Source organism: Orcinus orca, chromosome 7 (genome assembly GCF_937001465.1).
Source record: "Orcinus orca chromosome 7, mOrcOrc1.1, whole genome shotgun sequence".
Taxonomy (NCBI): Eukaryota; Metazoa; Chordata; class Mammalia; order Artiodactyla; family Delphinidae; genus Orcinus; species Orcinus orca.
In genome coordinates, this window is record NC_064565.1 from 49,411,712 (window position 1) to 49,539,190 (window position 127,479).

General features: G+C 41.5%; 1 protein-coding gene across 3 annotated transcripts; it reads right to left on the reverse strand.

The window, feature by feature from the left end:
- Nucleotides 1-5,509: 5,509 nt before the first annotated feature.
- On the reverse strand, nucleotides 5,510-75,613 carry ITGB6 (integrin subunit beta 6). 3 transcript variants are annotated; one of them, XM_004266278.3, is made up of 16 exons: nucleotides 75,490-75,613; nucleotides 75,306-75,381; nucleotides 74,479-74,558; nucleotides 71,695-71,899; nucleotides 70,835-71,081; nucleotides 61,856-62,021; nucleotides 60,442-60,603; nucleotides 57,272-57,367; nucleotides 41,671-41,760; nucleotides 33,981-34,115; nucleotides 33,342-33,759; nucleotides 26,531-26,753; nucleotides 23,677-23,774; nucleotides 18,832-18,951; nucleotides 13,293-13,459; nucleotides 5,510-7,666 (listed from the first exon to the last, which is right to left on the reverse strand). In XM_004266278.3, exons 1-16 carry the CDS (start codon nucleotides 75,532-75,534, stop codon nucleotides 7,568-7,570), a joined length of 2,427 nt encoding a protein of 808 aa, XP_004266326.1. In that variant the 5' UTR covers nucleotides 75,535-75,613; the 3' UTR covers nucleotides 5,510-7,567. The 3 variants fall into 3 exon arrangements, with proteins under 3 accessions (XP_004266326.1, XP_033277681.1, XP_049567982.1); XM_033421790.1 differs by lacking the exon at nucleotides 75,490-75,613 and having other exon boundaries at nucleotides 71,868-71,899; nucleotides 75,306-75,320; XM_049712025.1 differs by lacking the exons at nucleotides 71,695-71,899; nucleotides 75,306-75,381; nucleotides 75,490-75,613.
- Nucleotides 75,614-127,479: the final 51,866 nt, after the last annotated feature.

Below are 127,479 nucleotides of genomic sequence, written 5' to 3' on the forward strand. Positions count from 1 at the left end.
ATCTGAATAAACCAAATAATGACTGAACATGACCAAGAAAGCCTAAGAAAAACATTGTATATATTTTCTTGCCTTTATGACAAATTCATCTCTTTTATTATTCCCAGTGTTTTTAATCTTCTTTTATTTATATTTTTCTTCTCCAATTCCATCTTCTTAGCAAGAGAGTTTCCAAAATCTGACACACTTCTTGAAATCAATGAAATAGCATTTAATATACCAAAACTATGCAAGATACATTTAATAGCTAGTCTGCTTAATTTAAATGTTCATTTTCCCACTGCAGTGTTTATAAAACTAATAGTATTTTGTAGAGAATATAGTAGAATATAGTCATTTATTACAGGAGATGAATAAACAAATAAAAGAAGCATAGTTTTTATTTTTAAAAAGTATGAAACAAAATAGTTGTTAATCAAAGGGGAGAATTATGAAATAACTGTTAAGTTTATTAGTAGTATTAGGAAGTGTTTTTTTTGTAAGACATTTCATAAAGGCGATTACAACTTTAATTTGAGCACTTTAAACACTGTAGCCTAAGAAGAACTCTTAAAAGAAGTTTTAAGCAAATGGTAATCATCACCTTTCGTATTTCAAAGACTAATCACAACTTGTATCTCCACTAGCTTGTTTGGGGAAACAAACAAACACAACAAGGGCTTCCTAATTACCCATACTGGAGAGCCATTCCTGCCACAGTCATTACTATTTTCTGATTTCTTTTGCCATCACCATCAACCCAGCCCCACTCCTGCCTCTCCTTTCTAATTAATTAGCTAGCAAAGTGGGGGCACTCGTCCACTTTTTCCCTCCAAGTTCTCTGTCTTGCCGCCCAGGCTGGGCCTCTCTGAGGTGCCAGATGAGGGCTTGCAGGTATTGGCTTCTGCTGGAGCAGCCCCGAGGGTGGCTGGGGGGCAGTGAGGAGAGCAATGTGTGTGCTCAGCAAGGACTTGTAGGAAGACAGGGGCTCTCCAGTCAGATAACCAAGTCCACCCACTTAGCATAAAACACCAGCGTCCCACAAAACGCCCCTGTGGATATAGAAGTCTTTGCTGCTGAGAGAAGTTTCCTTGACATGTCAAGATCCCTACCTCCAAAACATCCTAAACTTTCCTGCCAGAACTCACAATGTGAAGATCCCATGTGTGCATGGTGGCATTCCTCTGAGGTATCTGCCTTAAAGGGTGACAGGCAGGGCTCTAGAAAGAGAACTGAGCTGGACACGCCCCACACTGATGCTCAGGCTAGCTAGCTTGGTTGGTTAGAGTCTGATGCCCTGAAAGGGTCTTTACTTTATAGCTAGATTGATCATAACCCTGCAGGGAAGCCTACGTGGTCAGGGCAAATCCATGATTACATCTGGGAAAGCAACTCTAAGACATATCCTACCAGATGCAGATTAGTAGTAGCGCCTTTCTTGGCATACAGAGGAAGGGGCAGAGCCAAAGGTGAGCACTGCCATTGACCTTCAGGATAGTATGGTGATTAAGACGGAGGCTTCAGAGTGAGATGCGCTCAGGTCAAAATCCTGCCCTTGTATATATGTCCATGCCGCTCTCTCACTTTGCCCCAGCTTACCCTTCCCCCTCCCCGTGTCCTCAAGTCCATTCTCTACATCTGCGTCTTTATTCCTGTCCTACCCTTAGGTTCTTCATAACCATTTTTTTTTTTTTTAGATTCCATATATATGTGTTAGCATGTGGTATTTGTTTTTCTCTTTCTGACTTACTTCACTCTGTATGACAGACTCTAGGTCCATCCACCTCACTACAAATAACTCAATTTCGTTTCTTTTCCCTCAGCTTTCTGAATGCCAGTTTCCCTCTTAGTAAAGTGGGGAAAACAATACAAGCCTAAATACAATAAGATACATAACATACTTTACATAATGCTGGTTATGGTAGATAATCAATGAATAATGGCTTTTATCATTATTATGTCCTTAACTGTGATTTATAAGACAGTAGAGCATGGTGGTTAAGAACATGGATTCCAAATCCAGAGTTCAAATCCTGGCTTCAAAGCTTGCTAAGTTCGTGACCTGGGCAAGTTACTTAATATCTGTAAAACAGGAGATACTAATAATACCATTCCAAAGGATGGTTGTGAGCTCTGTATAAATGAGCATATAAAAAGCTCTTGGAACAGTAGATGTTACCTATTTTTATTAACAATGCAAGTTATTTAATACTAGTAAGTTACACCTATTAAAATAAGAAACAATAAATACCTCCATTAAAATAATAGATGTATCTAATAAGATACATCTATTAAAGTAAGGAAGAAATATATATGTATGTATATATGCACACAAACACACACTGATATTAGGTCTAGCAAAGCCAGCTGGATGAAAAAAAAAACACAGCGACTTTTTCCCCAGTCAGTTATTGACAAACAGTGGCGTTTCATAATGCACTGTCTTTCAATGTTAACCTGGAACTGGGTTGGCTACTATACAAGGACCATGAATGTAAACACATTTCAGGCTAGAAAAGCATATACTGTTTGAGCAGTAAGTCTCCTCATTAAACGTGTACCTAGAAATCTCAAAGATCAGATTGAAATTTCAAACTGACCTAGAACTTCTGTGGGATTTGTAAAGCCTTGAAGTTGTTCACAACACCAAAGAGCATGTGTGAGTCTAATCTGTGCCTTCCAGGGCCTGGTCTCTCCCAGGGTCTAGCTCCGGGACAAGCTTAAGAGAGGAAGAATTCCTAAGTTGCCCGTGCTGCTCCCTCTTTGCTGGTTGTGCAGCCAAGTGGGAGAGAACAGAAGATCACATATTTGACCCTTTGCTCAGCCTAGGGTGATTCACATTTGGATGCTTCTAAAGCACAAGGGAGGCGGCATTTAGCAGCCTACAGCCCACATTTAAAAGCCTACAGCCCACACTTAACAGCCTACAGCCCACATTTAACAGCCTACAGCCCACAGCCCACATTTAACAGCCTACAGCCAACATTTAACAGCCTACAGCCCACAGCCCACATTTAACAGCCTACAGCCAACATTTAACAGCCTACAGCCCACAGCCCACATTTAACAGCCTACAGCCCACACTTAACAGCCTACAGCCCACACTTAACAGCCTACAGCCCACATTTAACAGCCTACAGTCCACATTTAACAGCCTACAGTCCACAGCTCAGAAGAATTCATACGTTGGCCCAAGTAGTGACTATTTGACCACTGCCCACCATCCTGGCCTCATGCAAAACTCTACTCATTTAGTACTAGAGCGTCCTAGTCCAGCTATTAACAGAGGCCCCGATCACCTAAGTTCCCTTGCTTTTTAGCTGTGTTGGCTTGAGTCTGCTGCTGTATAATGAAATTTAATAAAAGGGAGAATTTCTATTTATCACATTTCATTTAATCCCTGTTTATCATTCCCTCTGAATAAGGGGAATGAATAATGAGATTTTTTCCCATTTAGATTTCCATAAAATGAGGCTGATATAAAATCATTATGAACAACATTTAAATAAATTTACCCTCTTGAGAGATCAACTTTCTCCTGCAGTTAAAGAATATTATTGGTGGAATCGCTTCTGTCGTATCATGTCCCTTCAAGAAGTGCTGGAAGAAATGGGTGTGGAGAGGCGAAGAGAGTGATTCAGAGGACTCTTGCTTGCTTTGGGAGGATTCGGGGTCTTCCATTTGGGGGGTTTCACAAGAGTATTTCAGGGCACGACTGTTTCTGATGTTGAGGAGGGTTAAACCTGAACCAGATTAAATGCACCACGTGGGCTCAGCTGAAATCCCCATGGTGCTGGGCCGTCTCACTCTTGCCTTGGAGCCCTGCAGGATGCCTTTGTCAGGGGAACAGCAGGCCCCAAAGGATGAATACATTTAAAATGAACAGCCAACCACTCCCACCCCCATGTATCTCATTCTCAATATCGCCCAGCGTAGCTGTCCCAAAAACTTTCTCTTCCCTTTCCCCCAAAACTTCCTGCCTCTTCCCCAAATCTAGCTGGGTAAACATTTTGTTTCTTTCCCTTCCTCTTAATGGCTCAACTCAGATCGACTTATTCTTGCATTCTTCTTTTAACATTTCTGTTTTCTTAATTACCCAGGTTTAGCTGCCACTCTGGACTTGGGCACAGGACTTGTTGTGGCCCCCGACCCCTGGGGAGTTAGGTGGAAGTTGAGGCTCTACCCCGAAGGGAACTGTGTGAGTAGATGTTGGAGCAACTCCCAGCTTAGACCCAGGGAACAGGTGGAGACAAGGGGATCTGGGATGTGTGTAAACTGGATCCAGTACCCTGATAGTGTATAGTTATTTGTTTATTTTCTTCTCCCCGACTTGGGAGCATAGAGATTGGTTATTTTGTTCATTGCTGAATCCATATTCATAAGAGATGTGTCTGGCATATATTAGGTACTCAACAATACAGATTGAATGAATTTATTGAGCCCCTACTATGTGTTGGGGATTGTTATAGGTGCTAGAAAAGACAGGAACTGCCACCACCTAACAGATGGAAAAACTAAGGAGAAAAGTGACTTTCTCAGAGCTATTCAAAGTGGAAGCAGTTTCTGGATTTCCAGACATCTGGCCTTTCGTCTACAAGAAACAGCTTGTTTCTGAATATTAGCACTCTTCACTTGACTTCCCCTCCCTTTTTGTAAAGACAGGGTCTTTCTGAGGGAAAGGATTTTTTCTAAGCTGACTCCTTTTGTGAGCAGTGGGTCTTTCTCTGCTTAATTTTTCTGATTTGGAAAATGAGCATGGCATCCTGGAATCTATTGGGTTGGCCAAAAATTTCTTTCGAGTTTTTCGCATAGCATCTTACAGAAAAACCCAAAGGAACTTTTTGGCCAACCCAACACAAATGGTTGCCCAGGAAGACAGCACTACCTGACTGTATTAGTTTGCTGGGGCTGCCATAACAAAATACCACAGACTGGGGAGCCTAAAAATAGGAAATTAATTTTCTCACAATTCTGGAGGCCAGAAGTCCAAGATCAAGTTGTTGGCAGGTTCTTCTGAGGTCTCTCTCCTTGGGCTGTAGATAGCTGTCTTCTCCCTGTGTCTTTATGTGATCTTCCCTTCCTGCATGTCTGTGACCTAATCTCTTCCTATCAGGACACCAATCATATTGGATTAGGGTTACCTCATTGTAACTTAATTACCTCTTTAAATTTCTTATCTCCAAATGCAGTCATATTCTGAGGTACTAAAGGTTAATACTTCAGAATGTGAATTTTGGGGTGAGACTCACAGTTCAGCCCAAAACACTTACCCTAAAGAACTTGATTTTACAAAATGTGAGGTAATGTCCAGGCCTGTTTAAAAACCTAGTGATTTCAGTATTGTAAACATGCAGCAAATTACAGCCCATGCCCTGCTGTCTCCTGCCTTTGGTGGCTGCCTCTTTCTGCTCTTCTCCTTGGCCCCAGACTGAGACCAGCAAGGCGGTCAGAACAGGTCACCCAGGGATCCAGAAATCCAAGAAGAGGGTTTTGTGTCACGTAAATAAAAGGAATTACCATTCATCTAAGGTTCATTGTTTAAATTACCATGTTTATTTATGTCAACACAAAATACAATAAAACAACTTACAAAAAACCCATTTTATCATCACGTAACATAACTCTTCAGTGAACAGAAGTACTACTGTTAATGTTTTGGCCTTTTCAAGGTCCAGCCTTGGGTCAAAACAGTATTCAGAGAAATAGCAGATTCTTTTCTACCTTCCCCAATATATACACAAAGGAAATTTATATATTCTAAAATCCCATTCCAGTAATAATACAAAAATATCACATGTAGAGATGAATACCACTATTGTGTCATTGGTATTGCAACTTCCTTCTTGCTCTAGATTTCCCACTGACCCTGAGCTTCAGTCAGGAACGTATGGGTACATCAGCCCTTCAGGTTTCCCAAGTGATTAGTAATTCTTTTAGTATAACTGTATACTACCCAAGTGTCTAATTTACCTGAGTTATTTAGAAGCCTGAAAAAAAAAAAGTCTCCAATGTTCAAATGTGTACCAAGCTAACTGATAGAATTGAAGAGACTTACTGTAGATTAATCTGTGCCAGTTCAGTGGATAAACATGAAGCCTCCATTACCTAATGAAGTACTCACCTAGTAAAAGGCTTCACATTACAATTTACTCAAAGGTAATAAACATTGCACAAAAGCACAAGACCTCACCTACATTCCAGTAGTTTAAGTGCTATTTGCTTAGTCACTACATTATCAAACAAATGGTAGTTATCACTTACTTAACAAAATCTTTCTATCATTTCACTGACAAGAGTCAGTCTCACCCTGTGGGAAGAAGCAATGGCTTGGACCTAGAAGACCTCAGTTCTGGACCAGTTCTACCCACTCTCTGAGGCTTAGTTTCCTTGTGAGGATCAAATGAGATGAAAGTGTTTTGTAAAACAGTATTAACTATAAAAAATAATATTCTACAGAGTTCATCTCTTCAATTAACCTATGGATCCCTAATTACCCACATGTATTTTGCAAGTAAAATCTTACTTTTTAAAGTAACATATTCACCATATGCAACTGAAATGTGCAAGCTGTGTTATGCAAATGAGAAAAGAATATAGATTTAAATAAGCCTATTACTCATGAGAGACTTGTGTACTCTTGATGTGTTTGATTTAAAACCACTAACAATTTTATTCTGTTTAACCCATGGTCCTTTTGTATATTATTGGAGCTCTTTTTGAATAAGCTATCTAACCATTTAAAGTAAATTTTTTAACAAGAAATTAAAACTTTCACATGACATTTACAGGGTTTACATGATTGTGAAACTGAGTAAAATGGGTTGAGAAATACAGAAGGAGTAATAGTTTGAAAACTCAGGGTCAATAGGGAAACTGAGTATAGAAGTTTATTTTCAGGTAATTAAACATAATCTAATGATAGGCTTGTTATTTTTGTTTTTTACTGGTGACTTCCTAATTTATAAATTACTTCTTCTTCATCTGTAAAACAAAATACTTGACTTTTGGGTACATTCAAATCCACAGAAATTATTAACACTTCATTTTCATTCTTACACGTGGGATATTTTTGGAAGAATTGCATCCTACGGCTGAAATAAAAGTCAGCATCTCATTTTTTCATAAATTAAAAAAAAAATCCTCCTTTAGGAAAGGGCAGATTTACTAAAAGTTTAGAATTCATTGGCAAGTGTGAGTATATAATGTGAGCATATGGACTTTGTGACTTTGCTGAGACAAAGACGTCAGGTATTCCTGCAAGAAATGAGATTCTAATTTCAAACATTTTTTAAATGCAAATCAGGCCCCCATGAATTATTTTGATGATTTTTTTGAGGCATTAATGCAACAGAGTTAGTATTCCTGAAATGATCCCCAAAGTCACCCCTTTTTTAAGGATATTTCTCTTCTTGATTATTTTGAACCTGCCAACATAGTCTCTAACCTTCACACAGAGAATGACTGATCTCCAAATGACCTATTATTGTCTTAAACCAACCTCATTTTGAAACAACAAAGAAAGAAAAATTAAATAGTGCATTAACATTTCATATCAGTGAAACAGACTTTTTCCGTGCGTAAAGTAGTTCTATCCATCCGTGGAAAGGTCTACCTTTTGTTTTTCCCTGTGTTTATAGGTTACATTTTTAAAGGTACTGGTGGAGCCTCTGTACAGTGGATTGGTTCCCTAAAAAAAAAAAAGTTCCAAATGAAAGTATGTATATTATGTTATTACATGGTTTTAATATAGCTAAATAATTTCATTGTGTATTACAGATTGGAAGTTGAGAGTCAGGCTCAATCTTGAAAGGCATTTGAATAGTTTTGATTAATTTGATATGTCATAATTTTAGCATTTAAAAATGTATACATCTTTATTTTTTTATTATGAAGAACCAGTCCTATGCGTGCAACCTAGAAATCTTACCCTTTTTGGAAATGCACTAAATCGTGGATAGAAAACAAGACTTTGGCTGTTTTGGTCACTGCCGTTTTATCAGAGCTGAAAGCTAGCTCACAGTAGGCACTCGGAATTTATTGAATGAATAGAATGAACCAATAGGGGACCCAAAAGTGAAATGTAAAAAATAAAAATGGGAAAAGTGAACTGGTAGAAGCACACAAAGATGAACGACATAGTATCCGCCTTTAAGAAATGTGTTGCTGGTGAGAGGCATCAAACAAGGGCACAAATAATCTTGCTAAAATGAGATCAAAATTCAGAAAGAGTGACAGCTAGCTGCTTGAGAGAAGCAGAGAAAGATCCCCGGGACAGCAAACACCTGATGTGGATAGTAAAAGAATTCAGTGGCTTTTCCTTACTAGAGAATAACAGTGTGGGAAGGAGGGAGTCACAAGAGACTGACATGTGGGACGCTGGGCTCATGAAGGAGTACAGATCCCAAGGCAGGTTGGGCAAGACAGCTTTGCCCTTGCGGCAATAGAAAGGTTGTGTGCCAAAGCCTGGATAATTCAGTTGTGCTGTTTGGCTGTAGATGTGTTTCCAGGTGCCGTCACCAGGACCAGAAGGACCAAAGCTCTCTAGGTGTTTGGAGAAATGCCCAGCCTGATCCTCCCACTTCTCTCCTTTGGTTTCATTGTTCCAGGCAGGAACAATGTCTGGGTGAGGAGCAGTTTCTTCCCTCCCATTTCCCAAGGTTGACGAGGTAACGTACTTCAGCAGGTGCCTGGCACATAGTAAGTGTTTAATAAATGCTGCCTCTCCTTATTAGTACTTACTTATAACTCTTCTTCACATTTGGAATTTCCTTTTCTTTTAGGTCCTAGAGAGGGTACTAAAGATATCTCCCCCCAGGGCTTTGGGACTCAACATTTCCAAGCCCATTTCTGAGTATTATGGAGTCTGGGTACCACCTCTAACCTTCCAAATTACTAAATGTTATACATTGGTCTCCTTATCTCATGAACTGCAGAGATGGTAGCAATTTCTAGGCATAGGTTTGAAAAAAACACAATTGTACTTGTCTCCTCAGTACATTTCTCTTGCCTCTCAGAGGAACTGAATAAAACTGAAAACCATTCCCTGGCCTCTCCCACTTGTTGCCCTTGGATTCGCTAGTGTCTTCATTGTGAGGAGGAACCACACCTGCACCTGTTTCTACATTGCCCAGAGTCAGTGGCCTGATCTCTAACTGAGTAACACGTTACCTTTGTCCATGTGCCTTTGGAGAGAGATGCTATCTCAGTAATGAAGGCAAAAATAGAAGAGGTTACCTGGTGGTGGATGATGAGTGAAGGCCAAGTCACCATATTGCTTCTACTCCTGAGGTCAGCCTGGATAATCATAAGGACCCTACAGTCCTTACTTAGTCCTACTACAATAAGAACTTGAGATTTGGAGGGTGTAGGGCAGACTTATGTGGTCTTAGATGCAAGTGGAGTCTTGTTTACAAACAAAAATCATGAGTAGAATTCTATTAACTTTAAGAGATTGCAAGCTATTAAGTTTAAGTTGGCTACAGAAGAATAAAGGACTCAACTGAAGAGGAAAGATGGAAAAAGTAAAATGTGTAGGCTGGGAATGATGGGTGGGGTACTGTCCTGGAGGAATAGAGGGACTTAGGAAACAGAAAGGACACTCGGTTAAGAGTAAATAGTCTGTGAGCAGGGTCAGGGAAGATCTTTGTAGGACTAGGAGTTCTGTTGTGGGCCCCATCCCAGATCACGTCAAACATCCCACACTAAAAATAATTTATATGCACGACAAAGGAGGTGCCTTGAGTTGCAATTGACTGAATACACAATGCTATTTTGCGGACATTTAGTTGAATGTTTAATTTTGATTATGCAGTTTTCATTCTGTGTTTTGAAGCAACTTTGTTTATCAAGGTCTACAATATTAGTGGTGGGGGGAGCATCTCTTAAGAAGCTAGTTATAGGGCCTGGGCATGCTAATAGGGTTGAGGGATGAAGCAGATCCCACCACAGTAGGAGGGTAAGGTGGAAGCTTAAAAGTGGGGAACAGCAAGTATACATTGTCAGGGGGCAGTAGTGTTTTTTCCTGTCCTCAGCTGATGATCAGAACTTAGGAGAATGAGCTCAAACAGGATTTTGTTGGCAGGTGAAAGTGTGGCAATGTCCCACCAGCCTCCTCTAGTGCCACGTAGGTGGCAACCTCCCTACCTAGGATTTCCAGCTGAGACACAGGTTCAGGTCTGGCTCCATTTCGGGTGGGTCTGCACTCCTGCACTATTTAGACAAGGTCGGGTTTCCCCCAGCCATCTGGGGTGACCAGGCTGATTCCCCCAGGAGTCTGGGGGTTGCTAATTTAGGCTGTGGATTTTACAAAGGCAATGGCACATTTTTAGAGCTTGAAAAAGTGGTATTAAGAAAGCTCTCTGTCACGACCCACAGCTCCCTTAATGATTGCCTAACTGCCAAACGCAGACCTGATTTGCTTAGCACAGTACAAAATCAATCCATGACTGCAACGAATGTCAGACTGAACATTTTTGCCTCTAGTTAATGACTTGTCATCCTAGAAAAAATGTTGAATCAAAAATGGATTTAAATATCTTCCCTTTGTGTTTTCATAAAGAATATCTAAAAGCATAATAAAAGGTAACCTTTCTTCATAGCTACGATGAAGGAAATGTTTCAGGAGGCAAGGACAAAGCTCTTTCGCATCCTGAGCTCTGTCACCTTTAGAGTCTAATGGGGGCCTAGGGGTCAGAGGTCCCACTACTGTCCCCGGAGATCCCCAGGGGTTTGAAGACCAAATTCAGTTCTTCAAGAAGAAACAGGTTTTAGATAAAAACAAAATCAAATCGAGGACCCCAAAATGGATGCACTGAGCAATATTCTTTTTTTTCCAATAGGACATATTAGTGAAATTTGAATTGAGTTATTTGAATTAAACCTCTTTTGCATCCAAGTGAATAATTATGACCCAGTCATTATCTAGTCCAGAACATCAAACGCTTGTTATTCAAAGAAACTCAATTTAACAGGGAATAATATTTTTCTTTTATGCTTTTATCTGTTTAATGCATATTTTTGTTCTATTTTAGGTGAAGAGACAGCAAAAATTCAGCATTTGAATTTCAGTCATGTTCTACATCCTGAGGGAAAACAATTCATGTTTTAGGGGAAATTAACTGTTAATTAAAATGTTATTTTAAAGATATTAATCATTTGTCAGTATTCATGCCTTTGTAGGAGAACATGAAAATATGCTGGTTAGTAGATACACATCACATAATTGCCCAAACACTTGTTTGCGAACACCTGCCTCTTCCTTCTAGGAGGGTCAAGGCTGTGCTTGGAAGAAGAGGCTGCAATTAGGATTTTAGCTCCACTATGGACCAACAGTTTGGGAAGTCTCTTAACCTCTCTGAGCCTCAGTTTTCTTACATTCGAAAGTGTCAAGACTACTTCACTGGGCTGGGGGTTGTTGGACTAACTGCTGCTATCGTGTTTTGCGCCAACTTAATCACATTGTTTTTTGTCTGTCTGCTTGCTTCTTTTTCAAATTCTTTTCCCATTTAGGTTATTACAGAATATTGAGCCGAGTTCCCTGCGCTATACAGTAGGTCCTTGTTGGTGATCTGTTTTATCTATAGTAGTGTGTACCTTATGGTTACCAGGGGAAAGGGTGGGGTAGGGGAGGAATAGATTGGGAGTTTGGGATTGACGAGTACACACTAATCAGATTGTTTTGCCTGGTTGCCTTCTGACCTCTGCCAGGCAGTGGATGAGAGTTAATAACAGCATCTGTGGCCAGGGGGTCAGGTGAAGTTAATTGCTCCAACACTTTGGCCTCATAGTACTAGGTTCTAAGTCACCAAACTAACCTGTCAGGTTACATTTTTACCTCGTTAGAGATGGATACCTTATATCCTCACCACAAATCCTCACTTGACATTCCTAAGGGTTTTGTTTAATCAGGAAAACTCCACACACACACAGAAGAAGAGGAAGGCTGTATCAGGAACCTCTGTAGACCCAGATTCAATAGTTATGAAGATTTTGCCACACTTGCTTAACTATCCCTCTCTCTCTCTCTTTTGGCTGAATTATTTAAAAGCAAGCCCAGCCTTCACTCCTTTTTCATTATAAACCTTAATTATTTTCTAGCAAAGCTTCATGCCATTATCATACCTAATTGAATTAACCATAATTCCTAGCTATCAGTCTAATAACCAGTCTGTATTAACTTTTTTCCAGTTGTCCAAAAATATATATTAGAGTGTTCAAATCAGGATCAAAACAAGATCCATACATTGCATTTGGTTGTTCTGTCTAAAGGCATTTTTAATGGGAAGATAAAGTAGATAAAAACTTTCATTGTCCATTGTGCTGCACCATATATTATAGTTGTTTCAAAATAACTGCACAAGATATAAACATTCCTTATCAAGATAAATTTATCCAAAACAGAACATTCCATTTGCTTTAGGTATTGAAGATATTATAGACCTAGAGCAAAAAGTGTTAACATCAATTTACTTGGGGAGATGAACCCAAAGGAGCTTTGTATTTGCCTGTATTGCCTCCAGTGATATCGCTGTTTTTAGAATCAGCAATGTAAGATAATTGCTATCAGATAGCTGGACACACCATTAGAGAGAGAGAGATGAAATTAAAACCATGAAATTGTTTCTGTGGGCCTCTAGAAATGGAATTATCTCTCCTGTGGAAAAGAAACACAGAAAATTGGAGTCCTGTTTTGTGTTTGCCTACTGTGAAGAGGAGACACATAAATTACATTTATTGAGTACATATATTTAAAAGTTGATACTTTGGGGGTTTTTTTTCAGGTAGCTGTTTAAAATTTATGTTTTTCAGAAAAACTAACTGGACAGTATTTAAAAAGCCTTCTTGACTTTGTAACTTATTATGAGTAATAAGTATTTCCACGGAAATTGGCATGAACGGTCATACTACTCATGAACATTATTCCATTAGCTCTAACAACCGAGTTATGGAAATATTTAGATACAGCACCTATACTTTATCAAATGGGACCTGCGGGATCCTCCTGGTGGTAAAGAATAAAAGGCATTTCCTTGATGTTTCTAAGTAGCTATACAGTATAAGGAGTTTCACGAGACGCTTCAGAGTAGGGGAAATCCTCATTGCACTGAGAGACAAATGTATGCTGTGAGGGCTATCTGGGTCTCAGATAATGGACAGAGGTCTCTTTGTCCCCAAAGCAGAACAGAAATAAGCTGTTGGGGACGTGATGAGAGGAGTAGAGAAAGAGCATGACGTTCTAACTCTCCCAGCTCAGAAGAAAGCCGACATCCCATCTTTTACACAGGAAAAGGAGTAGCCCCTAAGTGTGCACATACCGTTTGCCACTTGGCCTTTGACCTTTCTGTTTCAAATTTGGCAACTTCTTTCCGATCGTGAAATGACACCAGCAGCTTCCAAATGCACAGTAGGACGACTCCAATGAGAAGAATAGCCAGCGAAACCCCCAACATGATCATGGGAATATTCGGAGGTTTTGGACAGTCTGTGGAAGCAAAGAAAATTATATTAAGAAAGTGGTACAATTAATGTTCTGATGTAGTGAAAACACTTCTAATGAAATTTTCCAACCATACTTTTTCTCCTTTTGTAACACCTTTTGTTTTGCTGAATTAAAAAAAAAAAAAAAAAAGAGTTACTTGTTGAAGGGTAGCCCTATTCATTCAAAGTAGAACAAAAGATAAAGAGTTTGGTTATTCAAAGCAAATGGATAGATACTTGAACGGCTGACTCAAAAAGAATTCAAATTCAAAACAGTGACAATTAACACACACGGAATATTTAAAGGATCAATAAAAAGACTATAGTTTACTAAAGATGGTCTCTTCTGGGTATATGATAAAGCAGAAATGGAACGTGTTCACACAAACACACACACACACTTACTTTTTCATGAATTTTCTTGAACCGTATAGGAGATTATACTCAATTTTGAGTATTGATTATACTCAATACTAATATTGAGATTATACTCAATATTAAATACAACCTACCCCTGGGAAATACACTACTTGGGCTTTTTAATATATAGACAGAAGACAATCATGGCTTTCAGTTTTATTTCAACTCTAATGCAGTGCCCTGGTGTCCTGGAAAATTCCTGGACTGGGTTCAGGAGAGATGGGTTCCATTCCCATCTGATGGACAGTAGCTGCCTGAAACCATCAAGTCCCTCCATCTCCCTGAGCCCCAGTGCCCTCGTCTGTAAAACAAAGATGTGGGAGTTTAGTGTTTCCTTAACTTCCTGATAAATTTAAGCCCAGGTGCTCGTGCTTATTAAACCCACCCCTGAAATTGCTGGACCGAACCCCTGAGATTCTGATTCGGTGGGTCTAGATGGAGCCGTAAATTTTTTATTATTAAAAGTATCCCAAGTGATTCTTATCTTCAGGGAAGTTTGAGGAATTAGGTGTTCTGTATAATCCTTTCTACTTGAACATTCTATGAAATGTTATTTTGACTCTATTGATGATAGTAATATAATTTTGCAATTACTCAGTACCTTCTCTCATTGACAGCAGAATGACTAATAATACTTGCAATATGCCTGGGAGATGATACATTTCTTAATGAAACATTATAATTAAGCTCCCCCTTTGCTTTCATGGGAGAAAAAAATCCCACACAGAAATTATCATTAAATATCTGTTTCCCTCTGCAAGAAGTGAGGCAAATCCATGGTAACTTGGGAGGAAATGAATCATGCTCAGTTTATCCTAACTCTTATTGCTTTTAGATATTTAAAAAGGAGGGTTATACACACAGGACTAGTCATGCCGCTTTCAAGGTAAGATCTACAGCTGATCTGAATTTGAGCGGAATTAATGGCCCCCTAACAGCATGATGCCTGGCCTCACACACTTTTGTGCTTTGGCCAAAAAACCATTTAAGGAGATTATGCAGGAATAAGTAAAGGAGCTAATAAAATAGGTACTACAGTATGAAGATCTAAAGACTGTTTCTAGCATAGCAAATGAACCATGGCTGCTTCTAATAAGTTAGCAACACTCCTGCAAAGAAAGTGGCAGGCCTGTGTCAATGAGAATGTATACTGGCTACATCTTTGACTGAAATGTCTGGGGTGGGGCATAGGATGTTCCTGCTCGAAGCAAGATGAAGCTTGCTGAGACCCTGCAGTCAGAACATGAATTAGGAGAGCTCTCCAGTAGGAAATAAATGATGGAGAAACAGCCATGGCCTGGTGGAGATAATTATTTTAAGAACTTAGAGTCATTGGGAATTAAACATTTCTCAAGAAAGGATTTTGGCCCAAGCTCCAGAGCAGGTATTACACAACAGAAATTTCCACTTTCCATACTCTCTTTAGTATTTCTTGAGATGCTCAGACTAAAGACATTTGTAGGTGGGGCAAGATGCTTTCTCCATCACTGTGCTCCGTCCAGGGTTGCCTATTGAGTCTGGGTCAGCGCTGCGCCTAATTCTAAGGTGCTGAGTTTCTAATGCTGCCAATCTGGTTGCGCTACCACATGTGGCTATTGCTCAATAGTCACTAGAAATGTGACTTTTCAGAATTAGGTTTTGTGTTAAGTGTGAAATACACACAGATGTTGAAGACTTGATATGAAAAAAGTAAAATATCTCGTTAATAATTTTATATTGATTGTACACTGAAATAGCAATATTTTGGATGCAATGGATTAAAGAAAACATTATTAAAATTATATTATGTTTTTTTAATGTGGTTACTAGAAAATTTAAAATTACAACGTGGTTTGCATAACATTTCTATGGGAGAGTGCTGATCTGACATGGGAGAGTGCTGATCTGACCTATTTGGGGGATTCAGATATTTATGATGCTTGTACAGCCAGTGAGAGGCAGTATAGCACAGTAGTTAAGAGCACGGGCTCTGGGCCAAACTGCTGGAGATCCCCAATCAGGGCTGGTACTTAATTGCTGCAGGACCTAGCAAATTATTAACTTCTCAATTTCCTTACCTGCAAAATGGAAATAATAGCAATACCTGCTTTATATGGTTGTTGAGGGTGTTAAATGAACCAATACATGTAAAACATATAGCATAACACCTGATATATGGTATTAGTAAGGGCTCAATAAATGAGAGCTGCTGTTATTATTATTATTATTACAACAAATGCACCCTTCTCGCTTTTCTATCCTCAAGACCTCAAGGGCTTGGAATCTCCAAGTTGGAAACTGTGGGTGTAACATCCACACCCATATCCCTGCTAGGTAGGCTCCCCAACTATCATTCACTGACTGTGGCTCTCAGGAATGTGGCTGAAATTTCCTCCAAAAGGAAAAAAGATGAGTGAAGCTCTCCCTATGTTCACATACACACTGATGGTGACCCTTCACTGGGTGTTGTTTTTTTTTTCTATTTGTTTGAAGAATACTGGGCATCCTTAACCTTCAGATCCTCCTTTCTCATTTTGCCTCTTTTCTCTCCTTGCCTCCAACCGGCTACCCTGGGATCCTCTGGTCTTAAAGCTGTGAGAGGGGACTACAGATTCCTGGGGACGGGCTCTGTCCTCAGGGCCCCTGGAAGCTCCGGGCCTATCAAGGAGCTCGAACATTTATCAGGAAAGAAGCATCCTTGAAGCCGTCAGGTGACTCCTGTTAAACTTCTGGGAGGTCATTTTCCCCTCACTATTCCCTGCTACAAAAGCATAGGGAGAATAAAAAGCTTTAATAAAAAGATATCAGGGCATCTGAGGGCTCTCGGAAAGATGGCATGTTGATGTACCACTCATATTGTGTGGGTGAATAAAGAAGAAAAACCCAACAGTTCAGTAACGAGCAAGCATTTATCAACCAAAATGTTTCACAAGAAAAAAAAAATCAAAATGAAACCATCTAGATACAAAACCCCCTGTATTAAAAACAGAACCTACTCTGGAAGTTCATTTTTGTTTGGAACTTGCTTCTCCAATGGAATCAATATTATAAGGAATGGCTTTGATTTCAGGAGAATCAATATTTTCAGGAGAATCAATATTATAAGGAATGGCTTTGATTTCAGTGGCTAAAGCCACTGCCATGGTCACAGACAGAAGATGGGGGTGTAGTTGAAGAATTTGACTTAATAAAATACATAATGAGGAGGCCGGTTTTCGTACTGTAAAGTATTTCTTCCTCGTACAGCAGGATTCACCTTAGATTTTCTTAACTAATGACCTCTACAACGCCCTTTACATATGCATTTCAAAGAAGTCAATTTACAGAAGCTTTTCAAGAGCAAGTCTCCTGGTGCACTCTGCCCACCTGAGTGGCAAGGTCACCATCATACACTTGTCTCTTGCATTGTGCCGACCCCTCCCTCCCTGACCCTCAGCACTGCAATGTGATACTTTTCTAATCGTGTTTGCTTGGTTAGTTCATAACGTCTTGAACTTACTTTTTGGTAATTTTGTCATTGCTTTTCACACTCTTAAGTGATGGCAGCTTGGTACTCTTGGTTTCAAATTCAGGACTTAATACTTTGTCAGCCCACCGATAAACCAGCACACACAACAGAACACATCTGTCTTCTAGCCTGCCCTTGCTGCTAGAAGGAACTTAGGCCTCAAGCTTTTGAGGGAAGGAGGAGGAGGCTGCTGACAAGATCTGGAGAGGTCTGATTTAATGCAGCTGTCATTTCTGCCAGGAAGGTTTAGGGACACATCATTAACTGAAGACAGAAAAGGTGAGGCACCTGTGCACATCTAAGAAGGCAGCCAGGGCTTTTAGGGCAGAGTCACTCAGAGGAGTTCTGGAAGCCACCTGTATCAGAGGCGCCTGGAGAAGTGTTAAAATTCAGAGTCCTGGGCCACACATCCAGCCTGCTGACTCATGAGGCTGGCGGTTTAACAAGCTCCCCCCGTGAAACTTACTAAAAGTTAAGAACTTCTCAACAAAAGTATCAATACCTTCCCCACTAATTTCTTTTCTACCTGCTACAAGTTTCTCTCTCCCCTTCACTGAAGATGAGATTTTTTATGTGAGGGTTTCCTGAGTCCCAAGCTGACTCCATGAATTGGTAAGGAGAAAAACTCACAGAAGCAACTCACAGACTCTGACTTCCTTTACAGATCACTTCCTTCCTTCCTTGTCTGTTCACATCTTTCCGACTCAGCATTATCATTTAAAGACCCATTAGGTAGGTTATGAACTGGTACATATTTTACATGCATTATTTCATTTAATCATTGAATCAACCCTTAGAAGAAAGTACTGTTATTTTTCCCATTTTACAGATGAGGAAATAGAGACTCAGAGAGACAATTATCTTCCAGAATGTCAAGGAAGTAGTGGAGCAGGATTTGAGCCAAGGTTTGCCTGAGTCAAAGCTCATTCTCAGGCTTCCCTGGTGTCTGAGAGTCCGCCTGCCGATGCGGGGGACACGGGTTTGTGTCCTGGTCCAGGAAGATCCCCCATGCCGCGGAGCGGCTGGGCCCGTGAGCCATGGCCGCTGAGCCTGCGCGTCCGGAGTCTATGCTCCGCAACGGAAGAGGCCACAACAGTGAGAGGCCCGCGAACCGCAAAAAAAAAAAAAGCTCGTTCTCTTAGACTGCTATGCTTCTCTTCCCTGTCAGTCTTTCCTAAAAACATACCTTTTGCTTTCATTGCATTTAATTGGTCCACCTTTCTACAATTCATCAGCCAGCTTTCAGGGATTGGTACAAAAACACTTCTCTTGTTCTTTGGTCTTAATAAGAGGCGTTGGAACATATCAAACCTTTCAACAGGTATCTTTCAGTCACTGGGAAAGTAGAGGCACTCCATCAAAATTTGGAAATGTCTTTCCTGGCAAGCTACCCAGAGCAACTTTCTGGTTGTTTTCTCCTCTCCCATGTAACATCTCTTACCATTGGCAAGGGAAGGCATGTCACCCACCTTTCTCATTAATGCTGTGAATGATGGTTTTCCCTTCGTTATCTGTAGTTATTAGGAATGTAATAAGACATTCATTTTCTCCTCGCAGAGAACAGGAAACAGAACTATCCTTTGAGAAATCTGTAGATAAAAGAGTCATTCATTAGGTTAAATGAGATTCCAAAAGAGATTTTTTTTAAAGCAAAGTAGCACTGAGTTTTATTATACAAATAGGAATTTTCAACATTACAGAATAGGAATAGAAAAGACATAGAATTTTCCCTATCCACTGAGGTTTTAGTTTCTACTCCTGTTCCAGAAGAACAGTTCCAGGTGTGGTCAGTCAGGACTGACCATCGAATGCACCCATCAAAATGATGGTGGGAGGATTTCAGTAGAATGAAGTACTTCAAGGCAGGTACCCTTAGCTGTCTTGGGAATAGGATGGCTCTGATTATGGTAATGAGGAAGCTATACGTTCTCCTTGGCTGACAGCATCTGGGAGGAAGCTGAGATTATATTTCAGAAAGGGACTACACAGTCCAAACTGATAGTGGTATTTCTAAAGGGGTCTTTCCCGCAATGGCATAGTCAAGATTGTTGGCCACGTATTGTCAAAACAGTAAATATAAATTAATATGAGGAAATGGAAAGTGAAGTGTTATGTAGCTCAGGGACCACCAGGATAAAGGTAAATCCCAGAATAAAAGGAGACCAGGATGACAGTGGGCCTACCACTCAGTATAGCCATTTTCTCAATTAAAAAAAATTCAGTTTTCCTCAAATCTTTTCCAAGTAGAAGAAAAATATTGAGCTTAGGCAAGAGGCAGAAAATGAATGTCATGACCGAAATTGATAATATAGTAAAATGGTCAGTCTAAGATGCTAATACTATTTATGAGCCATTTTAGTGATCTGGTACCTATGCCAAAATTACGTAGGAGTTTTCTAATTAAAAAAACAAAAAACTTGCTTAAAGTTCTTTTATCTTCTAAGTTAGAGACTTTTATAATGATACTGTTACAAACACTTTTTCTCAGAAACCTGTAAATAGAATGACCTTTTGCTCTTATCCTAAAATTTTAAGACATATGATCCAAAATTAGTATATTATGACACAGTGGGTCAGAATACAAAACTGGGACTGTCCCAGATAATCTTGGACATGGTCTTGTTAGACCTATAACTTTTCTCATTAGCTTCAACATAAAAAGATTTTAATAAAACAGAATCTACATGTGTTCCTCTGATTCTAACAAAGAAAAATTAAGTAATAGTCTATTTTTCGGTTCAACAATGCTATCGCCATAGCAAGATAGAAAATTAAGTTGTTTTTGCATTTAATTTATAAGTTAAACATCTCATGCCAGAGTCTGTAAGAAGCATGCCTGTATTATCTATCACAACAGGGACTAGTAAAACATTTGGCATTATTGATAAGATTTCAGAGGATAAATTTAAGTGAACAAACTGTCTTTGAATCCATTAGAAGCATCTATTTACATAGGAATATTAAGAAATCTAATTACAAATTATTCTCATCTGGTCCTAAATGTTTACCATCATCTAAATCACCTCAGAGTTCTGCAGTGATGGATTCCAGGGACCCACCCTGGCTCTTCTGAGTTGAGAAGTCCGTGGTTTGGACAGGAGTTTGCATTTTAGTGAATTGTTAACAGTATTTTTAATGAGGTGATTCTGATGAAGAGGTTTGGGCACCTCTGGGCAGCATTTGATTAGTGAAATTTGTGATATTTCATGTGTTTGACAGCAACAGAACTGTATATATAATTCATACTTTGGTCATTTTTAGATGACCTCGACCACACATTCTCCTACCAAACCACCCAGTTAGCAAGGATTCATGAAGTCTCCGGGAATATGCTTTTTTTTTTGTTTTGGAGTGTTCTTTTCCTTCCCTCCCCGTCTCTGCCGTGACAGTGGACACCCGCCCTGTTCCTCTCAAACTTACTTAATGGAACATTTTATTCTCAGGTAGAAAATATGTGGACAGCTCATAATACTCCTTTCAGTAATATTAATCCTGCTTTTTTATTTTCCCTTAAAGAGCTACACTGAAGCACAGGGAGGCTTAATTTACTTGGCCAGGATTTTTAAAGTTTTAATGGAACCGCTAATATGACCTTTGAGTCACGACTCCCTTCTTGCTTTAATTACTTCACCACTCCTTTGCATGACTGTTATGACTCTAGATTTAGCCTGTTTTGTAGTGTTTGGGTATTAAAATGCATTATTGAATGTGCAGTGAAAAGGTCCAGCTTGGGCTGGAGATTTGCATAATTAGCTGCTAAGGTTTTCTTTTGTTGGTTCATTAGAAATGGACCTTTCTTTTTTACCCACTTTTATGAGTGCTAGCAGTGCTGTTCTAGAATAATACGATGAAAATAAGATCTCAGGCAGTCCGTGAAATCATACTTAGAAAAGGAAGAAATGTGAGAATAGAGGTGAAAAGGCTGGGGTCTGGGAAGGTCCAGAAAAGATGTGGAAAATATAAACTGTCTGCACCATTGAATCAAGATAACCATGTGTTTAAGACCTCGCCTTTGGGGCTGAGGCAGTAGTTCTCAGAGAAAACAGTTTCCCAAGGGGGGGAAAAAAGAGTTCTGTGGTCAAATAAGTTTGAGAATCCCTCCTTACTCTAATTCCTCCCTTTGCTTCTCCTGCAAATTCACAATGCACATGTAACTTAATATACAAGACAACTCTCAGTCTTGCAAAGAAAACAAATAGCTTAGCTTCCCATTTACAAAATTTATATGACCATGGGTGCTTTTGTCCATTGAACACTTTCAGAACTAGTGTTCCATGGAACACACTTTGAGTAACAATGCTCTGAGTACATGAATATTGGGGTAAATTAAAAACTTCTACTTCAGTAAAATGGAGTGAATAAAGTTAAACCATATGTCCTTAGAAATACTCACACAAGTCACCATAGCACAGGTGAGGAATAATTTATTCAGATTATGAAGTTTATGGTTATCTTACTTTACTCTCCATGTCCTTATTAGGGGGAGAATGGGCTGATAAAAGACCCCATGGAAGAGCAAAGATGTTGTGATAATTTCAAGATAATATGATCAATAACATAACTGGACGAGTAACTTGAAATAGGACTTATAAAAAGGCCCATTAGAAGAGTGACTTTTTTAATTCACAGGCTGACAAAGATAGTTTTTCTCTCGAATTCATCAAGATTAGTGCTTTAAACGGTACTGGTAATCCAATTATTATTTTTGATTTCTGAGCTAGAAATAGTTGTAGTCCCCTATTTTGAAGGTAATTTAGTCAATTATACAAGAAAAATAATGCAAAAATTTTAAATGCCACTTGAGAATCTTGTCTTCCTCTCAAATCCAAGCATTTATGATAACCTATACTCAGAAAACTGTGTATTTAAATATAGTAATTCCCTGTTCATGATTTACATGTTTCCAAGGTTTACTTCTTTTTTCCCCTCAGCACATTAGATTTCTCACGCTGCTAGTCAATTCAGTTCTAGTCATTTGCAGGGCATTTTCTGCAATTTTTAGTCATTTCTTTAAAACACTTGGTAAATATCCCAACTGTGTGCTGTGAAATGAAGCCAGAAGGATATGCTGAGATTTTGTACGAGTTACTAATGTGGACAGGCTACAAATCCCACTTTGCTCGGTGCTTCTACTGCATCTTACCTTCGGTATTAGTGTAAGGTACATACCGTCTTGTCCAGTTTATGGTTATTCGGCATATTTATCTGAGGCACCAGAAAAGCACAGGCAAGGGGTTTCATGAGCGCTAATCACGCCCCTCCACACAGCGTTATTTAACTGTGCACAGTCAGAAACCTCAAGTTTAAAACAATGTTGGTAAGTTTCAAAACAATATAAATATCACTAACTTATTTCACTTTGGAAATGGATTAATTTCCGTATTCTAGCTTCGTCTATTCAAGATATATATCCTAGAGTGTCATAAATGATCGTCTTGGTTATCCCGCTCCTCCTGAGATGCACCGTGGCGGTGCCTCTGAGGCGTGCAGAACAACGTCCCTACCTGAGCAGCAGGGGTAAGGCAAGGAGTTTGTGATGATGGAAAAACAAATCCCCCCAGATGGTCCCTTTGGGAGAAGTCAGTCATCGGCTTTGTTTTAAGGTTCACAAGTTATTTTTTAAATGCATTACCAGCTAAAATACAACCAATTTACAGATTTGAGATAACATCTTGCCATTAGAAAGAATCTGATTTTAAGTAAGTAACTTCAAAAATGGCAGGTGGAAGCAAGAGCAGAGTTTGCTTAGCAGTTAAAGGTAACAGGCCCTTCTCGTAGTTTGGGACCAAGGCAACAAGGAATTAAGGATGACCATGTAATGCCTATGTTTGGAAAGCTGGGAGTAAAAGCATATGCAGGGGAGGGCAGGAAAAATGGCCACTAACCAGAAACTGCCTGGTGTCTGAGAGTTGCTGTCAGAAAACCCATATTATACCTTACTTTGTCCTATCATGAAATAAGATAATCGGACGATAGAGGATGATTTCAGGTTAGGAGGTTAACATTTAGCTATTTCTTCAATTTTCCACTCTTCTAATTCAAAAAAATATAGCATTCTGGAATTCTCTCCAATTGCATGTGTTAAGCAGAGATGAATTTGCAACAGAGCAAATAGCATAGCCGGGACTTTAAATTGCTTGTCTCCCAAACCATCAAGTCTTTAGCCTTCTGGAATGCATTTACTCTTAGAAATGGATGCGAGTGAATTAACACCCTAGTACAAATGAGGTCGAGCTACTGAAGAGCCCTCCACCGAATTTCTGCCTCTCCAAAACTGTGCAAAGGAAAGGAAAGCAATTTCAAACAAGTAGAACCTTCTTCTTCGTTGATGGTCGCACCAGCTAATTTGCATTTGTCAACACAGTCTTCTCCCGCCTGGCCATCTGCAGACAGGTAGCATTCAATGCAGCTCCTGTGAACATTATTCAACAGAGTTGATCAGTTTGTGTTGGTGGAAAATAGATACACAGCTGGGATGTTGCTTTAATGCTGTTACTATGGTTCTGGCTATAGGAGTGTCTCAGAGAGGATATTGTGTTTCGTTACTTTCAGAAGGATGGTTGGGTGATGTCCAAGAGGAAACTCCTTTATTCTGAATTCCATTCAGTAATCAGTGTTCCATGAGCCAGCCTTGATAATAGCTACTATCCTCATTCATCTGTACTGATTGCTTCTGATTGGTTAGATTAAAATTTTTTTCCCCCAACAACAACAAAAAACCCAATTATTTTGGTATTTGATTTAGCTATATTTTCATTAAACATTTTCCTGGGAAGGGTTTATGGTACTAGACAAAGTGTGACTTTCTTAATAGAAATGGTCTGTGTTTTAACAAGAATTCTCATATGTCCTGAATGACTATTTTAAAGATTCACTTTTCTGTAACCCTTTTGAATGCGTCCAAGCCTTGATAGGGGTATTTTCAAAAGCTGAGGACTACAGCCTGGATCCTCATTAATGCAGGTTTTTAAATAAAGGATTGCTACTTATAGAAAAGTGTATTTCCAAGAACATAGCCCAGGAATTAAGCTACTCTAATGATGTCTACACAGGAAAGTAAACTTAGACCCTGAATTAATCTCGTGCTGACAATCACTTTACAGATGGATAGTGTTTGGAGTAACCCGAAGCTGCAAGTTTTCTTACTGTGGGCACACATTATGCTGGCCCAGGAAAGGTGTGCTCCTCTAAGCGCTGGAAACATTCCCCACGCCCACCATGCCTCACCAAATCTCAGCTGAAACAGCACTTTCTTAGGCAAGCCTTCCCTGATCCTTATCAGTTAGTTCCCTCGTAGTGGAAGCTTCTGAATTCCTCTGCTGGAAGGGTTTAGGAGCAGCAATCTACGTGGAGTAGGGGTAGCAGTCTTACCTGGAAGTGGTCTTTGCACTGCAAGCACACTGCACGTATCTGGGTTATATATTTACTTGGAGTGGTTTTGCAGTGGGGCTGCTTGAGATTGCGAAAGCCCTTGAAGGCTCTACACCTTTGTGCATCCCACTGATGGCCGCCCGAGCTAGTCTGGTAGCTTTATCTCCTGCCATATAGTTCCACTGCACCCTCTCTATCCCTTATTGTGACTGTTAGCCCAGATATCGTTATAATTACTTTTTAAAATGTTCTGTCTTTCCCAGTAGATGCTCAGCAGCTGTGACAGCAGGAACTGTAACTGTTTCAGTATCACTGTCTGTCTATGGCCTAACATGATTCCTGGCCTGTAGTAAGTACTTAATACCTATTTGATAAATAAGTGCATGAAAGAATAAATAGAACGGTTTCACCTCAAAACTAACAAACACCAAGGGGATCACTCTACCCGATTTCTCAAATTCAAACTACTTGGACTATTAATTTCATGTCTTATAAACCAGATTTAAGATTGAATTATGTTTGACAAAGAAAACAAACTTCTGGTTACCAAAGGGGAAAGGGGAAGGGGAGAGATACATTAGGAAGTTGGAATTAACATACACACACGACTATATATAAAATAGAAAACAACAAGGATTTACCGTATAGCACATGGAACTATATTCAATATCTAGTAATAACCTATAATGGAAAAGAATCTGAACACCTAAAACTAACACAACACTGTAAATCAACTATAGTTAAATAAAAAAATTTTTCAAAGAAGATTGAATCATGTTTACAGAGAAGATAAAATAGAAAAATAATAGAAGAAATACCTTGAAATGACATTTTATATTAAATCCTATTCAAGTAAGTCTAACCTTGCACCCGTGCTTCTCTTGGCATATGTCCAGGCACAGTGACAGAGAAGTTCTGACACCTTGGATAGTGAGCAACCACTGAGTGAATATTGATATTGATTTTCTTACTTTGTTTACATTGGAAATGCACATGTCCCCATTTTAGGTACCAGAGTTAATGAAAGTATGAACTACTTAAGCACGTTTGCTGTATATTATACCTGCAATGTCCTAACACAGCCAATTTGGAGATTTGCTTCACTTAACCTGCAAATGTTGCCCCGCTTTCATTAAGAAGTTAACTGCCAAGCAAAGAAACTTTTTTTTGTTTTTTTACTGGAAAATAAAAACAATGCGGTTGTTTTGTTGCTGTTGTTGTTCACATTGTATAAAAGAAAGTGTCAGTCACAATAGCTGTGTAGAATGACAACCAAAGAAAGGTGCCAAAGAGCATGAGTGGTAAAGAAGAGGGAAGGAATGGAAAGCCAAGATCATCTTTCTGCCTCTTTGCCTTTATGAGTTTATAGATAGGAATGAATCAGTAAGGTCAGGCTATAAACGTCTAGATAAGAAAGAAGCTTGTCTGTTTCCCTTAAAAAAGTACTGAATGTGAGTGTCCTCAGTCTACTCCCAGGGCATTCCTGATGTGTGGTTGGTACTGTAAGGGAGAGACCGTCGATGTTATCAGCGTGGGACATCAGCTCAGCTTCCCGGCTAGGCTCTCTTGCAGAAATGTGACTTTGTGGTCCTGGATCATCAGCGCTGAGAGGCAAGGGAGAGGCTGACGTTCCAGGCTGACGATCGCAGGGGCCCTGCAGGTTTGTGTGTTTTAATGGAGGCTTGGAGACCAAAGCCAGCAAGAACAATCTGAGGTCTGAGTGTATAAAACGTCATTATAACTTTGATCACCATGAACCCTATGGACAGGAAGGACTGGTGAGCGTAGAGACATTACCATTTAGAGTTACAGGGATCGCCACAGGTGGGACAACGTTCGCAGGTGGGTCCCGAGGCTCCGGGGTTCGTGCAAACGCACTTGCCGCACACACAGCCCCCTCGCCCGCTGCAAAGCGCCCCGTCTTCGGAGATGCAGGGCTCCGTGCTGGTGGTGCAGTTACAGTACTCGCCCGTCCAGCCGCTCCTGCACACGCACTCGCCGCAGTCACAGTCGCCGTTATCTGCAAAACAAAGCCCTGGGTTTCTTAGGGCTAAAGCCACTTCTGGATCTTGGGGGCCATCTTTTCTCTTTGCCTTTGAACACCATCAAAAAGACAAGAAAAAAACGAGAAAAAAAGTGAGTGCGTGTGTGTGGGTGCTGGCGGGGGGGGAGTAAGCGTAGATAGATTTTATGGCACGTATTTTGCGAACTGTGTATATTCATTGATCTGGTCTCTTAACTGAACCAACTTGATTGCCTGATGTTATATCCAACAGAATTTATAACCAGATGAAATAAGATAGTCCAGAAGCCTATAATAGCTACTTGGTGTGTGTGTGCAAGTATGTGTGTGTATATACAGTTGGCGCTTGAACAACGCATGGGTTGGGGCACTGACACACCCCGCCCCCGCCCCACTCTCACTCCTCCCCCCAGGCCAAAATCTGAGGATAACTTTGGACTCCCTCAACTCTTAACTACTAACAGCCTCCTGTTGACTGGAAGCCTCACTGATAAAGTAAACAGTTGATTAACACGTATTTTGTATGTTATGCGTATCATATACTGTATACTTACAATAAAGTGAGCTAGAGAAAAGAAAATGTTATTAAGAAAATCATAAGGAAGAGAAAATACATTTACAGTACCATACTGTATTTATCAATGCCATAAATTTACAAGATGAATCATCTGGCAGTACCTACATCAATATTGTCTTATAACACTGTAGATATTATACAACTTACCAACATTAGACATCAAAAATGAAAAGATAATGTGAAAAAGAAATTCGTATTTATTTATAGGTATAGCTATTCATGCCTTGATAATGAAGAAGCAGCAATATGATTGCTTTATGGTAGCCTAGTATAATTGACATAATTGCTTCCCAGTAGCCTAGCCTATACACCAACGAATGAATTGTTAAAAGTGTTTATGGCATACAGTATTATAGACATATTCATATAGAAGCATGATTACATTTTCTAAAAAACCACTTACCTGTAATGGTAGGCTGATATGCAGTTTGTCCAATTATGAGAAAGGCATACTGTACAGTAATATAATGCTTTGAAAGCAAAGTTATAAAACAGTAAGAAAACTAACACATTATTAATTTTATATTAAATATCACTCACCTTATGCCTATGTAAGAATAGACTAGTATCTATATATACTGTATGCATTCATGACATGCCTAAATATTTTTTTGATAATTCTGGCTATGCAGTTCATCTGTATGTTCAAATTGTTGCAAATCTCCAAAAATTTTTCCAATATATTTATTTAAAAAAAATTTGCACATAAGTGGACCCATGCACTTCAAACCCGTGTTGTTCAAGGGCCAACTGTGTGTGTATATATATATATATGTATATGTAGTTTTTAAATTTTTTTGCTTTCAATTAAGATGTCATAGGATAGACATACAAGATAGACTTTAGTAACCCCACCTCTACATCACTCAAGCTGAGTAATCATGAAAGCCTCATCTATAAAGTAGAGGGAATAAAAGCTGCTTCCAATGGTTGTGGTCAGATGAGATAATGTGTAAATCTCCTAGCTTTGTATTCACCAACTAGATGTCCTACAGGCATACAGTGAGCGCCCAACAAACTCATTTATTTAACAAATTTTAATTGAGCATATATCATGTGCCAAATATTGTTTTAGGCTTGAGGATACAAAATTAAATAAGACAAGGTGGCTGAGCTTATAGCTTAGTCTAGGAGACAGGCAAATGGATACTACTGCTAATAAGTACAACGTGATAAGTGCTATACACACAGAGGAAGTTTCCAAATTAGACAAGAGATTTGGGGAAGTTTCCAGAGGAAGTGATGCTTGAGCTGAATTTGGAAGATAAGGATGGAAGAAGAGGGTTACGTGCATTATAAGCAGAGAAAAAAGCATAGGTAAATGACAGAAGTGTGTAATCACGTGACCTGCTTAATACCCATAGTAAAGTCACATGAATAAAGCCAAAGGTGTGTATGGGGTGTCCGTGAGGATAGGAGGAAAAGGTCAACAAAAGTCAGAAATCACATCATGAAAAGCTTTATGGACTAAAGTAAGAGGTTTTATCCTGAAAGTTATGAAATTTTAAGTAAGGGAGAGACCTGAAGAGATAGATATGTGTCTAGAAATGTCCTGGCATCAGTAGAGAGAGTCAAACTAGACACCGAAAAGCAAGGAGGTTCTCCCAGCAATAGAGGCAAGAAGATATGAGGCCCTGAACAGTGTCCATGGGAATGGAGAAGAAAGGGTTCAGGTGAAATTCACTGCATGGGATGCCCAGGGCGGTGGGGGAGGGGAAGAGAGAGGATGGAATCCTCCCCAGGTCACCCCCCTGGGCTGCTAGCTGGATGGGCTGCTGTTTACTGCCCTGGAATGGAAGTAACTCATGCGGTGCCTTATCCCCAGTGCCTGGCACAGAGAGTGCTTAATTGTTAAATGAATAGATTGTTCTGAGGCAGAGAAGAAAGAGCAGCTTAGGACGGGGAATACGAAGAGTTCATTTTTGGTTCTGTTGAGTTTGAGGGACCCATGGGTGGTTGAATATGTATATATAGCCCTGAAGTTTGGGGTTTGGAGTCCACCAGGGATAGATGGCAGTTGAAGCTGATGTGGATGAGATCATCTAGGGCAAGCAGATAGAGTGAGGAAATCCCTGGAGAGCATCAGCATTTAAGATGTAATCAGAGAAAGGGATCGTCACAGAAGAGGCTGAGAGACAAGAGTGGCTCCTGAAGAGCTCCTGAAGAACTGGCCACAGATTACCGTCCGAACTACTGTAAAATGTTAAATAAATTGTTTCAGGTAAATGGGCTCATGTGCGCTTTCATAATATTTTTTGGGTGCCTGCCATGCACAAGATCCTAAATTAGCTTTTGCTGTTCCAAACAAACAGCATTTACTTACAAATTTCATAACTGACACTTTTCTTCAGAAAAGGAAAAGCACACCAGCCATCGCCTCCCAAGTTTTGCTCTTTGGCAACATTCCAAAGGCATGTGGGCATGGTGGCGGTGGTTGAGTACATAGTGGGTGAGTGCACAGGTGTAGAGCCAGACAGCACATGTTTGGGTCCTGGCTCTGGTACGGGCAGGGACAAGTTGGGAAAATTACTCAACCTTTCTATGCCTCAGTTTCCTCATTGGTAAGGAGGGGTTATTAATAGCACTACTTCATCAGATTGTTATGATGATTACCTGAGATAATATATAACAATGTTTAGAACAGTGCTTGGCCCATAAATAAGCAATATATAAGTTATTATCATTACTCCTAAACACTATCCAGTAAGAAGAATCTGATAGCAAAATTATCCATCAGTATTAAAACTCCTGTGATTATACTGAAAACCAAACAGATGTAAAAGAAATCACAAGTGAGGCAGGTTTCCATTTGTAGGAGACGCTGCCATGTTCATTGTAGAAAGAAGCATTCTGGGTTTTCTCTTGTAAACTTTGGTCTAGAAGGTCGTGACTTTTCTATCTTCATGACCTGGCCTTAAGAGACATGGAGTAGGAAATCACAGAACAAAGGATAAACCACAAAGTTTTTGAAGCTGGATTCTGACTTCTCCTGGTGTATATGTACCTGTATCTATATCTATATTTATATATCTACATCTGTATCTGTATCATCTATATCTATATAGAGAGGGTAATATAGTAATTTGTACATATATATACTAAAAAGACTTACACTTCTCTAATGAAAGATGACTTGAAATTTATCTGGATCCATGACATTAAGACTGCATTTCATAACCTATTTAATTCATAATTGAACTAATTAATTCCAAGCTAAGAATAGTTAGTTTATTTAGGCCAAAGCCATTCATTTAATTTTTATATGTAAGCTGTCCTCTAAAGTACAATTGCTTTTTGTTTCTTCCGCAGCAAGAGGGGAAACTTACTTTCATGATAGGGGGGTGATTTCCACATTGAAGTTTATTCTGAAAAATGTATACGGTATATAAATATTGTCAAATGAAATGTGCACTTCCAAAGGCTTTGAGAATGCCCAAGTGTATCACTGCATATAAGAATTCCTTGGCAGAAATTTTAGAAAACCCTTCCAAGAGCTCCTTTCAGAACTTAGAAACCCTCCCTTTCTGTGGGCCTTCCAGAACCATTAACCCAGTCACACATGTTGTTAATCGATACCCACAAACAGCCGATTATCTAAGGTACCTGTTCATACAACAATAACAACCACAACACAACTTCATAATGGTTTCATGTAGAGGCAAGATGATAACCAAAGATCAAGAAAAAATTATCAGGCTCTTTTGAGAGGGAGATATCTTTCTGGAATGCCATTGACTGATAACTCAGTGCACAATGGCAGGAAGTTTTTTCTGTAGTGCTGTTTGCCTGTTAGAGTTTCCAGTCTCTTAGAATCAAAATTTAAATGACTAATGGAATTTGGGCAAGGGAAAAATCAATGGAGCCCTCTATCTTTGAGTGCTTGCAGATGGATGGAAGAAGGTGCATGAAAAGAACATTGTGATAATGGCCCTTCAGAGAAGAAGCACATTGCAGAGTATGTTGGTTGTAAAATAAGTGAGATTTACATGAGAAATGAGCCTGTAGCATAGTCAGGCCTCTGTGACAAACAACAGCAACAATAGCTTGTGTGTTCACAAGGCCAGGATCAGTTTTATCCCTACACTAAGCACAATGCCAGGCACATAGTAGGTGCTCCATTGTTCTTCGTTGAATTTGAATGACTGTACTTTTGTTATACCTTTTAAAAGAGAAAGTTACTAATAATAGAGGAACATCCTTTGAGATGTTACTGAACATAAAAAAGCATTCGAGAAACAGTCATGGTTGAGGATGGGAAAGTACCCCAGTGTATGAAGGAAATGGGCATTGGTGAAGTTTTCTGAGTCCAAATGAAAAAAAATTGTATTTTCTAAATAGAATTTCTTTAGCGATCACTGTATCTGATTCAAAGAGAGGCACTATTGTCAGACCATCTGAACTACAAATACACAGATCAGGTTGACTCTGAATCTATGTCTGTCTGCATGCGTGACACAAAATAAACTGAAACACCACCAAAAAATGGGAAGAACTGTGTTGTTGAACATAACCCATCAATTTACACAGCCTTAGACCTCTGACTTCAGATATAAAGGGTGAAATACAGGTGGGGTCATAATTGCTGTTATACTGTATTTGATTACACTTTGGAGTTTTTTTTTTTTTTTTTTTTTGGAAAGGCAATTTCAAATGTCTTAAGCACATATTTTATTAAAGATTTCTATTAGAAATGCAATCTGGGGTTCTGCTGAATAGATTCTTTTCGAGACTTGGTGACGGCCTCTGGCTTCAGGCTGTGTTCTGTCTGCATTGTGTGAAAAGAAGACCAATGTGGGTTTGGAAACACACCCATTAGATAAGGAAAAACACCTTTGAATGAAAGGGGAGAGAAATGTGTCTCAATCTGGACAGACCCTAAACTTTGCACTCTTTGGTGGGGAAGAAAGGAGGCAGCCTCAGAGGAGTCTATTGGCAGCAACAGCAAAAGCCAAGAAATGAAACGGAGGCGCACTTCTAAGGGTATCAGATGTTTTTCAAAGGCCTTTTTCCCTGAAAATCAGTCTCTTTTATATGTTCCTGACACTGTGGTTTGAAAACGTAACTTGCTTAGTTTTCTGTAAAGATAATGGCTTTCTGTTTTGAAAAGCTATCTGCTCACACACTGTGAAAAGAAAAAAAAAAGTCATGAGCTTAAATTCAGCAGTCGGTTACAATTTCAATTGTAACACAAATCTGTATCATTTAAAAGTATAATTAACACATTTGTAATTCTTGTCTGACTAGATTGTACTTAAATACGTATGTGCATCTCTCAGAATGATTTTATAATAGTCATGTTATATGTAATATAGCTTTAAACTAAAGTGATTTTTACTTCTACAAAGGATATTAGAACATAAATATTTCTGCTACTTAAAATTTTTCTCAGTCTCAAAAAATTCCAAGGATTTTTCATTTTTACCCTTTCCATAACCTTCTTCACATATGTCCTTATTCATCTTTATTATACCCTGTGCCTAACCTAGTATCTGTTACCTAACAGGTGTTTAATAAATATGCATGGGGTGAATGAAGGCCCTGAAAGTGCATTTAGAATTTTTGTGTCCCTCGTCCTTTGCAGTATGCTCCTTAAGTAGCCTGGCTTTTTATCTTTCCAAAGTAATAAGCATTTAAGAGTTGAGTCAGATACCAAGAGCCTGATCCAGAATAGTCTGGAAGATAATGGAGTTCGATTACATGCAGTTTTGTGGCGTCTGGGTAATAACCAAAGAGAAGGCATCCGTCTTTTACCTACTTACTCCCAGGGAAATAATAATAGAGATGTAAGTTCAGCTGGCAGAGATCTCACCCCTAGGGAATGTCAGAGCCAGAAAAAAACATAAGGGAAGGTCAGTTACCTTAGTCTAAAGGTCAACCCACTCAACTGATCAGCAAACATTTATTGAGCACCTGCTGTGCCCAGGTGGCTGTGGAAGGTGCAAAGGATGCAAAGCCCTTCCTTGATACGTGCACGGTCGCCCTGTAAGGTGGATTTGGACATGGCCTACCTCCACAGAGCAGCCCTCTGTGTCTCACGCAGGAGAAATTGTCACACTGGCAGTAAGGGCCGTAAATGGCTCCATAGGGGGACAAGTGGCAGATGCACTGCCCGCAGTAGCAATCGCCTCTTCCGCTGCACGCGGGGAGTTCCGGGGCCTCCTTGCAGGAGTCGGTGCTCAGCGTGTCCTCCCCACACTCGCAGTGAGGACCCATGTGGCCAGGGTGGCAGGCGCACACTCCACACTGGAAGGAGCCGTTTCCGTTGCTGCATCTGGAGCTGTTCACCTCCACTTCCTTCTGACAGTCACAGCTGCATTCTGGACTGACAAGGATCTCCAGGGCGTCCCCCAGCCCCACAGGCTTTATGACAATGTGCCTGCTTCTTCTCTCACAGTTTGGTATACTCACAGTCACGTTGAACGAAGCCTGGAAAAAAAGAAAATACTAATTATCTTCTGCTAGCCACCAATATGCATGGGAAGAAACAAAGCTGCTTGGGGATCAGCTTTGCGAAAGCATTTATTAGGAAATCTTCGAAAATCGCTTTTGAAATTCTTGAACGGAAAAGTCTAGCTTCAGTGCACTAAGGTAACTTCTGACAGATCATCTAGATGTTTTTTCAGATGACCTATGAGCCGTCTACTTACTGTGTCTCCCACCTTCATGTGAGAGCATTTCTTTTGGTGTGGAAAGGGGGTCCCAGTATTACAGACAGCTGTGAATGACAGGTTGAGTCCTTCTGTGTCTCCTAACACCTCCAGCTCCACCTCAGACCGGAGTTCCTTTAGATAAGACATAAAGAGTTGAATGAAATCACAACCAAAAAATAGAGCCAGAAGAGAAGAATCTGTGAATCACGTTCATTAAACAACAAATAAATAAAATTAAATTGGGTCTAAAAGAAATTCACCATATCACCACTCAAGCAAAAAAGCAAGCAATACACACACACACACACACACACACACACACACACACACACACATCATATTTTATCGAATCTAAGATGCCATCAATTCTAAGATACACCATTATTTTATGACAAGTAAACTATGACAAAATACCTCGAGATCGTTTGGCACTCCATATGAATCAAACCTGTCCGTCTATCATTGCTTTAAAAATTATTTTATCCATTTTGAGGGTTGGAAAAATTTCTCCAGTCCTGAATTGCATTGCTTGGCATATAAAAGGCAAATCTTTTGCTGTATCTCAGTAACAAAATATAACAATAGCTTGCTTTACTTGTATCCTACATATCATCATTTTTAGGTCCCATAAAGCAGCTGGTTGTTACTTTATAAGGAATACAGATCATTCCTCCAACAATGAATATTTGCTTCACTGATATCAGTATTTGTTTCCCTCTTATTCAGTTTTGGTACATTTCTGCACAAACAATAACTTTTCAGTGTCGAGTCATAGTGCAAACCTGGAAGATATTTTAAAATAGCAATTGAACTCGACACTACCAACAGTGTACTTAACGAATTGAAGTGGCAATAACACATACAGTTACTGCCAAGATTATACATGTGCAGACCATGAAAACTACATTGTGACTTCCATTCTGTTGAAAGCATTGGTAAGACATGACTAATTATAAAATGTATCCCAATTTTAGAGATGTTAAAATGTGAGAGAAACTGTGCCTTGAAATCAGTGCTGGAATTTATAGAGTCCCTATTGTACATTTAGTATAGAGCCAGGTCTGGGGGAATGGGTATAAGACAGGATTTCTGCCCTCGAGATGATCATCTTGCTGAAAAAAATAAGGTGGAACCAAGTGAAGCAGTTAACGTACAACGTCAGTCAATGTACCATTAAATTAGAAAAAAAAAATTGTGTGATACATAAGGGTTTGGGAGAGTTCAGGAAAGAGGGCTGTCAGTGAAGACTGAAGTATTAGAAGACTAGTCCTTAATGGCTGTGTTGGATTTAGATGTGTGGAGGGGATGACAATGGTATTTCAGGCGAGGGGACCAAAAGAGAGAAAGCTCAGTGCCAGGAGTGGGACAGAATGGAGAAAAGAGGGGCTCAGCCCAAGCCTGCACCCCTACTGTCCGGGGAGACACCAGACCACAAAGAACCCTGAGGTTTGGAGAGATGAGTTAACACCTGCGGGAAATATTCCATGAAGCTTTTCAGCAGGGGCCTGATTTACTGAAAAGGCAGCTGCAGGGAGGTTGTCTGGAAGGCATGTGCAGGACAGGCCAGAGGAGGGGACAGGAAGATTTAAGTCAAGGAGGCTGGCATGTTGCTGCACTCACCACGCCTGAGGCGTGAGGAGCAGGGATGCAGTGGCTGGGATATGCGATGACGGGGCTGGAAGAGGGGAAGACTAGATACAGGGCGTGTGGGTGATGGCAGAGGGGTACGTAGAGGCAACGTTTCCCAGGAGGAAGAATGTCAAGGAAGGGGAAGGGAGAGCTGCTGTTTGGGGAAAGCTAGTGTTATTATTCAGACCTTCTTTATTCCTCTTTCTTTTATAGAAGTTTGTATTTGGGGGACTTCAAAACCAAATTAATTTCAAAGAATTTCAAATTAATTTCAAAACCAAATTATTTTTAAAAAACAGAATAAAAACAAATTGTAAAATACTATGAAGTAAGTTATACTTCATCTAAAAGGATTTGATAGAGTCCCTATACCCATTCCATTGATAGAATTTTAAAAGCATATTCTGCTTCAAACTTTCCTGAAATATAATTTTGCCAACTGCATGGTACGATAACCCTGCTTTCCTCCTAATTCTAAGGTGCTGACTGTAAATTCTAAGTCACTCCTCTTCCCTGCTTTGTTATTTGCCCCACGTGGTCACTCCTTCCATAGATGGGCACAGGCTGACTTTTCAGAATGTAGTCTTTGTCAGAGATTAAAGTGTCGTTTCCCAGTCCTAAAGATTATTCCCACCATGTCTTAAGATTTCAATTTCTGCCAATTTAGCATTAACATATACCCTTTAAATCTGTTTTATCTCAACTAGTTAAATTACCAGTTTATTCATTCAGAAAATATTTATTGAGTGTCCACTATGTACCAGACACTGTTCTAGGTGCTTGGGAAACAAAAACGTCTAAAATAGCTTACCCCTTGATTGAGTTTATACTCCAGTGTGGGAAGACAGAAAGGAAACCACACAATAAATAAGAAAATTATGTAGTACCAGGAAGGTGATAAATGCTATGGAAAAAAGTTAGGGTGGGATAATGAAGATTAAGAGAGTGTGGGCAGGGGGTATAGGCTACAATTTTTAAAAAGTGATCAGGGTGGGATTCATTAAGAGAGTCACTTGTTTCTCTATGACATAAATCACAGCAAGATCCTTTTTGACCCACCTCCTAGAGAAATGGAAATAAAAACAAAAATAAACAAATGGGACCTAATGAAACGTCAAAGCTTTTGCACAGCAAAGGAAACCATAAACAAGACCAAAAGACAACCCTCAGAATGGGAGAAAATATTTGCAAATGAAGCAACTGACAAAGGATTCATCTCCAAAATTTACAAGCAGCTCATGCAGCTCATGCAGCTCAATAATAAAAAAACAAACAACCTAATCCAAAAATGGGCAGAAGACCTAAATAGACATTTCTCCAAAGAAGATATACAAATTGCCAACAAACACATGAAAGAATGCTCAACACCACTAATCATTAGAGAAATGCAAATCAAAACTACAATGAGGTATCATCTCACACCTGTCAGAATGGCCATCATCAAAAAATCTAGAAACAATAATTGCTGGAGAGGGTGTGGAGAAAAGGGAACACTCTTGCACTGCTGGTGGGAATGTAAATTGATACAGCCACCGTGGAGAACAGTATGGAGGTTCCTTTAAAAACTACCAATAGAACTACCATATGACCCAGCAATCCCACTACTGCGCATATACCCTGAGAAAACCATAATCCACAAAGAGACATGTACTACCATGTTCATTGCAGCACTATTTACAATAGCCAGGACATGGAAGCAACCTAAGTGTCCATCATCGGATGAATGGATAAAGAAGATGTGGCACATATACACAATGGAATATTACTCAGCCATAAAAAGAAACGAAATTGAGCTATTTGTAATGAGGTGGATAGAACTAGAGTCTGTCATACAGAGTGAAGTAAGTCAGAAAGAGAAAGACAAATACCGTATGCTAACACATATATATGGAATTTAAGAAAAAAAAAATGTCATGAAGAACCTAGGGGTAAGACAGGAATAAAGACACAGACCTACTAGAGAATGGACTTGAGGATATGGGGAGGGGGAAGGGTAAGCTGTGACAAAGCTAGAGAGAGGCATGGACATATATACACTACCAAACGTAAGGTAGATAGCTAGTGGGAAGAGCCGCATAGCACAGGGAGATCAGCTTGGTGCTTTGTGACCGCCTGGAGGGGTGGGATAGGGAGGGTGGGAGGGAGGGAGACGTAAGAGGGAAGAGATATGGGAACATATGTATATGTATAACTGATTCACTTTGTTATAAAGCAGAAACTAACACACCATTGTAAAGCAATTATACTCCAATAAAGATGTTAAAAAAAAAAAAAAGAGGGTCACATTTCAAGAAAGTGAGAGGAAATTAGCCACGCAGATATATGTGAACAGAGTGTTTCAGGAAAAGGGTGCAGCCAATGCAAAGGCCCTAAGGCAGGACCATGTCTGCCTTGCTCTGGGAGCAGAAGAGCAAAGAGGGCAGGTTTGCCGCACTGGAGCAGAATTAGAGGAGAGTAACGCGAGGTGAAGTCAGAGGTGATGGGGTGGAGGGGAACAGACCTGATAGGGTCCTCGTAGGCTGTTATAAAGAACTCGGCTTTTACTCTACGTAAAATGAGAAAGCAATTAGGGTTACCAACAAAAGAGTAATAGGAGTTGACTTAACATGTTTAATGAAACTTCTGGCTGTTTTGCTGAAAACAGATTGTAGGAAGCCAAAGGTGGAAACGGGAAATATCATTTAGGAGGCTTTTGCAATAATTCAGGTGAATGAGGATGGTGGCTCCAACTAGGGTGAGGACAGTAGACGCAGCAATTGGATCAAACTCTAAATAAATTTGAAGGTAGAGTCAACAAGATTTCCTGATGGATTAAATGTACAGTGTGAAAGAAAGAGGGGGGAGTCAAGGATCGTTTCAAGCTTTTTGGTCCTAGCCACATGAAGGATGGAATTACCGTGAGTTGAGAAGCAGAAAACTACGGCGAAGTATGTTTGGGAGAGTCCAGGTTACTCTGCTGATGTGCCCACTAACATATCAACTGACTCCTAGATCTCTCCATTTGGATGTTTACTAGAGAAATATAGCACGGTTGCTGGGCAGCATTGAGGGCCAGCTTGAAGTCTGTGATCATGAATTTAAAGTGAGATCCGGTAGCATAATTGTATGTTTTTCCCATTACCATTCAGCTGTGCAGAGTGGACAGTTGGATTTTACCAGGACCACTATTGGCCAACCACCTCAAAGGAGTGATAAGGTGCAGGGGAATTGAGAGAGTGTCTAAGGAGTGACCACAATGTTTGAATTTAAGCTGAGGGGCCAGGTGAGAGAGGACATCAAGGGGATGAGGAACTGTACACAGAGGACAGGGTCAATTAATTGGAGATCCTGATGGGTTGGAAGAAATATTAGGGGAACTAGCAAGAGTGAGGTGAAAAGATTGGAAATGGTGAGCAGAGAATGGATTGCATGTAACTGAGACTATCGGCAATGATAACGTTTAAGGTATGACAAGAGTGTGAAGGTATGAGGAGGTAATTAAAAGGGAAGGGAACAAAATCGTTTCAGAAGCAGAGTTCAAGAAACTGAGAGTCCAGGGTACGGGAAGGATCATATATATGTATACATATGGGCTGAAATCATCAAGAAATAAGACAGGAGTTGTGTTGGAGACAGTGACACTGTGAACTAAACGAGAAATGAGGGATATGACCTGAACGTTTGTAGATGACAGCAATTAGGAGTAGTGAGTGACATAATCTAACCAAAATGAAGGAAATCTCAGCAATGATCTAATTGGAATATCATATTGCAAATTTCACCAGGAATATTTTAATGTGAATTTCCCAAAGAAAAGACGTAAATGTTTGTTTGTATGTATCATCTTTTCACTCATTCATTTATTGAGCATATACTATGAACCAGGCAAAACAAAACAAGTCACTTCCCTTCTGGAACTTAAATGCCAACAGAGGACCTTACCCTTGGGAGTATGGATATTTCAGCAGCTTTTATTATGTGGTTAGGGAAGGAAGGAAAGTAGTGAATGATGGCCAGGTGAATACACATCTGGTATTTAAGGCTTTTTAAATGTCAATACAGCACTGTAAAATACTGAGCTGAAGTTTATCGTCACTAATCATATACACAAATTGTTTGCCTCTGCCCCACTACAAGTCAGAAGTGTTTTATGTTTTCTCTCAATATAGTCTCTTTCCTTCTCTCTCTTTTTTATAGGTTGGAAAGAAATCTAGTCTATGGATCCCCATATTTTAAGGTCCTTTTAGGATACATTTAAAAAATAACACAACAGAAAAATAATTTGAACCAGTGCCAAGATCTGTTGCATACCTCACAGCGACTCATAGAGTTTCAATCATACCTCCAGAGCAAGATGGTTTGATATAAGAATAACAGACACTTCATATTTTTGAGACAGTAAAAGGAAGACACAAGATTCACTTCAAATGTTTGATGTCTTGATTTCAACTACTCTGTAAATTATGTGAGTGATTGGAGATGTAAAGTGAGACGTAAACCCTGACAGAGCAAGCAGGGGCACAGACAGGGCTGGTCAGACAGGAGGGGAAATATTTTTGACAATTCACTGTTTTCTACTTTGCTTAACTCCTTTGAAAATATTAGTGGCCAGCACTTTTGAGAGTCCTGAGTTAAAGAAAATTGAGCGTGTTCTAATTCAGTGAAGAATTGCCATGTGATTTTACTTGATTCTACACATTGAAACTTTACTGCATAAGAGGGAGGAAGGTTTTTATGGTATTTTGTTGACAAGCTTTCCTGTCTGGAAGAATTTCAAGCGTGAACTAGCATGGTGATTAAATTTTTATGTGAGCTAAGAAAACTGAAGTTTCTGAGGGTATGAATTTTAAAAAAACCTCTCATCCTATAACTTTAATGGACCATCTGTATTTTCTTCTTTGAGAAAATGTATTCGAGAAAAAATAACTTGCTTTTCCCTATTAAGGTGAGTTTCAAAATTGGTGGGGTGATGTCAAAAACACTGGGTTTTGTTCTCAAAATACGTGACTCTTCCTTCCCTTAAAATTCTCCCAAGACATCTGTGAGAGGAATCTGGACACAGCTATTTTTAAAAAACTTTCCAGATGATTCTGAAATGTCAAGGAACACTGGTTCAGTCTATGCTAAGTATTGGCATAGAGTGCATATGGGTCATTTATTTGTCATTTTAAAGGATCAAAATTAGAATTTTATTCATCTGCTATTATGTAACTCTGTTTGGAGCAAATATTAGAGCTTTACTGCTTTATAAAAGTTTATTTTTTTCATTCCAGTCCTAACTTAGAACTTCATCTTTGTGTGTGTGTGTGTGTGTGTGTGTGTGTTTCTTTGTAAGTAAAGGCAAAAAGGGGGGATGATAATGATATTTAGGAACCGAAATAAAAAAGAGTTGGCAACTGGTCATCCACTGTTGATTGAGTTATAAAACGGTGACATAGAGAGAAAACATAGCAACCCTGTAGGTATGGATCTTATTTTAAGGGAAGAATTCTGTCTTCAGGCACTAATTTTCAAAGACAAGGCAAAAGAAAAAAAATGTATTTATGTACATATATGACATAAAACCAGTGGGAAATTTCCTTGGTTCTCAAAAGCAGAAAATCTACAAAGTGGTTCCTGGTGTGCTTTGGTGTTTTTTCCCTTGAGTTATGATTTAGTCTCATTAAGCCTGTGGAGTTAGTTCTCATAGCTCTGTTACTCGTTGGCAATTTAAACTTAATTTTTTTTCAGGCAGAGAAGAGGGAAGCTTAATTGTACGACTCATGAAGCCTTTTCAGTAGAATTAAAATTTTGCAGGTGACAGTGCTGTTGTTGGTTATTACTACAAAAACAACCTTTATGATCGGGTTTATGATTTTTCTACATTCTGCCCCACCTTCCGGGAAGAATATCTGCAAATAAGGTGAACAAAATTTATGTTTTGGATATAATTTTTTATATCCATTAATGCAGAGAGATTTTCTTTGGATAAGCACTGTCTCTACCAACAAAGGAGAGTGCATTTAACAGCCTAAAACATATCTTAGTTTTTAAATACCAAAGAAATGCAAAAAGAAAACCCAGCAGTGAAATATCATACTTCATAAGCCGAGATGATCAGCTGGAGAATGTTTCCAGAGTCCTTCTGTAGCACCCCTACTGTAGCTCCAGGAATGAGTTTTGCATAATTCTGTAAATGAAAAAGAATAAGTCAATCTTTGCTCACTGTAATTGAGAAGGATTAAGTGTGGGTTCAACCTGCTGGTTGAGATCACCTCTCTTTAACTGGCCAGGAGAAACAGGCTCCAGATAATAAACGGGTGTTTCTCCTGAAACTGTAGCCCTGTCTGGTGCTGCTTCCCGTGCTCAGGTGGAAAAATGAAAAGGCCAGAGCTGCTGCTGGGGAAATCCAGCCCCTGTGGTGGCCTTAGTCTAGGGCTGTGATTTACATCACAATGGGACTCAAGTCTCAAATAAAAATAACACTTATATAACATCTTCCATTAGTGGAGCATCCTTTGTCTAAAAAGTTCTGAGCATACTACCAGGAACTATCTTCTCTTTTTTGTAGCATTGTAGAAACTAAGGTTTGGGTCACGTGGTTCCCTCACTGCTCTCAGGTCGCCCTGCAGGTCATTCAGTCCAGAGGTCTTAATTGTCAATCATTGTCAATCGCTTGGTGGAGCAAAGGAGTGAACTGTTTGGATGCTTGCTGTTAACTCCCCCTTTCCTAGCAGTAATGAGTACACTTTTAGGGATGTCAGCATGGTACTGGGGTTGGTTGGGATCGCTCCCCACACATCATGACCCTGTGAATCAGCACCTACCTTTAAACTATCTGCATTCTCCACCTACGTTGCTTCCCCTGAGATGTCGTTCCTACCAGAGGAGAACTCGCAATATTAGCTCATCCCTTCAGGTACCAAACATGGCCAAGGACTGAAGCGTTTCAAAGAAGGCAACTTTCTAGACAGCTGAAAATTACCCCTTCCTTAAGTTTTATGTTTTCAAACTTTATTTTCAAACAGCAAGTTTTCGAAAATGTACAGGACACATTCTTGTCTTCATAAATAAAGACATTCAAGCATACCTTGACTTTTTTCTTGAAGAAATAGTCATACATATCAATATTAACTATAACTCTATAATCGTCAAAGGCTTCTATCCGTAGAATTTGCAGATAGATCACATCCTTACCAAGTGGACCCCAACTGCTATGCTTTCGTTTCATTTATTTGTTTTTAGTTTCTGTCTTCTCCTTGTTAAGCTGTAAGGTATCACTCGCCTAGCAATTCACTCATTTATTCCTTTGCTGTTGCATTCACCAACATCAATTCAGTAGGCTTAATATGCCGTGCTACATCAAGAAGAAACGATCATTCATTTTGTCAGCTGTTCTCTTCTAAAGTTTCCGTGTATTGTGAAATCCGATGACTGAATTTATCACAGTTGTAGGCAAAAAAAGAAAACTAAGCTTTGAGTGAAGAATTTAGGGCATCTCCTAAAGTTCAAGCATAATGATATCCTATCTTATTCCAAAGAAGATTTAAGTAGTTTAGAAAATGCACAAAACTAAATCAGAATTAATAATCATGATAGTAAGTAAATAAATCAGGATGAGGGGAACCCAAGGGAGGAACAAATGAAGCCAGGGTGATGTGGGAACACCAACATGTTTTGGGAGGTCCCGGGCACTTGCAAGAGGTGGGCACCCGGCTCAAATCCAAACCTTCTACTCCTCATTTATGGAAAAATGGGCTTTGGTTTTAATTTGTGAGTTTTGCAATGTTCTACTTATTTCACCATTCATAATTGTGTTTAAGTGTGAAGTTGATGGAAAGCTGAACTGTTAAAAAAGTGTCAGTCGTCCATCTGCCTTGACACTGTGTTTTATTATTGAAGGGGCTGTGGATAATAATCCAGGTAACATCCCTCCCGTTACTTTGGGCCCCTCCATCACTGCCTATTGAGGTGGGTCCCCAAGTCAGATAGAACTTGTCAAATACGAGGAAGGCACTGGTTCATCGACTCACTTTTCAAATAAACACATGTCAAAAGGGCCATGAAGCGTGAGAGCTGTGGTTAACAGCAAATACCTAAATGGGAACTTGAATTTCACTCAAGTGGAGCTGGAATGTGTGTAAATTTGACTGGTTCCAGAAGAGAAGGCAGAGGGAAACTTTAGAGTTTGACAAAGAAAGGTTTAGAGCCTTTTGAAAAGGAATTTCAAGGCCCTTAGCTTTGCATGAAACTGCTATCCTTGAAAAATATCCTGGTATCCCCCAGGCCAAGACATAATGCGTATTTTCCAGAAGCAATAGTTCAAGGGGCCTCCAGATTCTGGGTTCATTCTTGGTTAACAAAGCCAAATCCATCTACTTCCTAAAGCATAATTACGATCCTGCATGTGGTGTGACATTTGGCTTTTGGCTACTAGGACGAGTGGTTTAACATTAATCACATTTGTTGATCGTCACCAGAGTGAGGGTACAAAGGAGTTGGCATGTAGGAGAAGTACCCAGGACGACACTGACCATTGTGGAGAGGAAGACTATTAATTAATTTCTGGATGCTGATTCCCCCTAAAAGCACTGCAAATAACTAACTAAGGACATGGACAATTTGGCTTCTTGATCTAACACTGTAAAAACATTACACTTTAAATCTTGTAGTATTATGATTACTGTAAATATCATGTGTCAAATTCATTTCTGTCCCTAAAGCCCTAAAGTGTTATTATAAATTGTCCTGATTAAACATGTTTAATGTTAGAAAAAGGATGATTTTGCATGCCTGGGTATGATCAATTATAGCAGTGTGACTGGAAAAGAGAACTCTTGGGTATTAGAAATGATGAACTCTGAAGACACGACGTGGCATGAGCTGAGTAGAAATGCAAACTCCTATGCTTGGACTTGAATTTCTTGGGCTTACGTTCCCTGTTCTCTGTCCATGGATTATCTTAATTATGGATTTTCTCGCTTTCCTCCCCACCATGCCACCCAGGAGTTCCTGAGGTTGCTTTTCTCACTCGTGTTTGCAAGGTTGGCTTTTTCTGTTCACCTTCGTTTCCTTAACTTCTTTCATCAAGCCCTAGTTTTTCGTTCACATTGCCCCAACCTCAAAAAAGATTTTGTATTTGTCCAACAGTCTGCATTTGCTCCCTAGAAATCTCCTGTTTGTCAAGGCTAGAGGATCAGAAGTGGATAGGCCATGAGTTAGCGGGCAGGCATCGAAGGCTTCAGAAGATAGTACCTGGATTCACACCTGCACACTTCAGGTTCCTCTCAGAGAGCATCTCTAAGTTCAGGGCCTCTGGGCGTCCGGCTGCCAGAAATCAGGGGTGCACTCCTGCTGGGCTGAGGGCAGGGGAGCCGCAGCCCCACATACCTGCAGCCCCAGGTAGCCGTAGACCGGCTGTTGGTTGGTTTTCTCTTTAAAGAGACTCAGGTTGAGGACCTTGGCAGCCTCTAGGCTGCTCTTGGTGCTATACTGCTGTTCTCCCCATGGAAGAGACAGCTGCCGATGGGGCCTTCATTCCTGCTTTGACTGCACTTCCTGTTGGGTTCACGCTCACCTCCAGGTTCAGAGTCTGGCTCTGTTCTGGGATACAGTTTATTATTGACTGTATCCTTGCTGGGCATTGTGATTGGGTTTTTGCCTTGGATGGTGACTCGAACGTGCCCTCATGTCCTCCTCTGGTGACATTTCTGCTATAGCATCATGGGTTCCTCGCCACCTCAGACCGTTCAGCCACCATTTTACACAGACCACACTTCTCATGTGCCTCGTCAGAGGAGGGGAAGTCAGAAGTCAACTGGCCGTATGTCTGCTAGTAGCATTTTAATAAAGAATTTGTAAAACCAAGTATTTAGAGCAACCTGCTTCTTCTCTTTAGGCTTTGTGCTTGCTTAACTCTTTCTGTGGAGCCTCACTGATGTGGAGGGATTTTATACTCAGCGCCGTTTATTTTCAACATTATATGATTAACCAACGCCACTGTTCTTTAACTATACTTACTAAATATTTTTTTGCTAAAATTTTTTTTTTTTTTTTTTTTTTTTGCGGTACGCGGACTTCTCACTGTTGTGGCCTCTCCCGCTGCGGAGCACAGGCTCCGGACGCGCAGGCTCAGCGGCCATGGCTCACGGGCCCAGTCGCTCCGCGGCATGTGGGATCTTCCCGGACCGGGGCACGAACCCGCGTCCCCTGCATCGGCAGGCGGACTCTCAACCACTGCGCCACCAGGGAAGCCCGATATGTAGTTTTTGATTTATTTATTCTACTTATTTTTGGCTGCATTGGGTCTTCGTTGCTGCACGCGGGCTTTTCTCTAGTTGTGATGAGCGGGGGCTATTCTTCGTTGCTGTGTGCAGACTTCTCATTGTGGTGGCTTCTCTTGTTACGGAGCACAGGCTCTAGGTGCACGGGCTTCAGTAGCTGTGGAGCGCAGGCTCAGTAGTTGTGATGCACGGGCTTAGTTGCTCTGCGGCATGTGGGATCTTCCCGGACCAGGGCTCGAACCGGTGTCCCCTGCATTGGCAGGCGGATTCTTAACCGCTGTGCCACCAGGGAAGTCCCTAACCTTTAAAGATTTTAAGCCTTCGTTTTACCTGGAAAAGTGAGTACCTTGCCTGGTCACAGGGCTAATAAGTGGTAGAAACAGGTCTTGACTTTAAAGCAAGCGCTCACTGGGCTCTACGTGCTCACTGTGCAAATGCCAACAGCCATGGCGGGGTGGGGGGGGTGTCTCATTGGGAAGTTAAGGTAATAATGCCTGGTATTTATATATATAGGGGTTTAGAGATTATAGAACACTTTCCTACTCAAAGCAAAAAGAAAGGAAGAAGAAGCTTTGTGTCTGTAATCACTTTCACATTGAAAGGCTACATCTTGAAAGAAACGTAAGAAGTCGTGAAACCATAGAGGCAAAAACATTTTTTTTTTCCTAGGGGACTGTACTGTACTTTTTATCTGGTCAAAGTAAAACAGCTCTTTGCAGGTGAAAGCCCGCTTTTGTCAGGAAGTGTGCTTCTTCCAGAGCTGGGGGCCGGCTGGGTTGGCTGAAATAAGTCCTTCTGAAGGTAATCAGTAGGCTTTCTTCCCGTGAGGTCTTTCATTTTTGTGAGGTTTTATTCTCCTGTTCATTATCGGTAAACGCAGGGCTCCCGGTATTATGCAAAAGTTTACCCCCAGGCTTGACTGTGTTACTAGGACTCCCAAGATTCCAAAAAGAATATGTAATTGTTTCTGGCACTAGGTAGCGTGAATGTCTGTCTCTGGGTTGCCTGATATCGGCTTTGCCTTCAGGCTTTTAATTGTCAGCATTCCACAGTCAGACCGGCAGCGATGGGGGTGTGCTAATTAGATCAGGTGCTTGATCTTGAAGTCTGTACCAGCGATGACTAGGTAGTCGGCTTCGGAACTTTTGAGCACTCCCTGTCTTTCTCCCAGTCTGCCCTGGAATGTAATTATCTTGTCAGCCGAGAAGCTGCAGCGCACAGCTGAACAAGTGCTCGGCAGCAGTCACAGTGCGATAAGGGAAGACAAATGGCCCACCGTGCGTGACTGTTCTGAGACAAACAAATGCACAGAGAGGCATTGGAGAATGGAGGCTGAGAGAACAAAGGGTCTACACTGAGTATTTGTTCCTGAAGATACTTCAGATCTTCTCTTAATAAGATTACTCTGCCTTTTTTTTTTTTTTTTTTTTTTGTGGTACGCGGGCCTCTCACTGTTGTGGCCTCTCCCGTTGCGGAACACAGGCTCCGGACGCGCAGGCTCAGCGGCCATGGCTCATGGGCCCAGCCGCTCCGCGGCATGTGGGATCTTCCCGGACCGGGGCACGAACCCGTGTCCCCTCCATTGGCAGGCAGATTCTCAACCACTGCGCCACCAGGGAAGCCCCCTGTCCATTTTAAAATCAGATGTTTTTAAAACTATTGAATTGTATGAGTTTTTTGTATATTTCGGTTATTAACCCTTTATCGGGTTGCAAATATTTTCTCCTATTCTTTGGTTGCCTTTTCATTTTGTTGATGGTTCCCTTGCTGTGCAGAGGTGTTTTAGTTTGATGTAGTCCCACTTATTCAGTTTAACTTTTGTTGACTTTGCCTTTGCCTTTGGAGTCAGATCCAAACAATTACTGCCAAGACTGATGTCAAGAGGAGCTTACCACCTTTGTTTTCTTCTAGGAGTTTTATAGTCTTAGGTTTTACATTTAAGTCTTTAATCCATTTTGAGTTAATTTTTGTGTATTGTGGAAGATAGTGGTCTAGTTTCATCCTTTCACACGTGGATGTCCAGTTTTCCCAGCACCGTTTATTGAAGAGATGGTCCTTTTCCCATTGTATATTCTTGCCTCCTTCGTTATAGATTGATTGACCACACATGAGTAGGTTTATTTCTATCATATGATCCAGCAATTCCACTTCTGGGTATTTATCCAAAGAAAATGAAAACACTAATTTGAAAAGATACATGCACTCCATTTTCATTGCAGCATTATTACAAATAGTCAAGATATGGAAGCAACCTAAGGGCCCATCAATGGCTGAATGGATAAAGAAGGTATTGTATACATATGCAATGGAATATTACTCAGTGATGAAAATGAAAGGAATCTTGCCATTTGCTACAAGAATGGACCTTGAGGGCATTATGCTAAGTTAACCAAGTCAGACAGAGAAAGACAAATACCATATGATTTCACTTACACATGGAATCTAAAAACAAACAAAACTAATCAAATCAGAACAAAATAAACAAACAAAAAAGCCAAGTTCATAGATTCAGGGAACAGATTGGTGGTTGCCAGGGGTGGGGAGGTGAGGGTGGGGGCAGGAAGTGGGAGTGAAATGAGTGAAGGAATCCAAAGGTATAAACTTTCAGTTATAAAATAAGTCATGGGACGTAATGTACAGCATGGTAACTATAGTTAATAATACTGTATTGCACATTTGAAAGTTGCTAAGATAGTAAATCTTAAAAGTTCCCATCACAAGAAAAAAATGTTGTAACAGTGTGATGCCAGGCGGTAACTAGACTTATTGTGGTGATCTCTTTGGGCTGTGTATACAAACATTGAATTGTTATGTTGTACAGACAAAACGAACATAATGTTATATGTCAATTATACCTCAATAAAAAAAAAAGAAAAGGAAAAAATGCAAAATCTCAGGCCTCAGCCCAGACCTCCTAAATCAGAGTCTATATTTTAACAGCCTCCCTGGGTGCTTGGAGACACCAAGGGAGATTTTTAAAAATACTGATGCCTGGGTCTCAGCCCCCCGAGATACTGATTTAATTGGATCAGGGTGTGACCTGGGCCTTGGGTTTTTTAGAAAGCTTCTTAGATGATTCTAATGAGTGCCAAAGTTTAAGAATGTCTGGTCCACACCATTCTTGTTGTCAAGAGGATGCTTCCAGGAATAGCTCTGGCAATTTGGAAAATAAAGGTATTATGTTTTTAAAACGATACACCTGTAACCCATATGGGGTCCTCAGTTTGTCATACACCTGTGACATCTATTTTCTACTCAACAACAAAAGTGGTGGTTTTGAATGCCTTCTATCCATGGTATAGCACTAAGACCAGGGGGTCTTGTTTTAGCCTACCTTTCCCACTCCATCCCCTTCTACCCCAGCTCACATCAGGCTGACAAACCTCTTTTCAGTTTGTCAAACACACTGAGCACTGAGTACTTTGCACACTCAGGGCCTTTGCACACTCCTTCTCCTCTTGACTGCTCTTAACCTTCAGGTTGCTGCTTTATTCATCACTTCTTAAAAAGGGTCTTCCCTGAAGATCCTATGGAAGTAAGGTCTTACACTCTCCTCTTCCATTATTCCCCATTGCTGTACTCTCTGTTCCATTTTTCTTAGTAATTCTTTCAAAGCTTTTAGTATGTGGCCCAAATATTGCATGAACATACTAAAACATAAAAAATTATTTGCTGTTTAGAAATTCAAATTTAATTGGACATCCTGTATTTTTATGTGCTAAATCTGGCAACCCTATAGAAGAAGTATGCCAACCCCTGAATTAGTGAATAAAATGTGCCCAAATTGTTCAAGCTCAACAAAATTTTCTGTTTCAAAAATTTTCTGATTACTTTTTGAAGATTCAAGACCGTAAGGGCAACAAGATACTGAACGATGTTGTAACTAACAGTGGCCCCGCTGTAGCCTAGTTTGAGCTCTTTCAGATAATGAGCCATAAAGTTAAAACATATAATACTCTCAAATTTCTCTTATGTTTGGGAGCTGTCAGTTTAACTTGTCCCTTGTGCCTTGATGTCCTCTGTAATTGTGTGAAAGGCTGTACCGTGTGGAGAATGCATGGGTACAGTTAAACTCTGCATGCTGGTCCAGGAAGGGGTGAGCTTCCTTTAATCATAGCTGTAATTTGGTCCAGCCTCACAGATAGAGAGTGGCCACCTGCAGCCATAGGAAAGGCTTCTGGGGATAGATAGGTAACTGAGTCCCCTCACACTGTGGACCCTCCTAGGAAGGGAAGTGTAGGTACACAGCTTTGAGCACTTTGCAGCATGGAGAAGAGCCTTTGAAGGAGCTGAGTTTGTTCACAGATGTCAGAGTCCTCACCAGTAGGGCACTTTCAGGGATAAGAAAAGGGGTTACTAGAAATAATTTGTTGGTCCTATTAAACATGTTGCATGAATGTATAAAAAAGTAACCAAGTATCATTGGAATATGTAAAAACGTGACCTGGTAGGTAAAGGTGTAGTAATTCTAGATGTTCTGGGGCTGCTAGGGGTGGGCAGCAAGTTTGCTTTTATTTTAAAACACACACCGTCTAAGTCTGGCAACCACAGATTCAGAATTCTGTAGAATGACCCTGATTTCATCTAATGCTATTCTTATTAATGAAAGTGGTTGTTCGACATATAACTAAGTGCAACTTAATTTTTATGCCTTTTTAAGACTGTAAATATATAAACACATTCCAAAAATTTGAACATACTTAATATGTACAATCTGATACCAATTATGTTAAAACATGTAAATGCACGTAAAAACAAAAGAGAAGACATTCTAAAATGTCAAGAATGGTTAGCTGTGTCTGAGTAGTGAGTTTATGAGTGATCTTTATTTTCTTCATTGTGCTTTTCTGTATCTCCCTCTTTTTTTAAAATAATGTATTAATTTTATCATCAGAAAAAGAGTAATTTAATGTGTGGTTTTTCTTTTTTCTGTTTTGTTTTTTGGGGTTTTTTTCAACACTCCCATGTTTTTGGTAGGAGAGTAACTGAGTAAGTGATACAACCACTTTGGAAAGCAACTTGGATACACCCAGGGGGGTTGAGGATGCCACTCCCCTGTGACCCAGGGGCTTCACTTCCAGACATGGATCCTCAACAGAGAACATGCCTGCAAGGATATGCATGGCTGCAACAATTGTAATGCTGCAGGATTGGAAATGATCTGAAGCCCTTAGGTACAAATGAACATGCTACGGTAAATACACGTAATGAAATATGTATAGCAGTGGAACAGAGTAAACAAGAGCTCTAAGTGTTTCCACGGATAAGCCTCAAAAACGTAACTTTGAGCACCACAATGTGAATGTACTTAATGCCACAGAACTATATGCTTAACCTATAAAATGGTAAATTTTATGTTGGGTATATTTTACCATCATTTAAAAAAAAAAAAACCCAAAACATAACATTGAGTCCAAAAGCAAACTATGGAAATAATACATAAAGCATGAAATTAAACTTGTGAGCCCAAACTACGTAATTAGTTATGGGTAGACATATGTTTCAATGCTTCACATAATAAACATGGGAATGATAAACACTAAGTTCAGGATACTGGTTACTTCTATGGAAGGAAAGAGGGAGGTGGGCAGTTACACAGCAGGCAACTGGATCTGAAATGTTTTATTTCTATAAAATATCGGAAGCAAATATAGTGGCAAAGTGTTAAGATTGGAGAAAGCTGGGCAGGAGGTACGTGGGTGTTCATTGTGCTACTCTATTTTTCCATGTGCTTGAATGGTATCCTCATAAGAGGCCTACAGCCTGTGTCAGACCATGTGTCCCCTATTCCCCCTTTGGCCGAAACCTCGATAGCGGTCACCTAAGAGACTAGCTATTTTTGGTGGGTTGCCCAATGGCATAAGCTCCCTAACTGTGGGACCCGTTCTTACCGCTCAGGGCTTAAATATCACACGAGGCAGAATCCAGATGTGTCTCTTTTCAAGTCCACACATATTCAGATGGCTCTATTTGTCTAAGTTAACAGCAAGAGTAAGTAAAATCCAGTGTTTACTGGCCTTGAAGGACTCTGCCGTTTGCAGGGAATGCTCTGCTGCTCCCGTGGGCTCTGTGCTCTTACTGTTCAGTGACTTTCAAAAGCCGGTTACTTTGTGAAAAGGCTGCTTCTCTGCTGGCCTAGTGGTTAGGAATGGGCCTGCTCTTTCACTGCAGAAACTCAAGTTCAGTTGTGACTCAACTCACTGTTTGGGGCTGTTGACTCAAACTGTCTGGGCTCAAATCCTGGCTCTCACATGCAACTTGCTTTTGGATTTTTGGGGGTGCTAAAAAGGAGATTAAAAGATAAAGTGAGTTAAAATAGTTAACCCCAGCTGCCACCTAATAAGCCCTCAGCAAACCTTCCCTATTATTCTCATGGTCATAGTTGCTGATTCTCTCTGGCCCTCACTTTCCACCTCTATAAAGTGAAGGGCCAGCACTGGGATACCCTCAGCATCGAAGGTAGTTTTAAGATTGCCGATTAATTTGCTGCCCCTTCTAATAAAAATGGTGAATAGAAAAGAGTAAAAACATTGACAGATGTGAAAACTCTGGCCCCTCAGGAAAACTCTGCCTTGGGGTCTCTAGAACATAACCTCTAAAATAACCTCTAACTTTTAGGTAAATCATTGGCTTACAAGTCTGCTAATGCTCTTGAGGCAGACACTGTGTCTTCTTCTCTCTAGTCACCAACCCTGGCCTGGCTCATGGATGTTTGATGAATGAATGAATGAATGAAGACTATGGTCAATAGCACCCTGGTTCTAATGATGTTAGCCATTCTGGGTATTATGTAAATCTTGAAATATTTAGGCCTAGTATTGATGAAATCTCATTTTATATTTCTACATGGGTTGGCCTAAGAAGGCATCTCATTAAGACCCTGACTATAAATTTGTATCTTTTTTTCTGTGTGTTTATTTTCTGGATTATGAGTCCTTGTGTTCTTTAGAAGAAAAGTACTCTGTGTAACCTAAGGGGTAACTACTGATGATTTTTCGTGTTTATGGTTTATTAATTAGTCTGGAAAATACTTCCAACCACTTTGCCCTGATAATCTGAGGACACGAGTTTGTTTTTTCCAAAATCTCCCTCTCTGAGAGGTGTTTTTATTAATGAGGAAAGTGCAGGCAGCTGGCTCTCCTTGGTCTTTATTCTCAGATACCAGCAAATAAAGAGAAATCAAAATCCTTTTCCATTACACTTGAATTGAGAGCAATTTATTAACTCCATGGATGTTTCTCGCAATCCAGAAGTTCTCTTTTTAATTCCTACATGATTTTATTTTCATTAAAAGCATAAATTTGGAATTCCCATAATTACAGGGTGGAGTTCACAGATAAAGAACAACTTTTTAGACCGTGCCCTAAAATTAGCTATATTACAGCTAACTATACTTTATCCGTGTGTAAATCATTGGAATTTATGGTGATTTGCACCCCCTCCAGGTCCAGAATCATTGACTGCCAAAGCTGGAGGTCATCCACTCCAGTCCTTTTATTCAGTAAAAACCAATCCGAGAGATAAAGGGATTCTCACTGGAAAAAATTGTTTTGGTCTTTTCCAACAGTAAACATTATAAAGCAAAACAATAATAGAACAGGCTACAAATAGCAAAAGGGTCCAATTATTGTTTTATCTCCCTCCCTAATTTCTCTGCCTCCTTTCAGTTCCCTTGCTATGGTGAAAAGCTCAAAAGATGAGGAGAAAAAGGAAAGAAAGGGTGAAATAAAAACTGGGTTTTTGATTCCTGAAAAATTGAAACTTGTATATGGTAGACAATTTCAGAAGCCACACTTCTGAAACATCAGGCTCATAGCATACTGCAGCAGCCTTTGTGTTTGTTTTTGGATTAATGACCGTCAAGTGGTTAATCACTCGGGTTTTCCTTTTACAGACTAGGAAGAAGGCTCTGGAGCTTATCCAACAGGGTGATCCCAAGGCTGATGGCAGAGTGTTCCTTTCCTCTCTAGTGCCAACTGGATTCAAGTGCAGAAGAAACAGCCAAGGCTGCAGGAGACCATAATGGTAGGTCAGGCTCCCCCACCTGCTCTTGGACATGGGCTCCCTTGACCTTGACAGGCATTTGTCACACAAAACTCCAAATCTCTATTTAGAAACTTTGAGCCCATTTGAGAAAAAATGAAGTGCTTGCATTGCAGTTTTTTGTTTTTTAATTCATTCAACAAATATTTACTGAGAATCTACTTTGTATTGAGAATTGGCCTAAACAGAAAGATGAGCGAGACCCACCATGCTCTTTACAGAGTTAATAATAGAAGGTTTTTTACCTCCAGAGGGGAGGGCCTTTTTGTTGGTAGAACAACCTGCTTGGGCCCCTGTCCCCATGCTTTAGACCCATCATTCTGTCCTAATAACCACAGGGACATCAATTAGTGGCCACAGATGTTAGTGAAGTGTCTTTTACCAATACATCTTGTTTACTTTCTAAGTGGTGTTTCAACATTACATCATAAACACCAGGTCATACAATTATTATTATATATATATATACAATAACAATTAACGTCATAAAACTCATCTTTTCCAGCCAGAGGTAGACATTTTGAAAGATAATGGGATATTTTAAAGTCTTGCAAATAATCCCAGGTGATTAATAACAGGATTTGACAATGTAGTAAAAAATGCTAATTTAATTGCTTTTCTCTCAGTCTCTCATTAGCAAGGAAAGACTAGTCAAATTAGACAGTTGGGGCTTAGTAGCCTGATACTAAATTGATGTAAATTAACAGTAAATATTTGAAAACAGCAGAGGAGATAAAAAAAATTTTTTTTAAAGCTTGGGTAGTTGAATCCTGATTCAAAATGGTATTTAGCAGTTGAATGTAATATACTACCTACTACTCAGTCTATTATCTATCATTATCTTTTGAACCCTGTAATTGGACAAACAGGAAACTATCCATGATAATAAGTTTGTTCAAAATCATCTGTTTGCTGGAGTCTGGGGCACACACTGCAGTCATAATGAACAGGAGGCAAAACTGCTCACTGTAGCCTTTCCATTGTTTGTTCATCTCTGTTACCACAAAGTACGGCAACATACACACCTGGGCAGTCCAAGGCATCTTACCAAAATTATTTTAAAAAATAGTCATTTTTTCTTGCATTCCATGAACGGGCAACATAACTCTTTATTTGCTGCAAGATGGGCACCATTGAACCTGACCTAGCTCCTGTCCTGGGTGTGTGTACATAACTGTGCTTAACACAGAACTGGGGCAAACAGTTTGCCTCCTGGAATTTCCATTAGATCCAACCACTTAGTTGCTTTATTTATCCTATCACTGGTTTTATTTTTCAGTGATTCTTTGGTCGTTATGCTGCCTCTATCACAGCTATCCAAACATCAGGTCACATAGGGCTCCTGCACACATAGGGCTCCTTCTAAGAGATTTAAATGGAAAGGCAACCCAAGCCATTACTGGTCTATTTTCAGTTTCCATTATCAATAAAACAAGAAACCAGCATTTTCATGCTGTGCAAAACCTTCAGGGAAGTGCAATGCTGCTGTCATTATCTTTAGACCAGGCTGCCGTCTACTCCCACTAATGCAGAGGAAATGATGAGTCCATCAGAATGAAAATAAAATAATGAAAGGATCAGAGTCACAGAGCGGGCTGCTGGCCTGGTCCACTGCATGGCTCCCTGCAAATGTCCCTTTGAATTTAGTGGAGCCTAGATGGTAAAAACCACAGGTCACAACGGAACATAAATTCACCTCCTAATGAGATTAGTAGGCAGGCAAAATAAATGTCCTGCTGTTACGTTAGAGGCAGGCTCTAATCTGGTGTTTTCCTTGGAAATGATCATTTCCTTTGCAACAGGGAACCGTGGATGCAACCTGTTTAAATCTGACAGATTCTGTTTTGCCACAGAGCTATTTTTCACCTTGCTCTGTCTTTTTAATAGCAATTTTGAGGAGGCATTTGAATGAGTTGTGTCTTAAAGACTACTACCGAAGGGAGTTATGGGTGTCTCTGTTCGTGGTCATCAATCGTGTTTCCCAGATTCCTCTTTTAAGAAAACTTTGTGCAACTTCTCCTCCCCTACCTAAACAGGAGCCTTGCTTTGGAGGAGGTGTGGTGACCCCCAGGGTCCTCTCACTCTAGCCTTACGAATCAAAGGCAGAATAGACTCACTATTGTATTTGGGGTACTTTTCAAAAATCTTTACTGCAACTCTACTACTTAAAACCACTGGAAACGAGTATCACATACTAAAAAGCCTTAAGAAAATGCCTAGATCAGGTGAACCCACATGGTCTCTGAGTAGAACAAAGCCCTCGAGTATGTAGCTAGATTGCAAGGGACTTCCTTCGTTTTCAGCAGAAGGCAGTCTCACCTGGAGTACAATACCCTCCTCTCATTAAAAATGCAAGATAGGATCTCCTCCTGGATCCTTTCTACAGAACTTGATGCAAGTTCATGGATTGTACCGTCCTGAGCAGTGAGTGGCATTTAATCAAAGCCTTCTGTGAAATAATCTCAGTGTTTCCTGAGCTCTGTAAATTCACCAAGCGAGTTAAGAGGTCCTTTCAAAAGGAATGGGAGACCCGACTTTGAATTTAGGAGTATTTGAAGCTTCTGCATAGAAGGTACAGACGATTTAACGGACACATATTTTCTCAACATTTTCTAGGACTCAGGCTGGAGATTCCTCCTCTGTGAAACTGCCCATGAGGAATAATAGATCATTTGCTAGTACCCCAATGCATGGCATTTTGACATATTGTTTTTCTGAGGCTGGAAAGAAGCCACAGAAAACTTTTGCACTTGTAATATGTGTTTTACTGTGTATGCAGTGATTTATGAACATTTTTTTCATCTAACAAAACAATTTCCTTTCTGCCATTGGTGCTTCCATTCAAAAACCTGAACTGCAAATCCAACTACTTTAAGGGAGAAATTATCTTTTGGCCCAGGGTTTAACAAATTTTTTTCTTTCAACTTTTCACTTCTCAATAGTTTGAGTTGTATCTCTACTTGTGTATTTTCTATGTATCGAATTTGCAAATGTCAGAGATTTAAGTCAAGTCTCCTCCCATTCTCATAATTTTCTCTGCTCACTGTTAACTCTCCTTATCAGATGAAAGAGCTCAAGGGAAGATAGATTGATTTTCCATTAGATAGGTGGTCCTGTGTTTATTGGGACTCTCTTCCAACTTTTCATTTCCATAACTGTTTCTTCCTTATCCCACCATATCTGTCCTCCACTCTCTGCTGCACCTCTGTGTTTATAATTTAAATTGCAAACAGTAACTGAATCCACTTTGCCAGTGTCCAGTATATCTGGTACGTGTTAATGATTACCTATTGGCCTCCCATGTATTAAATTCAGAGTTAAAGTTTCATGTCCAATAATCTCCCTGAAGGAATTTCCCAAATCATGTTTGCTTACCTCATACAAATGAACTTGTTCTTGGGTTACAGCAAAGATCAATAATACGTTATTTTGCACCAGTTTATCAATGAGTTGTCCAATTGTTGGATATTCCTAAAATTGAACACAAAGATTTTAAGTATCTTCTTAACAAAAATATGTAAAATAAAGGAATATCTCTTTCAAAGATATCTTACTGAGTTTGGCATTTTCAATTCTCACAGGCATTACTGTGTCTATCACTCCAAGTAAACAAATACACAATTAGCATTATTTTCTTAATTGGTTTAGTAATTGTTTCCTAGATATTGTAAGTTAATTTAATTCCTTAGAGTCGGTGCCTGTCAACGTGGTATATTATGATCTGTCACTTCCAAGGAGATCACTAAATTTATCTAAAGACTTACAGTGTGTCATCTTTTCAAGGGTAGAGATACATGTCTTTTTCTAAGTGCCACTTGCCTGCAGGTAAATATTGGAGGGAATGTTAGAACTGAGAGAGGGACCATGACTATGACGAAGGTGAGGGAGGTGACTCTTGCAGCTCTGAAACTCTGACTGGAATTGGATGGGGCGGGATGAGGGTTGCGGAAGGACCAACCTGCTGAGGAAGCACACACTGCCATTCCTAAATCCCTCTGACTTGAGATATTCCTGTACCAGTTCTCCAATTTGGTCTTACTGCCTTTTTGATGTCACGAATTGGTTTTATGGGATGCTGCAATATTTTTACAGGGCAATTGAAAAGCCATTGTATTCAATTTACTTCTGTTCCATTGATAACATTCATTCCTGAGTGATACAAGTACTTTAAAATATAAAGTCATTAATTATCATATTTGCAGATGACCTTTACTTTCCAAGCCTGGAAAACCTGGAGCACATTTGCCTGGCGTATGACTCCAAATGTGAATAATGTGTAAAAAAAACCCTCAAATGAGGGAGTGGCCTGCAAACAAGGGAACCAAGAATACCGTGTTGCTTATGACTGCAGTAAGCCAGAGTGCAGGAACACTGACGAATAAGCCTTCTTGCACACGAATGTGGTGTGTTCATATATTCTCAGCGCTTCCGGAATATTTTTGTCTTCAGCCACAAAATTAAAGTTGAGGGAAAAGTATAGTTTTGCCTAAGATACTCAGGTCAGTTACCCAACTGCAAATCTGGCTGTGTAATGCGTGCTTTCTATCCCATTTGGATTTTTATTAGTGGATATTAGCAGAATCCAGGTACTATCTATAAAGCTTTCTGAGTCTGACATTCTCAGTCTCTGTGTTTCAATTGCCCAAATATTAAGTATCCTTCAACCTTAAGCCTGAGGTCCTCCAACGCTGGTCCCTACTTATCTCCAGATGTTCTCCGAACTTTCAACTGCTGTGCCTGTGTAGCCAGGATGGTACCACGTAGCCCTCCATAGGCGGGTGAATATGGTTTTCTATTTGATCCAGATCTTTTGGTTTAATTCCCACAATTATATTCTAAGTTCCTCAAGGCCAGGGATCATGTCCTGTTATTTGGCGGCCCCAGGAGCCTGGCCCAGTGTTGAGAGCATAGAAAGTGCTCAGAGGACCCGGGGGCTATGTTGCAGGCAGGGAAATAGCCCACGGCTCTGTGCATTGTAGCAACTTAATAAGAATCACTTGAACGTGTATTACAGGAGAAGGTCATATTAGGCAACAGGCAGTACTTGCTTCTGTGATCTTGCTTTTTTCTGAGATGTCTATTATGGGGCATTTGAATAGTTGCAAGAAAAAAGTAACAAAAAAGTGATCCACTTCTCACGGTTTATTACCCCTCATTGGCTAAAAGACAAAATGTGGCTACCCTCACTAATCCTGTAATATGGAAGGACAACCGACACAATTAAAAAAATATAAATTTGGTGAACACTATTGATCAAAAGTTAGGTAGAAACAGCCATGTTGAAGTTTAGAAATTTAGGTCAAGAAATGATAGCAGATAATTCATGAACCATTAGATTTTTAAAACTAATAGCCAACGCTGTAGTAAGCATTTCTGTACATTATCTCACTAAAGTCTTTTCTTTTTAGAGGATAGTTTTTCCAATCTGATATTAGAATCCTGGGTTCTCTTCCCTCTTTCTTTCTCTCGCCTACACACACTTCTATAGCATTGTCATTTTCAAAAGTCACTTAAATTCTCTGTACCATTTTTTCCCCCAGTGTTAAATGGGGATAATATGACCTTTCCAGGTTTCTGCTTCATAATTCAATTCTATTTTTAGTGTGCTCCAGGCACTGTGCTGTCAGCAAATAGAGATAATAAACCAGTTCTGGTACTGAGGATGTATGTTAAAGACAGACAGAAACCAACAAGCACATTTCCGTATGGCGATGGCCAAGAAGCCATCTATGTATAAGAGCCAGGGGAGAGATGATCGCTCTGGGGCCCAGTGGAGGTCAGACAGGATCCTCCCCGTCCCCGGAGCAGTCATGATCGAGCTGGGTTTTAAAAGATCAGTAAGAGTTTCTCAGCAGCCTTGGAGGAAAGGGCATTGCAGACAGAGGGAAGGACACATGCACCAGCGTGGCAGCCTCATGGTCTGTTCAAGGGAAACAATTAGACACATAGGGTTCTGGTGAGGATCAAATGAGATCATGTACATCAAAAGAGCTCTGAAATTTTTACCTTGTTTTACAAAAGTCAAGTGTTTTTTCTTTTTTTTTGAATGTCACGAGCATTTTTTAAATGACGAAAATAAGCCAAATTTAATAAGCAGCACCTGACTAGTGGTTTCCCAGGGAGTCCCAGGGTCCATGAAAACATGGAATTATGGAGGCAGCATGACTCTGGGACCATCATTTGAAACAACTCCTAGGTGACTACTGTTCTGGTCTGAGCCTTCCTTTCCAGGGCTATGGTTCAAACAGAATGAGCTGACTGTATTATATTTTGCTGGCCTCGGGCTCTTTGAAAAATTGGGGAGGTTCTGGGATCATTCGTACTATAGCAAATCTGAACTTATCCCACATCGCCACCGCCCATCTGTGCTCTTGAGGGGACCTCTGAGGGCGATGAGGATGGAGAAAGGCCAATGTGTTAATCTCAAATCAGAAAATGTGCACTGCTTCGACCAAGGGTGGGTTACTCTGCTATGTATTACAGCAATTGTTGCTCCATTCGCCTACTTGTAGCCCTGAAAACAGTGTAGAGTATAGGTTACACACCAAGACTGTTGACATGGAGTATTCATTCTTGCTGTCCAAGTGACAGAGCCCATCGTTAGGAATGACGATGCCTGCCAGTTTGCTGTCCATTCCAAAATGAGAATCGGCATCGCTCACAAAGACCAGGAGATGGAGGGAGTCGTTACGCCAGCCAATCTTTTCCTACAGTGATAAAGAAGCATTTAGCTTGTATGGGAGAGGGGCGGACGTTTATTGAGAGTGGATCAGTTATGCTTGGACACATTCAGATTATTAAAATATATATTGCTGCTCAATCTATTTTAGACTGTTTCATCTATTGTGAGTTGGTAATATTAACATATTAAAAACATGAATTTCTGTGACCTTTGTTTTATCCTGGATTACATTTTCAGATGATTTATGCTTCAGAAAAAATGGTTCCACTACAATCAGTATCCAGTTGATCTTGACATTTACACAGTTAATTATTTTTACTGTCCAGTTTTCAATTCACCAGAAAAATGACAGAAGGGAGTGAGGGAGGTCATAGATTATCCCAAATCCAAGGTGAATCAGAGCTAGTAAGAATGCAATACAGAATGGACCCGAAGTAAGCCTGTTTTATTAAAATTTCACCCAACCTGTAGGCACCTATTTCTCTTTCTACTGATATCATCCAAAAATTCTAAACATAATACAAGGATAAAAACTGCTTATCAAAGTATGACTGCAGAGTACTGTTAATTAAGATGGTCTGTTTTCTGTCTCTTTGCAGAGCTCTCCCCTTTAATTAAGATTAGTCAAGGAACTAGTTGGACAGAAGCTCATCGTAGCTGCCCCATGGTACCTTATCTTTTTCCTTCCTTCCTTAATTCTTTGGCCCTCCCACATTCTAGGACCTTCGGCCCTATCTGTTTCCTGATATTTTCCATGAAGACTGTCATCTGAAGACAGGGGAATCGTTTCCATGGATATGGGTTTGATTGTCAAGGAGGAGAGGTATTCTTGCATTGTTGTAGAGACACTGTGGCTTCTGATGCTTATTTTGTTGTTCGAAACAATAGATAGCTGATCATATGTAGACGTTTATTCTGAATCAGAGCTTTTTTTTCGTTAATTGCTGTCTTTGTTTTTTTCCTTTTTTTCACCATGGTTAATTCAAAAACTAATGAATATGATTTGGATCTTTGAAAATTAATCATACATGACTATTCTTTTAACCAATTTTTCCCAACTGTACTACAATGTTATTAGACTATTTGAATATTAGGCATAAAAAATTGTCCCCGTTTCAACATGATGGAATTAAAAAATGTACAAAAATTTTAAGTATCTGTTGTAGAAATATGGTGATTAAAGGAAAGATAAAGTTAGCTAAGCTTTTCAAAGGAGATTTGTTCACAAGAGATAAAATTTGTGTCAACAGAATGAAACACTGCTCCCCTCAGCATACCTTACATACAGCAGCTTGCATAATTGCATCAAATCCACCTTCTGGGGTGTCAATATTAGCAGAAATTTTCTGATTCTTCACAATTTCATTGAATCTTTCTGCATCATTTGTCAACGGCAAAATGTGCTTGAATCCAAATGTAGGTAAACAAATGTATGGAATACTACTGCAAAAGGAAGATGTAAAATGTTCTTGAAATATGATACAACACACAACGAATGGGTTTAATAGCTTAACAGCATTTCCTTCAATGAAGATGCATTTTTCTAAAGTGCCCGACTCCGTAACTTGGCTGTGAGTCTCACTGTTAAGGTTGTTTTCATCATCTCCCGCCCAGCCCTTCCAAATTGGCCACATTAGCTAACACTTAGAGCTTGCTGTGTGTCTTGCATTGGTTCAAACACAGAAAACAGATAATCAGGTGATCAGACTCCTCGTGTGTGTTTGTGTGTGTGTGTGTGTGTGTGTGTGTGGTGTGTGTGTTTGTAATCACTACCTTCTGTTGCCTCTCAATCAAAATCCACCATTAAGTTTACATGATGACAACAGTTCCTTTGTATTTTGATAGCTTAAACTGTCACCAAGGATGAGTCTCCCTGTAGCAAGACTGAGAGAGGAACCTGTCTACTCCGTCCTCTGCTCAGTCCTGCCTGCCCAGGACCTGAAAATCAGAGCAAGGCTCTTGATTCTAGAGCCCAACTTTACTGTGATAGAACAGACTATTGTGGACAAGCCTGGGGTAAAACCACCACTAAAAACAGTTTACCTGTGAGGAAAATGCCATGTTAGGATGAGATCTGCCCTAAAGACATCACAGTAGAACAGAAATTGCTAATCCTGAATCAGCCACATTTTATTCTGAAAGCCAGCTAGTAGCTGTGCATGAGACTTTGGGCAAGTTACTCAACCCTTCTGAGCTTTAGGTTTTCCTTTGTAAAGTAGAGATAAATAACATAGAGCAGAGATTCTCAAAGTGTGGTCCCTGGACCAGCCACGTGAGCATCACATGGGAACTTGTTATAAATGCAAAATCTGGGGTATGACTCCAGACCTGCTGAATCGGAAATGTTAGGTGTGGACTCAGAGACCTGTGTTGAGCCAAGTCTTCCTGATGCATCCAAAGTTTGAGAAACACAGGTGTAGAAGCACAGAGACAAAAAGGAGTAGCCCCCAGTGAGGCTGTGGTATGCTTCTGAGGAGAGCTGGTTGACTTAGGTGAGCATCTTTGCAAGTTCAACAGCCTGTCTTGTCAGCATACAAGGAGCTGATGCATCTTTGAGGAGTAGGCTCTTTTTCACCATAGTCATCTGCCTGAGGTATACAGTCAATTCTCATTATTTACAGATTCCATATCTTTGAAAATCCATATCGCTAAAATGTATTTGTAACTCCCAAATCAGTCCTTTCTCTGTCATTCGTGTACGTGCACAGAGTGACAAAAAAGCTGAGTCGGGCTTCCCTGGTGGCGCAGTGGTTAAGAATCTGACTGCCAACGCAGGGGACATGGGTTTGAGCCCTGGTCCGGGAAGATCCCACATGTCGCGGAGCAACCAAGCCCGTGCGCCACAACTACTGAGCCTGCGCTCTAGAGTCCACAGGGCACAGCTACGGAGGTCCATGCACCTGGAGCCCGTGCTCCGCAAGAGGAGAAGCCACCACAATGAGCAGCCCGCGCACCGTGAGGAAGAGTAGCCCCTGCTCGCCGCAACTAGAAAAAGCCCACGCACAGCAACGAAGACCCAATACAGCCAAAAAAAAAAAAAAGTTGAGTCATCTGATATGATACATATGTTTCCAGCTGAGGTCAAATAAGACAGCCTTCTTGTTCCAGCTGTCATACTGTAAACAAATGTCCTTTTTGTGGTCTATCTGGTGCCATGGGTTTTTTTTTTTTTTTTTGCATTTTTGTGATTTTGGGGTAATTTTGCTGTTTAGAGTGGCCCCCAAGTGTAGTGTTGAAGTGCTGTCTGGTATTCCTAAGTGCAGGAAGACTTTGATGTGTCTTATGGGAAAAATACACATGTTAGCTAAACTTTATTCTGGCATGAGTTACAGTGCTGCTGGCTGTGATTTCAACATTAATAAATCAACAATATGTATTAAATAAGATGTCTTTAAATAGAAACACACAGAAAACAAAGTTATGTATTGCTCAGTTGGTGAAACGTGACCAGAGACCCGTAGGAACCTAACCCTGTGTCTCCCCTAGGAGAAATGCTCAGCATTCTCTAATGCAGTTGTTGAGGAGAATTTACAGAACAAGACTTCTGTAAATGATGAGAATCAACTATATATATAAAAGTCAGAATGACTGTGGATTTGTTTACACTGAGAAATGAAGCTCTGCCAGAACCAGAATGCTGGCGTCTGCAAGGATAATCATTTACTTCCTGTCAGTAGACTTTCACAAAAAGTAGGTCATAATCTGATGCGTCCTCAGATTTCAGAACAAGGGGGGGTTAAAGGTGGCCAGCACTGAATGGTACAGTCTGAGATGTCCCATTTTCTTAATGGGGTATCCTTTATTTTCTAATGATTTTAAGAACTCTATCTCTAAATAGTATCAAACTTTTGTCTTTGTAGTTTTTTTTTTTGTAGTTTGTTTTTAAATTTTGTTTACAATGTTTTTGGATATATACCTTAAAATTTTTTATATAGTCGATTTTTTCCCACCTTCAAAGATGAATGTATTTTGAAATGTGAAATGAGGAATTAAAAAAAAAAAAGTTAACCTATTAAATGATAATAATGTAGCATTTGTCCTAATTGCTCCTGTAGTATTTAAAGCAGCTCCTGTAGTATTTAAAGCATAGAAGAAAATGCCATTAGATTTAGAATAAAAAGATTAAATAGTTATCTATCTAAAATGAGGGTGATAATAATAGTTACTTCACAAGGTTGTTGTAAAAATTACATTAAAAGTATTTTATAAAAAGTATATAATTGAAAAAAAAAAAAAGTATATAATTGTGTGAAGTATACCATTGTCCCTGGAGCCCAACTAGTCTTGGAAATGTTTCGTTTCATCTTTTATTTGGGGGTGTTGGTTCACACTGTACCAAAATGGCATTTGAGAATCTTCTGGAGCCAGAGAACCAGTATTCCTATCTTTCGGTAAGAAATTTGCATTTTTGTTGGTTAGAATTATTTGCTATGTAGTTCTTACTAGAACTCTAATCTTTTGGAAAGGGGAATACATTTATTTAATTCAATAAACATATTCATGTGCTGGGAGATGAATGAAGCTAAAACAAAGCAGAATGTCAGAGCTGGGTCACACCAGAAAATTTTGACTGGAGGCTGCCTATTTTGGTCAAAGTTCTTCCTCCAACAAATGCTTATATTTGGTTGTTATTTTCTAAGATAGAAATTGAAGGAACTACTCATTGCTGAATAACTTGATTTTGAGTCCCTAGACAGCAATAGATTTGCATTTAAAATGCATTCAAATTTAAAATTGTAAAACACAATATAAAAAGTGCTACTTATATTTTTATTAAAACTTTAAATAAAGTTCATAAAGTAAGACTATAATGATATATACTAAAAGGTTAACACCATCTTTTTTGAGTGGGATTAGAAATGATTTCCATTTTCTTCTTTTTGTCTGTATTCTCACTTGTGCTTGTTATTAAAATTTATATTATATACTCATATATGGTTTTTTGTGTGTACATATAGGAAATCTAAGCATTTCATGGTTCAGTTATCTCTTTTGCAAAACTACAATGAATTCCTCACTTCAAGTCTTCAAAAATAAAACAAAACACCAAATCAAACGTGAAATGATGTTTAAAAAAATCCCTCAAAATGTTCGATGGAGAAAATTTTATCTTTGTGCTGTTAAATATTTTTAAATGCATATTACAATTCATTACAAATAGGAAAATGGAGAAAATATGGTTTTTCTTGATGTTTCTTAGACAACAGCATAAGAGAAACTTCTTTCAAAAACGTAAACCATTCAGGCTTCTTACATGGTGAAACGAAGTTTTAGTGACTTTCCATCTAACGAAGATAAAGAACGCAAGCTACTTCAAAAAGCACTAGAGACTAGATTAAAACTGAGGTTTGAAAAGTGTGGTGTGCAGACCCACAGAGGTCCCTGACACCCTTTCAGAGAGTTTTTCAGGTCAAACGTATTTCACAATAATAAGAGATATTATTTGTCTTTTTCACTGATGATGCAAAGCAATGGTGAATAAAACTGCTGGTGCCTTAGCACAGATCAAGGCAGTGGCACCAAACTGCCTAGTATTCCTTATAATTTTTTTTTTAAATGCTAGTTTCACTTGATTGTCCTTGATGAAGCAGTAAAAGATATTAATTTTATTAAGTCTACACCCTTGGATACGTGTTTTTAAAAAATATTTCTGTGTGACCACATGGGGAGTATGCATACAGCATTACTGCTGCACATTGAAATACATGTTTATAGTGGAAAAACACTTGCGGTTGTTTGAACTGAACTGGCCTATTTTATGGAACAATCATTTGATCTGAAAGCCAAACTATCATTCCAACTTAAGTTTTTGGCAGACATGTTCTTAAAAATGAAGAAAGTAAGCCTGCTACTTCCAGGAAAACGACTATCAGTATTTGTTGCCAATGATGAAATCTGAAGTAACTAGAAAATTAGAACTTCAGAAAATTATCATCTGCCACCCATGGCTTAACAACTTCCCAATACTTCAAGATTTATCTGATGGGATTAATGATGATATTAACAAATATGATTTTTTTAGCTATTATATCATGAAATTTGGAAGATCTACATAACTCACTGAAACTTCATTTTCCAAATGATCAAAGCGTTATATTACAAAACCACCTGCACACACACACACACACACACACACACCAGTAAAAGAGTGATTCAAAGTGCAAAACAGACCGATGGTTTTTAATGTAACAAAATATGAAGTTCATTGATATTTTTTCAGATTCCACATTGAAAATAAATTTACCTCTTGTACAGTTTGAATGTAATATCAAAGAAGAATGTCTACAGTTATTGGAAAAATCTATTAACTGCTTCTCCCTTTTCCAACTATATATCTGTGTGAAGTTTGACTTTCTTCATGGAATTCAACCAAAACAAAGTATTACAACAGATTAAATGGAGAAGCAGGTATGAGAAGCCAGTTGTCTTCTTTTAAATCAGATATTTTAAGAGATTTGTAAAAATGTAAAATAGTGCCACTCATCCTGTTAACTTTTGTTCTGTTTTGGAAAATGTAGTTATTATTCCTAAAGGTGTGTTATTATAGTAATATGCAGTGTATTTTTCATTGTAATTATTAAATAAATTGATAAATAATTATTTTTATATTTTCTTAGTTTTACATTCTAAGACACTGAATATTGATAGATATAAAGCTCTTTTGGACGTCTTAATTTTTAAGAGTGTAAGAGAGTCCTGAGATCTAAAAGTTTGAGGACCATTAGACAAAAATAACTAGAGAAAATAAGTGTTAATGAGAGAAAAAAAATTAAAACTGGTTTTGAATGTCTGTTATGTTCTGAGCCTATTCAGCTCTCATGATTAGCCCAGGAAGTGAATATTATTATCCTCATTTATAAATGAAGAGATGGGAGCTCCAAGGTTATGATTTAAGCCCAGGTCTGGAAAACGCCATGCTCTTTTCTCTTACCTCTCATTGCCTTTGTACTAAAGAACATTTTATTCCATAATTATAAGGTTTGGATTGATCAAAGGATTGACTTCTGTGTTTGGTGTTTGGGTTCTTGGTGTGTAAATATGTGGCGAGTGGAATCTGGACAGAGAAACTGGGAGAATTAAGGGCGTGATCAGAAAGGAAAAAATATAATGTTGCAGCAAAAAAGAACTCATTATTTATAACTTTAGCTAATGGTAAATTTTGCCAACAAGAATAAAAGAAAAACCTCTATGAAACAGGAAGACGCTGACCTTTCAAGAGCTCAAATATGTGATCCTCCTTTGGGTTCCCGTTCACCGAACCCTGGGCAGTGCTCTGGCCTCCCTTTACCCCACTCTGTTGGTGTTGATAGTAGCTACCACCTACTGAGAGCTTCATGGTCAAGCCCAATATCAAATGCTTCCTTTCATTATCTCACCCACTCCTTACAACCCCTCTGTGTGATCGGTATTATTATTCCAAACTAAAGCTCTGAGAAGTGAAGCGGTTTCCCTAAGGTGACATTATGAGTGAGCAGATGAATGGTTACCTCGTAACATGGGTGTATTCAAGGGATCAATGGAACAGAATAGAATGTCCAGAATTAGACACACATACAGTCAATTGCTTTTTAACAAAGGCATCAAGATAATTCAATGGGGAAAGGAAAATCCTGCTTAACAAATAGTGTTGAAACAATTGGATAGTTGCATGTAAACAAAAGATAGACCTAGACATTTTCCTCATTCCAAACAGAAACACTAATTTGAGATCATAGACCTAAGTGTAAAAGCTTCAACCACAAAGCTTCTAGAAGAAAACAGAAGAGGAATCTTTGAGACATTAGGATAGGCAAAGATGTCTCAGGACAAAAAAATACACTAATCATAAAGCTAAAAATTGATTAACTAGACTTCATCGAAATTAAAAACTTGCTTGACCAAGACATTGATAGAAAAATAAAAATACAATCCACTGCCTGGGAGGATATATCTGCAAAATATATTTGACAAAGAACTTTTGTCCAAATATACAAAGAACTTATACAATACAATATTAAGAAGAAACTCTAATTTTTAAAAATAGGAAAAATATTTGAAAAGATACTTCACAAAATAAGATGAGAATGGGAAAAAATACATGAAAAGATGTTCAACATCATTTGTCGTTAGGGAAATGCAAAGTAAAGCTACAATGAGATACACACCTATTTGAATGGTTAAAACTAAAAAGACTGAAATCACCAAGTATTAACAAGGATTTGAAATAAATGGAACCCTCACACATTGCTGATGGAAATGCAGAATGGTACATGCACTTTGGAAAACAATTTGATGGTTTCTTAAAAAAATTAAAACTATACTTATCATACAATTCAGCAATTCTAATTCTAGGTATCTATGCAAGAGAAACAAAAACATACATCCACACAAAGACTTATATGCAAATGATCATAGCAGTATTTTTTCATGATCACCAGAAATTGGGAAACAACCCAAATGTCCATCAATAGATGAATAAATAAAGTGTAGTATAATAAATTCATACAAGGGACTATTACTTAAAACAAAAAGGAACAAACTACTGGTGAACACAAAATCAGGGAAGAATCTCGAAAACATTATGTTGAGCAAAAGAGCCAGGCACAAAAGGTATATATCATTTTTTCCATTCATATGAAATCCAAGAATAGGCAAAACCAATCTAACTGATAGAAATCAGGAAGTGGTTGCCTCTGGGGAAGCACAACTGACTGTAATGGGGCATAAGGAAACTTTGTGTGGTGATGGAAATGTTCTATGTCATGTTTTAAGTGGTGCTTACATTGGTATATTCAACTGTCAAAACTCATGAAACTGAACATTTCTGCTGTGTGTATTTTAGTACCTGTCAATTATACCTCAAGAAGGGGGGTTGGGAACAGATACTATGTCTGATATTTGCAACCAAACACAATTCCTAAGAGTTGCAATCAGTGATGAATTCTTTTCAAGGTCAAAATATTTTTGGGGCTTCCCTGGTGGCGCAGTGGTTGAGAGTCCACCTGCCGATGTAGGGGACACGGGTTCGTGCCCTGGTCTGGGAAGATCCCACATGCCGCGGAGTGGCTAGGCCCGTGAGCCATGGCCGCTGAGCCTGCGCGTCCGGAGCCTGTGCTCCGCAACGGGAGAGGCCACAACAGTGAGAGGCCTGCGTACCGCAAAAAAATAAATAAATAAAATAAAATAAAAAATATATATATATATATATTTTTTTCTTTTCTTTTTGCTGTCAGATTCTAGTTGGGAACCGCACTGAAATGTCTTAAAACGATACTATAAAAACTGTCTTCTATAGAGATTGATTCCTTGGGTGTATACTAGTGTTCAAAGTCAGTGTATGTTTGGAAAGCCGTTTCACATATATACTATATTTATAGGAGTAAAGGGCTTGGCTTTGGACGAGCCCAGATCTTGGTACAGATCACTGATTAGTCAGGTGGCCTCAGGCAAATTACTAACCTCTCAGAGCCTCTGTTACTTCCTCTGAGTATAGGGATGATGAAGCCTGCTTTGACCTGAAGCTATTATGAAGATTGAATGAGGTCATCTATGTAAAATCTTTAGCATAGGGTCTGCCACAGAGCAAATGGAAGCTCTTTTTCAATAGAAGGATATCAAATAATTTTATTTTGACCATGTCATTGATATGTACAGGTAAGTCATCTCAAAGAAACTTGCCCTTGACCATCACCTGGATAATACATGGTTTTAGTAGCCGATCAGAGAATATTATAATGGAGTCATTGCCTAAATTCCTAACGAATTTGACAACAGTGAAGTCTACAAAGGGCTTTTCCAAGCAATAAGAGAAATTCACATCTCCCAAAGTATATCAGAGGTAGCCACAAAAGCTGTTATTTTGGCTGCAATCATTGGAGTGGAGACATATACTCTGAGAAAGTGTGGGTTACTGTCAAATAGCCTCAGAGAGTGGTGGTCATTGAGGATAGAAGGCCTCTGAGGGGCTGGGGAAGGGCTCAGGCCAGTGGAACCTGCAGTGAAAGACTTGGTCCGCTTGTCTGCAGCGCACAAAGCCAAATTTGTCACAGACTGACCTCCGCAGCGAGACGGATGCTGCAGATGCTGTGAGGACCCAAGCTAGAATCAGGTATTAAGTTGACTTCCCCTTGGCTCTGAAAACCTAGGCAACTGAGAGCTGCAGAGATCCAACCGGATGGGAGGGAACTGCCAGGCACTTAGCAAGCTCCTACAGCTCAGAGCAGGGCCAGCTCTACAGGAAATCAGTGTTCAAAGATGCCAGAAAATCATTTACTTACCTGCAAGGGTTGGCGATTTCTTCTGGTGTTGTTTTCATAAAAGGGGAGATGGGTTTTTCTACAAAAGAGCCGAAGCCCAGTCTAAAGTTGCTAGTTAATTTAGACATCTCCTTGGAAAGCAGGGAGCCTAGCTCTTTGATTGTGTTGAGGTCATCATCCATGGAGGCCGAGAGGTCCATGAGGTAGTACAAGTCCACCGGGTAATCCTCGGTCTGGCGAACTTGAACTTGCAGAGTCTGTTCACTGCCTGCAACACCCCCGCAAGAAAAGCAAATCATAAAAACACATGGAGACTTCTTTGTGACTAGGCAATCCCTGGCTGTTTCATTTCAATAAGAACTTACTGAAGATACTTACAATTTCATACACTGTGTGGTAAAGTTTATAAATGAACACACCCATGAAAATCTTTCAGCAGTGAATTTAGAGTAACTGAAGGAGGTGAAAGTTAGGATATTTTATATCTCCTTGGGAGAACTAGCATCCATTTAGATGGAAGATAAGCTGAATTTTTTTTGTGTGTGTGTGGGTTTAGAAAAGAAGAAAATAAAGAGGAGTTTAAAGCTACATTACAACCCTTGAAGAAATGTGAGGTAAGCCTTAGCAACATTTGAGTAATTCAGATGGTTACTATTAGATAAGGCTCTTTTTGGTAACACATTTGGAGTGCAAAGTGACCAATGTGAATAAAGAAAAGTGTTAGCCTAGCAACTCTCTATTTCCTTAAGAATGGGAAATCTGAGTCATCACAAACAATGATATGTAATATGGTACAAGGTGTATTAATGGAATAACAGTATTACTACATGTGATGTTAGATTTATTTACATGAGCCAGTGAGTGTATAAATCATAACATACCTGGTCTCAGTTTAAGAGCCAAGTTTTGAGGGGCAATCTGAACGATGCTGGAACTATTTTTCTGTCTGCCTACACTGAGAGGCTTATTTATAAGTATTTCTACTTGGGAGACAGGGTTTTCGATGAAGGTTAGTTGACATCCTTTAGCTAAAAGATTTGCTGGAGTATCACACCTTTCTCCAACTCCAGATAGATGGGTAAAATTCTAAAAAAAAAAAAAAAAAAAACAATAAAGAGAAAAAGATGACAATAAAGACAAAAAAAGAAGACATTTCTTATGATTACTTTTTGCTTGCTTTCTAGTTAGGCATCTTGTCATAGTATACCATATCCCCACATGCCTGACATTGATTGTAGGTCTTAAGTTATAGCAGAATAACCAGAGAATTCTGCCAGTAAAATTGGAATTTCCTTTAATTATATTCAGGAGAATTCACTTAACAGCTTTCTTTTTTCTTTTTTCCTTTTCTTTCTTTCTTTTTTTTTTAATGCTCACTCCTTTACAACGTCTCCTGTGCTGTGACCAGATCCTTGAAATAGCTGGGTCATAGAGTTGACATGATCGTGTGAATTATCTGTTCAGGATAACCTGTAGGTTTGTGGAATCCTGGGACTGTCCAGACTCTCAGTGTGTCTATTACCAAATCCAGTGACAAAGAGCTTTTTCTGTGGCTTCCTAAAGGGCAAAGATTGTGACATCTCCCTATCTACTCTCTGTCCCAGTTTAATTTATGGATATATTTACCCTTCTATTACAGTATTACTTCACTAAAGTTGACCTCTTGGGGACTTTAAACTCAGGGTCTTAAAGTGTTCCAGTTTAAGGTCTTTTAGAAATTTCTCCAACATTCGGATGTGGGGAAGGGAAGGGAAAGAGAAATTGTGTAAAAGACTGCTTTTCTGTGTAGGACTCGGGAGTTTCCCAGTTCCCCTCTGATCCACCTGGGTATCTGGAGGCAGTGAGATGAAGTGTTTTCAGGCAGAAACGTGGCCATCCAACCCTGGAACACCCAGAACAGAGAGATGCAGTTGAGGGATAAACACCTATCTCACCTAATAGCCACGGCTGCTCTAGAGCAGCTGAGGCTCTGGGCAAGGTTGATCTTGGGGCCTGTTGATTCTCATACTTGGAGAGAAGCAAACCAAGCTCATATTGTTTTTCCTCATTCAGAATTCTAAGCCACTCTTCCTGTTTCACCAACTAAGAAAGCTACATTTCTTTGGAAATTGATTTTTTGAGAATATAATGTGTTATCTATCATCAAGGCATGTGTATATTTGAGGCCTTAGAGAGAGGTAGCAAATTCTGTAACTTCCCATGATGCATCCAAAGCAAACCATGGCTTGACAAAACCTCAGAATCCTTCTTAACACAGTGTCACTGCTACCACCTGTAATCACTCTGTCTGCCAAAAGGTCAGAGGCAGTGTTAACCCTGGAACCTATTTTCTATCTGCTCTAAGCAGGAGCCTAATTTACTTTTTGCTCCAGCTGTCTCTACTGATATCACTACTTCTAACTTCTACTATTTGTTATATCAGTGTGACCTCTCAGAATAATCTGGCCTTCAAATTTGATGAAAATTTGACTACGGAGTATTATCCACAAGCAAAGCTATCCATAGTAACTTAAAAGCCTCTCTTCAATAAGTGCTAAAGAAGCACGTAAGTGAAAATTCTAGAGATGGGCATTTTGTTAGACTGATTTGTTGTTTTATGTCTCTATCATGAAACTAACATTGACTTCTTCAGAGAGTCAATGTCAAAAAATGTGGGGTTTTCGCTCTTTGTATATTCCCAAACCTTCTTTTGATACGTGAGCTCCAAATGGCATAACTGTCTGCCCTTCTGCTTGAGCCCCCTCAGCAGAGGCGATAGCGGGGGAGTGGGCTGTGTCTGTGCTCCGGTCTGCGAGCCCCTCCACGGACACATGTAACCGAAATGTGCGTTTTAACAGTGACAGCCTGGACCTGAGTTAGGCGACCAGGTTTGTTCCCCTTGAACATGCTACTCAATTCTTGCTGAACTTGGCATTCGTATGGTTGGATTTGTGTTTAGATTCTCTTTATGAGATTCAGCAGAGAACTGCTTTCATTCCAGAAAGAGCTAAGGCAGCTCCTTCTTACCAGGAATCATTTACAGATTGCCTAGTCATGTCACAGGAGACACTGATTCTGGATGGCTTGTTATACATTCCCCAATCCCCTTCTGCTACCTTCACGTAGTTTTCAGTTTGATCAGATAAGGAATGTCTGTTTCGGGTTTTGTCATCAGTGTGGTACAGAGTCACCAAGCTCGCATAGTTTTTAAAAGAACTGGATAATGTCTGAACAGTAAAGTTTACCCCAAGCCTAGAACACTTCCCTCAGATCCTAGTAATGATTCAGAAAGGATGCTGGTCCACAGATGGAATACAACTATGATATTGAAATCAAATGTATGTTTGAAAATTATCAACTTCATGATCTCTGGTTACCCAGAGCCTCAGCATTTTACATGTAAGCAATTAGAAATGGCTTTAAAATCAGAGGAGGCATCAGGTTAAATAAAGAATCTTGAGTTACGTATATTTCAGAACACTTTGACATTCATTCTGTCCTCAAATTGCTTTTGAATGTAATCACACAAAGGACACTTGGAATCACAAACGCTTACATTTTCCTTTCCTGATCTGTCTTACTTCTATAACCCTAGAGAAAGCAGGAAGCTATCAGAACACTCAAGGATGGAATTACCGTAAATGTAAGCGCACTTTTTACACACACGCTGAGGTCATTTGTTTTACCTCCTGAGAACACCAGGCACACTGAGGTCCGATGAGTAAGCAGTCCTCACAGGTCTCTGCATCCCCCATGGAACAGCCACCTGTTTTTAAACCCAGCAAGACACAAGGGATTCAGCACACTCTCTGCCACTCCATTCACGAGATCTACGGCTCTTAAGGTACTTGAACAAAACAATACCAAAGTTCATTTCTTAGTCTTCAAAGATCAGTCCTCCAAATGAGAGCAATCCATAGTAAACTTCATATTTTACATCTATCACGTTGAAAGCAGGCATGTCTTAGTAGCCAAAAATAATCACGCTCTTTTTTCTTAAAATATGAAAATATCTTAACGTTCACAAATACAGGATCATCATATTTATCGTCCTCATTCAGTATCACCCCCCTTTAACTTTTTAAAAATTATTCGTACCCATTAAAGAACGCTTCTCTCTTAAATGTACTGTATTTTTATTTAAAAACTAAGTCCCTTTTCTCTCTCAAGGTTATCACTCTCAAGTGGAAGGCCCTGTTGTACAATAAGGTAGCTAGAAAAGTTACCAAAATGGTTGTCACAAGAGTATTAAGAAGTCCTCCTGTGCAGTAGTGCTGTTTAATTCTCTCATTAAGGTGCCCATGCAACCTTTGTATTTATTTATCTTAAGCCCGGAGCATTCGCTGTGGGAACAGCCTTGCGGCTGCCTGTAATTTGTTAAAGTGTTCGTTCAATGGCAAAAGAGCAATTGAACAGATCAAATAAAAAATGACTTCTGATCTAGTTTCTGAATCACACGGCAGGTTTGTCAATCACACTACGAAAGCAATATATTGGAGAACTAAAGTCTTACCTTGTACGTGATCATTCCTTCCTAGAAATAGAAAGAACAGGCAAAGCAGTTCAATCCCCATCCGTTTCAGTTCTCGCTGTGCAGACAGATTAAAAAATGAATTACCTTCAACATTACAAGACTAAAGCTGAACATCGTTAAAAGTCTTTCTTTCTTGAAGTGTAAAATTGTAAATACTACTTACACTGCTTTGAAAAGCAACTTGAGATGTAAATAAAAAAGTTTTCATTAAGACTGAAATGAAAACAGAAGCTACCTGGACAGGTAAAGAAGAAAAGCTGTGCTTAAGAGCAACTTCAGCATGATTTACTTCCTTGTTCTCCTTATAAGGAAGGCAGGTGTACAATCACCAAGAAGGTGGGGAAAATTCATTCAGTAGAAATTTTTGTGTAAATTCTATTAGTCTCTCTGCATCCTAGAGAAAGTTGACACCTTTAGTAAAATATTGATCGATGAACTGTCAAAAGAGCAATTGAAATATGATCTAAAGTTGTTTCTAAAATAATTATAATTTAAGGTAAACAATAAAGATGATAAATAAAACACAAATATGTAAGTTATGTATAAGGAGGGTTTAAAAAATGAGCTAAAGGAAAATACCTGAGATTTTTATGTTCCATTGTTAAATCCTTTCAGAGAATTGAGATGAACTCTGAAAAATAAAAATCATTATTTTATAATTTAGAAGGCAGTCTAGGGAAAGCAAAATACTGTGTTCCCTTGTTTTTTAAGTTGGATGAAAGATATTTTTCCATAAGTATAAAATTCCTATTTAAATGCATTATTAGAAAAAATATAATATTTCAAAATTAGTCTCAAACAATAACAATGGAAACAGAAACAATGGTGTCCAAGATATTGAATCCCTCTCCTCCGCATAGCGACCAAGTTCTCTTTCTCATGTACGGTCCCGGCTCCCAACTCACTACTTGGCACATAGAAGATATTTATTTGTTGAACAGAAAAGTGACACTTTAAAATACAACAATCTATGGCTAATTTCAGGAGTTTGATTATGAATTTTTCCTAATATATTCCAGACAGTGTTTGGGGTTTGCAGATACTGCAAACAAATATTTATTTCGTTGCTCTCCAAACTGCTTGACCTTAGACAGGCTTCTTTGTGGCTTGCTTATGTCCTGGGAGATTATCTTTTAAAGGTATATTTCTAGGCAAGCATGTGAAACTTGTGAAGAGAGAAAACTAATTATAGTCTGCTCAGGTTCTTCTCAGAAAGCTATGTTCAATTTTGAACTCCATCATACACAGGAGTCTGCAAGAACATGGCAAGAATCCTTCAGAGAGAAACCAGAATTATTAAAGCCTTGAGAGGATACCTTTTGGGAGAAAAATACGTTATATGAAATCAGTTGATTTAGGTTGAAGAAGAAAGATTAAGGCACAGATATCTGTGTCCCTCATATTACCCCTGCTTAATACTGGTATCCTGTATTAGCTGTCATTCATGTATTCATTCATTCATCCATTATTCAATAAATATTTATTGAGCGTCTACTTTGTGTTAAGTATTGTTCTAGAAGCAGAGGATATGTCAGTGAACAAAGCCAAGCTCTTGGCCTGTGAAGTATATATTCTAGGCTGGGGAACAGACAGATTCTTAAAATCAGGCTGTCCTAAGGGCTATGAAAAATGATAAACCTGGGTTCAAGAGGAAAGAGGGAGGCTTCCCTGGTGGCGCAGTGGTTGAGAGTCCGCCTGCCGATGCAGGGGACACGGGTTCGTGCCCCGGTCCGGGAGGATCCCACGTGCCGCGGAGCGGCTGGGCCCGTGAGCCGTGGCCGCTGGGCCTGCGCGTCCGGAGCCTGTGCTCCGCAGCGGAAGAGGCCACAGCACTGAGACGCCCGCATACCGCAAAAAAAAAAAAGAGGAAAGAGGGGTAGGAAGGGTGTGTTGTTTTACTAGCCTACGTACAGACTTCCACCCCAGCCCTAAAATCCTAGTTGTGCTGCCTTGTTTACTATCTGTCCTCAGTCACAGCCCCTGTGATGTGCACTCCCTCTCCTACCTCCAAGGCTGAGCAACACCATTTGTGCTGTCTGGAGGCGTGTGCTTCTTCCTCATTCTTCTCACTTGGCTGACTCAGCTCTTGTCCAGGTCTCAGTACAGACATCAACGCCCTTAGGGAGACCTTTTTGGTCTCGCCAGGCCTCCCTTCCTGTGGACTTTCCCCAGGATGGCCCTTTCCAATTTGCTTGTAGTTGCCAAGATCCTTGCCTCTCTCCCCCAGTAGACTGTGAAGTTCTTTAAGGCACTGATTTATTCAACAAGTATTTATTGAATTCTTTACTATGTCTCAGGCAGGGACAGTGTCTCAGTTATCTTTCTATTCCCAGCAAGTCGCATAATGCCAGACTTTGTAAGTGGTCAATTAATATTCATCAGCTAAATGGATACATTTTTTGTCTTGGCTGTCTAGTATTTTACCTGTGCCAAAGCAGCGACTCCATGAATATTGAGTAAACAGATGTGTAAATGAATAAATGGTTTTAGAAGACACGCAGTGAGCGCAGATAGGAGAGAGGAAAGACGTCCCCTGCTTGCGTTGTGAGGAAGCTGAGTAAAGACTTAAAATGCAGGGTGGAGGACAGGGGCAGAACTGAAGAGAACATACAAAGTCGAACAACGCTACAAGAAAACCTCCATCCACTCTGTTTTTATCTTGGCACCACCGTGGAGAATCCATGGCAGGTTATTCGGCGCGGGGGAAGTATTCTGGCTTCCTGAATACTTCCTGTGGTGTTGGTGCCCTCTCCTGGAAAGTACCCATCCATGCCCCTGGGGGTGCAGGGAGCCCTACGTGTTCCATAAACTGAACAGCGCTGCATAAACCCGCCCGAAGGAAAACGCTGTCCCCTTAGCCAAGCCAACCAGATTAATTACCTCTGTTTCTGTATATATATGGAATTTAAACTGGGAAATACAGACTAAAACTGGGCTTCAATAATGGGAGCTGAAGCTGGCAGAGAGAGGACCTCAGGTGGAAGGAAAAGTGAGACCTCTGGAGTGAGTCCATACTAGGAAGAATCGGCAGCTACGAGGAGACAGAAGCCCAAGGCAGAGGAAATCTATAATGAGTAGACAAGGGGGTGGGTTGAGCGTATCACTAGTCAGAGCAGCCGAGAAGGGCCCCTGAGTCACATGAATGGAAAACACTAGAGTTAGACCCACAGACTTACTTTGCCGAGGGGAAGGAACACGGCCCAGGCCGACAGCTGCCATGATTCCAAATGCCCTTCCAGATTGGATCTTTCTGAGGCCCAGCCCTTCCTGGGTTTCCCCAGGATCTTGTCTCTTGGAACAATGTGTATTCTTAGAACAAATTCCCATTGCTTATGGGTTGTTGAGGGTGTCTCTGTATTTGTTAAAATCGAGAGATCCTAAGTCACACCATTTAGATTTTCAGACAGGCTGCTTGGGCCCATAGGATAGAATCCTACCATCCCAAATGCTCAGAGCCCCAGCTGGGGACTCTGACTCCATCTGGGGGCCAAGACGTCTGAGCTGAGGCGTGGGTGGGATAGCAGAGCACCACACAGCCCAGGGAAGCCACGTCGCCTGCACTCCTCTCTTCAGCTGCCTTCTGCTTCTGAGATTGTCTTCAGTGGAACCCTGACCTCAGGAACCCATCTGACTCACTGTATTTGGCTTGGGTCTCTCCCGGACCCAGCCCATCATTCACATCAGAGAATAACCATCTAGGGTCAGCTGGGCCAGCCCCAGGGCACCTGAAAACACTCCTGGGAGAGCAAACACTGAGTAAACCTGGCTGGGAGCCAATTTGAACTGCAGTGACCTTAGTGATGACTGCCAGCTCTTGGGATGGCCTTGCTATGTTACCAGCTTTCTTTCAAGTACCAGTGACAAGTCTCCCTCCAGTTGTCTTTCTATGAAGCATTTCATGGTGAGTAGCTGAAAGGAAACGTAGAAATGAATGCTATCCCTTTGTGTCTGGCACTGCTGTAACTGTGTTTGTGATACACTGCATGGCGGGCTGTCCACAGGATGCTATGACTGACCTCAGATGTGTGTAACTTGGGGGCACAGAATCTGGAAGTGGACACCTTCATTTCACATTTCAAGATCTTTAGAAAAATTCTTTTAAAGAAGGATGTGCGGGGCTTCCCTGGTGGTGCAGTGGTTGAGAGTCCGCCTGCCGATGCAGGGGACACGGGTTCATACCCCAGTCCGGGAAGATCCCACATGCCGCGGAGCGGCTGGGCCCGTGAGCCAAGGCCGCTGAGCCTGCGTGTCCGGAGCCTGTGCTCCATAACGGGAGAGGCCACGACAGTGAGAGGTCTGCGTACCGCAAAAAAAATAATAATAATAAAAATAAAGAAGGATGTGTAACAGTTTCCTGTCACCTTAGTGTGTAATGCCCACAACACGCTAAGTGCTAGAGAAATTTTTTGTGGCCTGGGACTTACATTCTAGTCTGGAGTTTACTTTTTTTAATTTGATAAAATATACATAACATAAAATTTATCATTATACCTGTTTTCAAGTGTATCGTTCATTGGCATCAAGTGCATTTACATTGTTGTGCAACCTTCACTGTCCATCTCTGGAAATTTTTCATCATTCCAAACCAAAGCTCTGTATCCATTAAGCAATAAGTTCCCATTTCCCCCACCCCCTATCCCCCGGAAACTACCATTCATTCTACTTTCTGTCTCTATGAATTTGAGTGTTCTAGGTACTTCATATAAGTGGAATCATACAATGAAGCCTTTTTTGTTTGTCTTATTTCCCTTAGCATAATGTTTTCAAAGTTTATCTACATTGTAGCTTGTAGCAGAATTCCATTCCTTTTTAAGGCTGAACAATATTCCATTGTGTGGATATACCACATTTTATTTATCATTCATCTGTCGCTGGACATTTGGGGTGTTTTCACCTTTTGACTATTGTGAATAATGCTGCTATGAATATTGGTGTACAGTATCTGAGTCTACTCCTACTGTATGTCCTTGGGGATAGCACGTATCTCTCGGCACTTTAGTTTCTAGTCTGTGAAATAGTGATAATATCCACTTTTCAGGATTATGGTGAAGATTTAATTATACCATTCTGGAATGAATCCAGATTGGGTAGGGCCTGAAGATTGTATAATTTGGGGGACCCTGTTTAAGAAAAGGGATGCAAATGGGAAATAAATTGGATATAAAAGTGTATATTCATTTAAAGTGAGAAAGAGAGAGGGGGAAAGATAAAACAAAACCATGACAGCAAATTACTGAAGCCTTAGAGTTTCCAGGCCCTTTCTTCTTGATATCACATTAGGTAAATTAACCAGAAATGCTTACCCAGAAATGCTTCCTAGTGGCAATCTGGCTTCCCATCCCCACCTGGAGCCACCTGCAGCTCCCAGGCACCTGGGCAAGCTAGGGGCTGGGACTGAGGCTCCGTCTGTTTATGGTAAATCCCCATCTGACTTCACTCAGGATTTGTGTTTATCGTAGATAGCTTTATTGGGCACTTCCTTCGTGTCAGGCGTTGTTCAATATTTTCCTAGTGTTGACCTATTTCATTCTCACAATACCCCTCAGAAGTAGGAACTGTTTGACCTCCATTTACCAGATGAGGAAACTGAGGCAGGAGAAGCTATGGAACTTGCCCACCGTTGCAACGCTGCTCAGGCAGCAGAGCCCTGGAGACGGATTTCTCCCCCAAGTCCGAGCTCCACATCACCGTGCAAACTGCCTCCTGGTACATAAGAGATGTTTGGAGAATCCTAAAGCGGCTGCCAGCAAGAAATTAAATTCCCCAAGGAACATTTAGATAAGCCTGTCTCTCCATCTCTAGACCCCTCGTTCCAGCTCTGTATCCAGCTGTCTCCCCTTTGGTTTGCTTGTTGTTCATCCTGTGGCTCATTCACCACCAAAAACGAGACAGAAATGTGGTCCTGGATTGTACAACATTTTTCTTATTCCTCCTTTGATTTACATCCGTAAAGTCACTTAAAAGCAAAGGAAACAAAACCTGTTGCCCTTCAGGGGACGGTGACAGCGCTGGGCCTGGCCTTGTGTCCAGGAGAGGGCGGTGGCCGGCATTTCCTGTGGACCGGCGATGACTCCGGATTGATTAACTCCTGGGCCTCCGGTGGCAGCCACCCTGCACCTCACTCTGGAGCGCAGGAGTCAGTCACCTACTAGGAAAAGGAGGACGGTTCTCCCTCGGCAAGTCTGATGCCAATCTTGTACGTCAGACCTGCTTGGGAAAAGTACTCAAGGAAATTGTTAGGGAACTTATTTTGAAATCCTAAAAGAACTGAGCTCCTTCTGTCTTTGAGCTGTGGAATAAATCCACAGATGAGATTCTCCATAAAATATCAGAGAATATGAGTTTAATCTGCTTTGACTCTCAGAACGACTCTCTCTTCGTTGCCCGTTTCCCCATCTATGAAGCAAATGGTATGTCATGGCAGGAAGTCCATGTGAACAGACAGAAACGTTGATTGCAGAGTAATTCACTCATTCACAGCTTGCAAAACTGCTGAGCACTCTTTTCTCTTTTCCTTTCAAAAGATAACTCTAGCAGTCTCACCCGACGTTAGGATTCCTTCGTTTTAAGCAAAGTTTTTCTTTTTTTTCTGATGAGCACCATCTCTTACGTCTGGGGTTGCCATGGGGTGGACATTATTAGCAAAAATAAGCTCTGATTCTTCATTCGTTCATTCACTCACTCACTCATTCAGGAAGTATCTACTGAGATCCTACTACTTGCCAGGCACTGTTCTGGGAACACAGTGTTGATTAAAACTACCAAGGTCTCTGCCTCGTGGAGCCTGTGTTCCTGTAGGAGAGACAGACAGTAGACACCCAAACAAATAAAGATGTCAGATGGTGATCTGTGCTGAACAAAACAAAGAATGGTAAGAGGTCAGAGAGTGAGCAGGGTGTGGTGGCCAGGGAAGCCTCTGATAAGGTGACATGAGTACAAGGTCCCCCTGGCAGGAGTGTCTGGGGACAAGCAAGGCAAGGTGGCCGGTGAGACTGGAGAGGAGTGACGGGTGATCACAAAGAGGTAACAGGGGACCAGCCAGAGAGGCACAGGGACAGTGAAGAGCTGTCACCAGAGCCCCGTGGGCCACGGTCAGGACTCTGGATTTGTATTCTGAGCGTGAAGGGAAGTTTTTATGGGGTTTCAGTGGCTGATGATATAGCTTATGTTCTGAAAGGACCCCTCTGAGGAGACTCTAGAAGCAGCAAGGATAAAGCAGGGAGACCTATCAGAGGCCATTTCAACTTTTGAGGCCAAAGATGAAGGCTTGGACGAGGAAGGTTGTGAGAAGTGATTGGTTTCTGGATATACTCCCAGGGCAGACAGGATTTACAAATGGATTGCTTGTAGGGAAGGAGAGAAAGCGGGGGCTCAAGGATGACTCCAAGAGTAATGGAGGCTCCCACGTGGTAACCCCACCATCACCAGCAGGTTTCTCCAGGTGTGTCAGAGACACGTGGTCTAGTGCATGCCCATCAAAAGAGTCACAGTGAGCTCTAGTCAACTCTCATAACCCATGAAATGATAATCGTGCAAAAGGTGTTCTGTGGCAGAACAGCAAAGGCCAGAACTACGCAGGAAGTGCTCTAGGGTGAGACCGTCTACACGCTTGTGTTGCCAGCATTCCTTCAGTCCAGTGAAAGTGTGATTAGCTGGCATCTTCTATTCTGGAATTCACTGTGACTTGGTTTGCGAGAACAAAAGAAAACCTGCAGTATCCCTGTGGTCCTGCAGCCCTCTCTGGCTGCACAGGTAGACTACTGGGGTCAGCTTCAGTAGCAAAAGAGTCTGTCCTAACAGATTAAAAAAAAAACATATTCCTGGGGCTTCCCTGGTGGCACAGTGGTTGAGAGTCCGCCTGCCGATGCAGGGGACACGGGTTCGTGCCCCGGTCCGGGAAGATCCCACATGCCGTGGAGCGGCTGGGCCCGTGAGCCATGGCCGCTGAGCCTGCGCGTCCGGAGCCTGTGCTCTGCAGCGGGAGAGGCCACAGCAGTGAGAGGCCCGCGTAGCGCAAACAAAACAAAACAAAACATATTCCTCATTAGGCCACTGTAGGAAGGCAGGTGAGATGGACATATTATACATTAAAAAAAGAATCTTGCAAAGTAGGATTTCAGACTTCTTTTCACCTTAAAGAGGCAGTTTATGAAGCCGCAACACTAAAGAAGCTTGTTATTCTTTAAAAAGCTGGGGGAAATGGTGACCAATGATGACGTCTGAGGAATATCCTTGAGGAGGTCCATGGATGGTTTATTTCAACTGCCATTTTAGGGACCTCTCTGATTGTGGCTATGCCCACTCACTGAATCCTATCAGTACGTTTATAAAAATCGGATAGGGAAAAGGACTGAGTGTGACGCAAACACCCTAATCGTTAAAAAGACCAAACAGTAAATTATTCTAAAAAGCTATTCAAAATTAACCGGATTAGAAGAGGTGAAAGAAGGAACACCTTTAAAAGCAAACTCTGCTGGCATCTAATTAAAAGGTAAGTTGGATTTTTATACAACAGAAGCAATGAATCTATATATTGCTGGGTGTAATTACTTTCAGACAAAAAGTGGCTCCAATGAGCTGTCAGATGTGAGAGGCTAGTTTGAGGGAGTATGACAGCCGCCCGCCTGTCCTGCGACCTGTCATCTCAGCACCACTCTGGGTGAAGCTGTGTTTGCAGATGGCCCTTCCAGATGCCACTGACGGGAGAGTGACAGGGTTTCAACCCATGCCTGGTGCAGCGAACGGCTCAACCGTAGTTTCAACATTCATTAAGAATTTTCTGGGGACTTCCCTGGTGGTCCAGTGGTAAACAATCCGCCTTGCAATGCAGGGGATGTGGGTTCAATCCCTGGTCAGGGAACTAAGACCCCACATGCCGCGGGGTAACTAAGTTCATGCGCCACAACTACTGAGCTCGTGCACATCAACCAGAGAGCCCGTGCACCCTGGAGCCTGTGTGCCACAACTAGAGAGAGAAAACCCACACACCACAACTAGAGAGAAGCCCGCTCGCCGCAACGAAGAGCTTGCGCCACAAGGAAAAGATCCCGCGTGCCACGACTGACCCAATGCAGCCAAAAAAAAAAAAAAGAATTTTCTTCATATCGACTTCAAAGTTTTAAAGTTCCGACCCAAACACATATAGTGAAAAATTCTGGCAGGAGAAAACTGCTGTTAGTTGCATATATTTTGGGAGGTCTGGGGGGCAAATATTCCTTACACATGGATGAAGTTATGGTATCTTGGAAACCCGTAGAGTCGTGTCCAATAGCATGGAAAATGCAGCTGTGAGCCCTGGTCTCAGTCCAGACCTTGGTGGATGACTGGCCGTTTGCTGCATGGTATAATCTATAGAAATGGTTTGGAGCCTAAACTTCAGGCAATCAAGGGTGAGGAAGACAGGATTTAAATGTTAACCTACAGAATGACTTATTTTTATGTATGTCCCTAGAGGAAGAGCACTGAATCAAGTATGGACTTTAGATAATAATCATGTATCAATATTATTTCCCAAACTGTACTCCTTGCCCTAAAAGTGAAATGTTCTGGTAGTTTAGTTAATATAGACTATTAAATCTCCCCTATTAGAAATTGGCGGTACACACTCGTCTATTAAACACCCTAAGAAGCCCCACAGTGAAGAAAATTGCTTACCTTTGTTTAACAATTAAACAAAAAGTAAGCCTTTTTTCCTCCATGTACTTATTAGCATTTCTACCTGATATGGTTTCAGGGGTGCTTGAAGAGAGTACAGATGTACTGAAAGTTTTATGAAATTTTACCTATCCTGCTGTCAAGGAGACCCAGAATCAATTAAAAAATTGTAAAAAAAAAAAATTGTCGCCAGATTTCTTAAGAAAATCCTGATGTGAATTCATTTGTTTCCTGCTGCATTGTGAATGCATTATCCAATTCAAAGACCTTTCAAGATGGATCTTCTTGGAGAAAGTTCTTTTTTCTGAGGGAAGTCCAGAGGGCAGTTCCATTTAGATGATAGTTCAGATGAAGTACTTGGAGTAGTGATGACTCATCGCTAAACTCTTACCCAGGTCTTGACCTTGATTACTTAAAAGCCCAAACATTACAGTCTTAAGCTAGGCTAGCTTCCCTTGTGAAATGGATTCCAAGCACCGCTGTATGTTGCTGTCCTATAATACACTCTCCCCTGAGCAGAGGGCACCCCGTTGCTGCATGAGTCAACCCCTTTGCCTATTCCTTTTTGAGCTGTTGAGCTCATCTTCAAGCTCTCATCTGTCTGTCTATCAAACCAACCCATCTTGCTTGCAGAAGGTCTAGAAGAGTAGTTCCCTTAAGACGACAGCATCCTCTCCTTTGGGTAGGAAGCTTCTCTTCAGGTGAGAAAGCGTGCGACAATTTGTTACAAATCTGTTTCTTTCCTGCTTTCTCAGGGTCTTAGGACACACGGCTTCAGGCAAGGTGGGAACAGCCTGCTTGAGTCTGGATCTCTGCTCTTGATGTCATCATTCTCCTGAAAAACCTCTCTTCGTACAATGGTCAGTTTCATGTCCTTCTTTAACAATAAAAGTGCTATTCTCTCATTGAGATGGGAATCTAAGTGAATATATAAGAAACATAATTTGTCTACCTTGTGGAGTGTCAAAATAGCAGAGTCATTGTAACTCATTCTGCTTGATTTGCCAAAAAAGAAGGTAAAATACAATGTAGGTGTTAAAAAAAATTGAATCTAGTAGCAGATTTTGGACAACCTTACCCTAAAAATATAGCATCAAAATATAGCATCTAGGACTTCCCTGGTGGCGCAGTGGTTAAGAATCGGCCTGCGAATGCAGGGGATATGGGTTCGATCCCTGGGCCGGGAATATCCCACATGCTGCAGAGCAACTGAGCCTGTGCACCACAACTACTGAGCCTGCTCTCTAGAGCCCGTGAGCCACAACTACTGAGCCCGCATGCCACAACTACTGAAGACCGTGCGCCTAGAGCCCATGCTCTGCAACAAGAGAAGCAATGAGAAGTCCGCGCACCACATGGAAGGTAGCCTCCGCTCTCTGCGACTAGAGAAAACCCGTGTGCAGCAATGAAGACCCAATGCAGGAAAAATAAATAAATAAAATAAATTTTTTAAAAAGTTTGTTTAATAAAGGTTCTTGATTTATAAAAATATATATATAGCATCTAAAAAATATAGCATCATCTTAACTTTAAACAAAATTATTTAGCCTATTTCATGGAACACTGCAAATACTAATTCCTCGGTCTTGATACTCGCTGTAAAACAATAATTGCTAACGATGGCTCTTACGATGTGCCAAGCACTGTTCTAAATCTTTATCGCACTGTGAGGTACTGAAATTTTCCCCATTTAAAAAATAATATTTACTTTTAATTTAATTTAATATTTTAGAAGAGTTTTAGATTAGTACGGCGAGTTCCCATATACCTCACACCAGTCTTCTCTCTTTTTCCCTATTAGTAACATCTTACATTAGTATAGTACATTTGTTACAGTTAATAAACCAATACATTATTATTATCTGAAGTCCAAACTTTATTTAAATGTCCTTAGTTTTTACTTAATGTCCTTTTTTGATTGAAGAATCCAATCCATGAATAAAAAACAGGGACCTACTGTATAGCACAGGGAACTATATTCAATATCTTGTAATAACCTGTAATGAAAAAGAATCTGAAAAAAAAAAAATCCCATCCAGAAAACCACATCACATCTGTTGTCACGTCTCCTCAGGCTCCTCTTGAATTCTCTCCATCATACAAAAGGAAAAAATGTGGCCCAGAGAGAGGCTGAATAACTTACCCATGGTCTCATAGTTACTAAGTGGAAAAGTTGGCCTCAAATCTAGGCAGTCTGACTCCAGGCATGTGGTTATCCTTTGTCTATTGTTACCCTAGTAGTATTATTTCAGCACGAATTTCTTAAGTTATTTGTCAGCTCAGGCAGCAGAGAGGTGAGCATACCTGATCCAGGTGTCCCTAGTCTGGGACTGGCCATAGTCACATGGGCAGTTTTTAGTAATAGGACAATAGCTCCCTGATTCTCAGAGCCTTGAGTAGATAGATTCTGGAGGAAGCCAGGTGGCTTAAAACAACTGAAATTTATTTTCTCACAGTTCAAAAGGTCAGAAGTTCAAAATCAAGGCGTTGGCAGGGTTGCTTCCTTCTGGAGGCTCTGAGGGAGAGTCCGTTCCATGCCTCTCTCGTCGCTTCTGGTGGCGGCCAGCAACCCTTGGCATTTCTTGACTTGTAGACTCATCACTCCTGTGCCTTCTCTTCACACGACCTTCTCCTCTGTGTGTTCTCCTTCTCTGTGTCTTTTCCTCTTCTTATGAAGACGCTTGTCATTGGATTTAGGGCCCACCCAATAATCCAAGATAATCTCATCTCAAAATCCTTCACTTAATTACATCTGCAAAGACCCTTTTCCAGATAAGATCACAGATTCTGGGTGGACATATCTTTTGATGGGACCACCATTCAAACCGCTATAGGAGCCGGTAATGCACACAGCGTTGTTGTGAGGATGAAATGAGATAAAATTACATTAGATACCTGATGCTGGCTTAGACATGTTTCAAACACAGCCGCCCTTTTTATTATTACTCTTTTGCACAATATGAGGCCCCCATTACAAAAGTGTTAACTTAGGTAAATGTCTCAACTGAAATAAATTCATTCATCTATGTCTAGTTTATATGACTATTATTATCCTTAATAATTGCTTCATATTGTGGTCTTCTTAGTTTCTAACATATAGCCCTGCCAGGAACTTCACAAGGTTGAATTCAGCCTTTCATATACGTTTTCTATGTGCTAAGGAGTGAGGGGCATCCTCAGTCAACACTTTTTAGCTAATGACACTTGTCAGAAGCACTGAAGGACTTTAAGCTTATAAATGATCTCCTCTTCAAGAGAATTACGAGCCAGGGTGCTGATGAATGAATTTCCTGTCCGTTGCCCAGGCTGATAGACATGCAGCAGAAAAAACAGCTGGAAAGTCTTAGCTGTTTCTCTGCCCTTTGGTTACCCTCTGCAGTCATTGCATGCAGCAACCCCACTTTCTGATCTAGATCTTTATCTTGGGGACAGAGTTACAACTCACTCCAACCCCACTGCATTGCGTTGCTTCTCCACCCCCCGCCCGCCCGCACTGTCTCCTGCGGTCACTTCTGGCAGCCACAGGGCTCCGAGCTGGCTTCGCTGAATTCCTTCTGCATTTGTCAGAGAGCCACAGTCTCAGAATGTTAGGGCAGCAGGAAGGGCCTTTAGAAAGCCAAGTCCAACCCCACTCCATTGTCTCTCCGACCCTTTCTTCAGTCAGTCACTAGATTCGTACTGAGCCTCTACCCTGGGTAAGGCATGATGCTCGGTGCTAGTTACAGAGCAGCTTCCCAGAGCGACAGTGGGTCACCTCCACATTGCTGAGTAAGCATCCAGATGATCTCCCATGAGTGCTGATAACTTATGTTTTACTTAGAAACAATTCTTTAATATATGTGTTCTTCTCCTGAGGTCTATCTTTTAACAGCACCTTTGCGGGGGGGAGGGGGGGAGGTCCATGACCTTGGAAGGGGAAATGAGTTGTGTCGTTTGCACTATCACAAACTGAAATTAAACATTTCCTTCATTATAAATGTAGACAAGAAACCACTGTCATTAGCAGTACCTGTAATTCTCACCAAGAGGAATCACACATATTTTTCATATCACTTTATAGTTGTTGCAGGTATCTTAAAATGTTGTCAACACTTATCATTGTGTCCAAATCACAGTAGTCACTAGACCTGCCACTGGGCTTTGATAAAGTGTTAATAAAGAGGTATGTGTGTTACTATAACAAAAATTTGTTTTTCAGTATTTTGATAGCTATTTTTCAATCTAATTGGCTTTCTTTTTAATTGTATGTATTTTCTTTCAGATATTTTTTTTCTGAAAAGGGGTCCATAGGTTTTATTAGATAGTCAAAGAGGTTCATGTCAGACCGAAAAAGTTCAGAACCCCTAAGGAAGGAAAGGAAACTAGTCATGCTGGCTGAAGACCCTTTTTCTAGACCTTCAAAAATCCACTGAGATGTTCTCCATCCCTTTATCCCTGAAATGAGATTGAGACATCAGATATACAGATGCAGGCCACACAGTTGTTCTTGGATCACCCAATTAAATGTATAAGTTGGCCCTGTGAAAGGTAAAACAAGCATGACCTGAATAAGGTATAGTATTTGGGAGTTATGTGGTCAATTTTGACTACCATTGATGTTGGTTAGGCCAATACTTCCAGATCCTCCTGAGCTCCAAGGTTAAGAGAGACCCTGAGTTTTGAGAGGGGCCAGAGAGGAGTCCCAACAATGATTCCAAGGTGGAAAACAAAAAGCTCTTAAAGAAAGTTTTAAAGAAATGTATGCAAATAATTAATGCATTGATCTATACGTCTTAAATTCAACATTTATTCAACCTTCATTGTGGGTATAACATCCCTACCCTACCTACTGATTCCCATTCGGGCAACAAATTGAATATTGTGTTAAATTAAGTAAATTTGGCTCTTTTATTTTTCAAAGAACTGGATAGAAAAAAATAAAGGTGCTGATAATATCGATAAGAAGAGATATCATGAATTCAGAAGCCATGAGGTAGAAAGCAGCCCATATTTAGCCTCATGTGGATGCTTGCTGAACTGTAGGTTTACTTATGAAAGAAAAAAGCCAAATTAAAGAGTCTGTATTAGAAGCACACCACTGAAGACCATGCAGAGGATAGGTAGAATGGGATTGTGGGTATAAATCTTTTTAACTCTCTGGGAACAGAATCTCCCTCCCCACCTTTCAAGGAATTATTTTCATTAGCTTTTATACCCTTAACTTCCATACATGTTTTCAGGAAAACAGGACTGTCTGTTTTTAAACAAACAACTTAAAATATTTATATTTCACATTGCCAACTCCCACCTCCACAAACAGCAGTAATAACTCCAGTACCAATAATATTATTTCCATCACCCTCCAAACCTGCGCATCCCTATTCCAGGCTTCTCAGTTAGACTAAGCGATTAAAATAATCTTTAATCCACTTTATGATGTCTTTCAGTAATCTCTTATTTCCCAGTCCTTTTTCCTCTCTTTACCCATTACACAACTAGCTAAAACACTACTTTTGTATGTCAACTATCTTTGGTGATTCCCCATAACCTACAGAATAAATTCCAAATACCTTAACCTGACATTCAAAGCCTTCCATAACTTTGGCCTGATCTATTGTTATAACTTACTGTGCATGACTCTCCTATGAAAACTATGGCTTCTGCCAAACAGGTTTTTTCCTATTTCCAAGCAACCCAGTTTTACCAATTTCTGCTCACTCCCTTACCCTTGTTGCAAATGCCTGCACTCATCCACCACATCTGTTTAGATTGAACGTATCCTGTGCATTCTTAATCCCCAAGCTCAAGTCCAATCTCTTTCTAAGTATCTTGGCCACAATGCCTGCTTTACATGAATTTCCATAGTCCTAAATACATTACTCATTTGGGATTTGTTATGAGCTATATTGAAGTTGTGGCATTTATTTTTTAAGTAAATTGTATTTCTTTTTTTTTTTTTTTTCGAAGTGAGAACGAGCACAATTTCAAGCACACAGTAAGTGTTCAATAAACCCTGGCTTTTTCATTTACTGATTATTTAATCTTGGGTTCATAACTTGACTTATCTAGCCCTTAATCTTCTCACTGGTAAAAGAAGAATAATTGCTACCCAGAAACGTTGTTGTTAGAATTAGAGATAATATATCTCAAGGGTCTTTTATAACAGATAATTAATGAGACATTCCCTCCCTAAAGCAGGTTATCATCTTGTTGGAGAAATGGATATAAATTTAAAAAGGCAAATTGATATGGGGAAGAATAGTAACAAGGAGCTAGATGACTTAATTTTCCTCCAAACTTAGCCTCCCCTTTCCCCTTTGGTAACTATAAGTTTGTTTTCTACGTCTGTGAGTCTGTTTCTGTTTTGAAATAATCTGTTTTGTGTTTTAGATGCCACATATAAGGGATATCATATAATATTTGTCTTTCTCTGTTTGACTTACTTCACTTAGTATAATAACCTCTAAATTGGAATTATTTGTTAGCTTATGTTAGCCTTAGCTGACGATGCAGATAACAATAAAAGAAGACTTCATTAAAGAGAACACAGGGAGAAGGGATTTGCTAATTTAATGAGGGAAAGCAGAGCAGCATCTCATGGGCTTCGGGCATTAGGATGTCATCTCAGCAATGACAAGGAACTTACTAAAGTTGTCCTGCTCTGACATTCTGAATTAGAGCTGACATTAGGGCAACCAGAGGGAGATTCCTCGGGTGTCAGACCAAACCTGACTTCCTTCCCACTCCTCACTTTTCTAATTTGACCCTGACATTGGGAGGGCAGCACCAGATCCAATGGAAAGTAGTATTTCTGGGGCTCCCACCAGATCACTGAGTGTGTTAAATGTCAATCACAGGAATTTGGCTTTTCATCTGCAGGCGTTGGGAGTCTACTGAGATGACAACAGTGCTGTAAGAATGACTGTTGGACCCAGAGCCATGATTTAGATGGACTTGAGGTGGGAGAAGGGCATTAATGAGGCTGGGCAAGAGGTGAGGGTCTCTGATCTAGTGCAGGGCATTGCGAGTGAAGAGGGATGGACATTTTAGAGATCAAATGCATGTGACTGACTTACAGAGTTCCTGCTATTTGATGTAACTCTTGTCCTTTATATTACACATGAAATCAGTGAACCTTCCAAAACGGAATCCAAAATTATCTCCACTCTCAGTATCAACTCATCACAGAGTCTGCTTATCCTCCATCTAATTGCCAAGCCCACTTATCTATCATCATAATAAATGATAATAGTAGTTACTTAGCAACTACTATGCCTGGCATTGTGCTAAGCATCTTGTATACAGTAGACCCCCTTATCCATGGCGGATATACTTCAAGACCCCCAGTGGATGCCTGAAACCACGGATAGTACTGACCCCTATATATACTGTGTTTTTTCCTAAACACATATACATATGATAAAGTTTAATTTATAAATTAGGCACAGTAAGAGATTAACAACAATAACTAATAACAAAATAGAACAATTATAACAATATACTGCAGTAAAAGTTATGTGCATGTGGTCTCTCTCTCAAAATATCTTGTACAAATTTAATGCATTTTCTGACTTAACTAAGCACTTATTACACACTGTGGCCATAACTTTTGCAGTTTAAAGTGTGACAATAAAACTAGCACAATGTTTCTTCTTCTCCACAATTTCATGAATAGAAGATTCCTTCTTACCATAGATCCTAACTACCGCAGCATGTGATTTTTTTTCTTTCCTTGTTAAGTTGAGAACTTTCACCTTTTCCCTTAGAGGAAGGACTTTGCGGCTTCTCCTTGGTGTATCCGAATTGCCAGTTCACTACTCTCGAGTTTTGGGGCCATTATTAAGTAAACTAAGGGTTACTTGAACACAAGCACTGTGATACCTCCACAGTTGATCTGATCTGATAACCAAGATGGCTAATAAATGACTAACCGCTGGGAGGTGCTGGACAAAGGGGTGATTCGCATCCTGGGCGGGACAGAGCAGAACAGAATGAGATTTCATCACACTACTCAGAAAAGCACACAATTTAAAACTGAGGAATGGCTTATTTCTGAAATTTTCCATCTAATGTTTTCAGACTGGGATTGACCATGGGTAACTGAAACTGTGGAGAGCAAAACTGAGAATAAGGGGGGGATGACTGTACATTTTTTCATTTAATCCTAACTGTGAATGGGCCATTTGTTAAACTAATGTCTCTGAACTCCAGACCCAGCCCTCTAGACCCTGCTTTGCCACGCTGAAACCAGGACTCTGCAAACCACATTTCTGCTTTGCCAGCTGCTTCTTGTTAGGCTCTGCCGACAGGAGCCATGGAGGCAGGCTGCAAGGCTTGGGGAGGGAGAAGGGACCTGCCTCTTCTTGTCTGATTCCTGTTCCAGAGTCTCCCAAGGAGCACCTCCCAGCCCCGGCAGTGGAGCTCATTGCAATGATGAGGGTTGAATACAGTTTGCTGTTTTTTCAACACTCAGAACCGGGAGGCAGAACCAGCCTTCTCACGCTCACTCAGAGACCCCAGTGTCAGCCCAGCAATGCCCCTCCTCAGAGCTCTGAGTCTTGGCCCTTTGAGAACCCTCCTTAAATTTCTAAATTAATAATTCCAGATCCCTCCTTTTTTTCTCCCAATCGTAAGGGTGGGAGCTACTTCCTGCAGTTGCTACCTCAGTGATACTGTAGTATCTTTTTACCCTCTCAGATGTCTAGGTAGAAACTTTGTACCCAGTCAACAATTTCTTATAGTGAATTCTTTCTGTTGAAATAACTGGTGTAGTTTCTGTCTCCTGCTGGAACTCCATCTGGTACAGTGAGGTAAATATTGTCCTCCTTTCCTTTCATAAATAAGATAGCTGATGCTTGGTATTAAGAGCCATTAAGTAACTTGCCCAATGTCATGCTGATAATAATTGAATTCAAGTCAGGATTCAGAACCCCCTTTTAACTCCAGCACCCTGGTCATAACTCTCATTTGGGGTCTCATTTTTGCTCACTTTTGCGAGGACTTCTCTCCTTTGTATCCCCCTGTGTCATCACTCAGAAGGCTGCTCTCCCCACCCCCCTCTCCCGCCACTCTGGGTGCAGGGTAGCAGGCCCAGGGAGTGGGTGGTGTCGATGGCATGAGTGCAGCCCGGTCGGGGGCCAGAGAGATGGCCTGTCCAGCTGCTGCTGGTGCCCACACCTGCCATGTCGAGAGTTCAGGACCTGGCATCCCAGGAAGCGCTTTGCAGCCCTGCCTGAGAGTTCTCTCTGCTTCATGTGAAGAGAAATGGAGCACGAGCGTGTGCAGTCAGGACAGCCAGGAGCCCGGGACGGGGGCAGGGGGCACGCCTGGCAGGAGTGAGCAGGCGCTGGCATCTGCTGGGGGCTCCCAAGTGTTTGGCCTGTGTGTTTGAGAAGGAAGCTGAGGCTTTAAATCTTGGTCCTCCATGAATTAAGCCAGCCCAGGGTGATGTGGTTTTGCTTAGCCTCAGAGCTGGAAGGCCCTTCTTCAAACCAAACAAGCAGAACAATGCAAACAGTCCATCCTCCCAGCCACCGTCTCCAGGCCTGGGAGTTTCCTGCAGGTCTGACGTGGAGGCCTGTGCTGTGGGTGAGGCTGAGACTGGTGGCATGGGGAAGGAGGTGAGCCCCAGCCCCGCTGCTCCCTCCCTGAACCGTCCTTGCCGACTCCTCAGCAGAGCCTGGAGGGGAGTGGAAAGATGCTCCAGGCCTAACCCGGCCTGCCCTCCGCCTCGAGCCCCTGCTTTCTGCCCCACCTGGCTCTAGGTGGGATGACCAGGTTGACACCTGGAAGGTGGCTGGGAGTGGTCTGGGGGCAGGCAGAACCCTCATGTCCCTCACAATGTCCTTGTTCCCATTTCATAGATTGAGAGAGAGAGGCTGGGAGGATCAGTCATCTGCAGATAGCTGAGAATTGTGGGAAGGGCCAGGTTGTTGACTGTGCTCCTGACGTCGATGGACATGATTAACTGAAGAATCCAAAGGTTGCTTACAGTGTTTCAGGCATTGGATGAAGGTGCCTGCTTAATTCAGGTAACTTGCATAGCGGGGCTTTTGGGCAAACAATTCCGTTGTTGACATTGTAGATTTGCCTAATTATTGTGACAATTTCCTAAGAGATAAAAGTAAAGTGTCTTGAGGAAGGAGTACCTTCTTTTCTAATTTTTTTTTTTTTTCCGGTACGCGGGCCTCTCACTGTTGTGGCCTCTCCCGTTGCGGAGCGCAGGCTCCGGACGCGCAGGCTCAGCGGCCACGGCTCATGGGCCCAGCCGCTCCGCAGCATGTGGGATCCTCCCGGACCAGGGCACAAACCCGTGTCCCCTGCGTCGCCAGGCGGACTCTCAACCACTGCGCCACCAGGGAAGCCCCTTCTTTTCTAATTTCGCATGAAGGTACCACATGGGTACTATCAGTCTCCTTGGATCACGCCCCTCCTCACACACATGCCCCGCTATTGATTTCTGTTCGCATCTATTGGTGTCTATATACAGTCGTTGCCCAGAGCTCTTTTCTTTCCTCTTGGGGAGGGAAATTGGGGAAGAAGCTGCTGGAGGAGGGAACTGGTGTGTTCTTTATCCTCCTCCTGCTTAGAGGACTCCGAACTCTGGTCATGGGGGTGGTGGGAGGTGTCCAAAGGAGATAAAGGCTGCTCAGGAAGCCTCGGGAGGTGAAGTGTGGTCAGTGAACTGCCTCGGGCCCAGTGACAGCCACTGGGGAAGGAGTCCCTCTCCTCTCTGCCTGGCGCCCGGGACTCTTCTGCCCCCGAGGACTGCGGGCCTCGGGATCGGGTGGCCGTTGCGCCCTTGACAGGAACCCTGCCCACCTCAGGATGGCTGGTGGCAGAGAGGTTGCCTGTAGCTTTGTGGGTGAGGAAGAGGGACCGGGGGCCCCTGGATGAGAGATGCTAATTGTCTTTGTGGCCATAACTACACACCTCACAGATTCAGAAGCCAACCCCTGGGCAATATCTGGGAGACCTCTGGGCCATGCTGAGATCCTGCTGTCTTTCAGTCACCAAATTTTCAGGGAGTGTTGGGGAAGTTTATCCAGTGTGGTCAGGGTGGTCTTCTCTAAGGAGGTGACATTTTATCTCAAATGACCCTAGAGGAGGAGTGCACAGGGGTAAGGGGCATTTCAGGAGGAAAGAACAAGTTCGAAGGCCTTGAGGCTGGAGCATGCAGGCCGCTCTGTGTGCCAGGACCGTCAGGTGGACTGGGGCTATGGGTTCGGGGAGAGTGATGGAGGTGGGGCAGAGAGCTAGCAGGGGGCCAGACCTTGAAGGTCCGAGAGAGCACTTGGGTTTCCCTCTCGATGAGATAGAAAGCATTAGAGGGTTTTGAGCAGAGGAGTAACGTGAGATTCGATGTATGCAGATAAGGCTTTTAAATCAGCTGCCATTTGAGGTTTGCCGATAGCAACCTTTGGTGGAGATATTTGGGATTTGAACCCAAGCTGAATGAGCCATGCTTTTTATCACCAATGGCTTCTGCCTCTCCACTGCTGAAAAAACTCATTATGCCGCAAGAATCTTTCCCTTCTAGCCTAGTCATAGATGTGACAGCACCTCCCATACCTGCCAAGTCCTTTCTGACCTGCCAGGAATGTATTTCACTGCAATCATCCTTCCCGCTTTCTGGAACGCCCACCTGTCTGCGTTCTCTAGGGGATGCAAATGTCTCTGGGTTAAGGATCTTATCTCAATCTATTGGGAGATCCTCCAGGTTTCCAGAGATCCAGTCCGATTAAAGCCTGCACATTTATTTAATTAAAAACAAGTCCAAATGCCGAGGCTTGGGAGATTGCCTGCCTGGTAATACAAACCTATAAATCCCTCTTCCTCCTGCTTCCAGGCTGACTGTAAATACCCTGAAATTCAGCTTCATTGGAAATGTTTTGACCATTCTGCTTCTGGCTCAATGGGTAGTAATAAATAAAAGTGAACAGCAGTGGGAGAAAAACTGGATTCCATTTATTTTAAAGCTTAACGTGTGTCAGCTCCGAGAGGGTGGCTAAGGACAGCTGGCTTGTTCCTGTCGTGTCTGACTCACTCTTCTCATTCCTAACCCAGGCCCTCAGGGTCTGGATAGCCATCTCCAGCCTCCGTGATGATTCACCTTCAGCTCCGAAGGTGGTGGGGACAGATAAATCGCCATCATTTCAGAAGGAAAAGCTGATGGAAAGAAGCTAGTTTTGTGAACTGACTAGGGCAATTATACATTCCCAACCCATAGGATGCGCCGGCATTCACAAAGTCTACCCAGCCTGCAAGGGAGCGGGATATCAGAGGTTGGGGGTATTCTGGGAAACCTGGATGTATGGCTGCCAAAAGTCATATGAACTTGAAGTCAGGGTCTTGGAATTGCCTGAACTCTTAAAAGGAGGGCTACCCTACAAGGACTGATATGTTTCCTAAAGCATACATTGCCTTCCTGGTAACAGCAGCTGTAGTGATGCAACAATAATGATTGCGGTGCACCAGAGAGCCCCGAGATGCTGCAGTCCAAGGCCTTCGCCTGACAATCCCTGGGAGATCCATTTGTGAAGTCAACTCTGAGACAGGCAGACTTCCCAGAGCTGGTGGCCATGCTGCCTGGATTCCACGTGGGACCAAAGTGACCAGCTGGCCTGCTGAGGGGCCCCAGGGAGGCCTATCTAAGGAGGGGTAAGTGAGGTGTAGCTGTGAGCTCCTTACTCAGCTGCAGCAGACATCTGCCACTCTATGACCATTTTCATCCTGTTTAGTCACAGAAACCAACCCTCCGCTCTACCCCACACTGACCCAGGGCTTTCTTTCCTGACCATTCAGAGGTCTCTGGGTTACTCAATGATGGCGGTAGCCCATTGCTTTTAGGCTAGCTTTTAAGTGTCCACCCTGCCCACTGATGAACTTAGCAGTGGCGTTCGCAGGGCTCACCACTGTGGCCCTAGGCTGTCTTGATTTCTATCCTGTGGTAACTTAACACACAAACACTCATGGGCACACACACCTCACTGACCGTATCCACACATACACACTCAGAGGTTCCCCATCAATGGGACAAAACCAAATGTGGGAATCTTTTCTTGAGTGGGGACAGCTAGACCACCACGAAAGGTAGAGTTGTTGCATTAACTTCTTATTGTACTTAGAATTCAGCTCTGTTTAAGTAGCATTATTTTCTTTTTCCTCGGGGTGTTGATGGGAAAGGACCTGGCTCTCTCCATGTCATTAGGGACGTGCCTCCTGCACACCACACTCCAGGGCTTTACCTCTGGAGGTGCACTTCAGAGTTAGAAAGAACACTCCATTCTTGTTAGCCTTCGCTTCTTTCATGCAACAGATGTTCAGCACCTACTCTGTGCAAGATCCCCATGAGGCTTCGGAAGATGTAAAAATGCATAATCCTATTAAGTGAAGTAAGTCAGACAGAGAAAGACGTATCATATCATATCATAAGCAATATCATATGATATTGCTTATACTCAGACTCTTAAAAGAAAATGATACAAATGAACTTATTTACAGAACAGAAACAGACTCACAGACTTAGAGAACGAATTTATGGTTACCGGGGGGAAGGGTGGGGAGAGGGATAGATTGGGAGTTTGGGTTGACATGTATACACTGCTATATTTAAGATAGATAACCACTTCATCCCAGCTTCCTCCTTCCCCCTCGTGTCCTCAAGTCCATGCTCTGTGTCTAGAGTAGCATCGACATATATACAGTACCAAATGTAAAACAGATAGCTAATGGGAAGCAGCCGCCTAGCACAGGGAGATCAGCTCGGTGCTTTGCGACCACCTGGAGGGGTGGGATAGGGAGGGTGGGAGGGAGGCCCAAGAGGGAGGGGATATGGGGACATGTGTATGCATATGGCTGATTCACTTTGTTATACAACAGAAACTAACACAGTATTGTGAAGCAATTATACTCCAGTAAAGATCTATTAAAAAAAAAAAAAAGATAATGAACAAGGACCTACTGTATTGCACAGGGAAACTCTCCTCAATATCCTGTAATAACCTAAATGGGAAAAGAATTTGGAAAAGAACAAGATACATGTATATGTCAACTAAATCACTTTGCTGTACACCTGAAACCAACACAACATTGTTAATCAACTATGCTCCAATATAAAATAAAAGTTAAAATAAATAAATAAAAACTAAAAATGCATAAGTTCCGGTCTCTGCCCCCTAAGGAAGAAAGCTGAGTTTCTTTATTAGCGACGTGGAAGGCAATTACATACATTTATAGTTAACCCCTTAGTAAGTGACTTCACAGACCCAATCTGAATGGAACCCTTTTGGACAATCTGGGGCACTTTCTGTGGGAGTTACCAGTGCCATGGCAGGGCAGGAAACTCTTTTCCGTAGTTTGTAAACTTAGGCAGAATGTGGCCCTTGGGCAGAAATGATTACAATTAGCTCTTGTTATTAATAATGTCTATTTAAGTGCAGAAGTAGAGCAGCTGGCGGGCTTGGAGCGCCATCCTGGCAGCCCACGGAGGGCTGGGTGCCACAACAGGGCCGTTGTTCTGCCCATCATTGCCTCTGGCTCCCCCTTGGCCTTGGTACTTAATTGCCTCCCAATTGAGTAGGTCTGAACCTGTTTACTGAGCTCCTTGGCAGGGATGTAACCAAATGTCCCCGGGACTCACCAGCCTGTGAGGCCAATTAAATCACATTTTCACTCAAATTTTGCTAGCTGAATGCCAGCCCATAACGCCAGCCCTCCATGCCTCCCCTTTCTCAAAATCTCTTTACTTATTTGGGGAGGGTCCACAGGATGTATTGAGTGTGCTCAAAAAACAGTTTACAGTTCATGCATGGTCATGGCTTGTTGGTCACTGGAAACTGCCACTCTGCTGGTACCCTGTGTGCCAACCCCTCTACTGGGGATCCAAGTCTTGGCTTTGGCCCTACCTGTCCCAGGGGACAGCTGCTGGCTGGGGCCTCTGTGAGCTTTCAGTGCCAAGGCCATGCAGACCTCTTCAGTGTCCTCGGGATGCCTTTAGTGGACCTGGGACTCTGTTGCTGCTCAGAGCAGAGTGCCGTGATATTTCCCATGGAAACGCCCTCACTCGGCCTGATTTCCAGTGCCACAAAGCTGCGCCTTGGCCCCTACACCTCCTGCAAGCACCCCGGCTCTGTGTCTCCTGTGATCCCTCCTCATGCTGCGACCAGGCCGCATTCCTTGCAGAGGTAAGGAAGACGCCCTCACCTGCCCCGTGTCGTTCTCTATATTCTGCGTCCCAAAGCCCCTCTGCTTCTGCCTGAGCAACAAAAACTCCCTCTCGTGCCAACAGCTCCTCAGCTTCTGGCTCTGGCCTTGTCCTCCCTCAGGGCTCAAGCCCGGCTAGGCCTCCCTCCCTGTCTTGCATACCCTTCCTCTTTCCCCCACTTCTCCCTTAGTATCCATCCCTCATTCATTAAACTCTTCCTTGTTCCCTCAGCTGAAAAACAAGATGATGCAGCTCAGCTGTGCAAATAAATACTTGGAAACTATGCGTGGGTCCTGGTCTCGTGTACCTGATCTCCCCTTAGGCTCAGTGGGTCCTGCTGAGCCTCTAACAAGCAAAGCACTACATGTCTAACATGCATATTCCTTTTTCTGGCATTAGAAAGCAGCTTATAGCTTCACGGCAGCAAGGGCCTGTGATTCCTTTCCATTAATGTCCCCACAGTTTCCCACGAGGATCAAATGAGACAACGTGGAGAAAGTTATACCTAAGTTGCAACTGGCCACGTCATCATAATATGAGGTTACGACCCTGCCTACTGTAGATGCTCAATAGATACCATTATAGAATGGCCATTGGCCATGACACTTACTACTTATGTACTCATTCATTCAAAAAATACATATTAAGCCCCTACTATGTGACAGGCTCTGTTCTAGACACTGGAGATATAAGGGTGAGTAAGAAAAAATATCCTAATGGAGAAAGATGAATGCTAAATACATTTAAGGTGATAAATAAGAAAATACCGGATTATGATAAGTGCTCTGCAGAGAATTGATTTAGGGTGACGTGGAGCTTCTGGTATAGTGGGACATCAGGGGAGGCTTCCATGAGGAGATGACAGTAAATCGAGATTAGAAAGAAGGATGAACCATCAATGCAGAGATCAGAGGAAAGAGGATTCCAGGCAGAGCAGCAGCAAAGGAAAGTGGGCAGAGGCGAGCTCTGTGGGATCTGGTGATGGAAAGAATCTAGGGTGTCTAGGGAGGGGACAGCGGTGCCAGAAGAGGTCGGTCCTGTCTGCACGAGAGGACCAGATGGCAGATGGCTCTGTAAGGCAGGAGAGACATTCATATTTTGCTTTAGGCATAATGGAAACAGTTGGAGTTGGAAACAGGGGAGCCACATCATCTGATTATGCTCTAAAAGGATAACTTAGGCTGCTGGGGAAAGAATGGATTTTAGTGGAGCAGGGTTTGATGTGGGAGGACAGATGGGATCGGACGGTGATTGGGTGACTGAATCAGATCTGGAAAGCCAACAGATTTGGGGTCTTTGGAAGTAGAGCTGACATGAGTTGCTGATTATTTAGATCAGCAACTCATGGAGAGCGAGGAACTGAGGAACATCAGAAGGATTCCTAGACTGGCAAGGGAAGCCCCTCACAGCGTGGAATATGGGTGGACTGGACCTGGGTGATTGTCAACGTATCTGGAGGGCGGCTGATTCTGTAAGAGCAAAAAGGGACACCAGCACACTCTCTCCCTCTCTCATTCTCTCTCTCTCTCTCTGTCTTCTCAGAAGAGAACCTGCTAGAAGAAATCATTTGGTTTCTGATTTTTTTTTTTCTCTGAGAGCAAACCAAAGCCCCAGTTCCAGAGACTAGAAAGTCAAATAACTTTAACATAGCCCAAGGCAGGTAGAGTGCGTTAAAGTAGCCAGTGGTTCTATTTACCTGTTGAAATATCCATGACAGCTGGAGGGAGAGTTCAGGGTTTGGGCTGGGCTTAGGGACTGCTGATAACAGTCTTCGCCTAGGAATTAATTGTATTACTCAAAGGTAAACCCGTGTGTCTGTTCTCATGAAGGCTGCCAGCCCGGTCTATTCTCCAAGGACCTGAAAACCCAGACCCCAAAGGAACATTTGGCTTTACCTGTGTCCTGGTGTTTGCTGACTTCACAACACAACTCAATGAAAATATGAAAAGCCCCACAAAAGGGTAAATGAAATAAGGGCCCCCTGGACCTCAAGGAATTTACAGATCCCTGAATTTTATCACTGTACTTATTTTTTAATTAGAGACAATAACTTTTCCTTACAGGTTCTTATTGACAAACAAGAACACTGATGTCCCTAAAGCCTCTGATATGATCATCTTTCCCAGAACTGGAAGTACCCAGTTATCTATCTAGTCAGGGGAACTTTTTTCTTTCCCAAGGTCCGAGACTTTCTCCTAATCCTGTCTTAGTCACACACAGTTACTCATTACCTGGAAGGGCACTAATAGTTTATTCACGGCCACTGTACATTCTGTGCTGTTTTGTTAAACCAGGAAAAATGCAGATGGCTGAGTCATAGTTTTCAATTCGTTTTTCCATTTCACCTGGAGCAAAGCTTTTCTATATCCATACCAATTTTATTGCTTTCCATGTTACTCTGATCATATATTTCACAAGATAATTCAGTCTTTTGCTGGAGGATATTAATAACACATATTGTAAGTGGGGAGTAGCGTTATCAAAGTACTCTTAAATAGATGTAAAAAATGGAAATACCACAAGATTTAGTATCTCACCTTCAAGAGATGGGCAGAGAGGGAGGGAGAATGAGACAATTAAGAACCTTGACAGGGCTTCCCTGGTGGCACAGTGGTTGAGAGTCCTCCTGCTGATGCAGGGGACATGGGTCCGTGCCCCGGTCCGGGAGGATCCCACATGCCGCGGAGCGGCTGGGCCCGTGAGCCATGGCCGCTGAGCCTGCGCGTCCGGAGCCTGTGCTCCGCAGCGGGAGAGGCCACAACAGTGAGAGGCCCGCGTACCACACACACACACAAAAAGAACCTTGACATCATGGCAGAGCTTTGTAACCACTGGAAGAACTCACTATTCTACATGGTTTCCTAATGTAAAGTTTATTTAATTCAGCAGATCTTACACACCTCTTATAACCCAGCACCATTATACAGAATAAGTATATTCAGGGGGTCAGTAAATAAAATATTTTAGGTGCTGCTGAAGTGTAAAACACTGTAGATACGAGGGGCCTGTCTTCAAGGAATCTTCATCTCATTGGGTAAAAACATACACACGAACTACTTCAGTGACAAAACACAGTGGAGCATGAGATGGGCTAAAATGAGAGGTACAGGCAATATGTGCTTGGAAGTCATGACATAGAAACAATGCAACTGGAAATCATCAGATCCCTGACCTCAGCTGAGTGCTCCTTGAAGGACAGACTTATTTGGATGAGACAGACTGAGGGACATGGCACTGCAGGCAGTGGGAACAGCGCCTACAAGGGGACCTCACTGGGAAAGATTAGTGTTTGTGCAGGAGAGGGGCCCACCTGGTGAGAAGGTTTGGTGGGGATGCATTGAAAAAAATGTAGACTAACACCAGTCACATCATTTGCTGTGATAAAAACAATATCATTTTGGAGTCAATAATGCCTCAGCTCACACTGAGTCTGCGTGCAGTTGTGGAGGAAGTTCATCACCAGTGATCTTTCTTATCTATATTTGCATAAGTCAGGCTGGAGCTGGAAATGTTGATGATAAATCATCTCATTATAGAAGTGGTAACTCACCTCCCGGGAAGTAGGAAGAATTGGGATGGACTGGTATTATTGAAGTCACTTGAGCAAAGAAGAGGCAGAATCAACAAGTGATGATGAATTTACCTGCCGGGCCTACGCATTCATTTCCTCCACTGAAGAGGTTCGACCTCAAAGGGGTTAACTCTTCATTTTTGGAATTAAAAATAATCTCAAAGATCAGGAGATTCCTTTGGCTCAGAAGGTTCAGTGGACTTAAAACCAGAAGGACAACCCTAGATATTGCTCAATTCTAAATCACCAGGGCCATTAATTTGCTGCGTGTGTGATTTGAATATAATTATAAAGCCCAGTTTCTTCACCTTGAAAACACTTAAGAAAGTGAAAGGCAGGATTCATTCTTTCTCTCTCTCACCGCTCTCTCTCTAACTAGAGTAATACCGTGAGTATAATCCAGCCTATTTTCAAAGCCATGGTTGGCTCTGCCACTCACTACCTGTGTGACTTTGCACAGATACTTAATTTCTACAAACTTCAGTTTCTTCTTTTTAAAGTCTGCATAATAATATCATTTGATAAGGTATTATAAAGATTACAGTGACATGCAAAGTGTTAGCACAGAGGCTAACATTCAATAAAATATAGCTATTTTTCTTTTTATTAAACCTGTATAGCTATTTACTGTTTGTAAAGCACTCTCATGAATTTTTCAATAATCTTTTAAGGTAAATACATCTCATCTTTAGAGATGAGAAAACTGAAGGTAAAAAATACTAAGTCCAGGGACATGCCATGGTAGGAGACAGAGTTGGGTACCAGTTGCAATACCGTTTCACTGGTGTTTCCCTAGCTCTAGCTATCTTTTTTAGTGAGACACACAAACTAAAAGAAAGCAAGTCATATTTGTATTTTGTATAGTGCATAGTGAACCCTCATACATGAGGTTCCCTTTTGAATCCCATTCGGTAGCTAGCAAGAACTCTGGGCAACAGTTGGAAGGGGGTTCCTTGCCTCAGTGCTGTCCCCTATGGTGGCCACTCCCACATGTGGCTATAAACACTTGGAATGTGGCTAGTCTGAACCAAGAAGAGATGTAAGTATAAAATATACACTGGATTTCGGAGACTTAGTGTGAAAAATATGTAAAATATCTCAATAATTTTTTAAAATTGAAGTATAGTTAATTTACAATGTTGTGTTTCAAGGTTTCAAGTATACAGCTAAGTGATTCAGTTATACATATATATATATGTGTGTGTGTGTATATATAATCTTTTTCAGATTCTTTTCCATTATAGGTTATTATAAGATATTGAGTATAGTTCCCTGCACTATACAGTAGGTCCTTCTCATTAATAATTTTAAAATTGATTACATGATGCAATGAAAATACTTTGGGTATGTTCAGTTAAATGTTTCACCTATTTCTTTTTACTTCCTTCTAATGTGGCTACTAGAAATTTTCAGTTGCATATATGGCTTGTATTTGTGGCTTGCATGGTATTTCTATTGTAAAGAGCTGCTCCACCTAACTCTTTGCCCTTCTACAGGTAACCCTGGGCCTCTCAGCCCTTCTCCCTCCTCCCCAAGACTCTGAGATCCTCCTGTCTGGAGAGCAGTGATCTGCTCACTTACTTTATGCCAGAGTGTTAATGAGCTCTCTCTCTCTCTTCCCCCCTCTCTCAGTCTGCAGAAAATCTCCTTTTAGAAAAGGTACTGAAAGTGGAAGTTAATACATCTGGGACAGGGAGAGATATTAGGGCAACTATTACTATTTCAAATGTCTACAGGCGTCAGAAAGGTACCATAAGGTAGACCATGTATCGGTGGCAATAGAGAGTGGTAGGGACTGCGGCAAAATGAAGAGCATGTGCCTGATCCAAAGGGAACAGCCACCTCTCAGCTCCAGCTAATGGTTGCTATTTAGGAATCTGGGCCCTATATGGCCAGATCTTTTGATTTTTCAAGAGCAACCAGAAATCTAGGTTCTTATAGGAGGTCTCCTGATTTTCAAAGATTTGCAAAAAAATAAAACTTTTAATAAGCATTATAAACGGCCTATAAAATCTGCCTTAGGTCTATTTGGTCCATTCGGTCTCAGTTTTCTACCTCTTGATTTACCCGTATATGTAAAGCCCAGCTGGTGAGATGTGTGGTAAACTGGACAGGTAGTGCTTATAACACTGACTTTGCCTCTTGACATTTGTAGAGCTGGAAGAGTCCTCTCCCTTTATAGATGAGATACTGAAGCACAGAGAGGACAAGGGGCTCATCCACAGTCACACTGTCACTTGCTCAGGACAAGGATGTTGGGCTCCTGATTCCCTGCCCACTGATCTTTTAAAACATCACACAGTATCTTCTGTCTGCACCAGGGTTTGCCTCCGACAAAGGATCTTGATGAGCTGAAACACTCTGCCATGTGTGTAAGTGAGTCTTAGAGCAAAAGATGCCTTACCCATACTGGTCTCTGACTGGCTAGGAAATGGTACAAATGGCTTGTGTCCTAATGAAGTGCTCTTAGACATCATAGCATCTATTCGACAAGGACACACACTCATCATTTACCCAGAGTGAACTGAAATCCCCAAACAACCCAATGGAGAAAAATAATCACAAAGCTGAATACTCCTGTTATGTATGAGCAAGTATACATTCTAGACACCTGAGTCAGGCCCCGGGGGAAGAAAATCTCCTGAGATTCAACTGCAGATTCAGCTGACACAGAAAGATTTTCACCTAGGGCATATTCTAAACGCTTGTGCCTACTTCCCAATTCTGAAGTGGGAATGGCCCAACCCAGTTAGTAGAAAAAAATGCAGATATGAAATTTAGCATTCACTCAATATAGCATTTATTCTTCCTGGCCCCTCCTTTTGCAAATACATTTCATGGCACTTAAGACTTAAACTGCCTGCTTGTGTTATTGATAATGGTTCCAAAACAAATACCAGATCCTGAGTAATTTCTTGTGTAAAACCTGGGACTTTCCTGGGTGAGGTAGGAAGGTTGAGACTTTCCAAATTATCCAGGTTATCATAACGTTGCAGGGATAGCCAGAGTTAACTTTTTGATAATTTATAATACCATGGCTTCTAGGGTTTTCAAGTCTTAAAGAGCAATTTCATTTCTACTGGGCTGTCTGTTCCTCTCAACAGTCTAATGAAATCGGAAGTACAGATTTACTATCCACATTTTAAAGATAAGGAAATGGAGTCCTAGGAAACTGAACCTATGACTCACCTAGATAATGACAGGACCAGGTGTCTCCTGGTCCCTGTAAAAGTTTCTTTCTATGAGAGCGGAAGCAGTGAGGACCTAAGACATCTTTAGCTTTTCTTCCTGAGAAGAGCTGAACCCCATTACAACATAGTGCATTATTACATTGCCTTGAACATTATGCAGGCGAAAAGTAGATATAAACCATCATACTCTTTTGATTCTATCCCCTGACCTAAGTCATGACGATTATTTATAACATGAATTTAAGAAATCAGAAAAGCAAAAAACAACAAAACACCACCCAAAGTATTGAATTTGCCACAGTTTTTGAAGGACCTGGGGAACATTTCTCCCTCTCTCTCTCTCTCTCTCTCTCTCTCTCTCTCTCTCTCGGAATCCATATGAAAGACTACATCCTTCCAAACAGGTGACATTGATAGGTTTTCTTCCTGTGGCCCTTTTTCTATTGTAAGGGGAAAAAAAGGGAGGAGATTTTACTAAGGCTGTATGCTCAGTAAAGAGGTGGGAGAGGCATCAAACTTCAGAGAGAGAAGACAGAGATAAAAAAAGATGTACACAGCCAGCCAAAGGGAAGGGGAAAGAAAAGACCAAGGAAAAGCCAAGAGAGGGGAGGAATGGGGTAACAGGGCACTGGCTCAGGATGAGACATCCAGTGTGAGGTCACCAAATTAAAATCCAGAATTCAGCTTCCCTTGAGGAAGTCAAAGATTTCCTTCAACATCTTCGAGTGCTTTTCTCAAGGGTGGCCACCCAACATACATAACAACAGAGTTTCGAACTCAAGTTATAGTTTGTTTAGTAATCCAACAATATTCTTTTCTACAGTTTTTCATCTTGAATTTATGGTATGTCAATTGCATTATTCTTAAATGCGATTTTGTAGCCCAGCCTGTGAAACTCTCCTCCATTGATCATGCAGGTTCTATAAGACAATCTGTTCCAAGTTCTATCAGTTGAATTAAAAGTGAGTCTTAAGAACGCAACCTGTTTGTCAGTTGGAGGCTGTCTGTGAGTACAGTGACTCTGTGGGACTGAGTTGCAGACGTAGGTTATGCATCTTAGAACTGCTTCAAGAAATTGAATGTTTTACCAAATTCACTCATCACTGCACCCCAGTGCCTAGCACAATACTGGCCACTGGGTATTTCTGGGGAAATGTTTGTCAAAAGAAGTCTCACATCCTCAAGTGGACTAACATACCCCTTGTTTAGCATATGTTTTGTATTTTTAACAAATCAGGGAATAAAATAATGATTTTCTGATCACCACATGGCCCACAATAAATGTGTTTTGCTGCCTTAAAAAATATATAAGTAACAAGTCCTTTGTATTAAATTATTTAACTGGTTCCAGACCCTGTGACAGTTACTCATGCAAGGAAAAATCCTTCCTTCACTCCATAAGTCTCTATGAAACTTCCATTATGCGAAACACTACTGCTGGCCTTGGGGACGTTAAATAGGCAGAGGTCCCTGCTCTCAGAGAGCTTATATCCTAAATAAGAGGAGAGAGACAATAAATGATATTGAAAAATGAACTATAGAGTTCATTAGACACTAAAAAGTGCTAAGGAATAAAGGAAACAAAGCAGGGAAAGGAGCTAGGAATTGTCAAGGAGGTAGAGTGGACATGAAAGCCCTCATTGAGATGTGACATTTGAGAGAAACCTGAAGGCAGTGAAGGCTCAGCCAATCGGATTTCTGAAGTGGAGCCTCCAAGGCAGAAAGGACAATGGATGCAAAGGGCCTGAGGCAGGCGCATGTCTGATGTAGTCAAGAAGGATGGAGGAGGCCAACCAAGCTGGCAAAAATGATGGGAAAATGGAAGATAATAAAACCCAAGAGGCAATTTTTTTTTTAATATTTGAATTTTATTTTATTTTTTTATACAGCAGGTTCTTATTAGTTATCAATTTTATACATATTGGTGTCTATTTGTCAATCCCAATCTCCCAGTTCATCCCACCACCACCTCCAGTGTTCATACGTTTGTTCTCTACATTTGTGTCTATACTTCTGCCTTGCAAACCGGTTCATCTGTACCATTTTTCTAGATTCCACATATATGCGTTAATATACGATATTTGTTTTTCTCTTTCTGACTTACTTCACTCTGTATGACAGTCCCTAGGTCCTCCACGTCTCTACAAATGACCCAATTTCGTTCCTTTTTATGGCTGAGTAATATTCCATTGTATATATGTACCACATCTTGTTTATCCATTCATCTGTTGATGGACACTTAGGTTGCTTCCATGACCTGGCTATTGTAAATAGTGCTGCAATGAACATTGGGGTGCATGTGTCTTTTGAATTATGGTTTTCTCTGGGTATATGCCCAGTAGTGGGATTGCTGGGTCATATGGTAATTCTATTTTTAGTTTTTTAAGGAACTTCCATACTGTTCTCCATAGTGGCTGTATCAGTTTACATTCCCACCAACAGTGCAAGAGGGTTCCCTTTTTTCCACACCCTCTCCAGCATTTGTTGTTTGTAGATTTTCTGATGATGCCCATTCTAACTGGTGTGAGGTGATACCTCATTGTAGTTTTGATTTTCATTCCTCTAATAATTAGTGATGTTGAGCAGATTTTTATGTGCCCCTTGGTCATCTGTATTTCTTCTTTGGAGAAATGTCTATTTAGGTCTTCTGCCCATTTTTAAAATAATTAATTAATTAATTTTATTTTTGGCTGTGTTTGGTCTTCATTGCTGTGCGCAGGCTTTCTCTAGTTGCGGTGAGCAGGGGCTACTCTTCGTTGCAGTGCGTGGGCTTCTCATTGTCGTGGCTTCTCTTGTTGCTGAGCACGGGCTCTAGGCGTGCAGGCTTCAGTAGTTGTGGTGCATGGGCTCAGTAGTTGTGGCTTGTGGGCTCTAGAGCTCAGGCTCAGTAGTTGTGGCACACGGGCTTAGTTGCTCCACAGCATGTGGGATCTTCCCAGACCAGGGATCAAGCCCATGTCCCCTGCATTAGCAGGTGGATTCTTAAACACTGTGCCAACAGGGAAGCCCTTCTGCCCATTTTTTGATTGGGTTGTTTGTTTTTTAAATATTGAGCTACATGAGCTGTTTATATATCTTGGAGATTAATCCTTTGTCTGTTGATTCATTTGCAAATATTTTCTCCCATTCTGAGGGTTGTCTTTTTATCTTGTTTATAGTTTCCTCTGCTGTGCAAAAGCTTTTAAGTTTCATTAGGTCCCATTTGTTAATTTTTGTTTTTATTTCCATTACTCTAGGAGGTGGGTCAAAAAAGATCTTGCTGTGATTTATGTCAAAGAGTGTTCTTCCTATGTTTTCCTCTAAGAGTTTTATAGTCTCTGCTCTTCTTTAATTCATTTTGAGTTTATTTTTGTGTATGGTGTTAGGGAGTGTTCTAATTTCATTCATTTACATGCAGCTGTCCAGTTTTCCAGCACCACTTATTGAAGAGACTGTCTTTTCTCCATTGTATATCCTTGCCTCCTTTGTCATAGATTAGTTGACCATAGGTGCTTGGGCTTATCTCTGGGCTTTCTATCTTGTTCTGTTGATCTATATTTCTGTTTTTGTGCCAGTACCATATTGTCTTGATTACTGTGGCTTTGCAATGTAGTCTGAAGTCAGGGTGTCTGATTCCTCCAGCTCTGTTTTTTTCCCTCAAGACTGGTTTGGCTATTCGGGGTCTTTTGTGTCTCCATACAAATTTTTAAGATATTTTTGTTCTAGTTCTGTAAAAAATGCCAGTGGTAGTTTGATAAGGATTGCATTGAATCTGTAGATTGCTTTGGGTAGTAGAGTCATTTTCACAACGTTGATTCTTCCAATCCAAGAACATGGTATATCTCTCCATCTGTTTGTGTCATCTTTGACTTCTCCAAGAGGCAATATTTAGTATTTGCCTTATATGGGGAGAGGGGAGAGGAGACCATTCCAACCAGCTGATAGTATCCTCCCAACGAGTAGAAATTACTCTGCAGCTTCCCTCATCTCTGTGCAGACCACTCATCCAGTAAAAAACGATCCTTGCCAAACCCTAAAGATGGTCATCTCTTTGGCGTGGATATGCTTATTTCTTACCTGTGCACAGCACGTGCAGCACATTAACTGAGAGGGGTGAGCAGAAGAGACCAGATTCACTCCATCAACTCTGCTCCATTTCTGCTCCCTTTACCCCAGCCCAAGATCCCAGTCTCTCTCCTCTGGGTTATTGCAGAAGCCTCAATCTCTTGTCCTGCCTCCAGTGTCTGTAGCTCATAGGCATTCCGCACACCTAGCCCAGCCACCCCACTGATATCAAGTTCTGAGGGTCCCAAGGGGTCCCTGGGGAAGGCAAGAGAAGTAGGCAGTGGTTGGGGCTCTGGACTCCCATCCCCACTTCAGCCGGAGTGTCCCTTGACTTCAGACTGAAGTATGACGTCTCTGTGTGAGATTTCTTCTTGCCCTTCAAACTGGAAAACCACTGACCTAAAACAGCTCACATCATATCACTCTGTCACCCTTTTGCTCCAAGACCTTCAACACCCCGATTACCAAAAAATAAAGCCCAAGATCCCCTTACACCTTGAATAAAATACAGGGTTCTTGCAGTGACCCGTCTGGCCTCAGTGATATCCTTCCCTCCTGTCCCCTCACACAGCCCACTCCAGCCACCCATGGGACTTGCTCCAAGACCCTCCATGTACCCACTGCCTCGGACCTCTGTGTTGACTGTCTCCTCTGCTGGGAACATAATTCCTCTGTTTTGCTTGGCTGACCCCCTCTTTTCATTCAGGAATTCAGTCAGGTTTCTGTTCAAGTATCATCTCCTTTTAGCCACCCCTGGCCACCCCGTCTAAAATAGCACCTCATTCACTCTCTATTTTCCAGTCTTGCTTTATTTTGCTTTATAGCACCTATTACTACCTGATGTTGTTTTATATGTTTATTTGTTTACTGTTTTTCTCCACACCAGGATTATAAGTTCTAGGAGCACAAGAGCTTTGTTGTGTCACTGTTCTATCCCTAAGCACTTAGGATGGTGCCTGGCCCATAGTAGGTGCTCAATAAATATTTGCTGAACGAATGAATGAATGAGGCATGTAAGCGTGGCCTTCATGGCACTCCACAATCTTGTCTGGACAATATTCTTCAGCCTGAACTTGTGGCTGTCCCTGCCCTGTCCCCACACACCCTAACCAAGTTCACAGTGCATCTGTCGCCGAATCCCACCAGTATTGTTTCATTTTTGCTCAAGGGACCTCTTATACCTGAAACACCCCTCTTATCATTTCCGCCTGACATAATAAGCATTTTTCTAGACTCAGCTCAAAGAACATCCTTTTGGAGGCCTTTCTCCACCCCCCCCACCTGGAGCATGTTCCTCTCCCAAGCTCCCAGAGCTCTTTATCCTTTGCTCTTTCCATAGAGCCTGTCTCCCTCCCTGCTGGCTCCATTCATGAGTGTGCCGTCCTCCTAGGCACGCAGGGCATTCTGCTTCAAGGACAGTGTGTGGGGTACAGTATGTGCTCAATAAAAAGTTGATTTTGGAGTTAGGAGAAAGAATGAAGTGATAGCTCACACAACCTTCTTGTCCCCCTTACTTTTAGTTTTTACTTGTTCTGAGATACAGCCTGCTTTATCTTTGGGTGTTGCTAACTCCCAGCATCCTTCCCAGGCTAGTTCTGCCAAGGTCTTCCCAGCCTGGCTTTTCCTGACGCTTCGACTCTCTGCTGTTTCCAACAGCACCTTTCGTATGTCCCTACCTGCTATACTTACAGCCAGAGAAGCTTATTGACTTTTTTTTTTTTTTTTTTTTTTGCGGTACTCGGGCCTCTCACTGTTGTGGCCTCTCCCGTTGCGGAGCACAGGCTCCGGACACGCAGGCTCAGCGGCCATGGCTCACGGGCCCAGCCGCTCCGCAGCATGTGGGATCTTCCCGGACCGGGGCACGAACCCGTGTCCCCTGCATCGGCAGGCGGACTCTCAACCACTGCGCCACCAGGGAAGCCCCTTATTGACTTATTTTTTACCTGATCCTAGGCCAGCACTTCTCAAAGTGTGTTCTGGTGACACCAGACCTGGGAGGGACTGTGGGAGAAAAGGTTTCTGCTTGGAGTGTGTTCAGCATGTTAAGTGTTCTGTGAATCCTGCAGTAAAAATACCTGTTTAGCATCATTAAGCCAAAGGATCACATATTTATTTGCCGAACTACTTTTTTTCCCACAAAGCACCTATTAATACCCTGAAAAATTTAATCCTGCAGCACATAATTTTACGTTATCTTGGATGCGTGCAAGAATATTTGTGAAATAAGGAATGAACTGCGATGACATGGCAACTCATGCACACACAGCAATGGAATAATCATCAGGAGCGTAATAACACAGTAAAATAGCCACCAACGTATGTATATGCTTCCTTCCGTACCTGGCACTGCTCTAGGATTCACTTAATCCTCACAAAAATTCTTGTGAGGAAAGCACTATCACCATCGGTCCCATTTCACAGATGGGGAAACAAAATGCAGATAGGTTGGGCTTCCCTGGTGGCGCAGTGGTTGAGAGTCTGCCTGCCGATGCAGGGGACACGGGTTCGTGCCCCGGTCCGGGAAAATCCCACATGCCGCGGAGCGGCTGGGCCCGTAAGCCATGGCCGCTGAGCCTGCGTGTCCGGAGCCTGTGCTCCGCAATGGGAGAGGCCACAACAGTGAGAGGCCCGCGTACCGCAAAAAAAAAAAAAAAAAAAAAAAAATATGCAGAGAGGTTAGGAGATCTACGCAGTCCACACCACTATTAAGTGGCAGACGAGGGCTTTGAGCTCAGGGTTCTGTCCCCAGGAACCCTGCTTTTAGCCCCCCCCCCCCCCCAGTGACGCATGCCACACGGGCCTCTCTGTCGCTTGGCTTTATACGAAACTTCGCTAAGAGTGAAATCAGTGCTCATTTTGTACCCACTGTACTCACTCATTTTGTACCCACTGTACTCATCTCATTTAAAGTTCTCAAGAAACTTTATGAAGCAGGAATTCTGATTGACATCTCAAATCACCCAGTTAGTGAGCAATTCACCTCGCTGTTGCCTTTCCATTCCTGATGGTGCTCAAAAATCGTACCGGGACCCATTAGCGCTCTCCCAGCCACTTGGTAAGGCTTTCATGTGGCTACTCCTTTGCAGCAATTCCTTCCAGAAGCCTGGGGGAAAGGCCCCTCCTGGGAATGAGTTGAAAGCACAGAAAACAGCTTGGCGTATTTGGAGAGAGAAGGCGGCAGCATTTGCCAAGGGCACACATGCATCCGGGTAGCTTTTCTTTTCCTTTTACTGAGAAGCCTGTCAGGCCAGGAATAGAAGACAATACAGGGGAGAACTGTGGATAATCAAAGACTCAGCCGGAAAGAGGGGAAGTTTGGTGGTGACCTGCCTGCAGAACTCGCAGAAAGGGGCCCCCTCAACACTGAGTGGGGTCTTTCTGGAGCTATGATAGGCATCCTCCTCCACCTCACATCACATAAATGGGCATCGGTAACAGAGTGTGGGGTGAAGACCAGGTGAGCGCCCTTTTTCTCTCTCAGAAGGAGAACGGTGACAGGGTCCAGGCTGATCAAGTCAAAACTGAGAGGAAGGTATCTCTGGGCCTGTGTCCTCAGCACTGAGGCCGCTGGAGGCCAGTGGAGTCTAAGAGGCTCATCCACAGCCACAGCCTTTGTCCGGAGCGTGACTCACCCACCATTTGCATCCCCAGGCTGAGCCCCTGAAGAGGGAGCGGAACGGGGACACCCTGTCTGCCTGTCACCGTTCTGGGCTTCACCCTGGGCTGACATGGCTCCATCAAAATTAGCAGCATCTTTTTCAGCCGAGGAAGTATTACGTCTTTTGAGATTCTTAGATAAATAACTATGCTGGGAAGACAGAAGAAGCACTTGCAAGCAAGAGTGAGATGATTGTGGGAACCTGGAAGATTCTACCACAGGTTGCCAGGTGGGTAGCACCGACGTCCTCAGCCTCAGGGAAAGCCGTGGAGGATTGAGTCCCCTTTAGGGAGAGATCTGGGCTTGTGGATGTCTCTTAGTTAAATCGGGCAAGTCCCCAAATACAGCAGCTCCCTGAGGTAAAGGAAACCACAATGGCTCGAGGCTAGAGCTCCCAAGAAGGAGCCTAGATGGTCCCAGGGCCAGGTGCATGGTTGTGCCTTGCAGAACTCCAGAGGTGATCTTTCAGTCCTCTGCGTCGGAGATTTGTATATTGATGGAGACCATTTTATGGCAGACAACAGTCATGTGTCTTGAGGAAGGTGTCATTTTTTCTCATTCATAAACAATGCTATGCGGGCTCACTCAGTACTGCCTGAACCCTGAACTGCTCACAGGAGCAGTGATACCTGATCTGAGCCTTGCTTTCCCTTCTTGCTACTAGCCCCTAGGAGGAGGAGGAAAAACGTGTCATGTTCTCCCTGTGGAGAGAGACCTGGGGCTTGCAGGGCATACACCTGGTCAGAGCAAGACCTGGCTCATCGAAAGGCTAACACACCTCTGAACACCTTTTCTCTGAACTTTCTGGCTGGTCTTGTGCTCACTCTGCTCTCTCCTACATCTTCTAACTGAGACTCATAAACGTCAGGCTTGCATAGTCTTTCCAAGGTTCATTTAAAACGTGCCACTTTTGGAGAAGCTGCGAAGAGCTGAGGCTCTTTCTGCTCCCCCCGCCATCCGTTCCTCTGGGCCAAAGGTGTAATGACAGAGCCCAAAGCCAGCCCTTCCCGGAAGCTTCTGGGCTGATGAGAAATCCCCGGGGCTCCTGGAAAGGAAGTGAGGTCATCGCATCGCGGCAGGAAGGGAGATTCTTGGGAATTGGTGCTTGTAGGGAGGAAAGTTTTTTCAGCCTCAAGGTTGCCTGTAGCAAGAAAAACCACCCAGAACATCGCTCCCTCCCCCTGGCTTGGTGTCTTTTCTTTTTCCCTTTTTGGCACCACAAAACCAGGTGCCCTGGATGCCCGGGCAAATGTGTTTTGTTCCCTCTTGGCTCTGTGCCAGTCCAGGCTGGCCCTGCCCCAGGCCAAGGCAGCTGCAGGTGACTCACTGAGTCCAGTTCCTGCAGATTCTAGGCTGGGTTTGTTTCTTTAGGAAACCTCCAGCACAGCCCTGGACTTGCCTTAAATCAAACCATTTTTTGAATTCAGGGACGGTCTCTTCCTACCATTATTCTTAGGGCTGAGCACAATACCTGAAGCATGGCAAGCACTCAAAAAATATTTGTCGAGTGGCCCAAATAGATAGATAGATAGATAGATAGATAGATAGATAGATAAATGCTGTGTTTTACATGAACTTCTGTATATTATATGTATCAGTCAGGGTTTTCCGGAGAAACAGAACCAATAGGAGATTTTATTTATTTATATAAAGATACTTATATTAAGGAATTGGCTCACACAGTTGTGGAGGCTGGCTAGTCCAAACCCACAGGGCAGGCTGGTGGCTTGGAAACGCAAGCAGGACTGGATGCTGCCGTCCTAAGTCAGAATTTCTTTTCCAGGAAACCTCAGTTTTTACTCTTAAGGCTGGTTGGCTAGGTCTACCCACATTATTGAGAGCAACTTCTTTTATTTAAAGTCAACTGGCTGTAGATGATAATTCCGTCTACAAAATATCTTGATAGAAACACCTACATTAGTGTCTGATTAAATCACTGGGTACTATAGTCTAGCAAGTTGACACACGAAACTAACCATTATATCCTGTGTCAAATTATGTTCATTGAAACCAACAGCCACCACCGCTACCACCAAAAAACCTGCCACCAAACAAATACTGTATAATAAAAGCCCATTGAAACAGAGTTAGCCTGAAACCTGTACCCCATGTCCAGCTAAGAGCTGGCAGCACCAAGATGCTTAAAACACATTCGTTGCCCTCAGGAGGTAACTCTCTAGTTGGGGAGAGAGTCGGGTAGACAGATAGTTTACAAAGGAGTGTAATAAATGCTGTAATCAAGACGTGGACAAAACTTGCTACTGCTATTTAAAGTTGGATAACCTCTAAGTGTTCAGAATATCCTTGGTAACCCGAGAGAGGGTCTGATGTCAGCCAGGCTAATATTATAACCTTAGCTGCTCTGCAGAGAGAGTTTCAAATACCTTAAATAAATGGACTGTGAAATGGCCAAAGGGTCTTAATGCCAGTAAATATCAAACCACTCAAAGCAAACTGGGTATTTGGGGAAAGGCCTGCCAGGAAGCCACTCTCATCCCGCCACCCGTGGCTCTTCCTGAATGCCAACCAGATACCCAAGGCCCTCCACAGCTTGAGATCTGAAATCATCTGGATAAACCCCCCAAGAAATTGATGCCTGAAAGGGCGGGTTAGAGACGAGGCTCTGCCTGCTGCCTTACCGAGGGTACCGGAGGCCCCAGGCTAACTTCACTACATTTCTATTTCTGGAAGACCAGCACTGCGTCCTGTTTCCCCTCCCCCAGTGGATGTGAACAGACTGCTGGCATCTGTTCCCATCAACAGGGCTGACAGCTTTTATAATGCATATGCTCTTCTACTTCCTTTCCAACAGTATCTGTGGTCAAATTAAAGATTGGGCTCAACAGATTGAGTTGGGATGCCTTGCTAACACCACAGTGGGGTTGTCAGATTTACCATTTGTCTCCTGCGTGGAAACACTAAGATCATACAAATAAGAACCAAAGTCTCTGCATTCTTAGACGGTCCATGCAGTCAAATCCAATGGCAAGACTCCCAAACCGGGATTCCCTTATGTTAAATCTGCCACTGAGTCTTGTGGAAGCAGAGAAACTGAGGACAAAAAGGAGTCTTGGGGGTACAGGAGAAGCAGCGGAGGTGCTAAGATGTCGTATCCAGTCGTCGGGATCTGGCTCATCAGAAGAGGATTCAAAGGCTGCAACCTGAAGCCTAGGAAAAGTCTGAGAGAAAATGTCTCAAACCTTCATTTCATTACTTACTTTTGCTGTACGCGGGCCTCTCACTGCTGTGGCCTCTCCCGTTGCGGAGCACAGGATCCGGACGCGCAGGCCCAGCGGCCATGGCTCACGGGCCCAGCCGCTCCGCGGCATGTGGGATCCTCCCAGACCGGGGCACGAACCCGTGTCCCCTGCATCGGCAGGCGGACCCTCAACCACTGCGCCTCCAGAGAAGCCCGAGCCCTCTGTTTTTACGTGTACACTTCTCCAATGCTTGAGTTTGATATGAAGGATGTATACTTTTACTTACTTTTGTAATTAAGAACAATTCAAGTTGGTTGTGTTTTTTTTGTTTGTTTTGTTTTTTTTTTGTGGTACGCGGGCCTCTCACTGTTGTGGCCTCTCCCGTTGTGGAGCACAGCCTCCGGACGCACAGGCTCAGCGGCCATGGCTCATGGGCCCAGCCGCTCTGCGGCATGTGGGATCTTCCCAGACCGGGGCACGAACCCGTGTCCCCTGCATCGGCAGGCGGACTCTCAATCACTGCGCCACCAGGGAAGCCCTCAAGTTCTTTTTTAAGACAATTGATTACTCAACCCTGTAACAACAATGGTAACAGCAGCAACAACCCAAGTGCACCAGCTGACCTTGACCTGAACTTTCCTCGACGCCCCCCCACCGCCCCGCCAAACATATACTTTGTAAGAGCAGATTGTAGGTAACTTTGATCTTACGTTTCCTCTCTTTTTTTTGGAAATTTTTTTTTTAAATATCTTTATTGGAGTATAATTGCTTTACAATGGTGTGTTAGTTTCTGCTTTATAACAAAGTGAATCAGATATACAGGTACCTATATCTCCATGTCTCCTCCCTCTTGCATCTCCCTCCCTCCCACCCTCCCTATCCCACCCCTCTAGGTGGTCACAAAGCACCGAGCTGATCTCCCTGTGCTATGCAGCTGCTTCCCACTAGCTATCTATTTTACATTTGGTAGTGTATATATGTCCATGCCACTCTCTCACTTTGTCCCAGCTTGCCCTTCCCCCTGCCTGTGTCTTCAAGTCCATTCTCTACGTCTGCGTCTTTATTCCTGTCCTGCCCCTAGGTTCTTCATGACCTTTTTTTTTTTTTTAGATTCCATATATATGTGTTAGCATACGGTATTTGCTTTTCTCTTTCTGACTTACTTCACTCTGTATGACAGACTCTAAGTCCGTCCACCTCACTACAAATAACTCAATTTCATTTCTTTTTATGGTTGAGTAATATTCCATTGTATACATGTGCCACATCTTCTTTATCCATTCATCGTGGATGGACACTTAGGTTGCTTCCATGTCCTGGCTATTGTAAATAGAGCTGCAATGAATATTTCGGTACATGACTCTTTTTGAATTATGGTTTTCTCAGAGTATATGCCTGAGTAGTGAGATTGCTGTGTCACGTGGTAGTTCTATTTGTAGTTTTTTAAGGAACCTCCATACTGTTCTCCATAGTGGCTGTACCAATTCACATTCCCACCAGCAGTGCAAGAGGGTTCCCTTTCACCACACCCTCTCCAGCATTTATTGTTTCTAGATTTTTTTGATGATGGCCATTCTGACCGGTGTGAGGTGATACCTCATTGCAGTTTCGATGTGCATTTCTCTAATGATTAATGATGTTGAGCATTCTTTCATGTGTTTGTTGGCAGTCTGTATATCTTCTTTGGAGAAATGTCTATTTAGGTCTTCTGCCCATTTTTCGATTGGGTTGTTTGTTTTTTTGATATTGAGTTGCATGAGCTGCTTGTATATTTTGGAGATTAATCCTTTGTCAGTTGCTTCATTTGCAAATATTTTCTCCCATTCTGAGGGTTGTCTTTTCGCCTTGTTTATGGTTTCCTTTGCTGATCTTATGTTTCTTGATGTGGATTTAAAAGCACTACTTATCCAGGGCAATCCATTCAGAACAGTGTCAGCCTCCTGGGGCCCCGTGCCAGGAAGTCCCATGACCCCCACTAAACCTGAGGAGAGGGGGATGGCAGTGGCTATCCCAGGGTTTATTTGCCAGCCCACATAGAGCTTAGGACTGACACGCAGTTTAATTATCATGCAGAGCTGCAGCTGGAAGTGGCTGGAGTGAGTTGGCATCTGCTTTTGCAGAGCACAATTTCTGCAAATAACCACCAGTACTCTTGATTCTCTCTAATTAATGAAGAGGAAGCCTGGAATCTTCAAAGTCCACGAATGTCACGCTGCCACTGTGTCAGGATTGATCTCCTTTGTTCCAAACCGAAGAGCATGCCTCTCCTGCCTCTCCTAATTCTTTATAAATTGAATTTTTCTATTACTGGTTGTGACAGCTAAGTAACATGACTTCAGAAATTCACCCGCAGTTCATGCCAATATTAGAAGCCTGAATAATAATAATTTTTTAAAAAAGAACTATAATGGAACAAGCTTTCTGTCTCTGACCCAGAATTAATCATCATGAAGAGACACCTCCTGAAAGGAGGGTCGTTAATTAGCTCTAATGGATCTTGCTAGGTGGAGCTGGAATTATTAAGAAGTCGGCAAACAGAGGGGAAGAGAAGATTCTTGCCTTTCTTTGTCCATCTCCATGTGATGTTGGGATGTAATATGCTGGGACTGTGCTTCCAGGGGGCGGGGAGTCATGGTGGAGGCCACAGAAAAGCTCAGTTCACGGGGGATGCTGATGTGTCAGCATGGAAATCCACCAACTTGGAATATCTTTGAGAAAAAGAGGTAAAAGTGGGCAAAGGCCCTACCCCTGGCCTTAACTGAGCATTTAATGAAGACACCACACAGGAGCCAGAGTGGGATCCTATTAAAACCCAAAGCAGGCAGTGTTACACCTCTTCTTCAAAGGCCCCAGTGGCTCCATCTCTCTAAAGGAAAGCAAAGTTTATATATGAGACTACGGGGTTCCACTTATCTGGCCACTATTTCCTCTGTGACTTCATTTCCTCTGTTCTATTCCTCACCTACTTCATTCCAGACAAACCAGCTTCTTTGATGTTCTACCAACACTTCAGCTTCTACCTCAGGACCTTTGCCCTGGCTACTCTTAACTGTCTATAGCACTGCTTTCCAGATATCCACTTGGCTGCCTTCTTCTTTTCCTTTAGGTCTTTGTTAAAATTTCACCCTCTTATTAAGGCCAACATTGACCACCCCATGTAAAATAGGACTCCTCACCCCCAACACTCCTTATTCCTCTTATCCTACTATATTTTTCTCTTGCCTCCTAACATACTATATAATTTCCTTATTTGTTGTGTTGTTATATGTTTGCCCCCTCTCCAGCATGTGTTATTTGTAGACTTTTTGATAATGGCCATTCTGACTGGTGTGAGGTGATACCTCATTGTAGTTTTGATTTGCATTTCTCTAATAATTAGTGATGTTGAGCATCTTTTCATGTGCCTATTGGCCATATGTATGTCTACAAATAATACATTCTGGACCGGGTGTAGAGAAAAGGGAACCCTCCTACACTGTTGGTGCAAATGTAAATTGGTGTAGCCACTAAGGGAAACAATATGGAGGTTCCTTAAAAAACTGAAAATAGAGCTACCATTTGATCCAGCGATCCCACTCCTGGGCATATATCCAGAGAAGACAAAAACTCTAATTTGAAAAGATACATGCACCCCAATGTTCATAGCAGCACTATTTACAATAGCCAAGACATGGAAGCAACCTGATGTCCATCGACAGATGAATGGATAAAGAAGATGTGGTACATACACACAATGGAATACTACTCAACCATAAAAAAGAATGAAATAATGCCATTTGCAGCAACATGGATGGACCTAGAGACTATCATACTAAGTGAAGTAAGTCAGACACAGAAAGACAAATACTATATGATATCACATGTGGAATCTAAAAAGTAATACAAATGAATCTATATACAAAACAGAAATAGCCTCACAGACATAGAAAACAAAACTATGGTTACCGAAGGGGAAAGGGGGATAGGGATAAATAAGGGGTATGGGATTAACAGATACACACAATCATATATAAAATAGATAAGCAACAAGAATTTACTGTAGAGCATATGGAACTATAGTCAATATCTTGTAATAACCTATAATGGAAAAGAATCTGAAAAAGAATAGATATATATTACTCACTTTGCTGTACATCTGAAACGAATACAATATTGTAAATCAACTCTACTTCCAGAAAAAAATGAGCCTCCTCTACCTCTCACTAGAATATAAGCTCCACAAGAACAGGGATTCTTGTCTGTTTTGTTCTCTGATATATTCCCGGCACCTAGAACAGTGCCAGATCAAGAAATATTTGCAGAGTGAATGAATCAGTCATCCCACTTTGGAGCATTTGCTGGTATGTATGAAGACTGCATGTGCCCATTCAAAGCGATTGCTCAAACATAAAGACCAGGATATGAGCTGTTCTTTTTTCTTTCTTAAGTGTCTGGATGAAGTGCTGTTGTTTGTTTCCTTTGGCTGCCAAATGTTAATAATTAAAACAAACAGTGTGATCAGAGTTAAATATTACTTGAGGTCTTTCTTTCTCTCCCAGTGGCTTCTGTAAGAAGAGGCGAGGGTGGAGCTAGCCAAGAATGATGCTTTTATGGAAGGGGGGTTGTTTTTTGTCTCCAGGGATCTCAGTCTTTCCTCTTTAACTCCACAGAGAGTGAGCGATATTGTGCAATAGCAGTGGTGGTGAGGGAGAGATGTCTCTTGTGTAATTCAGTAGTGACCCTGGTGAGGGGAAGTATTCATAGCATACAGGGCCGGGGCCAGAGCAGGAGCTTCAGGCAAGGAGTTGCAGTGGAGTCCACATCTATGGATTGTGTCTGTTTGTGTGGATTGTCTCCACATCCCCCAGTCCCCTCCTCACTCATGCTTCCCAACCACAGGACCATAATAAATTCCTGCATTAGATCCTTTCCATCAAGGAATGCCTACTAAATCATGCATTGGTCTGTGACTTGCCAGGGGTTAGATAAATCTGGCAGTAGTTGCAGTCTACACATGAGGGCCCTCGGAAGTGAGTTGATCCATCCTTCTGTGCTCTACTTAATTTGTGCCTCTTACCAATCCCTCCTTCGCTTAGAGGGACTGACCTCAGAGGGAGACATGTTTGCATTCAGTTAACAAACCAGCTGCTGCTAGGTGAGTGCTGGGTCATGAAACACAGATTCCAGCCTTTATTCTGCAGCTGCCAGTTGAGTGGCTTGAGCCATTTATCTCCCCGCACCATAGTTTCTAACTCCACTTTCTTAACACCTAAAAAAAAAATCTTTCTGATTTATTCCTCTGAATAGCTCTGTCTCTTAATTTTAGAGATAAAGAAGGAAAGGCCCAGAGAGGTCAAGGTACTTGCCTAAGACCACACTGTTATTAAGAGGTAGGATCAAAAAAATAAAAAATAGAATTACCTTATAATACAGAAATCCCACTTCTACATATTTACCCAAAGGAAATGAAAACAGGACATCGAAAACATATCTGCACCCCCCGTGTTCACTTCAGCATTATTCACAATAGCCAAGATGTGGAAACAACCCGAGTGTCTATCGATAGACAAATGGACAAAGAAGATGTGATCTATATAAACAATGGAATATTATTCAGCTATGAGAAGGAAGGAACCCTGCCATAGGCCATACCATGGATGGACCTTGAGGCTGCTATGCTAAGTGAAATGAGCCAGACAGAAAAAGACAAATACTACAAGGCATCTCTTATACATGGACTCTTAAAAAAAAAAAAAGTCAAACTCATAAAGACAGAGGTAGAAACGTGGCTGCCAGGGGCTTGCGGGGTAGGGAAAAAGGGAAATAAGAAGAGACTGGTTAAAAAAAAGGGGTAAGGCCAAGACCTGAACTCTCCCAGCAAATTCAGTTTCTGTTCATAATGCCTTTCAGATCAGAAAGACACCCACTCTGTCTTCCTCTTGGAGCTACAAATAAAACTGTTTTTACACCTAAAAAGGGATTTTACCAATCCCAAATGGATTATTATTAGAGTGGCCTCCCAAATTCAGAGGATGCTCAGAGGTCAGAACCGAGAACCTGAGCTAAGCCACATGGGGGTGAAAGTATGAATTGTGCTTTTAGATATTCTAAATTCAAATTCCAAGGCTGACATTTAGAGCCTCCCCTCGAAGCCAAGTTTGGCAGAGTGCTCCGATTCTAAATAGCAAAATTGACCTTCCCTCTTCGACTCAGATTCTAAATTATTCTGAAGATTCTTCCCCTTAGACCGCTCCCGACAGCCAACCTGAAGCAGCCTCCAGGACACTCTTGCTGATTTACAACTGCAATCTTGCTAAAAGGAATGGGAAAAAGCCAAGATGAGTTTCTGTTAGACAGAATTACTGGCATGAAATACTAACATCGCTACAACGTGGCATATAACTGACTGGCTGACTGCACGGCTGCCCTCCCTTTCTTATTTCACTGAAATAGGTCATTTGTTACAAAACGGAGGGAGGCTTGTTCCTCAGCCCTCGGCCCCCAAAGGAGGGAAGGAGAAGGATGCTGATAGCGCTCCTTGGTGTGTGCCTGCATGTGGCTCCCCAAAGCCAACACTGGGCCAGCGAGGCTGTTCTTATTAAGAGCCCATGTCAGTGGTTTGTCTCTGATGAGGGTCTGTGACTGCTGTGTGCAGAGCCCTGCTGTTTCCTGCCTTTATTGAAGTAATAAAGGCTGGGCAGGATGCAGGCGGTAAGCTCCAGCTGTCCCTGCTTAAAATACACTGATGAGATAGGAACTGGCCATTTGGGTTTGACAAAATATTCTCCAAATGAGGAAGGGTGTACCTTGCCCTCAAATTTATTCTCTCCCAGAAACATGACCCACCCTATCAGTTAATCGATCAAATATTTGCTGGCAGCGCTCACCACCTCCCATCTTTTACAAAGGGCAGGGTGCAGCCAGAAGTGAAATCCTACAAGTTATTAAAGACTTTGCTTGGAAGAGTGGAAAATTCAAATGAGAACAGGGCCAGGGGGGCAACATGAATGAATGAGTGAATGAATGAAGCTGTTTCATAATAGCATCTTAAGATAATTTTTTTATACACATCGGTTTTCCTTGTATATTTAATATACAAGAATATTCTTTCCCTCACAAAGTCAGAGCCCTGTTGGTCTATCTTCGGTTTTCACATTCTTAAAAGAGACAGGGATATTTTCCTCAACCCTTCTATAAGATGACAATAGGGTAAATGCCGATTGAAATGGCAACCGACAGCAGATTCAGTGTTGAGACAATTGGAGATGCTACAAGGCAGTGTGAGGACTGAGTCCAGTTAGAGATTATGGGTTATCACAAGGGAGCAGCTGCTTACTAAGGGCCCTGTTGCCTTATTGCTAAGTGAAAATGGGAGCCCAGAGTATATTTTCAAATTCTTCTGTACTTCCCTGGTGGTGCAGTGGTTAAGAATCCGCCTGCCAACTCAGGGGACACGGGTTCAAGCTCTGGTCCGGGAAGATCCTACATGCCGCGGAGCAACTGAGCCCATGCGCCACAACTACTGAGCCCGCACTCTAGAACCCGTGAGTCACAACTACTGAGCCCGTGTGCTGCAACTACTGAAGCCCGTGCACCTGGAGCCCGTGCTCTGCAACAAGAGAAGCCTGCGCACCGCAACGAAGAGTAGCCCCTGCTCGCCGCAACTAGAGAAAGCCCGCGCGTAGCAACGAATACCCAGTGCAGCCAAAAATAAAACTAATTAATTTAAAAAAAAACTTCTAAAGCGCTGTTCTTCCCCCTACATGACATGGAGTGTGTTGCCATTTCTCTCCTTGGATTTCTTCAGGCTCATCTTGTCCTTCCATTTCCTGCAAGTGGATGGGAGGCTCCCCAATGAAGGCTGAGGGGTTTCCCTCTTTGCTCACAGGGATAGTCTGAGTTCTTTGTACTAGAGAAACTGTGAGATAATAAATGTTTGTTGTTTTAAGCCCCTCGGTTATGGTATGATTTGCTGTGTGGCAAGAGATGACTAATACATCTTGAGTCTGTGGTTGGATATCATTCTTCCCATCCAACTTCATGTTGTTCACACAAGGAGTAAGCATGTACTTTCTATGTATATCAAAACCTCCAACTGATACAAATTATAGTTATGACGGAGCCCTGGAGGTACTTCTAGAAGCCTCCTTAGGATCCGCATTGGTTCTGCACACAGCATCCTTAGATATGGTCCTTTAATCAGTTCATAATACCCACTTCGCTGTAAGAGAGTGGCTACACAGGACATTGGTGGGAAGACTTGAATGGAGCCTTGATGAATTACAAGGATTCACACAGGCCCAGAGGGATGGCAAGTAGGAGCATATTCACTGCAAACAGAAGAGTCCTGTATAAAGGTAGGATTCAAGGGACAATGGAGAGATGGCTGGATTGCAAGATTTGCGGGAGAAGGATTGTGTTTGTGTTGTTCACTGTCTCCATCCCTGGTCTGGCAAATAAAGGCTCAGTAATTATTTTTTAATGATATAATGAAAAAATAGGGAGTTTGTATAGATGAAGAGTTAGAGAGGTTTGGATATGAAGGCTAGCCAGATTTGTGAAGAACTATATGGTTGACATATTTTTCTGGGAGTCAATCTTTCTCAGCTGGTGAGGGCTCAACATCTGCCTGAGCTTTGAGCAGAACTTAAGCAGAGTCAATACTTGGTGTGATAAGGAGATGCCAAGAAGACCATGGGTCATGAACTGTGGTTGCCAAATGTCACCACGATAGGCATGATTAACTAAACCTCGGAAACCTCTTAAAGAAGTATTTATCTTGGGGAAAACTGCATGGGGGGAAATGACTAACCTAGAATGGCAAAGGTAGAAACTGTGCTGGTAATTGATCTTGAAGTCAAGGTTACCAGGTTAAACCTGAGACCCAAGCTGGGAACTTGCATAGATGAGCAGAGAGTGCAGAGATGTTAAGTAAAGAAGAGACAGGCTAGAGGCACTCCATGGATAAGACACATGCATGATGTCTGTCACAATTTTAACAGCCTCTTAGGTTCCTAAGTCTTCCAGGATTGGACAGTCCACATCAGGTGACAAGCCCCAGCCCCACACATCTTGCTCCTACCTCTTTTTCTCTGACCTAATTCCCTAGCCCACAAGACTTTTCTAGGTCATCTCTTGGTAGAAGCATCCATTTTTCTGTAATGCAGTTATGGGTCCTTAGACTACGACCCAACTTCAAACCTGGTAAGTCAAGTTCTGTTTAGTTAAGGGCATAGGTTAAGATGGGCCTTGGATTCAGATATACTTTCTTGAAGGCAACTGGCTGATTTGTTCATGAGATTTATATTTTTATTAATTAATACAACAAAATGTATTTATCATTCAATTGAGGTATGGCTCTAAATGATGGGAACACAAAAATCAATAATAAAAGGTGCCTACCTTAAAAGCCTCATAGTCTAACTGGAGAGTCCAAAATGTTTGTGTGAGCTGTGTGTGTGAGTGTGTGTGTGTGTGTGTGTGTGTGTGTATGTGTGTGTAGCTTTATCTCATAGGTGATGAGGAACCACGGAAGGATTTTAAACAGAAGAGTGATGCATTCTGATTTGTGATTTTGAAAGATAACGAAGGGTAGAATATTGGTGAATTGGAGGCGGGGAGATTGGCTAGGAGGCTATTACAGAAGTCTAGGCAAACGTGGGTGAAATGTAA

Bases quoted from the DNA above. Each gene is read 5' to 3' on its own strand.
- ITGB6 (XM_004266278.3), bottom strand. From the start codon at position 75,534: ATGAAAACTTTTTTATTTACATCTCAAGTTGCTTTTCAAAGCAGT. The intron at 62,022-70,834 runs GTAAGTAAATGA...TTCCTTTTGCAG, and splicing joins GAAATCGCCAACCCTTGCAG to TAGTATTCCATACATTTGTT. The intron at 26,754-33,341 runs GTAGGCCATGTC...TTTGTTTTGCAG, and splicing joins CAGAGGGCTGCTCTGTGGAG to ATAACGGCGACTGTGACTGC.